This window comes from Xenopus laevis, chromosome 3S (genome assembly GCF_017654675.1).
Source record: "Xenopus laevis strain J_2021 chromosome 3S, Xenopus_laevis_v10.1, whole genome shotgun sequence".
Classification (NCBI taxonomy): domain Eukaryota; kingdom Metazoa; phylum Chordata; class Amphibia; order Anura; family Pipidae; genus Xenopus; species Xenopus laevis.
This window is the reverse complement of record NC_054376.1, coordinates 41,329,044-41,473,222: the sequence shown is the minus strand read 5'-3', so window position 1 is coordinate 41,473,222 and position 144,179 is coordinate 41,329,044. Positions and strand designations below refer to the sequence as shown.

Below are 144,179 nucleotides of genomic sequence, written 5' to 3'. Positions count from 1 at the left end.
TAAGTGAATTTTAAGACTGTGTTTAAATTAGCGATGGGTTCAGGGCAGCGGCACCCTAAACACAATCATTACTTGGTGAGCGTGTGTAAAAATCAAAATGTTTTAACATACTGTATAAGCGACCAAGTATTTCACTAATCAATTAAGCTAGCAGCACCTGTATGAATAATGGACTCCTGCTGCTCAAATATGGCAGCGCCCTCATAGAGGAACATGGAGGTAAGAAAGGTAATGTAAAAGCATCTGGTAAATAGTACTTATATGGCAAAATTATAAATAGTATGCAAAGACAATAATATGATAGATATAAAAAAAAAATCTGGTGTCAGTATCTCTTTAAGATTTTATTTGAGGTTAGGGAGTAGGTGTGACTGAGCTTTACCCATGAAGGCTGTTTTACTAGGATGGCAGCTGCTCATCCTCCACCTGCTTGTCTGGTGTGTGCAATTTACATTGCATCTCAACTCATCCTGGATAAATGGTTTTGGATTGAGGTATTGTAAAGGGTCACTGGTAATTCCACTGGATTATTCAGGTGAGTGTTAGCCGAAACTATGAAGGTGTGATGCAGTCGTTATAGTACCATTGTAACCAGATGACACTTTCAAACCTCTGAGTTTCAGCCAACACCTACCTGAATAGTTCAATGGAACCATTGTGATTGGATATTGGTGACTGTCTCCTTAACAGGCTTGTAACTGTAGCTACCTACCATGTCTTGTATAGCCTTTTCATAATCATGATTAAGGTGGGAAAGCTTGCCCTCTACTGTTCACTTGCTCATATTGAGCAACATGTATTGTGCAGAATTTCATCACATCCTCTTTTGCTATATTATTGTTACACTTTCTCCAATGCATCTAAAGCTGCCATAGATGCAAAGATTTGATTGTACGATCTCCGTTTCGTACAGTTTTTGAGCCACATGTAGATCATCCAGATATATTTTGTGAGATGTCAATCAGTTAAAAAAATTGTCGGCTACCGATAATATCTCTGCGTGTATTGCCGATCTGCCGATATCAGTGGCAGACTGTCACCAGCTTTTTTCGGACAAAACTTTTGTACGTTTGCTGTCAGAGGCAGAACATCGCCTGATCTGTTCTTTTACTACTTTATTTGATCTGAATGGTTAGTGGCAGGTCGGAAGATGGCACTGAACAGGTTCGGACAGAGAATTAAAATAGGCCCTGGCATTTCAGGTACACATAGGCCAAATTAGCCCAGACAGAGGCCCAAACAGCCCCTACCAGCCCACTAAATACTGACTTTCTATGACACCTTATAGCAGCCCCTCTGGACAACATCTTGCCAGTCTGGGCTTGGCACCGAACGATTGTTTGTCCGATATGAAAGTAAATCTGCACGTCTATGGCCACCTTTAAGATTCTCATTGCCTGTGTATGTCCTATACGGCCACTAGGAGTAATAGAGAATTAAAAGGAAATTAGTCAGTAGACGAGTATTCTAAAGAGGGAGTCATTTAAAGGGAAATGTTCATCCAAAAAGTTTTCTGCAGACAGACAGAAGACAGAAAGGGTAGAATTCACCTCAATGCATGATTGAAGTGCTACTAGGGTTTATTCTAAATAACTTTTGAACATGTTAGCAAAATGAAGGGTCCACCATATTTTCTATAGTTTCAACAATATCTAGGACAACAAATAAACATTGGATGTAGAAAAGAAGTTGGGGAGCACCTCCCATCAGATGAGAAAAACAGAAGATGGTGTGCAGGGTCAAATGGTAATTCAAAAGAGAACAAGAGAGAGAACTGACCCATGTATTTGCACCCTCCCATCAAAGCATGTACACAAGCTCGTATTTATACACAATTAAAACTTAACGTTTATTACTGATTAACTTGAGGTAGTGGGCTGGTGGTACGGATAAGTGGTAAATGTATGCTAGTGGAGGTCACCCCAAAAAAATGTTTAAACGCTATTCAGTAATAAATATGGGGTAATCAGAGTAGTAGATTACATGCAATACAAATCACCCCCTTAGAAGCACATAACCCAAAGGGTCAGTGGGGCCTAAATCGGTGGGGTTGTTTAAGTCGCTCACTTAGTTAGCACCTCGGATGTGTACAACATTAGTATGGGTAGAGGTGCTGCTAATCGTTGGAGAGGCAGGCTTGGTAAATCCCAGAGCTTGCGTATCTATTGGAACAACCCCCGTGGTGTCCCTTGTAAACCAACCCCTTCACCCACAGCATAGCCCCCCCCCCCAATTGGCAAAGTTGCCTTAAGTTACAATTGGCAAAAGCTGCCTTAAATTACAAAAAGGTGGCGGTTGCAGAGAGTTATAATTGCAGGTTGCGAGCAGCCCTTGGTCAGCCAACCCCTTCACCCACAACACAACCCTCCCAATTGGCGGATATCTGCTCGGATATGAGCGTTGAAGCCTCCACCTGAAGCAGTACCTTGTAAACCAACCCCTTCACCCACAGCATAGCCCCCCCCCCCAATTGGCAAAGCTGTCTTAAGTTACAATTGGCAAAAGTTGCCTTAAATTACAAAAAGGTGGCGGTTGCAGAGAGTTATAATTGCAGGTTGCGAGCAGCCCTTGGTCAGCCAACCCCTTCACCCACACCACAACCCTCCCAATTGGGGGATATCTGCTCTGATATGAGCGTTGAAGCTTCCACCTGAAGCAGTACCTTGTAAACCAACCCCATCACCCACAGCATAGCCCCCCAATTAGCAAAGTTGCCTTAAGTTACAATTAGCAAAAGTTGCCTTAAGTTACCATTGGCAAAAGCTGCCTTAAATTACGAGAAGGTGGCGGTTGCAGAGAGTTATAGTTGCAGGTTGCATGCTGCTATGCAGAGAGTTGTAGTTGCAGGTTGCGTACTGCTATGCGAAATTAATGGGAAATACCTTTAAAAACCACTTCCATTCCAACCCCTTCACCCACCACACCATGCCCTCCCAGTAAGCAGTGTCAGCCCCTTATTTTCATCTGTTCCGATGCCCTGCCTAACCAATTTTAAAATTAATAGAGCGCCTGACGTGTGTTTCACCCAAATCTAATGGGCTTTGTCAAAGGCAAAAAATGCCAGCATTGCACAGATATTTATGACCACTGTTGTGGCAGTTAGAAATTCAAACCAGCCAATCAGCCTGTTGCGTGTCACAGGGGGCGGGGCCAGACAATAAGCCTGTTGCGTGTCACAGGGGGCGGGGCCCATCACATTTAACTCTATAAGAGCTGCGATACAGACCTGGTACTGGGATATCCCATTGTATCTATTTGTCTTGAGGAATATAACTCAACAAGGGATGTAAAATTAGTATCTCGTCCACACTGTATATATGTAGCACAAACACACATGAAAACATGATATACATTTGACAACAGCTCATATGAATACATTCATGATTATACTCTCGTTCAAGCCTACAGGGCTAAGTGCATTCATATTAAATATCCATTCACTCTCTTTGGATCAAAGAATCTCCACCTTGATTGTGATGTTCTAAATAATGACGGCTTACAAGTGGTAATTTCTTATCTGCTTTAATGAGATCTGGTGCATTCTCTATACTTGAAATATGTTCCAATAATCTTTTATTATTGGTTTTGCCGATATATATCTTATCACAAGGGCAGATCAACATGTACACTAGGTTATTGGTAGTGCTTGTAAATCCCTGTGTGATTCGATGTGTCTTCCCAAATCTGTCCACCACAGCATTCTGGTTGTGCATATATTTACATGCTTTACATTTGCCACATGCCACATGCAAAAGTGCCAGTACATGATGACTCTTTACAGAGTTTAGGCCAGGGGTAGGCAACCCGCGGCTCCGGAGCCTCATGTGGCTCTTCATCCTGCTTGCTGTGGCTCAGTCTTGTGGCTCAGTTGTCTATACAGCCCTCGCACCTGCTGGCGGCTTCTTGAGTGTGCGACCGCGGTAAGCACACTCAAGAAGCCGTCAGCAGGTGTGAGGGCTGTATAGACGTCCCAAGAATGACAGGCAAGACCGAGCCGCAGCAAGATGATTCATCATGGTCATACACTCAAGACAAGAGAGGGAAGATCAGCATGGAGCTTCAGAAACAGAAGTCACATTAAACTGATGAGAACACTAACATTTAATAGGGCTATTCAGTGTTTAATTTATTTCAAAATAGGCCTACACATACACACTTCTGTTGTTGTTGTATAAAATTAAAAAAGATTAAAACTTTTAAACGTTTATAGCTGTGTTATATTTTGCGGCTCCAGACTACTTTTCTCTAGTGGAAGAGGGGCAAAATGGCTCTTTTGATAGTAAAGGTTGCTGACCCCTGGTTTAGGCAAATGGCTCCTGACTAATTTATCCCTTAAATTGGGGGCCCTTCGACAGCAAGTAAGGGGGCGAGGACCCAATAGTGTACTTAGCCCGGGATCAGTTCGCAAGATATGCCAACGTTTATTCAAGATTGAGTTAATCATTGGCCATTGCTTGCAGAAGGTACCTATGAATCTTACAGGTCGTTCTTTAAACTTTGAGTGTTGTTTGTGTCCCTCAAGTAATGTGTTCCTAGGGGTCTTGATAGCTCTGGAATGAGCTTTATGAATAACATTCATAGAATAACCCCGTTCAATCAATCTTTCGGTTAATTCACCTGATCTTTTCTTAAAAGTTTGAGGATCTGAGCAATTGCAACGTAATCGTAGGAATTCACCAACGGGAATTCCTCGCTTAGTGGCCATGGGGTGGTAAATGAAGAATTGAATTAGTTGCTGACGCTTTCCGGAATAAATCGGTACCTATCAATCCTCCATCATTCATAGTCATTCTGATGTCGAGAAAATCTATACTGTGGTGCTGTCACGATCGCCGCCCGGAGCAGGTCCAGGAGCTCCGGGCGGCGCGTCCTTCCCTGCTGGCGTCGCTTCCAAGATGTCGCTAAGACCATTGTCGGCTCTGCTTTCATTGACTCTGGAGCTGCTGGGAACTTCATGGACGCTCTTTTCGCCAAACACATGGAAGTTCCCTTATTCCCATTGTCCACTCCGCTTCGTGTCACTGCCATTGACGACAGACCCCTGGTGGCTGAATTTATCTCCATGACGACTGGTGAATTGCCTGTGCAGGTTGGGACGCTGCATAAAGAAAGACTTTCGTTCCTAATTATTTCCTGTCCATCAGTTCCAGTCGTTTTGGGTCTCCCTTGGCTGCGCCTGCATAATCCCACCATTGATTGGTCCGCAGGACAGATTTCCCGTTGGAGCCCATTTTGCCAGAAGCATTGTCTTCCTGCTGAACCCCTCCAGAGGGTGAATAACTCTATGTCTGATCTGAAGACTCTACCCTCCTTTTACAGGGAGTTCTCTGATGTATTCTGTAAGATTGTCCTGTCGATCTTCTGCCTGGAACCATGCCCCCTAGAGGTCGTACTTATCCTCTCTCTCCTGCAGAAACCACTGCCATGAAGCAATATATCCAAGAGAATCTCCAGCGGGGGTTTATTCGCCCTTCTACTTCTCCTGCCGAGGCTGGATTCTTCTTCGTGGAAAAGAAGGATGGAGGTCTACGTCCCTGTATTGACTACCGGGGTCTTAATAAAATCACCGTTAAGAACCGGTATCCCTTGCCCCTGATTGCTGAACTCTTTGACCAACTGAAGGGGGCTAAAATCTTCACTAAGTTGGATCTCCGTGGGGCGTATAACCTTATCAGCATCCGGGAAGGTGACGAATGGAAGACAGCATTCAACACTCGGGATGGGCACTACGAGTACCTCGTAATGCCCTTTGGTCTCTGCAATGCCCCCGCTGTCTTCCAAGAATTCGTGAACGACATTTTCCGGGATCTCTTGGGAAAATTTGTGGTCGTGTACCTAGATGACATCTTGATTTTCTCCAAGGACCTTGCAAGCCATCGCTCTCAGGTGAAGGAAGTACTCTCTCGTTTGAGGAAGAACTCTCTCTTTGCCAAACTGGAGAAATGTGTGTTTGAAGTGTCCAAGATCCCTTTTCTGGGCTATATCATCTCCCCAGAGGGTTTCGAGATGGATCCTGTGAAAGTGTCTGCAATCCAATAGTGGCCTCTACCCCTAAGTACTAAGGCAATCCAGAGATTCATTGGTTTTGCTAACTACTATCGGCAATTCATTAAGGGATTCTCTTCTCGTATTGCTCCAATCCTTGCCCTCATCCGAAAAGGGGGTAAACCCAGCTCTTGGCCCCCACCTGCTCTTGAAGCTTTTCAATCCTTGAAGGATGCCTTCACTTCTGCTTCGGTTCTCCGCCATCCTGATCCAGAGTTACCTTTCTTCATCGAGGTGGATGCTTCTGAAGTTGGAGCCGGAGCTATCTTGTCCCAAAGACATCCCTGATGGGAAGCTGCATCCATGTGGGTATTTCTCTAAGAAGTTCTCTCCTGCGGAGCAAAATTATGATGTAGGAAATCGAGAACTCCTGGCGGTTAAGCTTGCCTTAGAAGAGTGGCGTCACCTCCTTGAAGGTTCCTTGATCCCAGTCACGATCTACACAGATCATAAGAATCTTGAATTCATTCAATCTCTCAAGAGGCTGAATCCTAGACAAGCAAGGTGGTCTCTCTTCTTCTCTCGATTTAACTTCGTCTTAACTTTTCGCCCTGGCTCCAAGAATCGGAAGGCCGATGCTCTGTCTCGAAGTTTCACTCCGGTGGATCGTACTCCTGAAAGACTAGAGCCTATTATTCCTCCTGTCAAGATCATCGCTTCCTTGTACCCTCAATTCGCTGATCAAATCCTGGCTGGTCAATCTTCTGCTCCTCCTGATACCCCCATTGGGATGGCGTTTGTTCCCTCCGAGTTACGTCTGCCCATTCTTCAACAGACCCACTGTTCCAAGCAAGCTGGACATCCCGGTCCAGAAAAGACTCTTGAACTCCTTCAACGTTTAGTCTGGTGGCCGACTATCCGAAAAGATGTCAAAGACTTCGTTGCTGCTTGTACCGTTTGTGCCACATCCAAGTCTAGCCATTCCCGCCCCAGTGGCTTATTGCAACCTTTGCCTATTCCTTCTCGTCCATGGACTCATTTAGCAATGGACTTCATAGTTGAGCTTCCTCCCTCTTGTGGGAACACGGTGATCTGGGTTGTGATTGACAGCTTTAGCAAGATGGCCCATTTCATTCCTCTGAGGAAGCTTCCCTCTGCTGTGGAGTTGTCTCAGCTCTTCATCCAGTATGTTTTCCGCTTGCATGGTTTCCCTGTGGAAGTTGTCTCTGACAGAGGTTCTCAGTTTACAGCAAAGTTTTGGCGTTCCCTGTGTAAAGATCTGGGTATTACTCTCCAGTTCTCCTCCACTTATCATCCCCAAACAAATGGAGCAGCTGAACGAGTAAACCAAGCTTTGGAACAGTTCTTGAGGAACCACGTCTCCCTTTGTCAAGATGACTGGTCTGATCTTCTCCCATGGGCGGAATTTGCCCATAACAATGCATGCCACTCTTCCACTGGAAGGTCTCCATTCATGACTGTGTATGGTCAGCATCCTCAAGCCTTTCCTCAGGACTTTGTGTTGTCTGACGTCCCGGCTGCTGATGACCATGCAGCCCACATGTCTGCTATTTGGGCTGCAACCAAGTCGAACTTGGAGAAGAGCGCTCTGGTTCACAAGACGTTTGCTGATCGTAGACGTAGACCCTCTCCTCCCTACAAGGCTGGTTGTCTTCCAGGAACATTCGGTTGAAGGTGCCTTCTCCTAAGTTGGGTCCGAAGTTTGTGGGTCCATTCTCCATTTCGGAAGTGATTAATCCTGTGGCTGTCAGACTTCAGCTTCCCCCTGAGATGTGAATTCCCAACGTATTTCATGTCTCTTTGGTGAAACCCGCTACCTCCAACCGCTTTTCTGTAAACCAGTCTCCTCCTCCTACTATCTCTGTGGATGGTCAACTAGAATATGAGGTGGAAAAGATCCTTGACTCCAGAATCTCCAGGGGCTCCCTTCAGTACCTCATCAAGTGGAAAGGCTTTGGCCCTGAAGAATGCTCCTGGGAAGGACACTCTGATGTTCATGCTCCTCGTCTTGTGAGGGATTTCTGCTCCAAATTTCCCCAGAAGCCAAGTCCTGGTGGTCCAGAGGCCCCCGTGAGGGGGGGTACTGTCACGATCGCCGCCCGGAGCAGGTCCAGGAGCTCCGGGCGGCGCGTCCTTCCCTGACGGCGTCGCTTCCAAGATGGCGGCGCCTATGGCCGCCACGTGGGTAGCGGCGCCGGCGCAATGACGTCAGCGCGCCGACGTCGGCGCAAGGACGCCAATGACGTCACTATGGCGCCAAATTTGAAATAAAAACGCTACTTAGACGCCAGAATGGCGCCCAAGTATAGGATTACATTTCCTAAGTGTTTCCTGGGTTTCCTGTGTGCTGATTTTGCTGATCCTGTTCCTGATTACTTATCTTGACCCCTGCCTGGACTTTGGACTTTGCTGTTATCTGCCTGCCCCTGAACTCTTGCCTGGATCCTGACTACTCTTTGAATTAACCCTTTGGATACCGCGATCTTGCTCCCTCAAGAGGGCTTCCTCCTCGATCCTGACTATCTCCCTGGAGGGAGCTCCCGGCTCCCTGACAGGTGCTGGTCGTATGTGTGAGTTTAATGTTGAGATTGGTATCGTTTAGCCAAACTAAAAATTCATTCAACAACTCTTCATCACCAGTCCACAAGAACACCAGATCATCTATGTACCGAAACCAGTGTGTTACATACTGAGTATATTGAGTCATGTGATCACCAAACACACAATTCACCTCCCACCAGCCCATGAAGATGTTGGCATATGTTGGAGAAAATGCCGCCCCCTTTGCTACTCCTCGCACTTGCAAGTAGAATGCGCGTCAGGTGCTCTATTAATTTTAAAATTGATTAGGCAGGGAGCCGGAACTGACAAAAATAAGGGGATGACACTGGGAGGGCATGGTGTGGTGGGTGAAGGGGTTGGTATGGAAGTGTTTTTTACAGGTATTTCCCACTAATTTTGCATAGCAGTACGCAACCTGCAACTACAACTCTCTGCATAGCCGCATGCAACCTGCAACTATAATAGAAGAAAAACCGACACTCAGAGCTCAATGCATGTGGGCAAAGCCCTGCGTGTTTATTACAACGTTACATTTCGGGGACGGGTCCCTTCGCCAGACGAAGAAAAACTGGCACTCAGAGCTTAATGCATGCGGACAAAGCCCTGCGTGTTTATTACAACGTTACGTTTCGGGGACGGGCCCCTTCGTCAGAGGGTTGCCGATCCCTTGAGAAGCCAGGGTGTGCTGGTGGGTTCTGGAATTTTGACCTGCAACTATAACTCTCTGCAACCACCACCTTCTCGCAATTTAAGGCAGATTTTGCCAATGGTAACTTAAGGCAACTTTTGCCAAATGTAACTTAAGGCAACTTTGCCAATTGGGGGGGGCTACGCTGTGGGTGATGGGGTTGGTTTACAAGGTACTGCTTCAGGTGGAAGCTTCAACGCTCATATCAGAGCAGATATCCACCAATTGGGAGGGTTGTGCTGTGGGTGAAGGGGTTGGCTTACCAAGGGCTGCTCGCAACCTGCAACTATAACTCTCTGCAACCGCCACCTTCTCGTAATTTAAGGCAGCTTTTGCCAATTGTAACTTAAGGCAACTTTTGCCAATAGTAACTTAAGGCAGCTTTGCCAATTGGGGGGGGGCTACGCTGTGGGTGAAGGGGTTGGTTTACAAGGTACTATTTTCAGAGCAGATATCCGCCAATTGGGAGGGTTGTGCTGTGGGTGAAGGGGTTGGCTGACCAAGGGCTGCACAACGGGGGTTGTTCCAATAGAGACGCAAGCTCTGGGATTTACCAAGCCTGCAACGATTATCAGCACCTCTACCCATACTAATGTTGTACACATCAGGGGTGCTAACTAAGTGAGCGACTTAAACAACCCCACAGATTTAGGCCCCACTGACCCTTTGGGTTATGTGCTTTTAAGGGGGCAATTTGTATTGCATAATAATTGTATAGCATACATTTACCACTTATCCGTACCACCAGCCCACTACCCCAAGTTAATCCGTCTCCCCGGTCCTAACCATGTTTTAATTATCACTGGACTTTTTTATCTTATTTATCAGTAATAAAAGTTAAGTTTTAATGGTGTATAAATACCATTGAAAAAATCAACTTGCCCCTGACCCTAAGCCAAGTCCTCCAAACCTGACCTGGGAAATGCACTCTATTTAAAAACTAGCATCTCACCTGCCTCTCTCTGATGTCACAAAAAGGGGGGCAGTGTAGGGGTGTGCCTATAAATAAACACTTCCACAGGTGGAAGCCAGCAGGGTATGGTTGCGGGCAGGGTGAGCTAAAGGAAGAATTCAGCCCAAACCCTCCTGCAACCTGGCAATCTTGTGCAAAAGCCGACCCAAACCCACAAAACTGGGGGGCCCACAGGTTTAGACCTGGCCTGCACATTACTACGACCCAGAGATAAGCAGCTAATGCTTATTAACATTCCTACAGGAATGTATGGAACAACATTACATCTATGGCAGAAAATATCTATTCTCACCAATTTAACAATAAAAAAACCTTCACTGCACAAAAACCTGAAGGAGGCCAGACCCACACTTTGGAAATGATTGCTCTAAGGAGACCCTAGAATTACTGACAGGTTCATGCTGTTGGTAATTGTAGGGTTCAGAGTTTGCTGCATGCACTTGGGCATAATTCATCAGAGCAGTCTAAGGGTGATTTGCCACTAATCACAAGTTGCAAATGAGTATGTATGGGTGCAAGTACCTTTATGGGGTTGGAATCACTCCTGTTAACCCTAGGCAATGGCTATGTTGGCAAAAGTATGAGAAACGTTTTCCCTGCTTCATAAAGTATCCTGTTTGAGGAGGATCACATAATGTAAACTGATCTGTGCTATGTGTGATAAAGCAGGAACCTGATTAGGGAACAACATGTATGTGAGGCCAGCAGGGGCCAACACACAACACTTAGGGGCAGATATGTGGCGAGCTCTAATCTCACATTTTGAGAAATCTGCCCCTTTAATATACCAAGTACTGGCACTGTACACTGCACTGTAAGGTGTGGACAACCTGTAGATGTTGCAAAAGCTTACAGTATTCTACTGAGATCTGAAGGCTGTAAATATGCAGGAGCATATGTGAGCCAAGTTTGAAATAAATTCATAAATGTATTTGCACAGTGGCACTGCCATAGGTTTTTATGTTCACAGTAAAGCAAACACAAATGGGAATAAGAGCTTAGTTTACACCCCAGTGCCAAGAATGCATTCATTCACGTGCTCAGAGTGGGACAAATGAGGGTTTGAGCAAATAGGCAATCTGTTATCCTGATTACACTGACTATCACCAAACAATTGATGTACAGTATATACAATGTACGCCCCCACATCAGATACCTTGTGCCCAGGTAAAACGTTATATATATAAAACTCTGGAGCGCCCTCTTCTGTCTTTAGACGTAACAGACAAGTTCTTATGAGAGAAACAAAACAACAATAAAAAAGTATACAGTGTAATGCTGTTGGAATACTATCACACCCTTTAGTGTCAACTTCCAAATTAATTATTAGTGATGCACACAGTTAAATTGTCAAGAACCAGAGCATGGAATCTTGCAACTACAGAGCTCCATTGGCTCCAGCTGGAACAACACTCTTTAATTCCCTTCAAACTTAAGGGGCTCATATGGTCTAAACGAATGGAGGTTGCAGCACTACGTCATACAGCTAACCATACCACCCGAACTTCAATGAATATCTGGACAAAGATCAGTAAAAAAGAACCACTTCTAAACTACCAAGCACACCAGGCAGGAGTGGAAATGCTAGAAGCAAGTATCCCAAACCTCAATCTACAGAACTGGAGGAGCGCAAACTTACTCACAATAGGCCAACTCTACGACAATACGCTCATAAAAACATATGAACAGCTATCCGAGGAATATAATTTACCCGCGCAGGACTTTTACAAGTACCTCCAGATAAAACATCTTTTGGGAACCACCAGAACAACAAGCAGTATAAAACCCACGCCATTTGAAACATTATTGGCTCACAACCCACGCAGCCCCAAAGGAATAGCACGGATTTACAAACTACTTACAGAGGAAGGCATAGACATCAAACCACAGCATTTCGAAAAATGGGAACAAGATCTCCATATCACAATACCCACACCACAATGGACAAAAATGGCTAATACTGCATACAAACTCTCGAAATGCACTAATCATGTCGAAAACGCAAGAAAACTATTTTATAGATGGTATAAGACTCCAACCATACTTAACAAATATTATCCAAATGTACCCAAAACCTGCTGGAGAGAATGCAAGGAAGATGGTAACCTCTTACATATATGGTGGCACTGCCCAAAAATCAAAGAACTATGGCTAACCACAGAACAAATTCTGGAACAAACTACACATTTACGAATAAAGTTGACACCACTGCTCGCACTACTAAACTATGAACTCAATAGATACCCGAAACAAGTACAACATCTCATCTTTCATGTGTTAACGGCAACCAGGCTTCTAATTCCAAGATACTGGAAAACAGCTGAAGTCCCCAGCAAAAGAGAACTCATAACATTAATAGACTCAAACCTCACCCACGAACAAATGGCACTTGGATCCATTCAACAAATAAAAATCAGCTCAATCTCTATGCAACTGTGGAAGATGTGGAAAGAAGAATTCTACTTACCTGGCAAGACATGAGACTAACTCATCCAACAACACAGTAAAAAGATGGACACTGACCCATAACCTGAAAGAAAGAAGAAAGAAACAATAACCTTCTTGATAGAAAAACCTCTCTGGAAGCTAAGCAAAAGATAAGGCAGACAGACAGTCTCTGTGGTGTAGCTTTCTTACACAGCTATCAACAACAACTTTATTATAACAGAACACAGCAAAAACAGGGAACTTGTATGTCACATGACTATCCCTCACAACACTGCCATCTACTGGCAATACAGTATAACAGATGTTACATTGATATGGTTGTTGCTAATACATACAAACCTGTATTCCAACACCCCCACTCAACAACTACTATCTATGTCAGTCCCATTTCTGATCTATGATTCACAAATCTATTTCTAGCGAGTGGCTTTGTCATGGCATCAGCAATCATTTTTTCAGACTCACAATATATCAATACAATCACTTTCTGATCAACTAAGTCATGAATGTAATGATGTCTGACGTCGATGTGCTTGGTTCTTGCATTCATCTTCTCAGTTGTTGCAAGCTTAATGCATGCCTGATTGTCCTCAAATAACACAGTAGGTTCTGATGTCGGCTTTCCAAGATCCTTGATTAATTGCTGTAACCATACAACTTCTTGACAAGCAAAAGCTGCTGATATGTATTCAGCTTCTGTAGAAGACAATGCCACTGACATCTGTCTCTTGCTTGACCAGGATATAGGACTGTTTCCCAATTTGAATAAGTAACCACTGGTGGATTTGCGTGTACTGTGATCACCGGCCCAATCAGAGTCCACATATCCTGTGAGGTTCAAGTCATCACTTGCTGAAAGTTTCAAACATAAGTCCTTTGTCTGTTTCAAGTATCTCATAACTCTTTTGATTGCATTCCAGTCTCTTTGACGTGGTTTATCAACTCGTCTGCAAAGAAGAGACATGGCGACTGCAATGTCTGGACGAGTAGTGGTTGCAATGTAGAGAAGTGCCCCCACTGCTTGTCTGTACTCTTCATTGGATGTGAGAAGATCATCTTCTCCTTCTAACCTTGGGTAGGCTGTATCCATAGGTGTACTTGCTCCTTTGGCTTCTGTCATGTTGAATTGCTGTAGAATTGATTCAATTTTTGCACTCTGGTTTAACAGGAAACTTCCATCTTTCTCACGCTGGATGTCAATTCCGAGATAATATGTCACTTCTCCAAGATCTTTGGTTTCAAAGTGCTCATTGAGTACTCCTGTTAACTTTGCAATGTTATTGTTGCTTTTGTGAACAATAATCAAGTCATCTACATAAACTAGCAAATACATCCATTCAGCATCTATTTGTTTAGAGTATAGACATGGGTCAGCTTTGCTTCTTGTAAATCCCCCATTCAATAGAACTTGGTTTATCTTTAAGTTCCATGCTCGGGCTGATTGTTTAAGGCCGTAAAGAGATTTTTGCAATTTGCATACAAGATGCTCTTGTCCCTTTTTAACATATCCTTCTGGCTGAGACATGTAAATTTCTTCTTCTATATCACCATTAAGAAAAGCTGTCTTAATATCGTGATGTTTCACAATCATCTTATGCATGGCAGCCACCGTCAAAAGTGTTCTAAAAGTACTTTGTTTAGCAACAGGAGCAAAAGTAGCATCATAGTCCTCACCGAACTTTTGTGAGTAACCTTTAGCAACCAACCTTGCCTTGTAATGACAGATCTTTCCTTCAGAGTTGCATTTGGCTTTAAAAACCCATTTACATCCTATGGCATGTTTACCTTGAGGTAGCTCTGAAAGTGTCCATGTCTGGAGATCATGAAGTGATGTCATCTCTTCATCAGCGGCTTCATTCCACTTTTGCTTCTCATGCTGAGGCAGTTGTTGCATTTCTTTCCATGAACCAGGTTCGGTTTGGACAGCTCTGCGAGCCATGTAGGATAAACGTTCAGCTGGAACACCTTTATTGGTTCTGGTTGATCTTCTGACTGAAGTTTCCTCTGGTTCATTTACAGTTTTTGAATTTTCTGCTGTTATCTCTATTTCTTTGTCACTTTCTTTGTTTTCTTCAGTGATTGATGTAGATTCTCTCTCAGTTTGGGCAGATTCTGTTGGTTGTTCAAACTTTAAACACACAGAACTTTCATCAATAATGACGCTTCTGCTGACTGTAACCTTGTTTGTGTCTTGATGCAGAATTCTGTATCCTTTCTGAGATTCACTGTAACCCATAAGAATTCCTTCTTTTGCACAAGCATCCCATTTTGTACGTTTTTCTTTTGGAATGTGTACATAGGCTTTACTTCCAAAAATTTTGATATGTCTTAAATCTGGTTTCTTTTTGTTCCACAGTTCATATGGAGTTTTTGTTGTTGCTTTTCCTGGCAAACGATTCTGAAGATAACATGCAGTCATAATAGCTTCTCCCCAGTATGTTGTTGGCATATCAGCATCAAATAGCATGCTCCTCCCACTTTCACACAATGTGCGGTTCATCCGCTCTGCAACTCCATTTTGCTCTGGGTTATATGGAACAGTTGTCTGGAACATTATTCCATGTTTTCTGAGACTGGCTTGTGTTTTACCACTTGTATATTCCGAGCCATTGTCTGTTCTTAGTACTCTGGGCATTCTGCCAAATTTATTACTTACTTGAGCAAGATACTCCTCTATTTTCTCTGGAACTTCATCTTTACTGTGAAGTAGGAACACTGTGGTATATCTAGAGTAATCATCAATGAAAGTAAGAAAGTACCTTTTCTTTCCTGGAGTTATAGTTTTCATTGGACCACAAAGATCTGAATGAATTAAGTCCAGAGGTTTATGAGCTTTGCTGCTGCTCTGCTTTGGAAAAGGTTTCCTTGTCATTTTCCCCTTAATGCAGCTGGTACAGGTCATTGTCTGATCACATGGATTGATCTGAATACCACTTGCATAGTTGTTCTCAACTATTTTCTTTATTATATCAGGACTTCTGTGCCCGAGGCGTCTGTGCCAAGTGTGGATGCAGTTGGAATGTTTATCTTCTTTGGCAATATTAACCATTTCACTGCAATTCAGCTGATATAGTTCATCTGTAATTTTAGCCTTTGCGAGTAAGCAGTCCCCTTGTGTGATGACACAACTATCACCATGAAATGTGACTATGTTGCCTTGGTTAGTGAGTTTCTTCACTGACAAAAGGTTGCTTTCAAGATCTGGCACATACAGAACATTCCTCATATGGATCTTTCTGGTGATATCTGGAGAGATAGGACAGTACAGAACGCCGTCTCCTATTCCCTCTGATTTCATTAATTGTCCATTAGCTGTAGTTATATTTTCTGATTTGCTTTCATCAAGCTGAGTGAAGAAATGTCTGTCATTAGTCATATGACTTGTAGCACCAGAGTCCACACACCATGCTTGCACAGAGGTAACATTATTTCCAGAATGAAATGCATACTCCTGTGTTTCAGTGGCATTCTTAGCTTGTTGCAATCCACTTTGCTTTTGCATTCTAGCTTTCCAGATTCTGCAATCTGCCTTTAGGTGTCCTGGCTTCCTGCACACAAAGCATTCCCGCTTTTCTAGCTGCACATTGCTGTTTTTAGTTTTATTTTTCATCTTTAAAGCAGTCTCTGAGCTGGACACACTTGCATTCTTTATGCTCTCTGTTTTGCGCTTGTATTCATCCACAAGCTTGCCTTTAACATATTCCAGTGTCAGTTCATCATCAGGACGTGCATCTAGTGCTGTGACAAGGGTCTCATAACTTTCAGGAAGGCCGCTCAATAATAGAGCTGCAATATGAAAGTCTTTGATTTCTTCTCCAATTCCTCTCAGTCTCTCCACCATCTCTAAGGTCTGTCTTATATAGTCCTGCATGCTCTGCTCTTTCTGCAGCTTAGTCTGATAGAGCTTTCTGATTAAATATAGTTTATTGCTGAGATTAGCTCTCTCATGCACTTTTTGCAGTTCTTCCCACATGTCTTTAGCAGTCTGACAGTTACATATATGTATGATTTGATCATCATCTATGCACAGGGAGATTGTGCTCTGAGCTTTCTGATCTCTGTCTAGCCAATCCTCTGTGGGCTGTGCAGGTCGGGGTTCATTTATACATTTCCACGTACCTTCTCTTATAAGCAGCATTTTCATCTTGAATTTCCAGGACTGGTAATTCTGATTTGTCAGATTTGCGATGGAGATCTTTGCTGAGGGGATGCTGGCAGCCATTTCTGCTGTATGTCTTTCTGTATCTGTTGCTGTCTCCTGCACTCAGTTGCTGTAGCTTGCTGTAAGGTATCCTGGGCTTCTGTAGCGTATCCTGGGCCCATAACCTGATAGAAAAACCTCTCTGGAAGCTAAGCAAAAGATAAGGCAGACAGACAGTCTCTGTGGTGTAGCTTTCTTACACAGCTATCAACAACAACTTTATTATAACAGAACACAGCAAAAACAGGGAACTTGTATGTCACATGACTATCCCTCACAACACTGCCATCTACTGGCAATACAGTATAACAGATGTTACATTGATATGGTTGTTGCTAATACATACAAACCTGTATTCCAACACTTCTGACTCAACTTAATATGAAGGACCCCAACCTATGTCCCTCCCCCACTCTTCCCCCCTCTTCATCCCTCTTCTCCCTCTTACTTCTCTCTACACTCTTTCGTTGTTTATGAAAATGTTTGAAACAATAAAAAACTTTTGAATTAAAAAAAAAAAAAAAAATTGTCAAGAACCGTGAAAAATAACACCCCACTCTATTCAAATGTCTCAAATCTCTCAAATTCTTCTCTGTCTGTGATTCTACTTACAGACCACTCCTAATCAGGAGCCGTCCATATCACAACTTTAGGTAGATTAGAGAACTTTTCACTTTCCTCTTCCCTATTGTGTGGCACTGTCTGCAGTCCTTGTGTCTCGGGCAGGTGATCTCTTCCAGTATATGCTCTCCTCTAGCATCTAGCATTGGTATAGGATCTCTTCTAGCGACAGACGCTAGACAGTATTCCACTACATACTTTTTTTGGTTGTTGTTTCTTTTCTCCCATAAGACATTATCTGTCTAAAGACAGAAGAGGGCGCTCCAGCGTTTTACACATAATGTTTTATATATTTACTCAACCTAAGGCTGCAGTAAGGAGGATCTGAGGATGATTACGCAAGTAAATAAGGAGTGGAGGTAGCTACATCTGTGGGGGAGTAGAACATGGTGAAATAAGCAGTCAAAAGATGAGCTGCAGTGAAAGTTGAACAGTCTTTGTAGAAATGTAGGGCTCTGCAGGTTTGCAAAATTTTTAAATTTAATTTGCACTTAAATCTACAGAGCAACATGGAGGGCGAAGCAGTGTAGCCGCAGCAGGGCATGCAAATTGTAGTGTGTGTAAATTGGAATTAGTTCAGGCTTTAACTACAGTTCATTAACCACAGAAGATTGCATTCCTGCTTCGCCAGTAGCAGTTCAAACATGCTAGCTCTTGAGGCCTGCTAACAAGTCACTCGCTCATAGAAAGTTGTTCATCGGCAACTGGTATCACAGTTAGAATTTTTTTTGTCGTACTCCGAAAATAGCGAAATTCTGTTCATGTCTGATTCTATGCCCATGACATTTCACAGATAGTAATAATAGAAATACATTTAAGCTAGACATATGTGACATGGATGGTTTATTTGACCTGGCATCTCTAGGTCATGGGGATAATTGTTTATTTAATCCACAATCTATTGCATTTTGATCACTGAACTATAAGTGGTCATTTCAGTATAGGGGGACCCATTTTATAATTTACAGAAATGTTTCAATTGCATCACAACCACACACAGTCATGGGTGGTCTAGCAAGGAGAGGGGTTAAAACTATCTGAAGCCTTCCACCAATAAACTGCTAGGGGAGGCTTTTTAGAGACTTTGCCTCTTTTGCTGAGCAGGCAGGTTTTATGTGTTGAAGTGAGGTGCAGTGGAAAGCTGATTTTACTAGTCAGTGAGGTTCAGCTATCAGTTACTATTTGACCTTGGCCTGTCACACTTTGATTTGTGTTGATCCTTGAGTACCGTGTTGTTTAGTTTTATATAGTTTTACCATATATGAAACAGGAAAAAGTGGGAAACCACTCAGAGAAACCATAAAAATGGCTAAGCCAAAAAGTACAATAAATAAATTAAAAGAAAAAAATGTAACTTTCATCTCTCAACTACCCTGACAATCACCCATTAGTATTGTGCCTCCTTGTGTATAAACCAGCTTATCTGACCATTCCGCAGCCTCTGCCCTGGCGCTATAGGTGACAGTGCTCATTCGATACCTTTCGAGCAATGCAGTGTTTCCGCTACAAATCAACCTCTTCCTTGCCCTCTGCACTACTGATCCTCAGCCATAATCGCAAGCAAGGATCTGTAGCTCACTAATACAATTCCTGGCACTGTTGTGAGATATACTTCTACTCCAGTTATACTCGCAAGCATTGAGCTGGGCTGGTTAATATAATTCCTGGCACTGTTGTGGGAATACAGTTCTAATAAATAACTTGAGCCTCTAGGGTCCCACATTCTGTACTGGTACTACAGACTGCTCAACTGGGATTCAACACTTAGTGCCTCAAACCCTAAAACACACACTCAAAAATATATTCTAAATCGTTCATCTACCAACATTTATCAGCATCTTAGTAGTCATTGGTAGCTTCATTGCTTATATCTGGTATATAGAAAAAAATAAGCATGCTTGATGGAGGTCTAGACAAATATGTCTACGTTGCTCTTGAGACCCCTTTGATGTTGGTAAGTAATAATCTTTGTATTGCATTTTTGCATCTTGATGTCTGATGTATAAGAGTCTGACTTGGTTCCAAAACAAAGACACAGTCCACTTTAAAAAGTCAATTACATTTCTGCTGCCCAGTCCCAGACATAAATAAGCTGCCATGTGACATCCTGGTTTGCATGCTTTTCAATGAGATGTTTCTGCAACACATTTTAGATCAGTCAAGTTCTCAGCTGCAGTCTGCTTGTGGGAATTGTGCCAGGTACCTCCTATAAGAACCTTGATGGAATAATGTCTCCCAAACAACAGGTGACCCATTGCTGAACTCCTGTCATGAAAAATACCTATGGATGCACTGGCATCCTCACACGAAGAAAACACTTTACAGATCTTGCTCTGGAGGCCACCAGGTACTGGGCCCACCGGGATTCCCCAGCAGCCAAGTCTGATCTTGAGCACCCTAGCCAATCCAGCCAGCCCCCGCTCCACAATCAGTCTTACACAGTGGTGTAATGGGGGGAGCGTGTGGCAACATGCCCAGCACCCTCCACCATTGCGCCCTAGACATGTGCCTCTTCTGCCTACCCCTAGTTCTGGCCCTGCCTGACGACATGCTATAGCTGACATTATTCTTGTCTTTAGTGCCATGCCAGTTTCCCACATGAAGCTAGAGGGGGGAAAATATAACATTTTAACTTCATGACCCTCACTGTAACCAAGTGGATTAGGGTTAATTCAGACTGGTGGAGCCATTGTATTCAAGCTTCATCCCTTTAATGGTAAATAGTAGATTCTTCAAATAGGGGTTCACAGAAAAGAGTAGGGGATGGATACTAATAGTCCTATAACTTATAACTCCATAGTAGTGTACAAATCATGACAACAAGTTTTTAATTACTCATTATCAGTTTCTTGGGTTTGCAAAAGCTATAATAAATTTGTGCAAAGAAAGGAATACATTTTCTCATTGCAAATAGTTTTTGTTACCAAATTTTATTACATTTCCCGAGTTGTGTTTCTCACCAGGACTTACTGAAGTGAGGATAAATATAAAAGCTGACCAAAATCTGGCAGCATTTACAGGGTTATATGACTACACCACTTAAGATCCCAGATAAAAAAAAATAAAAAGATTTATCCCTGCATCTGAAGGGGATTATGGGTGTGCTCATTGCAGCATTTGAGAAGCATGTCAGCTGGTAGTGACGGCTTCCAGCAGATGAACAACGAAAAAGCTGAACCTCCAGAGAAATATTGGAATACTTCTGCGGTAGCAAAGATTTTTCAATTCAGTGCAATAACTGCTGCATTCTATAATCCAGGCAGTCAAAACAGTAACAAGCTGCATTCACCATTTAACATGCACCGCAAAGTATATGGGGCCCAATTACTAAAATTCCGATTTCTGTTTTTTTTCACAAATTAAATTTTTTCTCAAAAAAGTAGTGGTTTTATTTTCTAAAACTCAATAAATTTAAGATTTATTAAGTGTAAAAAAACACAAAAACGCATCAATGGTTGTGGCGGCGCACTCCGGTGTCCCTTTCAGAGAAATTGCCTGTTCTCAATTTCGTAATTAAAATAGTTTTCCTTTATTTGTACATCTTGATACACTGAACAAACAGTGCCATGAGGTCTGACGCGTTTCGTGTCACTGCACTTCCTCAGAGACCTCACTTCCCATTGGTACACATGCTATTTAAACCCCACATGGACCACCCACATAATTAACCCATTACACCAAATTTAGCTAAAATACAATGTCATAAGAAAATTAAAACCAATCAGTTAGTACATCCAAATTAATTCATTTTTAACATTTCCAAAGTATTTTCATATATATAAATAGGATAAATAATCTCACTATCATTGAAATACTTTCATCATTTAACTTGGTAGCTGATGTTTAAACCGATACTCTTTAAATGTTGTTTCCTTTAAGTTAATTACAAATTCACCCAAGTACCAAAACGGATTCAAGAATGTTACATATGTTAAACTTTCCTCTACAAGGTTATAACTCAATGCAATTTCAATTTATGACAAATACTACTCCATCTGCGGATTAGAAAAAACAACTTATACCAAAAACCGAATTTAAACCTCTGGGCTGTCTCGAACATAATTTATAAATCCATTTTACTTCTGCCCTCAATAACTTAGTTTGGAGGTCCCCTCCTCTCGGGCCCAAGGTTACCCTTTCTATACCCTCCACTTAAACTAATTGCGGGTTACCTCTATTATACTCTTTAAAGTGCCTCGAGACCAGTGTACTCTCACTTCCAGACTTTATAGTGTTGAGGTGCTTGCTGATTCTATTCTTTAAGCTTCTAATAGTGCATCCCACGTACTGTATTCGACACCTCTTGCATGTGATTAAATACACAACCGCCTTCGTATTACATTTATATACGTTTTTATCTCGTAAATTTCACGTGTCACACTGCTGTAACGCTTTCTTGGCCTATCCCGCCAACTAGGGGTTAAGGGTGTCCAGCTAGTGTATGAGCATAGACAGGGGCCCAGGGAAGTGCATTGTAAGTAGCACTTCCATTATACTTAAATATACTTTGATTTAGCCTTAGGAGTGCTTCCACAACCCCCCAATTATGAGCATGGGTTACACTATGATACTACACTCAGGGCGGAGCCTTCGCTAAATGGAAGCTTCCCCTTTAAGATGGTGTAAAACTACAACCCACAGGCTAATTAGTGTGAAAGATAGAATAATGGACGCCAGGAGGTTCTTTAGATAGTGAAAACAAGTGAGATGGTTTATTTAGCCAAAAAAATATGCAAAGGCAATTGACCACAGGTTTACTCACGCAGGAGTTGTAGTAGGAGTTAGCATATCACAGAGGAGAAAGGATAGCATTGATGATGATGCAGCATGTACAGATGTCACTCCTCAAGTCAAACAGTAGGAAGAATATCTCACTCCCAAAGACCAGCGACCAATGTGAAACAGGATCGATCAAGTAGGGGTCAGGCAGTGCTCTGCTAAACTGAATTCCCTATCACTGAGTTCCCTACACTAAAGGCACCTTAAAAGCCTTTGGGAGGCTACTCCCTGCTATTCTCCTTGATGGAGCACAGAACTGCTCATACTACCTTAATCTGGCTATCTCTCTCTCCTAGAGAGACTATTACAGATCTGCCCTGATGATAGCTAATCCTCATTCACGGGATTGCCTGGTTCCCGACTTCAGCACCAAAGTACAGGTCCCTTTGGGGTAAATGGCTTACTGGGGCCTTGGTGATCCCAGGCTCAATGGGAAACACCTAGCAGCACAGACACCAGGAGCCAAAGAGGAAGAGGCCACTCCCTACACAGCACTATATAGCAGTGTGGCAGGGGAGTGTCATTACACTCTTTGTCCAATAGGTGTAGATGTTACACTTTACCAGTTAGAAGGGCTAGACCCAATAACAAGGAAAAAGAGAACTTAAGCAAAGGTAGGGGATTAACTCTATAGGAGCCTAATAGATCCTATAGGTCCCTACACTGCATTCAAAGGTGTCCGATGTTACAACCACTTCAGGAACCTGTCGCCGCCACAACCATTGATGCGTATAGTGAATACGTTCCCCTTAGTGACGGACTCAGGGCGGTAGCACCGGGGTCACAGTGCAGTCCGGGTAAGAGACTTTTAACGCATCCTTTCCATTTGTTTTGGGAGTTGGAACCGCTCGAAGTGTTGTAGCGTGAGGTCTGGGGCTGAGTACACCCGGGCCATAGACTGTGAATGGTGAGCGGGCATATGGGAATACTAAAATGAAATAAATTAAATTTACCCATTGAATGCTTGGACTTGATACCACGGACTAACAATTGACTGATAGGAACCCCCAGTGTAGCCCTGGATACATGTATTTATAAAAACCACAAAAACACTTCACTTCAAAAACTTCTCCAAGTCAAAGTAGCCGAGCTCCCACAGTAATGAATAGAAACTTCACTGATCGTATTGGACCTTTTTTTCCGTTTCAGACTTTTAGAGATTTCTTTGCTAGTAATTACCCCCAAATTTTATTTTTAGAGGTTTTAGAGATAGTTGTATTTTGTAGCACGTCGTTCAGCGTTTTTTTTTCCATTTGTACTTTTTATAATCTGATCATTTTATAGAAATAGAGTTTAATAATGGTTTTAGAAAGCTCTAAAACCACTAATACATTTATAAATGGGCCTCTATATATCAACAGACGCACATAGGTGGAGTTTTGATTAGACAGTTTCCAAATATTCTATACAGAGCTAACCATAAAGCAATCAGCTGCAATATCACAGATCAATGATCTTTCTGCATCCTGCAGCACTGTGTTTATGGGAGATATATTTACATGAGCAGGAAATTTATCTCTGACTCCCTGAATTGTGGGAGCCACTGGATCATGAACAGAGACCCTGCCTATACAGTATCTCTGTGAGTTGGCTTGGATTTTGCCCCATGCAGGCATGAGAAGGAACAAGGGATGATACAGCAAGAGAGCTGCCAAACAGGGATGAAAAGTGATTATGACCACACCTTCCTTTGAGCAAATACCATGATATCTCAGACACTCAGCCCATGAAAAGCTCAATCCAGTTCCGCAGGTTTCTGCAAAGAATTTTTTATTCAATGCATGAAGTTACATGTCAGCCAGTGCTGTAAAGCAAAAGTGCATATAAAGTGGCAAAAATGTAAGCTAAATATCAGACCCAGCCAGGACTTAGGGTTTGAACTATACCAGGCTTTAGGTCCTGTTAAGTAAGGAACAGGTAAGAGAATAAATACATAATAAAAAATCTTAATAAAAAGTAATAATCATATTAAAAAGTCTTGCTTTCCATCATTTACACCGTGAAATAAAATTTGGCTTCGGCCCAAAATACAGTTATGGGATTTATTATCTTGAATGTTTGGTTTTCCGGGTATATGGGTGTTTTCCATGCTTAAGTGAAACATGCCTTAAAACTATTAGAAAACATTTTAATATTTAAAAAAAGTCAGAATGGTTTTGCCATTAATAATGATTTATGCCCGCTTACTTACTACCAAGTACAAGCTGCTGTCTAAAATCTTCATTCCATACAGAAAACTTTTGTTAATCAGGGATACCATCCACAGGCTATTGATGATTAAATCCACAGAGCTATTCAAATACCCAGAGACACACTCTTGGAATACAAAGAACAGACAAAAAAACCAACAGGTTACGTATTGTAGTTATTTACAATCCACAACTGAACATTAGAAAAATAGCCAGAGATCTGCAACCCATGCTCCATACAGATACCCGACAAAAGGAAATATTCCTGGAACTACCTCTCCTGTTTTATACAACCACTTAATATGAGGAAGATGATTGTTAGAAGTGTTCTAAAAAACTACAGCAGGTACATGTCCCTGCAACAGCAACAAAATCTGCAAATACATCCTCTGCTAAGATCAAGTTGCAACACCAAATACACAAAAAGTCTACACCATTCGGGACTACTATTCATGTGCTTCATTCAATGTGTTGTACATGATTATATGTACTAAGTGCTCTACAGGAGGAATGTACATTGAGAAACAGGACAAAAACTACACACAAGGATGAACCATCATATGATCAGAACCAAATCATGTGATGCACCAATGGGGCAACACATTCACAGGGCCGTAATTTAGGGTCTCGTTTAATGTCACACTATGGGGCAAATTCACTAAAGGGCGAATTTTCTCTTGCGAAGGCTTCGCCACACTTTGCGCCATTTCGCCAGGTGCAAATTCGCTACCACTACGTAAATTCACTAAAATGCGAAGTTGTGTCTCGGCAGCCGAACACTGAGGAAGTTTCTCTAATATTAATTCATCAGCCTGAGCATTTCATAGTGAACTTTTGCTAATGTTCGTTTCTGCCTAGCGAAACTTTGTTAGTACTTTTGCACTAAGGTCAATTTGAATCGGGAGGGTACATATAGGTCATATATATGTCTTTATTATAGATGTTGGTGCAAATGCTTGAAGTGGCCACTTAAAAATAAAGACAAAAGAGATCTTCTAATGCCCTGGACATGAGCCCACCCTAAAACATATGTGGCATGTCACACTAGTGACGGTCGCTTTCACAAGTGTCCTCTATGCCTGTTGGCAATGTCCCTGCAGATGGGATTTCTGATGAAGTTTCACTAGCGATGGCCACTTCCTAATTTATTGCCCATGAATACCTTTCACTGATCTAACAGTATATATGCTGTGCCTTTCCAGTTCTCATTTGTATTTTGACTGAAGAAGGGGCCTTGGAGCTCTGAAAGCTTGCAATGTATTTTTATTGTTAGCCGCCAATATAGATATTACTTCTACTATACTTTTATATTTGTTTGGTTGTTTATTAGTTATTTTCTACTGGCTAACACATTACCACAGTTTTTGTTTTGTGAGAAAAAAACCAAATCTTTAATAGGACTGTCTGGGAAATGTAAGTTTTGGAGTTTTCTGGATAACAAGTTTTAGGGTAACGCATCCCATACCTGTACCATGTTTTATTGGGTTATGCCTCTAATAAAAGGCTCAGTAATCAGAATTTTATTTTTGTTAAACCTATAAAGGCACCTATTAAAGTGCAAGAAGAGAAAATGTTTCCTATCAGATTATTAGTTTAATTTAATTTTAATGGATCTGGCTTTATTGTAGGTTAAACAGGTTTTAGTTTATCTAAAGAATCAGACTGACTTGCACTGCCTGACACTTGCCTCACTATGTACAGAGATCTATTTAACCCTAGTGAAGTTCCACTTACTGTACGTGTAAAACATTTTTGTAGTGTCAGTCTCAAAAACTATATAGGGACATATTGCTGGGAAGCATTGGAGGTGTTTTCCCCAACATTTTATTCCGTCCTGTGAAAATTGTCACAGATTTTCAGAAGTCCAGTGTTTTTGTTTTATTTAGTAAATATTCCCCCTTCCTCTACTGTACCATGTACATGACACCTCCTGAAATTCTGTAACACTAAAGACAGCGCTGTTTCTCATTATGCCTTTCCAGTGTATACTACCCAAATGGGAAGGGCAAAGTTCAGAATAATAAGGATAAAATAATCTGCCATGGGTGTAAAGAGTGGGGAAAGTGATCTTGGTATCAGAAGGATTAAAATCCACTTAACAAGAATTAGATTAGGAGTGCAGGTTCGGAATGAATACAAAAACCAGAAGACTTCCAGAAAGGGTAAGACCCACAATTGGGTATCGGGATTACTGTGCATTTCAGTAAGATTCAAAACTAGGGCAAATTACAGCACAGGAAGGAATATCCTTAACTAGCATATGTATTGGGTATATTATCTGAGCGAAATCCACGTTTATAGTGCCATTCAAATGAATCTACATTCATAACACCCTAGCCCTAGCCGTCAAACACTGATGCATTTTTCACCAATATGGTGCCAATATGGTGAAGTGGTTCTTTCAACTTATCTTTTAAGTAGAAGACAATCAACCTGTCACATTCCCTTTGTAGGCACATTAATAAATACATAATAAATGACCTGCATTGAACCAGTACTTATATTATCCCATATGGCTTGTCAATTTTGGCCTTGCTTGTTGTAAAGAGAGCAAGGCCAGAGGGGTAGGGATTCCACCCATTACTTGGCCATTCACCCTTTTGTCCTGCTCCAGAAATATTAACTTAGCATACTGTTACTCATATAGAAATGTCCCCCTTTGATTTCTTAACTGCAAGAGTCTAATCAGTTCAGTACTCTCAAGGACCTAAATCACTAGTCCATCATTTTCTCCTGGGTTCAAAATAGATATAGGCATATCACTTGTGTAAAGCAAAAAGAAAATATTTATAAAGTACTAATGTAACTAACTACCTTACTCCCTCTAGACTGCACAACATATTTCCTGATGCTTCACCACTATGTTGGAGGGGGTGCCTGACTAATGGTACACTTTACCATATATTTTGGGAATGCCAATGCATACAACTGTTCTGGTCTGAAGTTAAGAAATTATTAGATTGCTTAACGCATGACAATATTCCAATAGATGTCACTACTTTCTTACTGGGGGAAACCTTTTGAAAAGCAGTCTAAGCAAACCCAGAAATTGCTCAACCATGTAATAACTGTCATCCGCATTTCCATAGCATCCAAATGGAAGTCACAGGTTCTTCCCTCCTGGTCAGAAATAAATGAAAGAATTGAAAGTAACAAAAGGTTTGAACATGCTATTGCATTACTGCAAAACAAACTTCCTTAGTTTTTGAGAGTATGGACACCCCTGGGACCTTCTCCTTCTGTAATTTTGGATGTTATGGCCACTACTTGCAGTTACGGGGAGGTGAGGGAAATTAATATTAATAGACGAGACATCAGGAAAGAACTTTTATTGAACAGAGTCTAACCTTAGTTTAATTGATTTTTGATTCCTGTTTTTTTTATTGTTGTTTCTTTATATATATATATATATATATATATATATATATATATATATATATATATATATATATATATATATATATATATATATATATATATATATATATATAGTTGTATAGCTATTATTGCACTAATTAACAACATATCATTCCCAAAATGGAATATATCATTCCCAAAATGGGCAGGTAAGCAAATCTCAGAGCAGATCTTTTCCAACCTTAATGGCACAAGAGAGCAAACCTTTTAGACATGATCAGTCATCTGGGTCTTGGGCCTGCCCCATTTGGGTTCTATGCAAATGAAGCCCAATATGATGGTTAACATGATATATTTAACAGTACACTATATCCTATGAAATCATGGCATTTAAGAATTTTTTATTAATGTTAAAAAAATGTGCATTTATTGTGTTTATAAAAAGTTGTGCTGTTATTAAACATACTCTAATACAACTCTGGTTTCCACCAGTCAATATAATATGCTCCCCTGTAAGGAAGGAACGCTTTACAGGTACAAAATATGTACTGCGACTTTGCGTGTTGTTTTTTCCTATTCAAAAACTAATGGAAATTTCCATCTTTACCCTAGATGTTAAAGAGATGTCAGACAAGCATTGTTGCTAGCTTCTACTGTCATGACTCATAAATCACACGATATCTTTGATTATGATCCAGTTCTGAGCAACTTGTTTGAGCAAAGACATTGTTATATGTGTACAAATGAGTTGCACAAGTACCTGGCATGATCTAAAAATTTGATATGTTTAGAAACATTTTGTAATATGAGGCAGGCGGTGATATTCAGAGACTATTTTCAATTGGTCTTTTTTTTCGGATGATGCGGTCACTGACAAAAAGCAGAAGAGAAATGCACAAAAATATACAAAAAAATGAAGACCAATTTAAAAGTTGCTTAAAGTTAATTAAAGGGGAGCCATCCTTTTATAAACACTGTGTTTGGAACATTTAATCTGTTAATTAGTTATCTAATGTTATGGAAAGCTGCAATGTCACTGGTCATATAGTCAGGTCTGTGCCCAGCACTGTCGAGGCAACCAACAAAACCTGCTGGTAAATTATGAATTGTGCTAATAGTATAAAATAGACATTTCCATGTCATATTATACCCCCACCTTTCCCTTCAGGCTTTTGCTTCCAGCAAATATAAGTAAATCATTGCACACCACTGAGCAAACAAGAACAAAATAGGACCATTTGGTAAGTCTGCAAAATGATCTTTCATAAAGACAATCTGGCATCAGTGATATACTGTACAAGCATTTAAAATCAACGATGGGTTCCTGGGTTTGATTCCAGCCAGCTTCAAGGAATTTGTACTGCTATTTACAACCCCCATACTGAATTAAATTGAGGTGTTTCTTGTGTATCTAGTTTATTATTTATGTGCTAAAATGGTGATACGAGCAGTGTAAATAGAAAGCTAAACCATAACACTAGTGGAATGATCACTTATTAACAATGTCTCTTCCATCTTTCTCACCCTTCTGTGACAAATGTGTTGTTTTCTTCTCCAGCAGCATAAAACCAGTACCTTGTCTTATGCCATTGACTTCAAAGGCATTCACATCTCACTGCATACACAGGGCATATATTGGCCTGAAAAGGCACTTGATGGATGCCAGTCAAAGTTATAAAGTACAGGTGGTAGGTGGGATGCTACAGGTAATATTAGCCTATGAGTAGGCATAACTTTAGTTAATTGTTCCTTACTCTTCTTAAATAGGAAATACGTTCTTTTAGTAGGAAATATAGTCAATTACAGTATTTAGGTCTATGTAGTAGGCAATATACATTTATTGTCCATAAAATGGACAGGACTATAGGGGTGCATATTACATATATTATACTGTATGTAATATATGATTTTATATATATATATATATATATATATATATATATATATATATATATATATATATATATATATATATATATTGAGTTCTTTTTCTGACAGTCTGTATTATATAGGGAAGTCATCTATACCAAGAACTACGGTATAATTGGTTCCAAATTAAGCTAACCATAGTACAGGTATGGGACCTGTTATCCAGAATGTTCGGGACCTGGAGTTTTCCGGATAACGGATCTTTCCGTAGTTTGGGTCTTCATGCCTTAAGTCTACTTGAAATTCATTTAAACATTAAATGAAACCAATAGGCTGGTTTTGGTTCCAATAAGGATTAATTATATCTTAGTTGGGATCAAGTACAAGCTACTGTTTTATTATTACAGAGAAAAAGGAAATAATTTTTAAAAATTTGGATCATTTGGATAAAATTGAGTCTATGGGAGACAGCCATTCCGTAATTCGGAGCTTTCTGGATATCGGGTTTCCGGATAAGGGATCCTATACCTGTATGTGTACATATATGCGCCAGTGGTTGATACATTAGATTGTAAGTCAATTATTTAAGAGGATATGCATTATAAAAACAATGGATAATATGAAATTTGTTTTAAATTTAAAAAAATGCTCTTGTAATGTAAAGCCTGTGTCCATGCATATGTTTGTGCATATGTTATGCTTTCTCATTCATGTCCACTTTTCCCTATGGCTTGCTATACTGCAGGAAGACTGTTCTCTTTGCTTGAAAAGTTTCATAGCTTTAGAGGAAACCAGTCTTGGGGTTATGAAGTTAAAGGTACAAATATGGGACCTGCTATCCAGAATGATTTCCAGATAAGGGACCTTTCCTTAATTGGATCACCATACCTTAAATCTAATTAAAAACCTTACTTATACATTAATTAACACAAAAGGGTGGTTTTGTCTCCAATAAGTATTGTGTTGTTATTATTACAGACAAATTTATAAAATAAATTATTTGCTTAAAATGAAGTCTTTGGGAGATGGCCTTCCCGTAATTTGGAGCTTTATGGATAATGGGTATCTGGATAATGGACCCCATACCTGTATACTGTAAGTGATGAATGCTATCAGTCATATCAAATATAGAAGAGAAAATCAGGAAGGTTTTCCTGGTTTATGCAAATATTAAGACACAATAAGGGAATGAAGCTGCTGTGCACCTTAAAGTATTAAAAACATGGCAATGAGTGGTACATTTGGAACAGAAGGTGTGCCCAAGGTTTTTGTTATATCAGAAGTGATAATGGCAATCTTTTACTGCCCAATGCATTCATACAGTGCCCAAACTACAAAGAGAGGCAAGTCAAACATTCTTAATTTGTCTTTTTTATGTAAGCCTGTTTGTCGTCAGCTTAAAGGGGCAGTAAAGTCTAAAATAGAATAAGGCTAGAAATGCTGTATTTTGTATACTAAATATAAACATGAACTTACTGCACCACAAGCCTAATCAAACAAATAAATTATACTTTCAAAGTTGGCTACATGGGGTCACTATTTTGTAACTTTGTTAAACATTTTTGCAAGACTAAGACTGTGCACATGCTCAGTGTGGTCTGGGCTGCTTAGGGATCGCCATGAACAAAGCTGCTTGAGTTCTGCATGGCTGGGAAGTAAGGCGGGGACTCCCCCCCTGCTGTTCATAAGTATGATTGTTTCCCTGCTCAGCAGTTAGGGACCATCTGACAATTCCTATCCACAGCAGTAAATGAAGGGAGAATTTCACTGCATACAGTCAGGTTTCTAATAAAAGCGGTACACATTTTTTAATTAAAGTATATTGGACATAGGTTTCTTTTTCATTAAAGAAAGTAAAAATGGGATTTTATTTTTTTGCATGCCCTTTAAGAAAATCATATAACAGTGTGTGAGTATCTGCGCGTGTGTGTGCAGTGCCATACCGAACATCCTAAAACTGACGTGACCCTCCTCTTAAACATAAAATAAATGTTTTTATACTAAATTTTTTTCTTACTGAATAAGAAACAATGAGTTTATTTCTATATGAGTGATAACTTTATAATTACTATATAATTATTACTACTATGACTGTAGCCTATAATAATTCTTCTCAATTACCAGCTCCACAGAGAGCAGGAGATTACAAGGCACAATCATGTCTTTACATGAGCTCTGCTCCATGTTATACAATAAGGCATTATATGCACACGTGAAATATATAACAGGTACAGCCAAGCCTCAAGCTTGTGAATTTCTATCATAATATTGTTTTTATTCTTAAACACTCATATTTTAATTATCAAATGTCTTTATCAAAGCTGCTTTGTTAACACTGCAATGCTAAGTTCTAAACTCTGTTCTGTTTAGCCCTAAGATTATTGACCATTTCTTTTTTATATCAAAATTAAAAATGTTGCCTTATGACCAGGGAGAATAAGGGTGACAGTTTTATTACAGGAATAGGATCTATGAATACTTGGGACCTGGGGTTTTCTGGATAAGGAATCTTTTTTGTAATTCAGATCTCCATGCATAAATAGTCTGCTAAAAACCATTATAGGGCAAATCAACTACAAAATAATAATTTACCTAATAAAAGGAAACTTAATTCTAAGCAACTTTCCAATACACATTTATTTAAAATTTACAGTGCTTTTAAAGTTAATAACATTTAAAAAAAAACTGTGAAAAAGATAAAATGAAGACCAAATGAAGTTGCTTAAAATTAGTTCTTTAACATATTAACAGTTAACTTAAAGGTGAACTATCACTTTAAAACGATGTTCGACTAAAATGCTGCTTACCTACTGCAGTGCTCTGGTAGTTTATTGTGCATGTGCGACATGGTGACACTCGGGGTTATTTACTAAAGTCCCAATTTTTCTTGTTGGAGTTACAAATGTCAAAACACGATTTTTTTGTGGAAAAAAGTCTTTTCCCGCACCAAGTGTTTTAAATTATTTTATTGAAAAATAAGTTAAAATTGTGGATGAGAGTTTGGTCAAAGTTTTTTTAGTGAGAAAAATTTAGATTTTAGCAAATAACCCCCTAAATCTGTATTTTGGAATGATTGTGTGGTGGGCTCTAATTTGGATGCATAGCTAGGAAATAGCTAGGTTATCTTAGTACTTCTCTAAGAGCATATCCAGAGATCCTGAACGACTTTGATCACTGGGTTGGCCCAGTATGTTCCTGAATCTGCTAATTGTTACTTCCTGACCTTGTCCTGTCTTCCAATTGTGCTTCTTGATGCCTGTTTTGAACTTGACTGTGACTGAAGTAATTACTGATGATTCCAATGTCAATATCAATGTCTTGCAAGGGTTCCATTAGAACTTGTCTATGATATACAAATTGTAATTTTAATGCTTGCTATGGCAGAATCATCACTAACACTCTCCCATGAGTCCGATCAAGTAAGGGACCACGTATGCCCTTTTGATCCAAGCCTTACAATTTGGATAAAGAACACTGCAAGTTTGAAGATTGATAACAATGGAAGCAGCTCAAAATTGTGGTGCTGACAATGTGCAAAACTGACTGCTAAATCTAAGGTCAGATATATGATCGGTTATCTTTTGTTGTCAGACTTCCCACAAGTGCCGGGAAGAATAGACATTTATATCGTGCAGACAGGATAAACACAGTAGTCACGCCGGCTCGATTACATTTCCAGACAGAAGCCTTTCTGTAATGCAGGAGATCATTCAATGCTTCTAATCTACATGTATATTCCCTGCAAGTGCGTACATTACAAAAAAACTTGGTTTTAAATTACAAGATTTGGGTCATAAAAGCTAAGCCTAGTTATTCATTTCTAGTTATAGAAAGTCCCTGCTCAGTGCTTTTGTCCAAAAACATATCCCTTCACCATCCAAGGCTTTTTCATACAGTAGATAAAACCTCATAACACCTATTATTAAAGGCATAAGAGCCTAAGGGGTTCCCAAAAACGAATTACTGGCTGTTGGGGTCAGTGACCCTATCATTTAAAAGTTGAAAAAAGGTAGAAAACGAAGGCAAATAATAGGCTAACAAATGCGATCTTAGACAAACTTAAATAATGCTGTGCACAGAATGTTTTACAAAAAGAAGTTTGCTTAAAGATGAACTGCAGGTTTAATATGTGTCCTATGTTGTACATTGAACAGGGCAAATAGTAAAAATAGTAAAAGTCCTTAGGGATGCCAGATAATGGCTGTGATTGGCTATTGGTAGTCCTATGTGGACTGACGGCCTACATGAGGCTCTACTTGGCTGTACATCTGTTTTTTATGAAACTAAACTTGCCTCCAAGCCTGGAATTCAAAAATAAGCACCTGTTTTGAGGCCACCGGAAACAACATATTAGGCGTGGGTGAGCAACATATTGCTTGAGAGTCACTGGTTGGGGATCACTGGTTTAAATAAATAAATAAACTGCTGTGTGGCTATGGGGGCAACCATTCAAGTTCAAATAGGGCTAAACGGCACAGGTTAAATAGCAGATAACAGGTAAGCTTTGTAGAATACAATGGGGCAAATTTACTAAAGGGCGAAGTGACTAACACTGGCGAAAATTCACCAGAGTGACGTCATTTTGGCACTTCGCTGATTTACTAACGGGCGCTGGCGTAATTATGCTAGCGAAAGAGATAGACTCTAGCGCAACTTCACACTCTAATGCCAGCCGTATTTTCTCTCTGGTGAAAAAGCGTTACTACGCAAATTCACTACGTTTTTGTTTTTACTGAATGTTACCTCTATCGCCAGACTTGCCTTCGCCACCTCAGACCAGACGAAATGCAATAGAGTAGATAGGCTGAAAAAGATCGAAAATAATGTTTGGGGTACCATCCTTCCCCCCTACATTTGATAACATATGGCACCTAAACTATATTCCATAGATGTTTTTTCTTTAAATTCAGTATTGATTTCTCTCATTGTATAATGTTCTGTAGATGCCAATATCCATTGCACACAGATGCCAGTGCTTCACCCTTACTTGGTGCTCTCACTGTTTAATGTACCAAGTAATCAAGTGTTAGGACTTTCTCTAAAACGTTGTACAGGTATATTATACAGAATGCTTGTGACCTGGAGTTTTCTGGATAAGGAATGTTTCTGTAATTTGGAAAAAAAAACCCTTACACTTTAAACCAATATGGATTTTTCCAGCTTAGTTACCATCAAGTGCAAGTTACTGTTTTATAATTCAGAGAAAAAGGAAATCATTTTTAAAATGATATGCTTAAAGTAGTCAATGGACTTCCCCTAATTCTGAGCTTTCTAGGTAGTGGGTTTCCAGATAAAGGACCCCATATGTTATTTCATGCATTTGCGCAAACTATAAGCAGCAAAAAAATGTTATTCAAAGAAACAAAAAGATCCCAAACATACAATACTTAGTCACGGTGCTAAACTGCAGTTGTAGAATGTTGTGGTTTTTAATTGACTGTTTTGTGCCGGTTACACAACAGGCAGTGTTCAGGAAATTCCTGGTCATTTAAAGCTTTCTAAAATGGTCCAACAGGATATAACCAATTGTAAACAGTCAGTAATTACTGTTAACATTGGTGAGTGTACTGAGTACTTGACTATATATCTAGAGAACAGAGCCATTGTTTTTGATCCCGGCTTGTTTGGATTTAGCTATCAGTGTTTAAGATCTACAGTTACTAAAAGTATTAAATGATTCCTCAGGAGTAAAACTGGCTCATATATGAAATAAAGCATGTCTGTGTTTTTATTGATTCTGTATACCATGGTGGGATTACACGCCAGGTGACTAAGGGCACTTACCTGTTGACAGAAACCTGGAAACCCTCTGTAATTGTAGTTGGTCAATAGAGATAATTATAAATATAATGATATGGGGTATTACTAATCTTCATATTAGTTAGCTGCTTATACATGAAGCATAAACTAAAAGCCTACCATCAGTAACTTACATGTGAAGAGCACCCAACTGTTTGACTTAGTACAGGTATAGGATCCCTTATCCGGATACCCGATATCCAGAAAGCTCCGAATTACGGAATGGCTGTCTCCGGTAGACTCCATTTTATCCAAATAATCCAAAATTTTAAAAATGATTTCCTTTTTCTCTGTAATAATACAACAGTAGCTTGTACTTGATCCCAACTAAGATATAATGAATCTTTATTGGAAGCAAAACCAGCCTATTGGGTTTATTGAATGTTTACATGAATTTCTAGTAGACTTAAGGCATGAAGACCCAAATTACGGAAAGATCCATTATCCGGAAAACCCCAGGTCCCGAGCATTCTGGATAACAGGTCCCATACCTGTATACGAGTATTGGCTTTAGTTCAGCTGTACGCCTTTGACACTTTGAGGCATTTTTTTGTAGGCATATTATAATTTCAGAAACAAGAATTAGGTGGTATATATAACAACCTATAAAGGTCGTTTGAAATAAATACAAACAAGGTACTTTGCAAAGTTTATAAAGTATGAAATTTAGTTGATTAATTTGCAACCATGCGAGAAGGAAATCCAATCTACTGTAAAGATATCAGCACAAATCTAATTCTTACCAACTTTTCAATTGGTCTTCATTATTTATAGTGTCATAGTTATTTGCCTTTTTTCTTCTGAATCTTTCCAGCTTTCAAATGGGTGTCGTTGACCCCTTCTAAAAAGCAAATGCTCAGTAAGGCTACCAATGTATTGTCTTTTTTATTACTCATCTTTCTATTCAGGTCTCTCGTATTAATATTCCAGTCTCTTATTCAATCATTACATGGTTGCTATGGGTAATTTGGACCCTACCAGCCAGATAGCTGAAATTGCAAACTGGAGAGCTGCTGAATAAAAAGCTAAATAAATAATGAAAAATGAAACCCAATTGCATAATATCTCTCTCTCTACATCCTACTAAAAGTGTGAACAACCCCTTTAAAGGGGAAGGAAACCTAGTCGGCGCAAACCCCCCACGCCCCACCCGTTTGTTTTCCACCCTCCCTCCTCCCCCCTCGCCTACCCGTCCCGCTGGGCAAATGCCCCTAACTTGTTACTTACCCTTCTGCGCAGGTCCAGTCCAGGGAGTTCACAGACGACATCTTCTTCCACGCGATCTTCTTCCTGCTGTGAACGGCGTTTTGGCGCATGCGCAGTAGGATCATTTTGCCGTTACGGATCTACTGCGCATGCGCCAAAAGTCACGCGAATGCGCAGTAGATCGTACCGGCGAAATGATCCTACTGCGCATGCGCCGTTCAAAGCAGGAAGAAGATCGCGTGGAAGAAGATGTCGTCTGTGAACTCCCTGGACTGGACCTGCGCAGAAGGGTAAGTAACAAGTTAGGGGCATTTGCCCAGTGGGACGGATAGGCCAGGGGGGAGGAGGGAGGAGGGAGGGTGGGCAACAAACGGGAGGGGGGGTGGGGGGTTTGCGCCGACTAGGTTTCCTTCCCCTTTAAGTAAGGCATTCAATTTTCCAGCTCCTCTAGTGCCATATTTTAAGTGGTAGGTTACACAAGATAATGTGAGTCACTAATTTGCCAGCACATTTGACAACAATGTAGATGTATAATAAATTAATGTTTACATTTGATGGTGTAAACATCTAAAGGGATAGAACTATTTAAAAATAATTTTTAAATCTGCCACCATACTAGTAGACTTAATAGGCAGGGCATGCAATGAGTGTCCCATGTATATGTGCAGATCTTTATAGGTTTTATTGAATATCCTTACAAGAAAGCCCATGCACAGTTTATTTTGGTGAATTGGAAGCAGTTGCACATTGTTCCAAGAGCATTGCACCCTTCAACGGCAATGATGCTGGAATTGCTGCAATGTGGGAAAAACATGGGATTTGCACTCAGAATTGCACTTTGCTCACTGCACATGCGGGCATACATTTGCCTATATCTCTTTGCCTTGGATATCCTAAGGAAGTCAATGAACAAGAAGAACTATATCAGTCTGAGGAAATGTGTTGCTCCCAGTGGCCTGAAGAAGCAAATGCCAATAGAGCCAGATTCAATTCAGTGAGAAAAAGTTATCCCATGGTTCATCATGTGAAAACTCATGGACAAGATTTAATTCCAGGAAAAACCTTTACTTTTAGGGGCAAATGTATCAAGGGTCGAATATCGAGGGTTAGGTAACCCTCGATATTCGACTGGGGAATGAAAATTCTTCGACTTCGAATATCGAAGTCGAAGGATTTTGCGCAAAAAGTTCGATCGAATGATCGAACGAAAAAATCTTTCGATCGAACCATTAAATCCTTCGAATCGAACGATTCGAAGGATTTTAATCCAACGATCGAAGGATTATCCTTCGTCCAAAAAAAGATAGCCAAGCCTATGGGGACCTTCCCCATAGGCTAACATTGACTTCGGTAGCTTTTAGGTGGCGAACTAGGGGGTCGAAGTTTTTTCTTAAAGAGACAGTACTTCGACTATCGAATGGTCGAATGGTCGAATAGTCGAACGATTTTTAGTTTGAATCCTTCGATTTGAAGACAAAGTCGTAGTCGAAGGTCGAAGTAGCCCATTCGATGGTCGAAGCAGCCAAAAAAACACTTCGAAATTCTATTCCTTCACTCGAACTTAATGAATGGGCCCCTTAATGTTGGAGCAGTATTTTCCCCATAGAATTTTCACATGATCAACCTTTTCTCACTCAATTGAATCTGGCCCAATGTAAGCAAAGCTAAAATGCCATAATGGTACTTGTGCAAGGCCACATTGCTAATGAGCTCAACTGTCTATGAATAACAGGGATAAAAAAACAACAAATAGCACAATAAGGCTGGCTAAACTACTTTCTGACATCTTGAAATAGGAATGTAAAACTTGGTCAGCCAAGTAACAACCCTTCATCCTCTTCTTTTACCAGCAGATGCATTAAGTTTCGATACGTCAGATAAAAATTGCATACCTCCCAAATGTCCCGTTTTTAGAGGGACGATCCCTCAACCCGCAGTCCCTCGTTTGTACTGGAAAGTCCTGTTTTTCTCTGCACTGAACAGCCAGAAAAAGAAACAAAGTTTCTAACTTAATTGGCTTTTGGCAGAGAGCCGAGAACAGCCACAACAGAAGATAAGATACATTTGTAACAATTCTAGATAAGCAAATAAGTAATTGTAACAATATGAGATACTGGGTCCCTTGGGAAATGTTAGACTCACAACTTAAAGGGTGATTCGCCTTTATTAGCATAGTATTAACTGGAAAAAAAACCACAGAGATAGGCTCAAATTTTAATAACCTGCAATTTTTTTAAAAAAATGAACATGGTAATTAGGGGGTGTGGCTACGAACATGGGCGTGGTCAAAACGCATTTGCCATGATACATGCGGCAACTTTTTTGTCGCTCTTTTTATTTCCAAAATGTTGGGAGGTTTGGGAAGTCTAATAAGAAAACCACCTCATTGAACCCACATGCATTATTTAGCAATATTCCTTTGCCAAACCAGCCGAGGAATGTCAGTGACGTTTGTAATAAAACGCGAGGTTCCCCTGAATAGATGGAGCCCTCGTTATAGCGGAGGAAGAGGAGGAGCAGCTGCTCTTGACAATGAGGGCTGGAATTAGGGATCATTACGAGGAGTTCCCTGGTGTCATTTCAGGGAAAGTACCTGGGCAGGCCTGGCTACCCCGCCCCTCGCTTGTGCATAGGCCGCATCTCTAGCAGGTTAGGTGCCTCCCCCTTTAGGGGCGGGTTTTAGGAGAGGAGGAAGTCTGTAATGTGCGAGAGGAGGCGGCGTGGATTAGCGAAGGAGGCGGACAGTGGTACATTGAGACCCCGGGATATGATCCCTGTGATGCTGCTGCTATTCAACAGGTGAGACCGGAGCCCAGATCTGATGCCGCAGTGAGATAAACAGACAGGGGCTTCCCAGCAGGTATTTCTATTCTCCTTCCCTTTTACAACTTCTGTACCGGACAGTGAGAGCAGCCGAGAAGCAAAAGCTGAAAAAGTGTTGATTTAGTTTTGTAGCAGAAGCAGCTGATCGCAGTGTTTCATGAGCACGATGTGTGGCAAAGTCAGCAGCAAGTCCTCCTATGTCTGATAATCACAGCCACTTGTAGTTCTCTTTCATCCTGGTGTCACAGGGAGCAACTGCTGCACTTCTGAGTGTTCCTTATGCAGTACATTGGTTACTAGTGTTACTACTACTACTGTCTCATTCCAAGCCCCAGACTCGGTGTGTGTGCTGCACATTCACATTGTCGTGTTGTCATGTGTTGCAGCATCTGCAGCTCAACTGCCATTTCCTGGAGAGCAGGACTGACTTTAACCCTTTCCCTGCCAGCCGTTTTGTCCTAGATGCGAACATCTACTGCCAAGCAGTTTTTAGATATTTTGCACTCTTTCACTTTAAGGGCCTTTCCTGGGGTGGTCTTTTAGTTAACCCAGGAAAACAATATATTGTTTTTTTCAGGACAACCTGAACTTTCACAATATGCAAGAATTTTGGTGTAATTCTACTTCTCTAAAAAAATATTGGATTCTAAGTGTCAAATAAAATGAAAAAAATCATGTTGCACGAAGAACAATCACATATATCAGAAACATCATTCATTTTACGTACGAGAACACAGCTGATTTAGAAAGGTCTATGTCTCCTGAACGCGACAATACTAAATATATATAGTTTTATGGAGATTTCTCACTTGTATAGCTCAAAATCTACAAGCAGTACACAACCAAATTTCCAAAGCAACACTCCCCAAACGGCATACTTTTGATTTCAAGGCCAAACATTCCACTAACAGTAGGTTTACCCAAGAAAACTACCCATTACTAGAAAGAACAGATTCTGGTGAATCAAAAATGGGTAGAAATATCTTTGTACTCCAAACCACCAAGTTGCAATTGTTTCCTAAAGTTATAGTGTTTTATAGAAATTGGTGAATTTTTTGAAAAATGACCTCAAAGCTTCCACTCTACAGCAACATATCTCCCACACATCATTAGGTATCAATGTAAAACACCCCAAATATAAAATCCTGGGTCCACTGAACAGTTTGATGCCCAATATGAATAGATGTACCCAAGCACGTGGCATAGGAGGCCCCAAAAGGAAGACCCCCCGTTTGTTCTGTAATTTCAGATACTGCAAAATCAACACATTTACATCGTTTTGGGGGGCGGCAAAGGTAGAAAACAGTACGTTCACCCCAGAAAACCATATATTTTCGGAAAGTACACATTCCCCTGAATCTAAATTGGGTATGCATGTCTTTCTACGCCAAAGTACCAAGCCGCAAATCATTCCTAAATTTGGTGATTTTGGGGACATTTCCAAAAATGACTTCAAAATTTCGACCCTGCAGCATCGTATTACCCACATACTTTTAGGTATCAAGACAAATCACCCCAAATATGAAAGCCTGGGGTCCTCTGAACAGTTTGATGCCCAATATGTATAGGTGTACCCAAGCACGTGGCGTATAGGGGCCCCAAAACGAAGACCCCCATATGGTCTGTCATTTCAGGTACTGCAAAATCAACACATTTACATTGTTTTGAGGGGGGCAAATGTAGAAAAAAGTAAGTTCACCCCAGAAAACCATATATTTTCGGAAAGTACACATTCCCACGGATCTAAATTGGGTATGCATGTCTTTGTACTCCAAAGTACCAAGCCGCAAACCATTCCTAAATTTGGTGATTTTGGGGACATTTCCAAAAATGACTTCAAAATTTCGACCCTGCAGCATCGTATTACCCACATACTTTTAGGTATCAAGACCAAATCACCCCAAATATGAAAGCCTGGGGTCCTCTGAACAGTTTGATGCCCAATATGTATAGGTGTACCCAAGCATGTGGCATATAGGGGCCCTAAAAGGAAGACCCCCATATAGTCTGACATTTCAGGTACTGCAAAATCAACACATTTACATTGTTTTGGGGGGGCAAAAGTAGAAAACAGTAAGTTCACCCCAGAAAACCATATATTTTCGGAAAGTACACATTCCCACGAATTCAAATTGGGTATGCATGTCTTTCTACGCCAAAGTACCAAGCCGCAAATCATTCCTAAATTTGGTGATTTTGGTGACATTTCCAAAAATCACCTCAAAATATCTACCCTGCAGCATCGTATTACCCACATACTTTTAGGTATCAAGAGAAATCACCCCAAATATGAAAGCCTAGGGTCCTCTGAACAGTTTGATGCCCGATATGTATAGGTGTACCCAAGCACGTGGCATACAGGGGCCCCAAAAGGAAGACCCCCATATAGTCTGTCATTTCAGGTACTGCAAAATCAACACATTTACATCGTTAGGGGGGGGGGCAAAAGTAGAAAACAGTAAGTTCACCCCAGAAAACCATATATTTTCGGAAAGTACACATTCCAACGAATCCAAATTGGGTATGCATGTCTTTCTACGCCAAAGTACCAAGCCGCAAACCATTCCTAAATTTGGTGCTTTAGGTGACATTTCCAAAAATCACCTCAAAATATCTACCCTGCAGCATCGTATTACCCACATACTTTTAGGTATCAAGACAAATCACCCCAAATATGAAAGCCTAGGGTCCTCTGAACAGTTTGATGCCCGATATGTATAGGTGTACCCAAGCACGTGGCATACAGGGGCCCCAAAAGGAAGACCCCCATATAGTCTGTCATTTCAGGTACTGCAAAATCAACACATTTACATCGATTTGGGGGGGGCAAAAGTAGAAAACAGTAAGTTCACCCCAGAAAACCATATATTTTCGGAAAGTACACATTCCAACGAATCCAAATTGGGTATGCATGTCTTTCTACGCCAAAGTACCAAGCCGCAAATCATTCCTAAATTTGGTGATTTAGGTGACATTTCCAAAAATCACCTCAAAATATCTACCCTGCAGCATCTTATTACACACATACTTTTAGGTATCAAGACAAATCACCCCAAATATGAAAGCCTAGGGTCCTCTGAACAGTTTGATGCCCAATATGTATAGGTGCACCCAAGCATGTGGCATATAGGGGCCCTAAAATGAAGACCCCCATATAGTCTGTCATTTCAGGTACTGCAAAATCAACACATTTACATCGATTTGGGGGGGGCAAAAGTAGAAAACAGTAAGTTCACCCCAGAAAACCATATATTTTCGGAAAGTACACATTCCAACGAATCCAAATTGGGTATGCATGTCTTTCTACGCCAAAGTACCAAGCCGCAAATCATTCCTAAATTTGGTGATTTAGGTGACATTTCCAAAAATCACCTCAAAATATCTACCCTGCAGCATCGTATTACACACATACTTTTAGGTATCAAGACAAATCACCCCAAATATGAAAGCCTAGGGTCCTCTGAACAGTTTGATGCCCAATATGTATAGGTGTACCCAAGCATGTGGCATATAGGGGCCCTAAAATGAAGACCCCCATATAGTCTGTCATTTCAGGTACTGCAAAATCAACACATTTACATCGATTTGGGGGGGGCAAAAGTAGAAAACAGTAAGTTCACCCCAGAAAACCATATATTTTCGGAAAGTACACATTCCAACGAATCCAAATTGGGTATGCATGTCTTTCTACGCCAAAGTACCAAGCCGCAAATCATTCCTAAATTTGGTGATTTAGGTGACATTTCCAAAAATCACCTCAAAATATCTACTCTGCAGCATCGTATTACCCACATACTTTTAGGTATCAAGAGAAATCATCCCAAATATGAAAGCCTAGGGTCCTCTGAACAGTTTGATGCCCAATATGTATAGGTGTACCCAAGCACGTGGCATATAGGGGCCCTAAAAGGAAGACCCCCCCTTGTATGTTCTGTCATTTCAGGTACTGCAAAATCAACACATTTACATCGTTTTGGGGGGGGCAAAGGTAGCAAAAAGTAAGTTCACCCCAGAAAACCATATATTTTCGGAAAGTACACATTCCCACGAATCTAAATTGGGTATGCATGTCTTTCTACTACAAAGTACCAAGCCGCAAACCATTCCTAAATTTGGTGATTTTGGGGACATTTCCAAAAATGACTTCAAAATTTCGACCCTGCAGCATCGTATTACCCACATACTTTTAGGTATCAAGACAAATCACCCCAAATATGAAAGCCTGGGGTCCTCTGAACAGTTTGATGCCCAATATGTATAGGTGTACCCAAGCACGTGGCGTATAGGGGCCCCAAAACGAAGACCCCCCATATGGTCTGTCATTTCAGGTACTGCAAAATCAACACATTTACATTGTTTTGAGGGGGGCAAATGTAGAAAAAAGTAAGTTCACCCCAGAAAACCATATATTTTCGGAAAGTACACATTCCCACGGATCTAAATTGGGTATGCATGTCTTTGTACTCCAAAGTACCAAGCCGCAAACCATTCCTAAATTTGGTGATTTTGGGGACATTTCCAAAAATGACTTCAAAATTTCGACCCTGCAGCATCGTATTACCCACATACTTTTAGGTATCAAGACAAATCACCCCAAATATGAAAGCCTGGGGTCCTCTGAACAGTTTGATGCCCAATATGTATAGGTGTACCCAAGCACGTGGCGTATAGGGGCCCCAAAACGAAGACCCCCATATGGTCTGTCATTTCAGGTACTGCAAAATCAACACATTTACATTGTTTTGAGGGGGGAAAATGTAGAAAAAAGTAAGTTCACCCCAGAAAACCATATATTTTCGGAAAGTACACATTCCCACGGATCTAAATTGGGTATGCATGTCTTTGTACTCCAAAGTACCAAGCCGCAAACCATTCCTAAATTTGGTGATTTGGGGGACATTTCCAAAAATGACTTCAAAATTTCGACCCTGCAGCATTGTGTTACCCACATACTTTTAGGTATCAAGACAAATCACCCCAAATATGAAAGCCTGGGGTCCTCTGAACAGTTTGATGCCCAATATGTATAGGTGTACCCAAGCACGTGGCGTATAGGGGCCCCAAAACAAAGACCCCCATATGGTCTGTCATTTCAGGTACTGCAAAATCAACACATTTACATTGTTTTGGGGGGGGCAAAGGTAGAAAAAAGTGCGTTCACCCCATAAAACCATATATTTTTGGAAAGTACACATTCCTGCGAATCCAAATTGGGTATGCATGTCTTTGTACTCCAAAGTACCAAGTCGCAAGCCTTTCCTAAATTTGGCGATAAAAGCAACTGTTTTTACATTTCTGAAAATCGCCTAAAAATATTGCAATTGGCCGCATTTATCTCACCCAATTTCTTAAATACAATTGTAAAACACCATAAATATTGATGCCAAGGGTCTACTGAACAGTTTGATGCCCAATATGCATAGATATACCAAGGCAGCTGGCATGTGCGGACCCCAAATAAAAATAGTGAATATGAGTTTTCTCCGCTGCCCATTCGCCTTCTGTGAACATAGACCCTTGACTTCATATTATTTGCCTCAAGACCCTCCTAACAGCAATGACCCCCCAAAACCATACATTTTTGGAAAGTACACATTCTGCCGATTCCAACAAAGATAACGACGTCTTTCTACACGAAACTACCAAACTGCAAAGCTTTTCTAAACATATAGGTTTTTACAACATTTCTGAAAATCGCCTAAAAATGTTGCAGTTTGCCGCATTTATCGGACACAATGTTTTACGTACAAAGAAAAATCTCTCTAAATATGGACGTCAGAGGTCTAATAAATAGTTTGATGCCCAATATGTATAGATTTACCAAAGTATGTGTTGTGTATGGACCCCAAATGAAAAACGTAACTATGAATTTTCACGCTAGCCAACTAAGCTGCAGAAAAGAGAACCCTAACTGTACGTTATGTGCCGTAAGACCCCCAAACTGTAAAAAGACCCCCAGAAACCCATATATTTTTGGAAAGCACATATTTTGGCGGATCAAACTAAGTAAAATCTATCTTTCTATACCAAAGCACCAAACAGCAAAACGATACTAAAGATACATAGGGAACAATAATGCAGGGATAAAATTGCAATAAAACCACAAAAATAGCGTAAATCAATGAAATAACAAAATAATTGTTCTGACAGCGTAATTAGTGGCCGAAATCGATTATCCAATAGTCACGCTGCCAAAATAACACGTTTTTAGGCAAAAAAAACAAAAGATAACAGTATAATGAATTCGTAAAAAAAAAAAAAAACACCTGTTTGTGTATACATATTTGTGCACTAATAAAAGTTATCTGAGTGTGCAAATACATGTAAATAAGTGTAAATAAGTGTAAATAACTGTACAAAAGGGACCAAGTGTGCTAAAATTAAAAAAAAAAAATTTAAAAAAATTCCAATCTTTACTAAAATGCATAAATGTACTGTAAGTATGTGTAGGTGCAGGTAAGTGTGTAAAAAAACGTGCACTTACCGTTTTTGGAGCAGGAGAATCGCTGTCTTCTTTGGAGGAGTCCTGGCAGCGTGTCTGCAGAGTTGCTGCGCAGCAGGAAGTGCGTGGGCGGCTCTGCAGGCAGGAAGAAGGTGAGTGTAGTAGCAGACGCTCCATGCGATGCGTCTGCTACTTTGAAGTCGGATCTGCGACAATCGAGTCGCAGATCCGACTTGACAGCCCCCCAGCCTCGTTGCCTAGGGGGCTGTCTTCTCTCCCCACTCTCTGCGGAGGCGGCAAAAGCCGCCGAAGCAGAGAGAGCGCTCAGCTGCTAAAGAACGTACAATGTACGTTCTTGGCAGCCTGAGCATTTGCCTGCCAGCACGTACGCCGTACGTGCTTGGCAGGCAAAGGGTTAAGAGCAGAGACAGGTAATAGTAGCAGGAAATGGTTCTGTAGTAGCAGAGGGAACACTATAGTCTCTGCAAGGGACTGTGCTTGTTGGATAGCAGGTATAGTATAGTGATCCCCAACCAGTGGCTTGTGAGCAACATGCTGGTCTCCAACCCCTTGGATATTGCTCTCAGTGGCCCCAAAGCATGTGCTTAGTTTGAAGTAAAGCTGTAGTTGCATAATAATGGTTTTTTTTTGTACGGGTGCATTAATCTCTTAAATATAGAAGGATGTGCTTTAATTGTGTTTTGGGCAGAAAGATTCTGCCAAAACCCTAGTAGATTTTCCAATCTGCTTCACTTCCAGCTACCTGAATTCTCTGGATGTGCAGGGGAGTCGGCGTCACTCGGCCATCTGTATTTTAGGACAGGAACAACTCCGCTGCTAGGCAGAGCCTGTGTTTGTTTACATGACTGCAGGGCTGTCATTGACTATTCCCCTCCTACAGTGTTGGTGGCAGCGACTGTTGGACACATCCACGCCTCACTTACAGGGGCCATAGCAGATGTAGGTGCCGGAGGGGGCCCTAAGTAAAACGAGCATCCTATATAATTCATTATTGTCTATAAGATCTGAGGGGTTTTTAGTCATGCTGTATGTCTCTTTTAACAGCTCAATAGGTCTAGTTTTTATTATGTTTATCCCCTTTTTCTGACAGTGGTGCCATACCCAGACATGGATTCTGGGAGTTGTACTTCAACACAAAGTAGCGCAAGGGTTTGTCTGTGAGGTATGTGTATAAATATTCATAAAGGTATTTACAGAAGCGTAGATAAATAAGTTATTTTTTTAATCAACACACGTTGTATGAAGGAGGCCACAAAGCATCCGCAGTACTGTGCTGCAAAACTTTTATTCCAAAATACACTACATGTTTCGACTCGAGTTTTTCGACTCAAAACATGTCGTGTATTTTGAAATAAAAATTTTGCAGCACAGTACTGCGGATACTTTGTGGCCTCCGTCATACAACGTGTATTGATGAAACTTTTGGTCTTTACAGCGTGACCCAATTAAGAAGGTGAGCCCACTTAATAAAAGTTAAGGGAAGCGCTGGGAAAATTGCATAGAAGTAATTTTTTTTATCCAATTTCTATTTCCAAAGCATAGTCAAATATATATATATATATATATATATATATATATATATATATATATATATATATATATATATATATATATATATATATATATATATATAATTATCCCATAGTACCAGTACTCCCAAAACGAGGTTATTCCAGCGGTGCACGATCAAACAGTGTATAAATGGTATAAGGAGGATCAGCACACACTGTCTTGTTGGTGAAGAAAGTTTTCTTTTATTGTGAACAAAATTACATCTCAATCCGACGTTTCGGACACACACACGCACGCACACACACACACTATGTGATTTCTGAGTTTTGCTGTCCTGTGGTGTTGCATGTACAGTAAAGAGCCTCGACAACTACCACAAAAGACTTCAAGCTGTCATTGATGTCAAAGGAGGCAATACATGGTATTAAGAACTGGGGTATGTAAACTTTTGATCAGGGTCTTTTGGGTAGTTTGTGTAGTGATTATGATTTAAAAAGAGTAGTCACAGTTGTATGACAATAAATGGCTTCAGCAAACCCCTAACCATGAGTGAAAAAAGTTTTTGTGTTATCATTCATATTCTCTGAAAAATGGTTAAGATATCATAAATTCTGCCAGGTTATCTAAACTTATGAGCAAAACTGTATGTATCACTCTCCATCAAACGCTTTATCCAAGCATTGCTCCAGGAAATATTTACAGCGTCCCTCCTGAAAACGTGTACTGAGATTAAGTAAATAAAGGTGGCTTGCAGCTATGACTTTGCCTGCTATATAAATATTTGAGTACAGATTTCTATTGTAAACCAATTTAATTTGTTGACTTCAAATACAACCCTTACACATGCTAGATTTGCCATTTGATCTGAAAACCGTGCTTGTCAGTTAGACAAATGGGGATGAAAAAAAAAGATTTTATTTTGTTTTTAATGACAAGGATTAGTGTAATTCAGACATGGGAAACTGCCAGTGTTTGGCGTGTGCTTCTTTCTTTACATAGTGATGAAGGTTTAACAGCTGCTTTATTGTTTTAGTTCTCTGACACAGAAAGGGTTAATACATATGTATATGTTCTAGTGAATGTGAGTACAGTATTTTAGACACCTGCCATCTGTTTGGTGAGCTGCTGTGGCTGCTGGGAGATGTAGTTCATATCAGCTGTAGGCAGATAAATTTCACATTTGTGATTTGCTCATGTTAAGAGAGAGAGAAAAACAAAACAATCAAAGGGAAAGCTTTGCTTATCTACATTCATATTCAGTTAGCTGTGTAATCTAAGGGAGAGGTATTTTATATATTCAGGAGGCTTATACTAGGCTACTATACTACCATTAAATATCATTAAATTCTCAAAGAGCTAAAATACAGAAGCCTTTGTTGCTTTGCTTGAATCGTTAAGCAAGGAAAGGGATTATTATAATAAACCTAGATTAAAATCAGCCAGGGAAAGCTTATCTCTAGATTGTGGGCAGGGACTCTTTAGCATTTGCACCAGTCAGAATGTGTATGTGATGTATGTGAATGCTCTTATCTGTCTGTGCATGCCCTGTTCTTACAGCACATAGGGACTATATTCCTTTTTATATTATTATTTTGATATAAGGCCAGAATCACAAAAGCAAAAATCAGTTAAATTCCATCTTTGCTTCTTTACTTTTATTTCGTAATGCAAAGTTTTATTAACCTCTGAGATAAAAATGGTCCTCCATGATGTCTAGAGTGGGTCTCTGTTATCTTCTTGAATACAGTCTAATTGATTATTACACTCAACAGAATTAAAGCATGGTCCTGATAAATGTTACGTTAGTTTTTGAGTTGCAAAGATCACTTTTTTTTGAGTCTGTAGGGAAAAAGTTAAAGGAGAACTGAAGTTTAAAGGAATTGTTCAGTATAAAAATAAAAACTGGGTAAATAGATAGGCTGTGCAAAATAAAACATGTTTTCAATGTAGTTAAATAGCCAAAAATGTAATGTATAAAGGCTGGAGTTACTGGATGTCTAACATAGTCAGAACACTACATCCTGCTTTGCAGTTCTCTTGGTTTCCAGAATCTGCACGGAGGGGTAAGTAAAAAGTTTTGGGCATTTGCCTTGGGTACCAGGTAGACTGGGGGGGAGGAGGGAGGGGGGTCTAAGTAGGGTTGGGGGTTTGGGTTGAATTCTCCTTTAAGCATCAACTGCAAACTCGCTGAACAGTTATGTCCCATGCTGATTAGAGAGCTGAAAAGCAGGAAGTAGTGTTCTGTTCTGTTACACATCCAATCACTCCAGCCTTTATACATTACATTTTTTGGCTAACTAACTATATTAGAAACATTTTTTTTATTTTGCATATCCTATCTATTTACCCAGTTTTTAATTTTACACTGAGCTGTTTATTTAAAATGAATATTGCTGATAAACTGAACTTGTTGTACCAGCAGAGAGTTTCAGCAGCAGTAATAATCCTGTCTTTTACACTTGCCATAGGAGCTCACCATCTTTGATTTTGTTTCAGTGGCAGTGCAAATTCTCAATATGCTCCAATGGCCTTCAAAAATGATTGAGCAAAAAAAAATGAGCTTTGTCTGTTATAGAAACTGATGCTAAAAATGGATTATGATGCAGAAAGCAAAAAGCCAAACCTGCCATGTCACGTGAATCTGAATTAACATGGTTGTTCAGATTCCAAACACTTTTTTTCGAGTTCAATTGTTTTTAGATACCAGAAACAAATACTTTTTTCAATCACTTTTTTATTTAAAATTTTTGACTGTTTTTTCTAAAATTGAAGTTTAAATTTTGCTGTTCATGATTCAGGCTAGCAACTCTGTAATCACGGTGCAGATTTTACAGTTTGCTACATTAGTTGATACATTTCTCAGCAGCATCTGTAGAATGTGAATAACTATTGTATCAGTTATAGCACCCTCAAACACTTTTTCCAGTTCAGTTGGTTTCACATTGTTCACCAGAAATAGACTTTTTCCAATCACTTTCTATTTGTGACCGTTTTTTTTCTATTTTTCTTCTAAGTGTAAAGTTTAATTTTTCACCTAAAGCGGCTCGGGGGGGTCGGGTGTCACTAACTCTGTCACTGTTCTAAATTGATACATTCAGTTGATACATTTGTTATCTTTGTCCCTGCTGAGCAGAATGCCTAAGTTTCTTTAGGGCAGAAACACACGAAGATTCGTAGAGATTTAGTCACCCGGCGACAAATCACCTCCTCTTAGGGCAACTAATCTTCCCGAAAAGCCTTTCCGCCGACTAGAATCTAAATCGCTGGTGGGATGGCACTTAGGAAAACGAAGCGCCTGCCAAAAATTTAGATTCTAGCCGGCAGGAAGGATTAGTTGCCCGAATAAAAAGCAATTTGTCGCATTGTGTCTAGTCTAGAATTGTCGCATTGTGTATAGAATTGATACAATAGTTGCTAATATTCCACAGATACTACTGAGATGTAGCAACTAAATGTAGCAAATTGTAACAGTTTAGAACCTGCACCTGGATCACTGAGCTGCTATACTGTAACACTAGAGACAGGAACATTAAACTTTAAACTTACATTTTGGAAAAATGGTAAATAATAAAAGAAAATCTTTATTTATAGTGAACAATCTGAAAACAACTGAACTGAAAAAAGTGTTTGGAAGGTGAGCAACCCCTTTATAATGAAATTCAGGGATTTGTTCTCAGCTGGACCAAAAGGGAAAAATGTATTGGTTAATTTATCAAATTAGAGCAGAAACAGAGTCTGTGATCCCCTTTCCAAACCTACTATAGGGAGACAGGAGAAGGTATTACATTAAACTTTAAACTTCAATTTTAGAAAAATGATCAAAAATTAAATAATTAAAAATGGATATTGTATAAATATATCTATCTAGGTATGGGATCTATCATCCAGAAACCTATTATCCAGAAAGCTCCATTATTACTCAAGGCATGGCCTTGAGTAATTAGGAGCTATCTGGATAATAGACTCCAATTTACCCAAATAATTCAAAATGTAAAAAATTATTTCCTTTTTTTCTGTAATAATGAAACGGTATCATGTACTTGATCCTAACTAAATTACTATTAATCAATAGATACTTAGTTGAGACAAGCCTATTGGGTTTAGATAATGTTTAAAACATTTTTTTAGTAGGCTTAAAGTATGGTGAAATGGAAAGATCAATTTTCTGGAAAACCTCAGGTCCAGAGCATTTTGGATAACAGGTCCCATACCTGTATATCACAACAAAGTATTTTCTATAATTCCAATGTTTTTTGATCAGATGTTGTCGCTGTGTGCTAGTACTGATGCAGAAAACATAATGTGTAGCATTTCTAGCCTAATTCTTTTCTTTATTACCTAAAATCAAGAAAACATATTATATACGATTCCAGCGTACTATGGCATTGATGGAGAACAACAGATAAATGGTCTGATCATCTTAGAGCTCATGGAATTTTGTTGTAGGGCCTTCTTAAAGGGCACATATTGGCAAAACATATCCCCAACCATAGGTGCGGGCTAATGGAGCCCGCACTCCAGTTGGGGGGTAACAGTAGCGTTTGCCCCCACCAAATCTAGGACACTCACACCAGGAGCTACCATTGCGAGCGGCCATGTTGGTCAGAGTCATTCAAACCACTATCTGATTGGTAGGGTATATAAGACCCTACAGTAATCTGTAGCTCTCTGTTCCCTGATCTATTAGCAGCATTCATTCATTCACTGCTGCTCTACATATATTTGAGCCCTGTGCCTTTGTCTTAAAGGAGAAATAAACCCTTAAAATTAATATAGCTTAAAATGCCATATTTTATATACTAAAGTTTCAGTTCCTCAATAGCAGCAATGATCCAAAACTTCAAACTTCACAGAGGGTCACCATCTTGGATTGTCAGCGACACATACTCTGAGCAGCACAAAATGAGGTTTGTCTGTAATATAAGCTGATGCTACAGGGCTGATTATTAAATTCTGATGCTAATTGCACTGGTTTCTGTGCTGTCATGTAGTTGTTATCTGTATTAATTACCAATCGGCTTGAGATTGTGACAATTATATTCTATGTGTACTGTGTATTGTAAGTTGGTCCCTAAGCTCAGTAAGTGACAGCAGCACAGAGCATGTGCAGTGAATCAGCAGAAAAGAAGATGCTAAAGGGTTGTGGTTGCATTGGGCTGGTTCATAGGTTAAGAACATAATGTACAATATTTCTAGCCTACTTCTTTATTTAAGCTTTAGTTCTCCTTTAAAATCTGTTTTAGGGCTAAATTCCACAAAAAAAATTCTGATTCCTAAACTACATGTAAAATTTCCATCCACTACTGTTGTATGTGAACTCTGAATGCTGTATCTTCATCCCGACAAGATAAAAATTGATGGCATCGGAAAAAACTTTTTTTTTTTAAATTCTCCGACTGTCGGATGTAAATGAATGAAGACTCCATCAGACTTTATCTGATCTGACTTTACATTCTAGCCTAGGGGAATCAGATTTTGTAGCATCCTATAAAATCTCATGCTGTTGTGGTGTTGCATGGAGAATCAGATAAAATCTGACCCGCAAAATCTGCTAAAAAGTGCTCATGGAGTTGTACTCTTACTGAGCAGGATTCAGCTTATGCTGCTGACAGAGCAGTAGGGAGCTCCTGGTAACTTTATTAGCCGAATTTTCAGTTTTCAACCCGAATTTTCGGTTTTCTCCGTATACATACGCTGCTTGTGGTGCTTTAACAACCAAACTGTTTTATGGGAGAACCAAGACACCTTTGATATCCCACTGAAATGTATGGGGAATGCTCTATGGGTGGTATCTCCTCTGGCAGTAACACAAGTTAGAGCCCTGCACGGAACCAATTTCCCAGACCCGAACCCGCAGCCTGCAACCCGAACTACAACCTGCATATTTATCCACTTTGATCCACTACCCGACCCAGACTCGCAACTGGGTCGCAATTCACAACCTGCCGACCACCATCAAACAGGAAGTGATGTTGCTGCCGGAAGTGACGTCATCAGAAGTGGTCGGGGACAGAAACATGTTTTGTAAAACTTTAAAAGGCGTAAAATATTGACAATATTACATAAGATAAGAAATTTAGATGAGACCTGCAACCCGACCCGCGACCCGCAGACCTGCATCTATACCTGCACCTGAAAATCCTCCCCAAATTCCACAGGGTGCCCCGCTTTTTTTGCACGTAGCCCGACCCGTTGCAGGACTCTAACACAAGTGAAGGCAATAATATGGCAATGATTATTTGGGGATGCAGTGTGTTTTCTTTGCCGTTATAATGAACAGCTGTTAAATGTAGACGCTGATGTTTCTGCAAGTAAATTTTTCATTCGACCCTTCCACATCCTGACTGATTCCTAAAACCTAAGCAGAACATGGACAGACTGCAATTGGGAATTCTTATAATTTTATTTTCCTTCACCTTTTGATCTACTTTGTATTTCCTAAGAAGTTCACTAGAAATATTATTCTGCCTGGGCAGTTCCACATCTCTAACTAAGCTCCACCAGACTTTTAAACTAAACAGTGAATAAGCAAACTGTCAAAACTTTCCTGACATCCCTTCAGTTCATAGTTAAATGCTATGTTCAGGCAAATTTGTATATGGGCTGTCCAGCTGCATTTGTAAACATAGTTCTCAGCAGTCTTGGTAAATACAGACTGTAAAAGGGCTAGTCGGCTATCTCTGGAAGTTGCAGAAATTCAAGAATGAGAATTGATCACTTTCAATGATTAATAAATCAACTGATGTGTTGCACAAGTGTCCTTGATGATTTATATGTATATACTGTATATTCTATATACTGTTTCTTTGTTCAGAGGCATATTATGGCTCTGATGACTTAGACCTTGTGTAGGGGAATATCTGATACATTTTGTAGGTACCCCTCTGTATAAGCTACCGGATGCATAGCCACAAGGACATAAAGGAGTGATTTGCATATGTCTGCCCATAATGCCTTATGTGAGAGTTAAAACTCTCATTTGGGGTATTAAGGCAGTGCTAAGTACAGTATATGTCACGAGGCAAGTCAATACCTTCTGTTTTCAACATGTTTTGCATGTGAAAGGATTTTTGCCTCCTTATAGCCCATCTCATCCTAACCAGGTTAGCTTCTCTGCTTCTATATAGGCTGTGAGCAAGCTACCCCCTTCATCATTTTATACCCCCATTTTGCCATCATTTCCCTCTTTTATTTAAAGGAGGTTATAAAACAGCCTATTGCGATGAAATAATGGAGATATAGGCTAGGCTGAATCTGCAGGCTAATCAGCTGGCATACTTCTAGAAGACAAGGGCATAACAATCTCTTGGAGGGCCACATCTGGAAACCTTGTTTTAAAAGACCTTAATAGTATCCCTGAACTTCCCTTCTAACCAAATACTGTCAAAGTACTCCGTCCAGTGACATTTTGAGAGGGGAATTACCATTCTTAATTTAAATTGAACCTTGTATGCTTTCAGGAAAATGACTGTGTTACCCAACAGGAACCCTCCTGTATTTTTATATTTACTGTAATGCTGTGTGCATCCTTTCCCAGTCCTGCTGCTTGGAAATTCCTGACCCGCCGTGCTACAGAGTGCTTTGTACAGTTATTCCCCAAGTTCTGCCCAAGCAAATGACAGTTTTGTTAGAGTAGCGAGTACTGGCAGTTGATTAAACATTAGTGTGATTCATACACTGTATAAAAGTACATAGATTATATTTATGGTAAAATTTATGCTTTATCCATTTATATATTTTTAACTATACATGTTAGAATTTGGGTTACATCTTCAAGGCAATTTATTTCTCTTGTTTACCCTATAAGAACTAATACTTGTAAAGAAACACATAGTATAGAATACCTCTCCATTGCCAATACCTATCCTGGCTTTATGTCTATGGTTACAATTTTATCTGTTAGTTGGGCTGTTTCTATACCAGTTTGAAGCAAATAAGTGGTGAAAAGCTCTTCCAACCATACTCCTTGTCCCAGCCAGATTTGTTGGTGGATCATTAGTTCAACACATACATTTATGATCCCGGACATTTTGGAAGCAAATTGCTATAATGCAGATTTCCAGCATAATAGTGGCTGTGCAGGGCGTTGCGTCAGATTCATCAAAAAGAACACAATTGTGCATGAGTGTGGTAGCAAATCTATTGCAGCTAACATTTTCAGAATAGGAATTGTGTCACTTCCGGCAAGTGGCATTAAAATGTTTGCTGTATGATTGTAGGTATGGCAGAACCAGCAAACAGGTTTAGAAACACCTTTATATAGTGAGAGGAAATACCTTTCTATACAGTTGTGTTCTGAAGGGTGGTATAATCTGCTTTCTGGCACTGATTTTTCTTGCCAAGTCTGCAAGAGGTGCAGTTATGGTATAATGGAATTGATATATTGTCATTTAAAGCCATAGCCTAATAGCATAGGCCATATACTTCTCTCTACATAGGAAGCCCAGCACCATTTATACGTGTAAATTCATCCACTCCTAATAAGGCAAATACTTGGGGTAAATTAATAAAAATAAATTGAAACTAGGAAACGTCCTACTGAGAAAAAGTTCTCTCGATTACTGTTGTATTTCCCATGATTTTTACTAAAGCTTTTATTAATGTTTCTAAATGATTTGAAGGTTCCTGTTGAATAAACCACAGGAGGATCTTGCCAACTTCCTCATGTTTTTCTTGTCTTGTTTCATAACATGTTTGTTGTCTTTCAGATATTGGCCTATGCAATAACTTGCATAATGAGTTCTTTACATGGCAGAGTGATACGTCTGAGGGCCATAGTAGAAGAAGCAGTGGTGATTTCTGGTGCTTCTCTGCCAGCTAAAATACACTGGTGGAGTGTTGTAGCTTAAACAAATGGAAGAGAGTACAATTTTAATTTGCCAGTAATATAAACACATAAAAAGGGGCGACTGTAACACTCTTTAGGTGTATAATGCCAAAAGATAAATGTTAAGATGCTCTTGTGAACAAAGAACAGCGGGCGGGTACGGTATACGCAGAGTAAATAGGATTTTAATTTGATAATGTTTTTGCATTAAATGCGCCCTATCCCTAGTGAGCTCCTAATTTAATTTAATTGAATGTAATTGATTGTATTGCTCACTATGATGGTAGATTTAGGCGTTTCTTATTCAAATGAACAATAGCTATAGGGGAAGCTTTTTACCTGGCCGAAATGCATTGGGAAGGGAAGCATCTCGCATGCTGTAGCCCCTTATATACTTGCTATGGAAATGAATGCATCAGTTGCTATGGCTGTCACATAATGCCTGAAAGGGCTTAATCACAGGAGCAATATGATCCTCTGAATGTGAAAACCTTTCTGTAAGGTTGCCACCTGGCTGGTAAAAATCATGCTTAATGCCAATGTTACTAATAAGGCAAAAATATAGAAAGGCTGGTAATTTTTCCCTGAAAAGGTGGCAACCCTCCCTTCCTGGTGCAACCAACCAACCTTTTTATTGACTATTCCATCACAAAACCTTGTCTGAACCTGCTGTAGCTGTCATACATGTTGCAATATACTCCTCCCCTAGTCTCCCTCACTGTCCTAAAGTGACAGCATTAAATATAATTTGTATTTGGAGCATTTCCTGCTGAAGAAAAGGAAGTTGTTCTCTCCTAAATGCTTCAGTAATTTAATATTTTCTGGGATGAAGATTAAAGGCAAAATAAAAAGGCATCATTTACAAAGGCCAAAATACACCTCATCCAGTCTATGGACCAACTCCATTGCTTAATATTTAATTTATACTGTATGTACATTGCCAATATTACACTATTATTTGCTTCTTTTGCCTCCACCTGTTGGCACCGTGAGTCTCTGCCAGGGCTTTCCTGTAAGAATACCTTTATGTCATCACTCAGGAGATCTCACTAACATTCAAGATGAGAAACCTTATTAGGAATGCTATAGGGGTCATTTCCTTCCTGCCCCTGCCACAAGTGCATGAGCCTAATGGGTACAACATCTCTCTCTTTATTGCTCAATCACATTGGACTTACAGAAGGGGTATTGCTGAACCCTGTAACTTGCTCTGGATAAAAAAAGTGTCAGGAGGTGCAACGAGCAGTGCCAGTGGACGGAAGGCAGCCTTTTACCCTCTGCAACTGCAGGCATTCCCATTTTAAAGCACAAAGACTGCCGGCTGCAATGGGCTAGTTCAAGGCAAGAGATGTAAAAGGACAATATTACTTAAATGAATAAATAAATAGTTTGGTAAGATTCTTTAATATGCCACTTAATTTGATATAAAATCTGTTGCTTAAGTATTTATTTAGGCTGAATTATTAATGCAATCAACTTATAGAAGTAATTTCATTTGCGACTAAAATATTATGCAATATAAACATGTTTTGTAATGTTCCCACATGCACTCTCCTGTGTAGCTGTATATAATGATTTCCATGGGCATGATTAATGCTTCTGTAATGCAGCTGATCAGTAGTCAGGAATGTGTAGGCAGGTAGTTATTGATTATTTTGCACTGGAAGATATCCCATCTGTTTATATCTGTTATATGTAACCAACCTCGAATCATGTTACCTTTCCTTTGACCTTACAGAAAGCACAGACAGGTTAACTAAGGAGGAGGTAGAGTTTGGTCTTAGCACAAAGCTGCTGACTGTGCATAGTAATCAGCTTTACTGCATTAGCCTACAACTTCCAAAGTAAATTCCACTCTACAGCCTTTGCCTCTAACTAGACATTCTAGGCAGTGATTGTAGCAGGACAATTATTCACATATTACTCTAAGAAATTATACTGACATTTTATTCGGACTGTGAAATTTCTCTTTCAAAGCACTAAAACGGAAACTTTACTTTTTTAAATGTCATGTTGTTGGACAATGAAACAAATGAAACTTTAATGGGTGTGAAACCCCTCCAGTGATAAACCTGGGACCCTAAGCTGGCACTCTTCTTCTTTAATAAAAAAAAAGGACAGGACCTCTTGTGCCACCCTGGGCAGATACATACACACTATAGAACATGGGCTATTTCTGTACCATGCATGTGTACAACTTCATTTAAATTGCCCAGTTTTTTTGCCCAGGCTGTTTCTCCTTTCAGAAAACGGCCTGAGGAAAATACTAAGACAGTGCCACACCACCATATTGCTTACATTTCCAAGATGCTCCTAAAAAAGAATTACACTTATGCAGTAGAGTGAAATCTGGAAATGTTTTTGAACTGTGTATACAAAAAAGTTTACTCGCATCAACTCTAACCTGCCTGGCGCTCTGTCTCTATTTATATACCAGAGCCCAGTCTGTCGATCTCTGATATCACCAAATGGAGTAGGGCAAAGCAGGCTTGAGTACATAAAAGTTGACAGTTGGAGGCAGAGAAGGGGCATAAAGACATTGCGGGTCGTGAAGAGAAATGTTCGCCCTGCACCTGCTGCGACTGATATCGGGTCCTGCCAGTTTTGAGCTGGTCTGTACATCACTATAAGTCAAGGTTGCCTGGTATCAGGCCCTGGAAATCTGTGGGTTCTGGCAAATTCTGAAGGGGCTGCTGTAAGATGCCATAGAAAGTGACTATTAAGTGGGCTAGTGGGGGCTGTTTGGGCCTCTGTGTACTAGGAATGCCAGGGCCTATTCTGAATCCCAGTCCTCCCTGGTAGTTCTATAATTCAAAACCCACAAAATAGGTTAATTACAAATTGTCTCAGAATTACATTCTCTATCTGATACTAAAACTGATGATCTAAAAACTAAATTTAATTAAAGTTTCAATGTTAAAATAGCTGGTGTGACTTCCTTACGCACTCTGTATTCTATATGCTCTTTGTGGCTTAGCAATGTTACTCGACAATTCTACCTTTTAGATTTTTTTTTCCTTACTGTATCTTTTATGTGAATACCTTCAGACATGTATATGGGGCTTCCGTTTTAACCACACTTTGTGGATAACCATGCTCTCTCTCTTTAGTCTACTTTCAAGAGTGAGATGAATACCTGGTTTATTCAATGCAAAATCCAAACTTTGTTGACAAAATGACAACAAATATCTAACTCTATAGATATATAGATATATATAGTGAAGGTTTATTCTTGCTCAACGTTTCGGCGCTCCAACGGAAGCTGTCTTCAGGAGGGTGAATACACACACACAACAGTGATTCTTTTTATAAAGTGTTAATGTCTGCCTTCATTTGAGTTTTAATTGTGCTTTTATATAAAATGCAGTTGAAATGGCCATTCAGAATGATCAGAAAATATAGATGTGGGTTGCAGGTGTGAATCAATTTTAGTTCATAGCCATTTTTATGCCCCCATTCTTTGTTTCTCATTTGCTCCCTTTAAGAAATGTTTTCCATGTATCTCACTGACTTTGAAATGTTGGAACATGTTTATCTCCTCTGCCCCAGCTATTTCATAACGGATTTCTCTGCAAAGCTTGGAAGAGGATATGGCTGGAAGCTTGGCACTGGCAGCGTTGTTAATCACCCATTGCTGCGTTTAGTTTTATTAATACTGTGTGCCCCAGAGATGTAGCAATGGAGCAAAATGTGTTCATTGTTTCCCGAGCTGGCATAATCGTGGCCTTTTCCTGCAGTAGACAGTTTTGAGAAACCCTGCCCAGTTGGCATGGAATATGCTTTGTTCACTTATTTTTGTTATTAATCTCTTATTTAAAACTGAAGTTAAAAAAAGGAGGCGAAAAGAACAGCATTTAATTTCCTACATTCTCTGACAAAATAAATCCTGAATTTGACTTCTCCTTAGTTATGCGCATTACATAATGCCTTTGGTGGTGTTTTTGGTGCTCGGCTCGTACAGGGTGTATGCAACATCTACATTTGCTGTACTGTCCTTTTATAGTTATTTATAGTTATTTAGCCATCTTATAGCTAGGCCAGCACTAAGCACACCAGCAGGGATAGAACTTCTTCTCTAGAAGGACTCATGGGTAATTTCCTGGTGGACAGCAAAATGGAAATTCATGATTTTAGAGTCAGTAGGACTAGGGATGCACTGAATCCACTATTTTGGATTCAGCCGAACCCCCGAATCCTTCGCGAAAGATTCGGCCAAATACCGAACTATATCAGATTTGCATATGCAAATTGGGTGGGAAGGGGAAAAAACAATTGTTACTTCCTTGTTTTGTGACAAAAAGTTGCGCTATTTCCCTCCCCCCGCCCCTAATTTTCATATTTATTTAGTGGGGGTTATTCGGCCGGGAAGAAGGATTCGGCCGAATCCTGCTGAAAAAGGCCGAATCCTGGATTCGGTGCATCCTTAAGTAGGACATACTTTTAGATTGTAGTACACTCCTTATTTTACATTTTTTACAATGAATATTGCATAATATAGAAATTTTCTTTTGATATTTCTTGCTCTAAACAGGGTAAAGATTGAAACTGAAAGTAAAGTCACATCCTACTAATTTTCTAGTTATGACACGCTGGCAAAAAAAAAATTCCAGTCTACTGAGAAGAAAACAAATCCCTTTGCCATGAAAGGCCCCTGGTATGTGAGGTGTGTTTTCATCTAACAATATAAATGTGGTCATTTGAAACCATAAGCACAGTTGTACTTGTTCCCAGTCAGTTACATGATAAGAACTTGCATCAACATACACTTCTTGCACTTTTGTGAAGTTGTGCACAGCGCATCTTGCCTCCTGTTGTGCCTAATGATGCAGGGGAACCCTGGGTCTACTGCCACTTCCAAACCAGAGATCCCCCAAGCAGTCTGCGCCGATCGCCACAGTGCAGTTGCACTGAAATAATACAATGCACCTTTCACTCTTCTCACCAGAAATGACACCAGCCAGAATATTTCACTGCAGTAGTGTTCTATTGTATCAAAGCACAAGCACAACCATGCTAAATGTTGCATTATGAGTAGTTGAGCTGATCTTAGCCCACTGCATTTGCAGTTGTCAATGACCCCTAAAGTCTTATAAACTTTTGTTTCCCTTTAAAATACATTGACTGTCAGATACAGATGCATGTGAACAAGGAGCTATCTGACTTGATTGATTCTACATTAAAGGAAAACTACACCCCCAAAATGAATACTAAAGCAATAAATAGTTTATAATGTATCATATTAAGTGGCATATTACCAAACTGCATTATATATTTAACTAAATATTGCCCTTCTACATCTTTTCCCTTGAGCCCCATTTTATGATTGTCTCTGTGCTGCCTCAGAGATCTCCTGACCAGAAATACTGCAGCTCTAACTAACAGGCAGAAGTGTAGGAGCAAAAGACAGAACGCTGTCCATTCATTGGCTCATGTGACCTAACAAGTATGGTCTGTTTGCTTTGTTTTTGTGCACCAGGAATAATAGGAGGTGGCCTTTATTACTTTAAAATTGCTATTTTCTAGAATTTCCCAATGGCACATACTTCTTAAAACGTACATTGTTATAAAAATGGTTTATTTACATGAAGCATGGTTTTACATATGAGCTGTTTTATGCAATATATATTTTTATAGAGACCTACATTGTTCGGGAGTATAGTTTTCCTTAAAACAACATAAAATTTTGCCCGTCCTACAAATCCCGTGCAGTTGCATTAATGTTGTGGCACAGATACGTGTCCAGTATAGATGTGTCCTTAGTGTTATTGCTCAGACCTGGCACAACTCCAGGTGTTTAGCAAAGATCAACTGTTCCACTAATCATTCAGCCTGTTCCATTGTAACTGAGCTACAGAAACGGATCTCCTATCAGGCATTTGGTTTGGAGTTTGAACACTGTTACTTTTATTCCAGACATGCTAAATATTATTTGAATCATGACCTAATTATTCATTTGTAGATCAGAATTATACATGGAGTAATTAACAAACTTTTGTGCTTAATAAAAAAAAGAAGGTTACAGTAAGTACTAGAGCTTATCCGCTTAACTGTCTCTATTCTTGGAACTGGAGGTACCAGAGAGCTGGGTTGCTTGTGGGTGCAAGGCTGACCTAACAGATAGTGACAGATAACCATTACATCCTGTTTTTCTATAGCCACCTATTTATTCTGTGGTTAAACAGGTAAAAATTGATCTTATTAGTCAGTCAGTGGCACACGCACACACTTTTTAAACTTTGTTTAAAAGTATAAAAACGTAACTATTTTCTGTTGTAAAGAAAGGTTTCTACGTATGAATCACATAGTATTTGATGTCTTGATTTGCTTTAATGCCCTTTGAGATTAATAGTATTCCGTATGTATTCTTAAAAGAGTTGTTCACCTTCCAAACAACTTTTTCAGGTGAAAAATGTAACTAAGAAAATAGTCACAAATAGAACATGATTGGAAAAAGACTTTATTTCTGGTGAACTATCTGAAACCAACTGAACTGGAAAAAGTGTTGGAAGGTAAACAACCCCTTTAATTATCTGAGCATTAATTATGTATGCAGTTTTGACAGACCATCCTAAAGTCCATCTGCCAATACCCCTTCTTGCCGGGTGATGTTCCTGTTAGATCGCTGATGTGATTAGCCCTTCTGTGTGGATGATCACAATGTACAGTATTCAGGGTTCGGCTAGTACAGGTATGGGAATCCCTTATCCCGAAACCCATTATTCAGAAAGCTCTGAATTTCTGGAAGACCATTTCCCATAGACTCAATTTTAATTAAATAACTTACATTATTACCACCGGGACTTCCACATCAGGAACCCCCCCCCCCCTTCCAACACTTATCTTCTTGCGTATCCCTTCTTGCACGTCATTTGTAATTGCAATTAGCGAGGAGAGGTCAGAAAGGAGTGCAGAAGGCCAGGAGCTTCCAGCTCTAGGGAACAGATCTGGGCCAGTCCGACTCTGGATAAATTCCTTTTTCTATGTAATAATAAAGCAGTGCTTTGTAATTTGTTCTCACTAAGATATACATTTCTTCTAATTGGAGACAAAATAATCCTATTGGTTTGTTTAATATTGAAATAATTTTTTAAGTAGACTTAGGGGCAAATTTACTTATGGTCGAATATCGAGGGTTAATTAACCCTCAATATTCGACTGCCGAATGGAAATCCTTCTACTTCGAATATCGAAGTCGAAGGATTTACCGCAATTTGTTCGATCGAACGAAAAATCATTCGATCGAACGATTAAATCCTTTGAATCGAACGATTTTTCTTTGACCAAAAAATACTTAGAAAGCCTATGGGGACCTTCCCCATAGGCTAACATTGACTTCGGTAGGTTTTAGGTAGCGAACTAGGGGGTCAAAGTCTTTTTTTTTTTTTTAAAGAGACAGTACTTCGACTATCGACTGGTCGAATAGTCGAACGATTTTTAGTTTGAATCTTTCGAATACCAAAGTCGTAGTCGAAGGTTGAAGTAGCCCATTCAATGGTCGAAGTAACGAAAAAAAAAAACATTCAAAATTTGAAGTTTTTTTTATTCTATTCCTTCACTCTAGCTAAGTAAATGGGCCCCTTAAAATATAGTGATCCATATTACAGAAAGATCCCTTACACAAAGTCAAAACATGGTCCCGAACATTCTGGATAACGGATCCCATTCCTGTATATGGGCACCTTAAAACAGATACAGTTATGTTATTTTTAAGATTTTAGAAATATTTTGATCTGTATTACTCTTGATTTCTTATAGAAGCATAATCAATAACAGGTTACATTTTTCATATAATTTTAGTCTATAAGATTTTAAAAAAAATGTTAGGTAGATTTCACCTTTAGGAAATAACGGGGGTTGGGGTCAGCTGTTCTTTTTGCTCCTTTTTTTAGTATTAAACATTTTTATTTTCTTTGCTGTAGGTGAAAATTGAAGTACAGTAGGGAAGGTGAGGTCATTACATTTCTCCAGCCATGGAAGTGGATAAACACTCTGTTTGGGATTCCCTAAAAGAAAAGACTCGTCCTTTAATTCAAAACTTGTCCATGAGGAAAAGCAAGAAAAATTCACTCAAAGTAGATATCAAGAAAAGGCGCAAACTGGGTCAACAGATGAGTTTGTCAGTGCCTAATATGAAAGAGATTGGATGTATGACACAAGAAGAGAATGATTACAAAGAAACTCAGGTGTCTGCCTGCTCAGTCTCCAACCGCTATTCATCTCCTATGCTCTTTCACAGCAGACAAAGGGAATATTTTAAACAATCCAAAGAAACCAACACTTGGGTTCAAGAGGACAGTGTGCATATGAAAATTATAGTGACCGAATATGATGATTTGGACTGTTCACAATCGGGACCAAAGAATGACACTTGTGAGGATAATATATTAGACTTGCTGCAGAAGGAATGCTTAGGTGATGATCCATCTGATCAGAAGCCTGAGGTTTGTTATACAATTTAATGTGGAAAGGCTCTAAATCAAAAATATGATGCCACCTAGTCCAGTCTGCTCATTATTTTCCACCTAGCATCTCTCTTTACAATCTCTAGTAAGAGAGAGAAATGCAATGTTTTGGGCATCTATGTACATCTATGGCAGCTTACATATTTTATTTTTAGTATTTGGTTATACAGTTAACAAATAGAAAGCGGTGTATGGTAGATAGGGACTTGTATCTTGACTGTGAAAAAACAACATATTGGTATTTTTATCAGGTAAACATAAAGGGGAACTATTGTGAAAAGGAAAATGTAATATAAAACTCATCAAACTGAAATAAGAAACATTCCTAATACAAACAAAAAAAAATTCTGTACGTTTCTTTTACTCTTCATTCTCTCTTCATGCAGGAGTTGGGATATTAATTGACAGTTAGATCCACTATATCTTAAAGGGGGGGGCTCCTTTTGGCTAGAAGATGTATTAGAGCTCAGTCTATTTAAATCACCAGACATCAAGTCTCTCTACATGCAGAATTTGTGCAACAGACAGTTGTTTTGTTTGTACTGGAATCAGTTATTTGAGTGAGCTCTACTTCATCTGCTAGGATAGGAAGCTCCCCCTTATAAGATACAGTATATAGGATCTAACTGTCAATGAATATCTGACACCCAAATGCTGCATGAAGACAGAATGAAGGGTAACAGATGCTGAGAGAGGGATAGTGAAGATAAACTTGATTATTTCAGAAACAATGCAAAATATTTAATTGACTATATTTAGAAACTTATTATTTCAGTATGATGAAGCTTGTATTACATTTTCAATTTCGTCATAGTTCCCCTTTAAGCTTTCTAAATCTGCCAGTTTTTGTGTTACTGTACTTTTTTAAAGAAATATGAAGTTTTACAACTATAAGATTATTTATAACTATGCAATCCTATAACTATATGATTGCCATGGTATGTGGCATATAAGACCCCAAAATTATAGCATGGCTGGCACTAGAGCTTCATTACAAAAGTACGCAGCTGAAATTGTAATAGAAAACTATACATTTCTGTAAAGTAAAAATGGGTAAATACTGTATGGGGCCGATTCACTAACTTCGAGTGAAGGATTCGAAGTAAAAAAAACTTCGAATTTCAAAGTGTTTTTTGGGCTACTTCGACCTTCGACTTCGAATCGAAGGATTCAAACTAAAAATCGTTCGACTATTCGATAGTCGAAGTACTGTCTCTTTAAAAAAAACTTCGACCCCCTAATTCGCCATCTAAAAGCTACCGAACTCAATGTTAGCCTATGGGGAAGGTCCCCATAGGGTTTCCTACGTTTTTTTGGTCGAAGGATAATCCCTTGATCGTTGGATTAAAATCCTTCGAATAGTTCGGTTCGAAGGATTTAATCGTTTGATCGAAGGATTATTCCTTCGATCGTTCGATCAAACTATTTGCGTTAAAATCCTTCGACTTCGATATTCGAAGTCAAAGGATTTTAATTCCCAGTCGAATATCGAGGGTTAATTAACCCTCGATATTCGACCCTTGGTGAATCGGCCCCTATGTCTTTACTCCAAAACTATGTGATATGTAATGACCCCAAAATAACAATAGCGGTTATATATTTTCAAAGCTAGCAAACTAGCTGTGTTTTTATGTGTGGTAAAATCCCTTAACAATATGTTGATCCATGAAACCATTTTGGAAATTACGCATTCTTAAAAATTATAAATGGGTCTTTTAAATCCAAATTACCAAACTTGAGAGCTCTGCTGAATCAGCAGTTTTTATGAAATTTTCTGAAAATCTCCTTAAAGCTCAACAGTACATATATAAAACCACATATTTTAATGTCGGGGTCTTCTGAATAGTTTCATGTCCACTATTCACAGGAAAACCAAGGTATGTGGCATGGTGAAATCCCAGAATAATAAGTGAAACCAATCAAAGCAATGTAAATATATGTAAACTGAGGTCAAAATCATTGTGCAGTATTTGTTTTAAGGCCAATTACCTATAAGCAGTCAAAATAAATATGGGGACCAACATGCAATACAATCGAAGTAATAATAATAAAACACTGGGCAATCAAACACTTTTTAGAGAAGAAAAAACAGTACAGTAAAAATGGGTAAGCCATTTGTATATGTGTGCACTTTTCAGTTTGTGTGTGCAATAATCCCCAATCATATAAAAAAGAAGTGTTTAGTGGTTTATATACAGTGGAAGGGAGCTGTAGTTGCAGATTGTGTTAGTGAGAGCCTGGCTGTGTGACACTGCAGAGGGTACGGAGCAGTCAAGATGGGCATGAATAGTTCTCATCCTATACTGATGGCATGGTGCTGGTGTTAGCCTTGGAGCCAATTATAATCCATCATCCCGCCAAAGACAAATTACCTTCTGTAAACACCCAGAGTAGGAAACGTGCGGCTCCCTGCACATAGACGTGCATGGCTCAAAAGCAATCTGATGAGAAAACACATTTCTGTGGTTGAGCCCAGCAGACCAGGAAGTGTTGTTTAAGAAATAACATCTAGCAGGATGTGCATTGTCTGATATCACATGCCTCAGGATTGGTGGGTTTGACTGAATACATTACATTTCTAAAACAAACTCAATAAGCCTAATTGGTTTCATCTGAACATATAAAAAAAAAGGCAGGGTAAGCCTGGAGGCTTGATCAGTAAAAATACCAAGGTCAATTTAATTACTGTTTATTGTCTTTTCTTGTGCAGTCACCCTCCACGTGGTTTGCTGTCTAGACCAGTTGCTCCATTTGGGTGCAAGAGAGCTGTTTAAGGTAGTGCTGTTCTTCATGCCAGCTCTGAGCAAGTTCTCGAGAGCCTTGCACCCTGTGAAAATGAAATTACATCCAATTCTTGTCAGTGGCTTAAGGTGGCCATAGACTCAAAGATCTGCTCGTTTGGCGACATCGCCAAACGAGCGGATCTTTCCCCGATATGCCACTAAACTGCGTGGCTATATCAGGGGTAATTCGAGCGTTCGGCTGTATGGCCGAACGATCGAATTACGATGCGCCAAGCGGCTCCGACGGGTCGGTCGGGTAAAAATCCAACCTTACCGATCGATATCGTGGCCAGATATCGATCGGGAAGACCCGTCGGAAGCCCCCATACACGGGCAGATAAGCTGTCAAATCGGTCCAAACGACCGATATCGGCAGCTTTATCTGCCCGTGTATGGCCACCTTTACTGCGGTATATTTCTTCTTAGGGAATGCAGAAAGTAACATATGGGTACATGTGAGTATCTTCTACCATGAATGTGGGAAAGAGAAAGAAAATGGTTTCTGCTGATATTCTGCTGAAATTTCTGAACCCATTAACACTGGCCTGATAAATTCTCATACACAATTACAGAAACAGTCTCTCTGGATTGTACTGGATTTAAAGGAAAACTAAACCCTGTAAAATTAATATGGCTTTAAATGCCACTGGACTTGCACCAGAGTAAAGTTTCAGCTTCTCCATAGCAGCAATGATCCAGAACTTGTCACAAGGGGTCGCCATCTTTGAAAATGTCTGCAACACTCAAATGCTCAGTGGGCTCTGAGCAGCTGTTGAGAAACTAAGCTTAGGGGTCGTCGCAAATTATCAAGCAGAAAAATAGGTTGGCCTGTAATATAAACTGATGCTACAGGCCTGATTATTAAATTCTGGTGCTAGTAGCACTGATTTCTGTGCTGTCACGCAGTAATTACATGTATTAATTACTAATCAGCTTTCTGTTGTGACATATATATTCTATGTGCTCTGTTTATTGTGAGTCAGACCCTAAGATCAGTAAGTGACAGCAGCACAGAGCATGTGCAGTGAATCAGCAGAAAAGAAGATGGGGAGCTACTGGGGCATATTCGGTGGCAAAGATCTTCCCTGCAAGGCTATGGTTGCCTTGGGCTGGAACAGAAGCCCAAAACATAATGTGCAACATTTCTAACTTCTTTAATTAAGCTTTATTTCTCCTTTTAAGGGACTGATTTACAGGATAATGTAATTGTTGACACTAATTCTGACCATAGGCTTCAGTAAATCTAATCTCATTTGCAGTATGGTGGTGCATTGGTTAGCTCAGTTTCTTTGCAGAGCTAGGGTCCTAGGTTTTATTTAGCCTGGGTACTATGTACAGTATATTTTTCCATGCGTGCATGGGTTTCCTCCCGCACCCCAAAAATAACAATAATTGTCTCCTTTCTAAAATTGACCATTACCTGTGAATAATGACCTTAGACTGTAAACTGCAATTTGGAAGGGACTTATATGAGTGATATCTCTGTAAAGAACTGTAAAATATGTGAGAACTATAGGAATAATTCATAATAATATGCTGCCATGTGTAATTACATTTGTGCGTTATGTTCGATGGTAAATACAGTGCCGGAATCTCTGCAGAGAGCGAGCAGCTTGTGGAATATGGCCGCAGTGCCCACTGCCAAGCTGTCTCCGCATTTGTTACATTATGGCAGGAGATTCTCATGCAGAATAAGTATAGCAGATCAGTTCATCTACTTGTGTGAGGGAATGCCAGTTAATGAAGAATTCAAAGATTTCCCATGTGCAATATCTTTCAGCGCTGAATGGAAAGGTCCCTATTTGTTTGCTGTTAAGTGACAAATGTTTTGTGAAGGATGTTGGGATTTGTTGTATAATCTTGTTGGATTTTCATGAAGTTTGGGAAACTCTTCTCTAGTATTATTGCAGTTTGCTCTGTGAGGAAAGAAAATCAGTACCAAGGGTTTAATAGTTGTGCCCCTGTATTATACAGTAATGAACAGTAATTATACAGTAATGAACAAGTGGCCCTCGGGTGGTACTTCCCAACTAGGTGGAGAAGAAGTTCAAGACTTTGGGCTATTCTTAAATAGTTTGTGAATCTGTCCATGAGATATACTTTTTCTTGTCACTGTCTTTAAGAATACTTCTTTAATGGCCTTCATTTCAGTCCCTCTTATGTTACCTTTTTCTTGCAGGAACGTTCAGGCAGTATTGATCTGAATTCATCACTGGCATCCCAGCTTTCTGCCGAACTAAGTGTAAGTACGGTTATTCATGAACCCCTCTGTGTCATGCCTAATCTCTCAACATCTATGAAACTGCCTTTAAAGGAGAAGGAAAGCTACAGAAGCAGTTTATTGCCAATAGATTAGCCACAATAGTGCAAGCTAGAACAGTATATTTATTCTGCAGAATGCTTTACCATACATGAGTAAACAGCTTTAAAATGTCTCTCTGCTTGTTTAGGATGGCAGTTTGGTGTGCGATCACTTCCTGCCTGAGTCACTCCCTGAGTCACTCCCTGTTCACTCATAGCTCTGATTACAGATTACAGCAAGGAGGGGAGGATGGAGGAAGAGAGGAGCAAACTGAGCATGCTCAAGCCCTAGCCCTGGAGGTTTAAGCTGAAAACAGGAAGTCTTATACAGAAGCCCATGTATTCACAATAGAAGGAAAGAAAAGCTGTGCTTCGTTTGACAGATAACTCAGAGCAGCATTACTTTGAGGGTTTACTGGTGTATTTATATAAAGTTTTCCTTTAACAGTTAGGCACCCCCAAGTGATTGTATATACTTACCTCATACCCTGGGCCGGTGCTCCTATCAGGAGAAAACTGCACCGCTACAAGGGTTCCTCCAACGAGTACCATGATTGCCTTCTTGCTTCTTCAAATTTACTGTGGCAGACACATGCGGAGTAGAATGAAATGGCCTACTTCTTTGTTAAAGTTCAGTTTTTTGCTCTACTGCGCACGTGTAGCCGCAAGAAGAAAGAAGAAGCAGTAAGGCGATTGATCCGTGGTGCTCTATGGAAGAACCCCGGCCAGTGCAGTTTTCTGCTGATCGGAGCACCGGCCTGGGGTTTCAGGTAAGTATATACAATGACTTGGAGTTTCCTAACTTTTGGCACCACCAAGTAAATAAGGCCTTTCCTTCTCCTTTAAAATGTCCATGATAGCTCAGCTGAAATAGTGCATAGGACGTTCATAGTATAACTCCATGTAACATAATGAATCATTGTGCTAAAAAGAAAACAAATTATGTAAAGTTGTTCCTTCTTACTTCAAAAGGCACACCCCTTTAGAAGTCTAAATTGTGCGTTATGAATGGGGCAAGTTTTAGTATAATGGGCATGGCTCAAGGCATGAACATGCATCTTGGGTCTTTTTTTTTTCATCGGGGCCCCATTCTGCTTTTTGGTAGGTCCTTCTCCAGGTGACCAATGCATTTATAATTGGGTTCCCTTTAAAAAGGAGAGCCCTGATAAAGTCGTAGTATTGTGCACACATCGGATCTGTTACTGCATTGTACCAATATTGAGGAATATAATAATAATAAGTTGTTCACACAGATTTGTAAGCTCTGAAAGTATTACACTAACCTCAAGCTCGCCTAAATAAAATGTTTGTGCAGTTCAAATTCATAATAAAATGGCTAAGGAGCTATGTCACATTTCATGCTTTACTCCTTTTTATTCTGGAGTATAAGTTTAATAATGTTCCTCTGTACATGACTTTAAAGTGTGATTTAATTCCAACAGAATCTGGGTTTATTCCTATCACTGTTGATCCTTTTGATTTCCTGGTAGAGTAGAAGAGGCAGAGCTGCCATATTGCTTTGTCATGCAGAAAACCATGTTATCTGATTAACTGATTGGTCATTACAACTTCTGTGCAGGGTCTTGAAAACTATGATTGCCTCAACACTTCACCCAGTCTAGTGTCTTATCTCTTGACCATCCACCTGAAAGAGGGGCGGAATCTAGTAATCCGGGATCGCTCAGGTAACATCGCTCTGCTTCTGCCTTTTGTTTTCCAAAGAAATAGTTTTATTGGTTCTTAATACAGCATTCTTTTTCTAAGTGTAGCTTTGCAATATATTCTTTATACCTCTAGCACGTAAAGTATTCAGGATGTATCTTCCACCTGTTTGATTTGCTGGGTGCATAGCCAAGAACATAATGTAATTTAAACAGCTGGGGGGGCACTGAGCTGGCTGCCACTAACCTCTACCTAAAGGGATATGGCTGGAGCACAAATTACTTTGCATTCTGGCACACACTCCTATGCATAGTTTCTAGTTAACACAAAGTATCGTTAATAGGGGATCTCTTTTCCCCAAACCGAGGAAGATGGAATTCTAAGCATTTTTTTTTTCAATTTCAATTTAATTTGCAATGGTTTAAAAGTTATTTGCAAATGCATTTGCTAGAGAAAGCGTGATATGCTTGTTTTTATGTTATGCAGTGCACTTTTAGTTCTGACTCCTGAAATAGTTCAGCAGAAGCCAGCTGATTACCAGACCTGGAGGTGAATCAATTTCTGCTTCATTGTTTCAGGACTGAGTGCTGAGAACAAAAAGGGATAAGCAAATTAGTAACACAATGATATTGTATGGCGGGATGACCCATTCTGAAGGATAAACGGTAACTTTTGTTAATAGCTGCTCTTCGGAGGTGGTGGAAAAATTCAAGTCAGCATTAATCATTTGTGCTTTGTTTTATGACAAATAACTATTCTATCAGGGCAATCACAAAGCAATATGTTTATGGGGGCTATGATCCTGCATGAAAGGAGGACCTGGTGCTGCCAAAAGCTTCATTACTTTATTTTGTCTGGTCCGTATGTGCTGTGTTAACTGGTCCACAGTCGGACATTGTACAATGCTGTTATTTTGTCATCAACGAGAACTGAATGATATTGTGAAATGTCTCCATCTTGTGGAGTCTGATGGGTTTGCAACAGTTTAAAAAAATGCTAACAAATTAAATGTGTATGCATGTTTTATGAGCATTAAGTTGTTCTGTTTCCATCTCCCTTGCTCTTACTGTGATCCTTCTAATCTAATTTGTTAGTAAAAAGTAGGGATGCACTGAATCCACTATTTTGGATTTGGTCGAACCCCAAAATCCTTTGTGAAAGATTCGGCATAATAACGAACCAAACCCTAATTTACATATGCACATCAGCAAAAAATTACATGATTTTGAAGATTCTGATTCGGTTTTCGGCTGAATCTGAATCCTGCTGAATACTGAACTGAATCCTGGATTCGGTGCATCCCTAGTAATAAGTGTGTTATTTGATGTTGCTGCGTGGACAGAATACATTGCCCGAAAACACATCAGTTAATAGTGCTGCTCCAGCAGAATTCTGCACTGAAATCCATTTCTCAAAAGAGCAAACAGATTTTTTCATATTTAACTTTAAAATCTGACATGGGGCTAGACATATTGTCAGTTTCACAGCTGCCCCAGTCATGTGACTTGTGCTCTGATACACACCAATATTGCAACTAAAAAAAATACACTTGCTGGTTCAGGAATGAAATTTTATATTGTAGAGTGAATTATGTGCAGCGTAATCAGTTTAATTTAGAAATAAAAACCATCATAAAAACCAAGAAAACAGTGGCAAATGCTCCATGTGTGTCCCAATATGCCTTTTGGTCCATCTCTGAGGCAGATATGCCCCTGACCATCCAGTTCATGCACCCGAGCATTTAAAGTTGTAGAAGTATTACACACAGGAAGGCTGACAGCTGAGCCACTCATGGGGAACTTTGAAGGTGTATACCAAACACATTTTTCATCGGCACACCACTTACTTTCTTTCCATAGGGTGCATTCAACTCAGGCTACTTCCAAGCCAATTTCTCATACATGAATTCCCATAGGGAGGAAGCACACCAGACACTTGGCTTTGCCTTTTAGAAAATTTATTCCAGCAGAGTTGGCACAAGCTTTCGGGGTCAACCCCTTCCTCAGGTGTGAACTTTGAAGGTGGCATTGCCTGCTTGCTAGCTGTTGACTTAATGCCCTTGAGCCGAAATGATAGGAACACTTTTATGGATTGAAAGGCCACAAAACTCCTTTTTGTAGAACCATCCTCAGTTCAACTCTACATGACGTCAGGATCAGTAGTGTGAGCTTCAGCTGTGCTTCCTTTGGTCTCACAGGACTGAAAATGGTGCAACGTTTTATAGGCTGGAAAACCAATATAAACAGTGCTGCAACCTTTAGGGCGTTCTTTTCTAGTAATGCTGGTATGTTCCAAACCATGTAATATAAGCGTCAACTCATCATACTGAAATAAGAAACTTTGTAAATACAATCAATTAAATATTCTGTATCATTTCTGAAATAATCAAGTTTATGTTCACTTTCCCTCTCTCAGCATCTGTTTCTCTTCATTCTGTCTTCATGCAGCAGATCCAATATATCTTTTAGGGGGCTTCCTTTCCTAGCAGATGTATTAAAGCTCAAATAACTGATTCCAGTACAAACAAAATCTAACAAACTAACTGCCTTTTGCACAAATTCTGCATGTAGAGAGACAGGATTTCTGGTGATTTTAACAGAATGAGCTCTAATACATCTAGGCAAAATGAGCCCCCCTATAAGATATTTTGGATCTGTCAATGACTATCTGCTGTATGAAGACAGAATGAAGAGAAACAGATGCTGAGAGAGGGATAGTGAAGATAAACTTGATGTTTTCAGAAATGGTGCAGAATATTTGATTGATTGTATTTAGAAAGTTTCTAAGTTCAGTGTGCTGAAGCTTGTATTACATTTTCATTTTCTCATTAGTTCCCCTTTAAGACATAATAAAGGAAATTGCTTTTTCACCTTAAAAGAGGAACCTGCAATGTTGAGTGTCTGTGAGTGGCACACATTCTATGGCAGTTTACCCACTTCTGCTTGTGATGAAACTTGTGACATTTATAAGGCCATGGCGAGTCAAATCCTCTATCCTCCTTCTATCCTGGTCACTGCTGCAGAATTCAAATACTGAGGACTTGCCTGTTTTGCTATCCGTAAATCTGTTCCCCCTCATCTATAATCTTGGGGTGATTGTAGGAGCCTTTATTTTAAACCAATACGGGTTATTTCCTCTGTACATTCAATAGGCTTAAAGAGAACTGTTAATGGACACGTTGTATGGCAGTCATTTCCATACCATACCATACATACTCAATCTATTTATTATTAACAAAGCTGCCTGTTTTGCATGTAGAGAACATAGTGCAAAATTCACTATGTCTTAGTTCTTCAACCTTCCGTCAGGCTGTTCCTAATTTACTGGAATCAAATTTTCTTTTAATTTCCCTTTTTATTAATCCTTGAGTTTAACATAGACTGTATAGAACTTTACATATAAATAGCAGGTCCCATAACTAATGGAGTAAACCTTCAGCAAAGATCCTGTTTCCTGGCCATTTTGTATTACATTCAACATTTGTGGTCATATATATATATATATATCCTTACTAGATAGTACTTTATACCTTTAGCAGAGTAGTAGAATTAAATACTTTAATATTCAGTGTCTAGCATTATCCAGTCTATTGTACCCAATATACCCCCACTGAATCTGGTGGCCACGAGATGCAGCACTGCTTCCTCTTTAATTTCAAACTTTGAAACTGCAATTCCTACTATAATTTTGTGGAATATGTAGGAACATGCACTTGTGGACTATCTGAGGGGTAAAGGAGTGGTGGCTATGTATGCCAGATGTTCCAATTAAATCTTTACTCTCTTTACTAGCTTTCTTCCCTTTATAGCTGACGAGATTGATGCCTAAATGGATCTGTCCTTTCTCCATGTCTCTCTGTCTTATTAGTAAAACATATTGCGCTGAAGAGTACCAAGCATATTATATTACTGTTTCTACTGTCCTTGGGTAGATTGTACATAGTCCTGCCTAATCCCTTTCTACAGGGGCCCAGTGTACAGAAAGCGGTTGTTCACCTTTGAGTTAACTGTAGAGAGTGTGTTATACTGAGACAATTTGCAATTGGTTATTATTATTTGTGGTTTTTGAGATATTTAGCTTTTTATTCAGCAGCTCTCCAGTTTGCAATTCCAGCAACCTAGTTGCTAGGGTCCAAAGAGATTGGAATATGAATAATAAATTATTCAAATACAAAGATGAGCAATAAATAACAATAAATGTGTAGCCTTATAGAGCATTTGTTTTATAGATGGGTTCAGTGACGCCCACTTGAAAGCTGGAAAGAGTCAGAAAAAGGAGTCAAATAATTCACAAACTTTTAAAAATAAACGATAAAGATCATTTAAATATTGCTCAGAATTGGCCATTTTGTAACATACTAAAATTTAACTTAAAGCTAAACACCAATTTAAACTTACTTAGATTTAAACTTTCCAATCTGAATATGCAAATGCGCTTAGACAGTCATTTTCATCCCTCTGTGAATCAGTTTCTAATTGATTTTAATTTAGTGCCTAAAATGAGCATGAATTATTATCTTATTATTCCAGCTAATTCTCAGCAAGGATACTTTGCACAGAGCTGAATCCCCTTTGCTTTTCTACAGATCAAAAAAGTACTATCGGCATTAATATGGCCTTATCCACCCATCTGCTTCAGCTCTCTGATAGAGTGGATTCCGCAGGGGGTAATGAAGTGATGAAGAACTGAGACATTCATTTGATAGTGGAACTAAATGAATTGGGCTTATCTCTGCATGAGAACTTTGATGTTTAGCATTGTGCTGTGCCATAATTCTAATCCATTACTGCCGTGTAACGGGGAAGAGTTGAGGATGATGCTCTCACACTGTTCACTGGCAATTATTGACCCTTCTAATAAACTCTTCAGCTGGGGAACCCAAGATGCACCCGCGCTACTCCTACACAGCTTTCTCTGCAATTTGTAAAAAAAACAATGGATGATTATAATGATTCTGGCACCAAATAAGAGAAAAGTTTTATTACTTTAATGAATTTGAGTTACAGAACTACAGGGAAGATGATATGGGTGGGTTGCAATGCTTTTACAATTTCATCATTTACTTCTGTGAATTACACCATTAGGTCTTAGCTGCACCTGTGGCAATGCTGCTGGTAGAGTCCTGCAGCGGGTCAGGTACCTGCATGTTACCCACAAAAAAAGCGGGTACCCTGAGGAACGTGGGTAGGATTTTCAGGTGCAGGTGTGTTATGGGTCAGGTTGCGGCTCTCTTCTAAATTTCTTATCTTATGTTATATTGTCTATATTTTACGCCTTTTAAAATTTTACAAAGCTTGTTTCTGTCCCCGCCCACTTTTGATGATGTCACATCCAGTTTGCAGCAGCAGTTACGGGTCCGAGTTTGGTTGCGGATCAAAGTGGGTAAATATGTGGGTTACGGTTCGGGCTGCGGGGTCGGGTCCGGGTCTTAGAAATTGGTTCCGCGCAGGACTAAATAGCTGGCCACCTTCCTTTTGATTAAAGGACTAGTCAACCTCAAAATTAAAATGTGCCTAATAAAAGAAAACATAATTGTAACCAATTTTCTAGTATATGTACATTAAAAATGTTCAGTGCTTTTAAAGTTATTTTGCAAAAACATTTTGCTATTGAAAAGCAGAATTTGCTTAACTCCTGGTTGTTACTTTTTAAACAATGTTGCAAAAGTCTTGGTTAACCAGCAAAGACAGGTCTGTCAATCAGCTGCCTTGTCTTACATTGTATCAACAGTCTTCCCATCGGGGCAGAGAATAGAATGGGACAGACAAACACTGCTTTCAATAGCAATACATATACAAATAACTTCAAAAAACAGACAATTTGTAATGAATGTATATTGCAAAGTTGCTTAGAATTATGTTTTCTTTTATTAAATGTAAAATTTTCATTTTAGGGTGAATTGCCCTTTAAAAATTCAGTCTACAGTCTAATAAAATCCAGTGTGACATTTAGAGTGCAGAACAGTTAGGTTCAGGGCAGCCCTGTACTGAAGGGAGAACAAAAAATCCCAAAAATAATATGGCTAGCAAAACTGTATTTTTTTATATGTAGTTTACTGTACCAATTCTGAGGTTCAGCAGTGCTATAGCAGTAATGAGCTGGGCCTTCCTGGATCTAATTAGTTCATCTTTTGAGACAGTCACACGACACATGCTTAGTGTTGAGAAGCTAAGCTTAGTCATTGGAAACCGTCAAGTGGAAAATGACGTTTATCTGTCACACAAGCTGATGCTACAGGGCTGAGTATAAAATTATAATGCAGAATGGAATATATAAAGGTATTGGATCTTTTATCTGGAAACCCATTATCCAGAAAGCTCTGAATTATGCGAAGGCCATCTCCCATAGACTAATTCACATTTTTACAAATGATTTCCTTGTTCTATGTAATAATAAAGCAGTACCTTGTACTTGATCCTAAGATGTATTTGATCCTGTTTGGAGGCAAAGCCTATTCGGTTTCTTTCATATTTAAATTATTTTTTTAGCAGACAAGTATGGAGATTCAAATTAGGGAAAGACCCCTTATGTGGAAAAACCCAGGTCCAAAGCATTCAGAATAACAGGCCCAGTACCCATACTGTATATTATGAGTCAGTGCCCTGACAATAGGGTGTCTCCATTGATAAAGGGCTGTACTCGCCTTTACCCAGTAAAAAATCACAAAACATAATATGGGTAATTTACAAAGACCCGAAGCAGTAATGCAGAGAGCACATCTGCCTGGGGTCTGACTGTGCTTTGCATCTAATGGTAGATATGAAACTGCAGCACTGTCATAGGGCAGTTAAAGGGGTTATTCACCTTTGCTTTAACTTTTAGTGTAATGCAAAGAGTAATATTCTAAGACAATTTGCAATTGGTTTTCATTTTTTATTACTTGTAGTTTTTGAGTTAGTTAACTTTTTATATAGCAGCTGTTCAGTCTCCATTGTAAATAATCTGGTAGCTAGGGTCCAAATTTCCCTAGCAACCATGCATTGATTTGAATAAGAAACTGAAATGTGAATAGAAGAGGACCTTACTAGAAATATGAGAAATAAAAATTAGCAATAACAATACATTTGTATCCTTACAAAGCATTTGCTTTATAGATGTGGTCAGCGACGCCCATTTGAAAGTTGGAAAGAGTAAGAGAAAGGGCAAATAATTACAAAACTTTAAAAAATAAATAATGAAAACCAATGGAAAAGTTGCTTAGAATTGGTCATTCTATTACATACTAAAAGTTTACTTATAGGTGGACCACCCCTTTAAGTACAGGGCCCCGTTGCAGCCTGTGCTTGCTTCCACATTACCCTTTACTGTTACATTTACTATGCTGTTACTTTGCTGTGTCAGTTGAAACAGTAAAAGTGAAAGATTAAAAGCTAAGCCGATGGAGGGGAAACTAAATTTATGAAATTTATAAAAAATCCCACCCTCTAATGTTATAAAAAAAATACTGTAATGGGGAAGTAAACAAAAGAAATGAAAGAAAACGTGTAGTTCCCCTCCGAGAACTTTGAAGAATTCAAATGATTCTAGCAGTTTTATAATGTAAAGCAGTACCTACAGCTTAGAAGGCTGTAAATATTAGGTTCATTTTACACCATTTTTTACTTTTTTGTGGTGGACAATTGAAATTAAAAAATTATAGAGGTCATAATGTTAAATAGCTGCACAACTAACAGAATGAATAAAATGAACATATAACGGACATAATGCACTGTGGTGCGTCTTTGCCCATTAAAGCAGCCCATAGCAGTCTGTCAGAAATTGTCTCTCCGCACTGTGCCAATGGAGTGGAATTACTAAATAGCTGCTATTGATTACTTCCGTGTAGTGAATGTGCAGAAAATTGGGTTAAATCTCATTGTTCGACAGCTGCAGAGGTATCATGCTACTGTCTCGTGAGAAATTCCATGGTTTGTTGATATTTGGTAAAGGTGTAAATGGGGGCGTTGCCATCCTTACACATTCCATTTTTATTATTTCAGCAAAATATAAAGTTGATGATTCACTGATATTTACCTTGTACTCTGAATTGGCATACAGTATAATATGCCATAGAAATGCACCTTGAACTATATAAGAGATTTCAGGAGCATTCTGCATAGGAAACCAATCGGGGAATGTAATAAAAGTTTCAGAGAAAGGAAAACCATTTGCACAAATAAGAATAAAAATTAGCATTTCATAATGTAATATCCATCCCTAAACTGTAAATTCATTGTGAATTTTAATTGCGCATTACACACTTTTAAGATGTGCTTGAAGGTGTCGTCATCTTTTGGAGCAAACATAACATCTTTTTCAGTTACAAGTTTTATTATATTTACTGGGCACTGGTGCTAACTATAAAATTTGCAAATCTCTGTCAGAAGTGGTCGCTGAACAGGTTCCAGGTTAGCAAAAACTATATTAAATTTGTGTAAAGGAAAATTTGTTTGCGCAAAGGCAAAAATTTTCACGTTGCGAAGATTTTTCCCATTACCGACTTATATTACATTCCACCAAAAGAGTCTGTATGATCCTTCTGGAATGCACTATATACTTTTGTGCATACCAGGGCTAGATTGTCTTTACAGAAAGGCTCATTTTGACTTGTCTCTAGACCTTTATCTTGTGCTCTTTATAGTGCTCCCTTCACAAAAGCACCCTTTAAGTTTAATAACAGGCTTATAACCTAACCACTGTGTCTCTGCTTGCACATGCCAAAGAATGATTAACAATGCTTACGTTAGTAAAAAAAAATTCAGTACAGGTATGGGACCTGTTATCCAGAATGCTCAGGACCTTGCGTTTTGTGGATAATGGATATTTCCATAATTGGAATCTTTTTTTTTTTTTTTTTGTAATGTTTCCTCCTGAGGCAACTTCAGGTGACTTTAAAAACGAAGCGCTCTGAGTGCCATCCCACCGGCAATTTAGATTCTAGCAGGCGGGAAGGCAGTTGGGAGAGATTAGTCGAGGGATTTGTCACCGGGCGACTAAATCTCCCTGAATCTCCACATGTGTCTCTGCCCTAAATGGACAGAGCTTTGTCTTTTACTCCCACTTAAAAACATACATTATTTCCTGTCAGGTGATCAATGACCTCACAGAACAGAAGGTAAAAGATGCAGAGTGGAAATACTGATTCATATGTATATGCCAATTTGCTTAGCTTTTTTAGTCACTTGTTCATTTCTAAATGAGTTGGTTGGGGGCAGATTTACATATTGTCGAATATCGAGGGTTAATTAACCCTCGATATTTGACTGCCGAATGTAAATCCTTCGAATATCGAAGTCGAAGGATTTACCTCAAATAGTTTGATCGAACAATTAATTCCTTCGAAACGTTCGATTCGAGGGATTTTAATCCATCGATCGAACGATTTTTCTTCGACCTAAAAATTGTTAGAAAGCCTATGGGGACCTTCCCCATAGGCTAACATTGCACCTTGGTAGGTTTTAGGTGGCGAACTAGGGGGTAGAAGTTGTTTTTTTAAAGAGACAGTACTTAGATTATCGAATGGTCGAATATTCTAACGATTTTTAGTTCGAATCGTTCGATTCAAAGTTGTAGTCGAAGGTCGAAGTAGCCCATTCGATGGTCGAAGTAGTCAAAAAAAACATTCGAAATTCAAAGTTTTTTTATTCTATTCCTTCACTTGAACTAAGTAAATGGGCCCCTAAGTGTTCATTCAGAATATAAAGTTCTCCTTTAAATCACTGATGGTGTTCTTTGTGTGTTGTAGTGTGCGGATGTAGTTTGCAGGTACCATTTTGCTACTTGTATTTCTTGGTTTTTCTCCCTCTTACACATCTGATTATGTGCAGCGAGCCAGTTAGTTAAGATGTTTCAGTTGCTGACAGTAAGACAGTACGCCGATAAGCAGAAGCTCTGTGTGTTCTTTCACAATTATTTTCCCCAACAATTAGCTCCGTGCTAAGCTGACACTTTTCCTCGTTCTTGCTTTGTGTACCACTGCCTCCTCTTCCATTAAATTCCAGACATTTAATATTTTCTTTCAAGCAACTGCCGCCATTCAGCCGTCAAACAGTGTGAACATTATGTAGCTGTCAAGATGCCTGGGGATTACCCAGCATGCACCGCCTGTGAGAAAGTGACACCATGGAGGCCTGCTTTTGAGATGTTTATTTTCAGAGTAAGCTGACAGGCATGAAGCCGCGATCCCAGAGTGGCCATCTCATTTAATTAAAGGGCTCTTTTTATTTCAGGTTTTTTCCCACTGTTTTTATATATCGGAAAGACTGAAAAAGCTGAGCGCTCCACAAAAAAGAAAATGTGTATTTTGTTTTGATAAGCCAGACACTTTAGTTAGTGAAAAGATGCTGAGCATAATTAATATTTCAGTGGAAATTAGTTGCAAAGAAATCAGAGCCAGCGCTGGGATTTTATATAACATGATGTGTCAGAGGCTTAGCATGTGCATTTGTACATAATGTAACCCAATGCCAGCAAGGCTCCCTGCTCCTCCTGTACATATCTGTATTCATTATATTACATGTCTGTGTGTGCCTGCCAGGCATTGTACAGTACCAAAGAACGTTCTTTCTCTCTCTCCAGTTGATCTTACTTTCTCCATTACTCATTCTTCAAGGTTACAGTATTAGATTGGCATTCTGGGTTTAAAAAGGGATGTTTTCATATACTGTAGTTATACTTTTTGTTTTTTCTCCCCCGTTTTGCGTGAAATACTTTCTTTGTCTTTTTTTTAAGGTACCAGTGACCCTTATGTCAAGTTTAAACTCAAAAAGAAGACCTTGTACAAAAGCAAAGTGATCTACAAGAATCTAAATCCGGTTTGGGATGAGACTTTTGTGTTGCCAATCCAGAGCCTTGACCAAAAACTACACATAAAGGTTAATATAAGTGCTGAAGGACATCCTTGTATGAAGATGTTCTCTGCTAATGAAGTGTTTCTGTATCATATCTTGAAGGTCTCTATGGCATCATAAATATGGACAGTCTATACAATGTGGCTTGTAAACTGAGATATTGTTGTCATTAATCATTGACAAACTTTATTCCATTCTATGCAGGTTTATGACCGAGACTTGACAACAGACGATTTTATGGGATCTGCTTTTCTAGAACTTCAAGACCTTGAACTTAACAAGTATGATCAAATGATTTCCACCAAAGCTTCCCCCCTTAAAAGCTGTGCATGTACTTACAGTAGATTGTGGCATTGTATGAGCAGTATTGCCTTTGTGCTGTGCCACAGAGTTGTACATACAACAATAGTATCTGTTGTTCATAAGGTACAACTTAAAACTGTTCACTCATTCATTAAATTGGTCCATTACTTTATCTACATTCTGCTGTGGGAGGAAGGGTTCTCGCATCTCTACCATCTCTGTGCTTGTCTGTTTTACCAAACCAGTAATAACTCCCCAGTGACGGGTTGCTATGGATTACTAGAAATGTGCTCCTATCACACCACCCCCTTATTTTTATTCTGCTTCTGAGCATTACTGATTGGCCCTGGGACCCTTGTGAGTCCTTGGAGTTCTTGGGACCCAGAGCATTTAATGTGCCCTGTGTATCTTCTAGCTTTAGCTATAGCTTGGGTATGTCCTGAAATGGAAAGTTGCCATTTAAGTGCAGAGGTATAGACAAGTTTCAGGGTGGAAGGAAGGGTAACTCCTTCAACACAGCTGATCTTGCCACATTGTAGGTTTTGTCATATTGTTCCACAGATTATTTTCTTCCTTCCTAATATAGAACTACAGAAAAAATATTCGATCTAGAAGATCCAAATAGCTTGGAGGAAGACATGGGCATAATCTTGGCAGATGTTATCCTTTCTATCAGGAGGAGAGACCCCAAAGACACTGTGAGTGCCTCTTAGTTAACTGTCAGTGATAGTTTTAGATCAGATTCTCTAAGCTGCCATTCCGTTTCCTCAATTAGGATCAATTTGGGTCAACTTGATGTACAAACTAGCTGGAAATGATTCATAGAACACTCTACTTGATGTGAATTTCTGTGATCTGTTCACAATCAAGGTTTTTACTAATCTGTTTCAGTAAATCAGAAATTGCTGTTTGGTGGTTTTATTGCAGTCAGGTGGTTCTGTGTAATCATAGATCACTGGAAGAAACCCATCCTCTTAGTCGCATGAACTCCACAATATTCATTTTATTAGTGCTATTCTATGCATCTGTTTTATTGTTCTGTAGCTCAATTTACTGAATGTTATACAAGTGCAAGGTTAGGGCATGCACATCAAATCTCATGTTGTATCTGTATTATTTATTATTATTTACTTGGTTTAAAATTGTAATGTGTATTTCTCATTATTTTATCATCTTTGTACAGGGACGATCCTCACGAAGGAGACTTGGTGCATCTAAGGTAAATTGTCTGTCTTATTTATGCACTTGTTATGTGCTGTAATGCCACTGCACTTTTGACACGTGATGGGACAATGACTTGTGATACTGCATGTACAAAGACTGGATTTTATTAAAGAGATAATGTCATAGAAAGAAGTATATGGAGCCTTTTTGCAGACTAGTGGCCATTCAATTTATTTGGTATAGCTACTGTACATCTAGCCCTTAGGCCTCCAGCTGGACAGTTCTACACTAAAGTACAGAGTGCTCCTGATCATCTGGTGTTTGAGAAGAAAAATAAATCTGTCATCTAGTGACAAACATTCATATCTGCAAAGAATGTGTGTATGTACGCTAGGAATAGATACTTGGAACAGGGACCTGCACTAAACAGGACTAAAATACTGGACTGGATTCAATAAATAATTTTTTTTTGTAAATTTAGTAATTTGTTCAAGATTGGGCTGCATCCCAACTAATATTTAGATGATTCCATAATATTCATCTGAATCTGAATTGTTAATTCCGGCTGACTTTAATTTGCTAAAACTATGAAAGTGACAAATCTTTGTTAAAGCACATTCAATATTGTAGGGAGTGGTCTTACATTTTAACACAAAAAATTGATTATTGACCAAATGCAGAAATGATGACTCTTTATAATGATGAATCTTTGATAATAAGTACCCCAACAGTGCATGTTCCTTTATATAAATAAAATATAAATTAGCTTACAGTTCTCCTTTTGGTTCTGGTACTGCTTGGTTCACTGTTGTAAAACTATATGAAGTCACTTTCCTGTATATTAAAACTGAGATGCAGAAAAAATATCAACCATTGTTTCCTCAGCCTGCTCTCTAGGGTCCAAATTAAACAAAAAGCCTGTCTATTCATATTGCTGCCTGTCTTGTTCCTCTTGCATCCTGAAAGCTGTTAATAACCAAGATATGGCCACACATCATGCTGGCAGATCATTTAGTTCCCAAGGCTCTGGCTAGCATCTTTCCATCCCACTAATAAAATCTAAGGGAGTCCCAGGGATTGACATTGGGTAAGGAAAGGAGAGAAGGCATTTTCTGCAACAGTCAATATACTGCTAAGCCGTTTACATTTACTTTTTTATCATGTAATTAATATATTGGCATAGATTATCTCTTGCACAATGATTTATGTGCATATTTACACTTTTCATAACATTCAGAGCAGTTATTAATACTCTCATGACTTTATTTCATCCACAAACTAAGTGCCCCCTCTCTGCAAAAAGGGTTCAATGTTACCATGCCATAACTCATGAGTGAAACATCTCTCAGAGATGGGAGTACAGTTATTTTAAGATAAGCATGACAGTGAATGAACCACTGCTGCTCAGCAACAGTTGCAGGACTATAGATATAGCATCCCTCCTACAGATATATATTAGTAATTATTCACAAAAATGTTATATTTTAAAAAGATGATGGCCCTCACCGTTCCATGACCTGATGGGGCTTCTAATCAAATTGTTAACAAGCATAACTTTAAGCCAGTCTGCCAGCAGAGGGGAGTAAAGCTCAGTTTCTGCCAACTGGAACTCATAGCTCTTCCCTGCAGTGTTGTGTTCACAGTATGAGAATGTTTGGTGCTTTAGCTCAGTATGGAATTTCCCATAATGCTGTATAAAAACCTAAGAAGCAGTTGTATGCTCTAGTTTATTGATTCTACTACTGCACTAAAACAGCAGTAGATCAATAAGCATCTTTAGTTAGGAAACCCTGGTCTGTAGAAGACTGCCGGCAGTTAGGAAAACAGCGAGCGTAAACATTTGAGCGTGGGGAATACTGGTTTGTAGCAAAGAGAAGAGAGAGGCCTTGGCCGTACACTTGGAGAAATTTTTATATAGATAAGTTTAAGACATCACTGATGACATTACAGAACATAGAATATCTATCTATCATCTATCTATCTATCTATCTATCTATTTATCTATCTATCTATCTATCCAGTGTATGTGTGTGTATATATATATATATATATATATATATATATATATATATATATATATATATATATATATATATATATATCAGTTTTTTCTTTACCCATTTATGCATTTCTCCTACCCCTTCCTTTCTCTGATCCTTTTTGGGATTGCTTTATAAACAGATTACAATATGTGTTTTAATTATCATACTGTATTTGTCTGTATCTATAATGCTTATACAAGCTGTATGCCGTAAAGTACCCTTTAACTTACAGAAACCATTATTTGGTAGCACTGTGGGTCATAGTAGTCATACAGGAAAATGGAGGGCATATTTTGGCATCTCATATGTGTGTAAATTATGTTGTGCAGAAACACCCAAAATTGACCTGTGTGCCTTTGCCCTTTATCTGTAACTCAGATGAGGCATCTGTAATGCTGAATATTTAGGGTCAGGAGTTTTCAGGGTAAGTGAGCTTTAACAGATTTGGAACATCAGGTCTAAAATCTATTAAAAAATATTTAAACATAAAATATACAGCTAGGTATATATCCTGAGTTTGCCCATGATAACAGGTTTCTGGATAATAAGTCATGAGCCTGTATTAACTAAGGTGAATGATGAATGCTTCCTGCAAAGCACTGTGTAGTATTGTGGCACTAGATAAATAAAGGATAATAATAATATGGTAAGCCAGAATGATGTGTTGCTCTCTTGCTACAGCTCCCAACAAAAAGCTGTTAGGGGACTGCTATCGTTTAGTGGAGCAGCTGGCATGCCACAGGTTCAGAAACACCTGATGTACATTGCACAATTCCCTGATTTTACACAATATTTAATTTAAGGGTATCAAAAAAAAAAAACCTTTAATCAACTGGTAATTTGGGCTTCTTCTTTTATTTCTTCTAATTATTTTATTTAACATTTAATAGAAAAAATGTTAACCTACCTCTCTGATGGCTGGGAATAAAATAAGAAGAAGGAAAAGAATTATGAAAGTTATATTAAGCTATGTCTTGAGCTCTCTTGGGTAAAACTGTCCAGGAGGCTATAGTTTTGGGGAGAAAGTGGCAAAAATTGGTATCTGTTGTTTGTTTGGGTAATTACTCAACAGTTACAGAGGGGGTTAGGTTGAACATCAATTTTAACATGTCTGTGTTGAACATTTCAATATTTAAAGTATGACTGCAAACGATAAAGCCTTTGATGGGAAGTGGATATTTCCCAGGGACATAACAAGCTATAATCCAGATGTTATGGTGTAATGCAATGAGTGTCCATGGATAGACACAGAGCTCAGCCAAGTACAGCCTGCTGCAGCCCCTACCCCTCTACTCCCGTGCTGTTCTGCCATATGGAAGTCATCTTCAGTCCCCTTTTAATAGTTAGATTTGGATTCCGTTTTAACAAGACTCGTACAGCTAAGTGAGGCTGCTTTATAGACAACTTAGATAGAAGCAATTCCAAGATAAACATTCTGCCTGAAATTAGGACATACCAAACTGCAGCATTATTTTAGGGTATATTTCATGGAAATGCTGCCATTTTAATTCGGCAGCTGCCAGACTGCACAATGTGTCTTTGATCCCTAGTGGACAACACTCCCAATCATATAAAATAGATGGAGGAGTGCTGGTTTATAGAAAAGAAATATGCACTGACTGAAAGCAGATTTATGGTAGTAGAAATAAGTCAAGTTTCAGGCCAAGTAGCAAAAATAAGATCTACGTTTTCCCATCCTTCTTTGGCTTGAAAACTCACCATAGCAGAAGTAGCTAAGCAGATCACTTGAAATGTGATATGAATTTCCAGCCACATTTCTACACTTGCAAATAGTGACAAAATGACAACAATGTATTCTAAAAATAATCTTTCTTATTAACACCATTAGTTAGAACTCAAAAAAGTGGTACCAAACTGCTTCTAAATCAGAGTGCATTATATGGTGGTATTGATCTTTTAGCCAAGTAGCTAGAGCTGCATGAATACTTCACATTGAATTCCTTTTCATTATTATGGTAGACATCGTGACTGAGAGCAGGACATGGCAATGTCCATTTTTAGCAAACAAATATGGCAGCTTTAGAACTTTTCCTGCCTCAGTAAAAGTGTTAATATCATTCTAGCAAATGTATCTTGCATAAGGGGTGCAACTGGGTGCTATGCCTATGCTTGGACTGGGAGCACTGTAAAAATATGTAGTGTTGTAGAAAGGCAAACCATTGGTAAACTTTGTGTACTCTAGAAGCTATTTCCATTGCTGAATCAAGTTCTGGACTAATACGACTGAGGTTGAAATAAACATGATGTGATGGGAAAGGGAATGTCAGAAAAGTGGGGCACAATATCTATCAGCCACTCTGTATCAAAAAGCATAGTGTAGAAAGGCGAATATATTGGCGGATTCTCTCAAGATCTGAGCTCTAAAGATTTATGTATACTATAGTGGATTTATAAATAGTGAAAAAGCCCAACATTGAAAGCCATTAGGAGAGTGATGTGGGTGGAAAGTAGGTAGTAATCATGTCAAATAATGTTGTTGAAGTCTGCTTTTTGTAGCATTGGTGCAAGCTGCTTACCCTACTGCCAAGGGAAGTGGATACTTTAGAAAGAAGTGTGTTGCAGCACTCTGAAATGCTGGAAAACTGTTTATTTGTGTCAAAAACTAGGCAGCATTTGGGCTCCTGCCCTTTCTCAAGCCTGTAGGTAGTAATCATATTCATTCTTCCCAGACAGAAGCAGTATGGCTGACAGAAAGGATTAAACTGAAATTTCCAAGTTTATTTACAAGCATTTTTGGTTGTGGTTTTCTTTGCCTTTAGTAGTTACAATAAACACCATTCCATAAGATTCACGCTGAGCAACATTCTTTGCTGTATGGCAATGCTTCTATCTTAGGAAACTCTTCCTTCCATATTAGTTCAGGCATGTTCATATTACTAGATGTTGTCTAGATAGCCATAGCCATGTCTTTTCACCTCTGAAATGCTCTCATTATCTGTGGGAATACAATTTGTTTTCTCCTTTAGTAGTCATAATATCTAACTAAATGATAACGATTGGTTTTACAGGCGACCTCCTTGCAAGGTGTGCAGTTATCAGAATCCCTTCTGAAGAATCAACTGTGGAATGGAACAGTGAGCATTACTTTGCTGGAAGGGCGAAACCTTTCCGAAGGGCTCACATTAGATTCTTTTGTGAGGTTTAAGCTTGGAGACCAAAAGTACAGAAGCAAGGTACACAGTTTACATTGATCTGCTCAGTATTCAGCTGAACCATTTTGCTGCTGGGGATGACTGGAGCTTGTGTGGCCACCCATTGTCCTTTGATGCGGGACGCTGATTAACAGATGATTATAAATGAGTGCTACAGTACTTTTAATAATAGCATCAACCAACTTATGCTGTACATACATGGCCAGATCTGTCAAGGTCTCCAAGGTGGTTTGCCAGATTTGGATGATACAATTTGCTGACCTCCAGGACTGTGATCAGATCACACAGGTTACTACACTGCATTTATGGCAAGTTGCAGTCTACACTTGACATTCTATATTGATATCTGACCATGCCCTGATCAGATATACAGTAGTTTGGGGAAACTGGTGATTTTGCCCAACATGCAAGGCTGCCAGCATAGACAGGGAATGGTTGAGATGGCCATGCATGGCCTGCTTTACTTTAATTATAAAAAGGTTTTTGTCTTGTGGGTAAGTAGAGACGCACCCTGTTTATGAGCAGGAAGATACTAAAACCATTGAATTTTTAAACAGAGTATCACTTTGTAGGTGTCTGTGCATTCCCTTTAAATCTGTCAGTTTTAGTTTTTAAAGAATATATCCATTCTCCCTTGCTCGCTTTGCAGAAAATGTTATGACGTTGCAGATTTCCTGTTATGAGTCTCGCTGCAGTGTATCTGTGAATAACAAGTGCTTTAAACAGACTATTATTGCCTGTTTTCTAGACACTGTGTAAGAGTGCAAACCCACAGTGGAGAGAACACTTTGACTTCCACTACTTCTCTGACAGAATTGGCATTTTGGATATTGAAGTTTGGGTGAAAGATAACCGAAAACATGAAGAATTGGTGGGGATGTAAGTGACTCTTGTTACCTTAAGTCAGCACATTAGGGTTATATATTGTTATATTGTACAAAAACTGGGTTGCAGGACACTGGAGGGTCATTACACCTGATATATGTGGACTTCAGAATCTCTAATTATATTTGCCATAGATACAATTCTATATGCCATAGATAAATAAATGCAGGTAATACCCACAATCAAATTATCTTTAAAACAATGAGAAGCTTTCTTGTCTTTACTAAGCAAGATTCTTTCAGGTGAAAAATATCAAACAAAACATCCTTCACATCAGTAAAACTAAGGCAATACTTTTTTGACTGTCTGTTCACTCTTCAATATTTTTGTGCTTTACTGACGAAAGGTACGCAGTGTTGCAGTTTAACTTCTTCGGAAAGAATGACAACAATCATCTTCCCGTATGAATCTGCCTTCAAATGCACCCCAGCCCAGCGATAATTTTAGTCTTCATGCTGCTTCCGTTACTAACCACTTGAGCTAGAGGCAGTATGATTCTTCCATGGTCTGATCTTACCGTAGTCTGGAGTACAAATGTAGTTGTGATGTTTGACCATGTACACCGGAGTTGAAAGAGTCGCAGTCAGGAATAAAAAGACTACAAAAGTTTATTTAAACATCCATACAAAAAGAGGTGTAGTTTCAGACTTGTTTTGTGCAAATGTAGACAGTAATCTTGCCCATTGAAAATTTTTATTGCCTCCAGCTTTGTGTGTAACCCAACAAGGCAACTTAGCCGTGTTGGTGGCTGGGAGCTTCTTGTTAACATCTATAAAAAGTAGATTGTGCCCATTCTTTCATAGTTAGCATTACATATTCCTATAAATTTTCATAGGAACAAGACAATAGCACTTTTGTTGGGGCTGTCAGACTAAATCTGAGCAAAACTTGAGATAGGTATGACTATGTTCCAGCCTGTGTCATGTTCCAGCCTGTGTCTTTTTGTAAAACATGATGCACAATTTTGCCCTGTGACAGTTAATCTGTTCATTTATCTGGCCACTTCCCATACCACTTTTGCACATTAATCTACATTGTATGTTGTGCAGAACTCCTATGCCTTTCAAGCACTTTGCCATGATCTGCCTGCAGCCCAATTAAAAAGGTCAATGAAAAACATGTAATTGACTTTCCGCTGACATGGGGATCTTCTCTTCTCAGTCATATTTTTAGTCATTTGAAATTATATTTTGTCCAGTTTATGTTAGTTTTGCACTATTTAGCATACAAGGGGAGAACTGTGACTTTAACTGTGACTCTCTCAAAGAGAATACACTTGGTAGAAAAATCTGTACTGTTGCTTACAGAATCTATGATGGCCCATTGCTACGGCAGGTGCCACAATGTCTTGCATTCCTCATCTCTTCTGATATTTGTCTTATGGCATTTTAAAGCACCCTGCATTCCTAGTTTATCAGGCCAGGTATGGAACTGTTTCCGTTACTGAGGATCCGATGTCCTATATGGTCAGTAGATAAAGTTATTGTATGGTTGAAAATGCACATTCACACACCTAGGCATGGGATCTATATAACTGGATAAGCAGTTTCTTATCAGAGCTGCAGTATGTGTTCATTCAGTAGTATTGCTCCTATTGAGATACAGTATGTTATGGTGTCCCACTTGTGTTATCCTTTCAGGTGTAAAGTGGATATTGCTGGGTTACCTCACCAGCAGAACAATCGATTGATGCTGCCTTTGGAGAATAACCAAGGATCAATACATATGATGATAGCACTTACACCCTGTGACTGTGTCTCCATTTCTGATCTGTGTGTCTGTCCCTTGGTAGATCCAGCTGAAAGAATGCAAATGAATAAAAGATATGTGAGTATGCTAGTGTGTGTATAACACACATCATCGTAATGGACCATCAGTGTCTGCCATCAAGTAATACAGGCTTCAGTAAGCCTTCAATCTAGCAACCAACTGTGCATTTGCTTTCATCTTTTAACTGCACTAGATCAGTCAAAGCTAACTTTTTCTTTTCTTTCTTTGCTTTCCAGAATTTTAAAAGCTCCTTCCAGAATCTAAAAGATATTGGCTTTTTACAAGTTAAAATACTAAAAGCTGAGGACCTTTTGGCAGCTGATTTTTCAGGTACTGTCAATTCCATTTGTGCAATAGATAATGTAAGTTTAAATTAAACTTAAGGAAATAGTAAATATATAATGTTATGCAGTGTCCCATTTGCCGGCAGTAGTATAAGGTCAACAGTGCTTGGTATCTGCATTGTTCCTATTGACCATTGTTTATGCATACATGGCTACACACTATTACATGGGACAGCCTTTCCCTAGAACATAAGCATTCATTTCATAAGGGCTTGTGTACCTGCATACAGGCCTGCTATCTGAATATTACTCTGAGCCAATGTATCTTTGCTCCTCTTTCAAGGAAGTTATACAATGAATAAAGTACCCCCTTTTGTAAAATATAAGGATATTATAAGTTACCGAGGAGTTTCATGACCATATAAAAACACGAGGCCGAAGGCCGAGTGTTTTTATACAGGTCATGGTACTCCGAGGTAACTTCTAATATCCTCATATTTTGCAACTGGGGGTACTTTATTTATTATAATACACAAGTTTCAGTGAGTCATGTGACAGAAATGACATCAGAACTCACCGTTTATAACTGATGACATCAGAACTCACCGTTTATAAGGATATCATTTACAGGATATTCATGGCTTTTGTGTATTATATATAAGTATCAGCCACACATCTTTTATATGGGATATTAAACTCCTCTCTATCAAAGGCTTTGGACAGCTAGTTGAAGGTTCCAGAAAGGTTTGGTGTCTTTGCAATGATATTTTAACATTCCCTTGCTGCAGTTTTATAACCATTACCAGCTGGTCATAGGTTTACTATACCTTTGTACCTGGTAATGGAATCAGCCCCTCTAGACTCCCAGCGATACATTGTGAAGCTTTAATAATGTAGAAGCCCAGATTTTTTTCATGTATATTAGCACCTTCACCATTAAAAATAGCACATCATCAGTTGATGCAGTATAGTGCAGTATAGTGTTTTTTGTGTGAATATTAAAGGAAAGAGTACATTTATTGGCTGTTACATTTTCCTATATTTAGAGCTGATTTCTGAGGCTGATGCGGGTGTTTATAGGAATGGGAACAAGAAGCTCTATGCACATCTGCTTTTATTTGCTGAATATGAATCGGACTCACCCTCCCCATAACAAAGTTCATTTTAAACCAATGTGTAGAGATCGCGTTGGTAGAAATAAAAATTTTGTCGATGTGAAATGACTTTTCCGCCTCGTTGGCTAGTTTTTATACATGCGCATGTTATTCACACAGATTGCGTTTGCTCATTGACCAAACACAGAATACAGATTTTGTTCCTGTTCTCCAGTCTGCATTATAAGCAGCTTCTTTGTGGTTGTTAAAGATTCTAAGGCCAGTAGGGACAACATGCTAATGAATTTTGCCATTTATATAAGGGGGTTAATGGCTTTATGTATTTTTTTTTAAATAAATGAATGCATTTCTATGTAATGAATGTTTTAATTACGTTGGTAAATTTATGAGCATTCGTAGTAAGTAAAAAAAAAAAAAAAAAAAAAAAGCATTAGATGGGCTTATTTGCCACTTGGAGCTTATCAAGAAACCAAAACAATTTCCATGTTAAACAAAGAACATAACTTATTCTTGAATTCAAATGCTGGCTGTTTCGTGTGTATTATTAAACCGTAGCTGTTGAAAAAGTTTTAGGCCATTATGTTTTTATTCAACATTGTTGTGGCTAAGGGTTAAATGAAGCTTCTATATTACATAGGGAGAGTTTGTAGGTTTCATTAGTTGCTGTATGTGTGAATCTAACTTCTGACATCATTTGAAGAAAGAGGGTATCTGGCATCTAAATTGGACAGAGGGCTTTATCAAACATCACCCTAAAGAAAGACTCAGAGTATTATGTAGAAACACAATTAATGTAGAGAAAGCACACCCCACACTTAAGGTGCACCCATAGGGGGTTATTTATTAAAGGGGACCCGTCACCCAAAAAAATTATTCAAAATCCTATTTTATCATATTAGTCAAGCAAAATGAACTTTAATTACACTATATAAATTATTTGAATCTTGTTTTCTTCAGTCTGGGAACTCATAATTATAACAAGCAGGCAGCAGCCATTTTGTGCACAGTGTTATTAAGACAAGCCTTGTATCAGCTCAGAATCTTGTTTGTGCACCAGAATGGGGGACCTGATGTCCATCCCCATGCCCTGGCTACACATTTAAATGGTAAAAAGAATGGGGGAATATGGGGAGAGCAGTGACATCTAGGAAGTGCTGAATGGAAAGTGAAAGTAATTGTCTGCCCCGCCTCTATGCCCATGGCATAGAGGAGTGGCAGACAATATTTGATTGACAGCTGAGATTTTTAAATGAGCTTACAACAGCTATGAATGCTTTAATAAAAAATAGAAATTAGATTTCATGTTTAATTAGTAAAGGACTTTTATTATACAGATTTTTGAGTCTGGGTGACAGGTCCACTTTAAGGTGCGATTTTTTTCGCAGCCTCCGTTTTGATGCTGAAAAACTTGCGGTAAAAAAAGACGCCTTTTTTTGCGATGTATTGTGCTCCGAAGCTGTTCCAGGTCCAAATCCGAAAACTCGCCATATAAAACCTACCGAATTCATGTAAAAGTCAATGGCAAGTGAGTTTTTTCCCAATCTGATTTTTGAGTTTTTTTTATTGATAAATAAGGGCAAATCAGGTCAGACTTTTTTTTATTTAAAACTTTTTTATTTTATTTTTTTATTTAAAATTTTTTGATTTTGATAAATAACCCCCTTAGAGCTAAATATTAGATTGAATGCTAGAGTGGATAGATATAGGGTTAGGCAGAGGAGGAAGGTATATAAAAAAAAATTTCAAAATAATAAAAATCAACAAAAAGTTACAGTCATATGAAAAAGTTTGGGAACCCCTCTTAATTAGTTGGAGTTTTGTTAATCATTGGCTGAGCTTTCAAAGTAGCAACTTTCTTTTAATATATACCATGCCTTATGGAAACAGTAGTATTTCAGCAGTGCCATAACGTTTATTCGATTAACAGAAAATATACAATATGCATCATAACAAAATTAGACAGGTGCATAAATTTGGGCACCCCAACAGAGATATTACAACAATTTTTCTCCTTTTGCAAATGTAACAGCCTCCTATAGCCTTTGTCTGGATTTTGGATGGCGTTATTTTTGACCATTCATCCATACAAAATCTCTCCAGTTCAGTTAAATTTGATGGCTGCCGCGCATGGACAGCCTGCTTCAAATCTTCCCGTAGATTTTCGATGATATTGATAGTGGGGGGACTATGACGGCCATTCCAGAATATTGTACTTCTCCCTCTGCATAAATGCCTTTGTAGATTTCGAAGTGTGTTTAGAGACAACTTTGTGACTGATGCTTGACCATTATCCTGAAGAATTTGTTCAGGTATGAGTTTGCTAGTAATCAGTCATCTCTATAAAGTATTGCGATTCGTTTGGTTTGTCATTTCTTAAACTGTGATAAGAAGTTTACATCCTTGATCTGTTAATTTTTAAAATGCTTTCATATTGTAGGTATCCTGGTCACTTTGTGAGCATAGAAATCAGGCCTTGAGCCGAGGGATAGGAAAACAAAACAAATTAAGAATACATATTCCCCTGTTTTCAGTGCTTCTAAAAGATATTAAAGAATGTGTGCTTTTAATCAAGATTTGAGAACTTTTATAATGATATTTTATATAATAATATAATAATAATAATAGAGCTAATTTACTGAATTAAGTCCCTTTTATCTGGAAACCCCCATGTTCCAAGCATGGTGGATAATAGATCCCCAAATGTTAGTTTATCTTATTTTTCCCATTCACTTGACAAGTTTTGCAAGTTAGAGAGCAAAATAAAGTTACTGAGACGTTAAAATCTGAAGACAAAGGTGGATTAGCTGGACAACAAAGGAAAATCAATATCACAGCTGGAGTCAGTGGAATGATCAGCCTTCGTAAATGTATCTTAAACCATGAAGTGGTTCAAATGGTGAGAGACAGATATTTATGCTTCTATCACCCTAAACCATTAATAGTTCAAAGTAAGCATTAGCCAACTTATTTAAAGGAGACTTAGTATTAAGATGCAGTACCCAAAATTTACCCCTTAAAATATTTCCAAGGCTTTATTTACTCTTTCTATACATTTTTAGATTGCTATATCTGTGAGAAAAATTTAATAGGTATAGTAATACCTTTGTAGTCTTATATTACATCTACTGTAAAAGAAAATGCACCACATCATTATATGGCCTTTTCCTTGCCAAAACAAGCTGTCTACCGTATATACTCAAGTATAAGCCGAGTTTTTCAGCAGCCAAAATATGCTGAAAAAGTCTACCTCGGCTTATACTCGAGTCATTACGGTACCTAGTTGATCGACGCGACATTCCCCCCGGCAGCTCGCACACTTACTGATTATGCCCATCTCCTAGCATAGCAGCCTCCTATAGCACCGCCCTCTACTCGAAGAGCTGCTCCTTAGCGACCCGTGATTGACTGCCTAGAAACTACGCCCATGAGGGTGACGACGTCTGTCATCACTCAGTCCCGCCCGTCAGCCGCACGTCAGGGAAGGGACGGTCGGTTCGCTTGTGCGATTGCGCTGTGTTTTGGCTCGTACCCCTGCAGGGCCAATAATAACAGCAACTGCTGGAGTAGGCATCCTCACCCTATGGCCTATATGTACTACAACTCACAGCATTCCCCGGGAACCCTTTCAGACGAGATCTGTAGTTTACCAACTGCACGATCCATACGCCAAACTGTGTAAACTGTCTGTGCCACTGCTTTGGCCTCAGTCTTTTGGGCTGTGTGTAGAATAAAGTGCATGGAATTGCTATTTAAATATATATGGAGAGGACTGCTTGTTTTTCCATAAGTAACATGGGAGGAAAATTACAAGTAGCCGCTGCATTATACTCGAGTCAATACGGTTTCCCAGTTTTTGTAGGTAAAATTAGGTACCTCGGCTTATACTCGGGTCGGCTTATACTCAAGTATATACGGGTATATGCAGAATTGTGACTGTGCCACCCATTGGATCCCTGGCATAATGGAAGAACAGTGCAGAGAACAAATAGATATCCTGTAAGTGTGTGTTTTTTTTGTTTTGTAGGGATTAAGATCTCTCAACTAAACTCAACTCGCAATATTAAATATTTTTTTCTATTCATGGTACTTGTTTTAAGAATATTCAGTGAGTATCCATATATTTTATTTCTGGTTTTTCTTTTTTCCCTCAGGGAAAAGTGATCCATTTTGTGTCTTGGAAGTGGGAAATGATAGGCTTCAGACTCATACAGTATACAAAAATCTCAACCCAGAATGGAACAAAGTATTCACTTTGTAAGTACATGTGATATCTCTGCCAAATAAACCATTTCCTATTGATTTTAGTTAGCACTGTATGCAGTACACCTGTATAAAAAAGTTACAAAACCAACTGCCAATTTTAAAATGTGCCACTTGCAACAAAATTTCTGAATTGAATTGCAGCTCCTTCATTAACTTAGAGGAAATGGCTGCCAGCCACAGAGGATTAATTATTCTTTTGGCCATGGTCGGTGTACTGACCCCCTGGAGTCTGCCCTAACCCATCCCAGTTTCCCCTGCACTGGTCCCCTTGGTATTAATGACTGCGGGTGGCCACCTGCTTTGCCCCATCTAAATCCGCCACCCTATTTTGCTGATTAACCTGAGCAATTTTGCATCCATTTTTTTTGGGGAGTTTCAGGGTTCTGGCAGACAAGTTGCGATAATCGGGAGAAACTGTGAAAGAAGGAAATTTCCCACGATTGAGCTGAATTGCTGTGATTAATGTATTTTACATGTGATGACCCAAAGTTTAGGCAAAAGAAAAGCATTTTCAGGATATATGTCAACCATGGAAGTGCAGAATTACCCTGGGCGACAAATCTCCTTATCTGCTAGTTCACTAAAAATCTCCTTTAAAAGTAGATAGGATCTAGTTAGCATGCTACCAGTTCAAGTTTCCATAAATTATATTTCAAATTTTCAAGGGATACATACTTCTCTGCTAAACTTCTCTCTGTTAAACAAGTGCTTTAGAGGAAATTATTCAATCCAAACACAGGAAAGTGTTCAGACTTAATTTGATGTACAACACCTGAGTTGTAGTTGTTGAAATGTTTTTCTGGTACAGTAGGTTAGCTGCATAGACCAAGGCCATGCTTTTAATTTGGTGAGTATTTGCTGTGAGTATCAGGGAAGTCTACTATGTGGAGCACTATCTACAGCCACAATAACCAGCTGAAGGACTCTAGGTTTTGGATATGCTTGATGTAGAGAGTTTGGTACAACATCAGTTATAACATTCTATCTCATAACTAGGTAGGTAGGGCTGCTACACCCCTGCTGATCCAGATATCCAGAAGAAATGCTTTGGTGTTGAATTACAAAGACTAATTTAAGAAGCTATGTGAAGCTGACCTGTAAATAACTTTAGAAGCCACTGAACAAGAATACATTAGACCATTTATACGTTTTGCCTCTAGGTGTATACAATACGGTAGGGAATAATGCACCTTCATTCATAATTTTCCTTTTCTAATTTTCAGCCCCATTAAAGATATCCACGATGTTTTGTACATTACCATCTTTGATGAAGATGGGGATAAGCCGCCTGACTTTCTGGGGAAAGTAGCAATTCCATTGTTATCTGTAAGTTGAAGTGTAAAACATCATATTCTTTAGTTCAGTGTTTTCCATGCAGTGAAATCATACTTACTTGTAAGCTTGAAGGGAACTCCATACATGCCGGTAGCACACTGCATTTTTAGCGGTGTAAAGGGCAAAGTAAATGTATATAAATATATGTAATATGGTTTATAATTTACCCCAGTTTCCATTCTGTTCATGTGACCAAGTGAAGTGACACATTAACCTAGAGTTCTCCTAGGCTTGGTGTTAGAACTAATAATAAAGCCGCATGCTCTGAGACAGGAGTTTTCCCAAAATATGTTCTTTTTTTGAGTCTTGGGGGATCATGGTGTACCCAACTACTGGAATAATATTATGTAAATCACTGCAGTCATCAACACAATCAGCATAAAAACATGCTGTTAGCAGCAGTGAACACTGGATTGCTGTTGAGTTAGGAATGCATGAACTCTAAGGGAAATGGCACATGGGGAGATTTCAAGCTTTTTGGTGCTTTGACTTTTGGTCATGTTTCCTGACCTACTAAAACACTTCATCGTCATATCAAGAGGCTAAAAGCTGCTCTAAAACGTTGCCATCCCTGAAAAGGAACACAAGCAAATCTCACGACAAATATGAACACTTACATGTACTCTCTATTTTTGGGAAATCGGGATATTTTAACCTCAATATGGGAGGACACGCCCTGTGCTCTAGTTGTTATGAACGAATGAGGGTGTTGGAAGACAGAGTTTGGAACTAGTGGAAGGCAGTCAGTTTAAAATCCCTGCCCTGATTTTTACTACATGTAGCTTAAGCTTCACATGCAACAGATACCATACCTATGGATTAGTTGGGTTAAAGTGAACAGACTGAAGAAGCCAATGAATGTCTCTTTTCAGCAACAGATTATACAGATGTCTAGCATTCCAGCCGAGTTCTGAGCACAAACTGTGCAGTTCTTAGTCCTTTAGGTTGAGCACAGTGTTACTGTCAGCTCTGGGTATTACATGGAAGATGAGTTTCATCAAACACCTGATGTTTACAGAGAGATGATTCCATCTTGCTCGCTCTGTGTGATGTTTTTTTTTTATCCTTGTTAATGTCTCCCAAAGTCCTCGTATTCCTGATGTTATTGGAAGAAATAGAGGTCTGAGCAGATGCTCCGAAACATCACTGTTTTGTACTAAATGTTCCATGGACTCATTTGTACGAACTGTCAGACTCTCACAGATTGTTATGAGCTTGTAGATAGTCTCTTTATCTACACCTACACCAAGGGAAGGCCTCGCAACTCAAGGGTTATTTGGCAAAGCCAATCACAATGTTTTTCATTCTTTCACTAAATTGCCTTTTTTATGTGCTAGGAACACACAGTCCCAGTACAAGCCTATTCTAACCTCTTAAATTACTCAAGTACACTGTGAGCCTGTGTTTAAATTAAGAATTGAGAGGCCACAATACGAATTAAAGGGTCACTTACAAACACAGTGGTATGCACGTTTGTGCGTCATTCTATGCAAATGCTGCATATATTGACTCCATCCAAGGTTCTTGTGTTCAAACACACTCCTTGTGCACTGTGACTCAAATCCCACTAAGAAAACATTAGCGCAGTTGCATTTGCTGTGACTCATCTGGCGCAACTTGTCATGAGTCTAGAATTGTGGAGGGGAAAATGTTGCATTGGGATAAATAAACCATGAGGATTTGCATCAGAAGATTGCACTTTTCTCACCAAACTGCATTCATAAATAACCTGCCATTCTTAGCCCAGAACCCATGTCAGTCTGCATAGTACTATAAAGTTTTTGTGTGTTTGTGTTCCATTCATAAAGCGAATACCTCTTTCTTTGTGTATATTGGCAGCCATGAAATATCCCTGTACCATTTTTGTTTTTCATTTTCTTCTCTTAAAGGTAAAACATGGACAACAGGTAGCTTATCCACTAAAGAATAAAGACTTGGGCAGCGCATCGAAAGGAGTCCTCCATTTAGAAATTGATTTAATTTTTAACCTGGTAAGCTTACTGCTATCAACAAACATGCGGTGCAATGTGTCATATGCTTAGTTCTGTGCCTTTGCAGCTTTAATAATGAATGCATGTATTTATTTTATCATAGGTGAGAGCAGGTATTCGGACGTTTAATCCTCGAGAAACGCGGTTTGTTGAAGAGAACCCCAAGTTATCCAAAAAGGTTTGGCTCGTAATAATATACAGATACATGTGAATTGTTGTGATATAAATAATTGGAAGAGAACAAGGTGCTCCAGAATGAGATATAAAGTGACTCACCGAACAGTGAAAGTGGTCTGGGTGCACCAGCCCCAGACCCCCAGCTTTAGGGAGTGGTACAGCAACGAATATGGAAGCAGAGCACACTACGCGTTTCGCACCCCTCAGGGCACTTGAGTCCATCATGTGATATACCTGCAATTGTGGGCTGCACACCTTGAAAATAAATCAAAACCTGCAAATTAGTAGAAAAACTATCTATTTGACTCAGGTCTTCAATTTTAATTGTAGAGACAGACGTTTTGGCCTGCACTCAGGCCTTTCTCATAGTGGATAAACCCAGCAAACAGTGCCAAATTAAACACACAGTAGACGGAAGGAAATGTGAGACATGATGAAGTCAGCAAACATAATTACCATAAAGAATTTGAGTAGTACATTATCATACCTCATTAACTGACTTTGATCATATTAGCTATGCTAATCTGGTATATACAGGTGTCAAACAAACCATTAATAAATGTTTCTTTTAATAAACACACTTTTTAGCAATTTGTGCCTACTGTTGCTTTATCTCCATTGTTTAGTGCCATGGAGATAAAGCAACAGTAGACACAAATCAAATTTGCGAATGTATTTTTATATATATATACAGTATATAGAGTTCTACTCCTAATTCTTGATCTGAGATCTGTGAATATTCTAGACTACGGGGGTAATCCAATTCTCCTTCTCTAGATCTTATCTCGAAATATTTACCGCGTCAAAAAAATCACCATGGCAATCTGGAATACAGTCCAGTTCATCAAGAGCTGCTTTCAGTGGGAGTCCAAAAAGAAGAGTTTAATCGCTTTCTTGGTAAGTCCCCGCTTTTATGGGAGCGCATGAATGAAGCTACACTGATGGGGCAAAGATTCCCAGGCTGCTTGGCAGCTGAAAGGGAAGCTAAGACTCTGCGATCGTCTGCTGCATATAAAGATTTGTAACAAGAAGCTACTGTTCATTATAGTGCAATGAACATGGTATTGCCCTACTTCAAGCGGTTTTATTTACTCTGGACAAAAAGCATGGTTGCAAGCCAAACCTATTTTCCAGCAACTTTCAAGTTGTTATAATGTTTGTCCTAAATAATTGCCCACAGTAATTAAATAATGTAACAATTATCAATGTTAACTGCAACCATACAAGCTATTGTTCTCTTATTGTTGTGAATAAAGGATAATATTATTAGTCCTATCCATTAGGCACAGCATGTATTTAAGAAATGTTGCATAATTCTCATCTAGAGTTTGCCCCACGTGATTATCAGCCCAGCACTGCCTCTACAGTTAGTAATGGAATCCCAAGAAAATTATTTCAGTTTTGAAAGGTTGTACTATTGTTAGTTGATAGTCTGGACATAACACAAGGTTATTGTAACTATTGATATAATTTAGCAAGTTCCAAACATCATCTCTCTGGATAATCACTGAAAATGGTCTGATTAATCAAGGGTGATGCTTACTATGCACTGAAAGGCTAGACATTGTCAACTCCTACATCTACTGCAGAAGATGCCTACTACAGTTCCCAGCATCCTTCAACAGCGAGATAGCAATTCATTTTACTGAAAGCTTTGCCGAGGTCTAGGCCGACAATAATCTTTGTCAAAGTGTGAAAAATATGTAGAGGTGAGGTAACATTTTAGAACAACAATTTTCAAAATGTTGACTCATAGTTTACAAAAACATGGAATGGAACAAATAAGATCCATGACACTTACCCTGTTATATATTAATCTGTCCCCACTGCAGTTATCCTTCCAGCATTATACTGCATTTATATCTATCTGTCTGTTGTGTTTGGATAGATAGATAGATAGATAGATAGATAGATAGATAGATAGATAGATAGATAGATAGATAGATAGATAGATAGATAGATAGATAGATAGCAGGAGTAAGGAACTGGTTAAAGCCCTGTGCTTGTATGTTGGTGTTGTTTTCCTAAGCTTTATTTTCATTTGTTCCTAAGCTGTCATTTTTATTAGTCTCCCTGGCTGATCCTTGTGGGCTCTCATCGGGTGGTGTGCATTCTCCATTGTCTGCCTGAACTTGGCAAGCCGCAGGGTTTTTTTTATGACCATATGACGTGGGCGTTCTCTGTGAAGAAGCCTGTAATTATACCCACCACAGGTGACAGTTACAAGTGCAGTTCGGTGATAATTTTAGCCGCCTGATCTGATGTTCATAAAGAGAAGCCCTTGTTGTGATTTAGCGAGTGTTCCCACTCTGGTGTCAGGCTGCTTTTCCTTCTCATTACATTGTTCTGCAGCAGTTCTTTAGCTGTCGTTGGATATCTGGCAGCCTGATGTGACAAGTAGCGGGTGTCAGCGGTCAGTGTGACCTCAGTGTGGGCCCTCTGTTATAGACACAAACACACAGAGGATACACCCAGATCCCTAATCTGTAATTTCCTTACTAGAAGGGGGGGGGCTGTCCGGAGGAATGCTGGTGGAGAGCAGCCCTCTGTGACATTGTTTCAAAGTTAAAGCACCACACGGAGGGCAGAGCAAAGGACAAGCAGAAAGCTGCTACTTTTAATAGCCATTACATTTCATAATAATGTTTCAGTGATTGTTAATTTGTATTCATGTGAATTAAAAAACTGTTTAGAATCACACTTCTTTTTTTAAGGAACAGTAACATTAACATCAAAAAAATGTGTTTTAAAGGAATACAAATATAATGCCGTGCAAACTGATCAATTTTACCAGTGCAGGGTAACAGTTTATGATATTTTCATTACTTTAAAACGCTTTAATTTTTTGGTGTTACTGTTCCTTTAAAGTAGAACTAAACTCTTAATTAAAAAAAACGCTATCCCTCTACCCTACATAGACCCTCCTCCCCAGCTTAGGTGTTACCCCCAGTAAATGCCCCAACTGCTTTTCTTACCCGCTGGTGCAGATTCAGGGCATCGGAGTTCACAGGCTCCATCTTCTTCTCTTCTGCAATCTTCGGGTCTTCTTCCAGCGCTTTAGCAATTTCTGTGACTTTTCGTGCATGCGATGTTGTCGCGGAACTGAAGATTGTGCATGCGCCGATATGCCGATCTCTTCCCGAAGATTACTGAAGAGAAGAACACTGTTTGTGTGAACACTGATGCTCTCAATCTACACCGAGGGGTAAGTAAAGAGTTAGGGACATTTACCAGGGGTAACAGCTAGGCTGGGGGGGGTAGCAGGGAGGGGCGTCTATGTAGAGTAGGGGGTAGGGCTTTTTTTTAATTAAGGGTTTAGTTTTCATTTAAGGCAAAATCTGTCAATCATGTGACCTGCCTGCTGTTGAACTACAGCTTGTAGAACCAATTGCTTGATTATTGTCATATTTGCCCATGGACCATAAAAATTTCAGAGTGCGGATTTCAGAATGAGCTGTAGAAAACCAGCGTGCTACATTATAGGAAATTATATTATTTATTATTAGTTGGAAAGTATTGTAGGAGTGATCCTGCTCTGGGTCTGTGTTTTTATTCGAGGACGGGGTTGTACAGCTCAAGGCCAGGATTTATGGATATGACTTTGGATAGTGAGGGATTTTGCTGATTTGGTCAATCCATATTTTATAAATCTTATTTTGCTTCTTTAATTACATGTTTTACAGATATACTGATTTTTAGCATGTAAATAACTTTTATATGTACCAACACATGCATAGAGACCTCTTTATTATCTCCAGGATATTGTATCACACAAGTGCTGGGGCACTAAGAAGTGCAAAGCAATGCCCCCTATTTAATAAGTGCTTTCATCCACGGGACTATCTGTGCTCTATGCCTCATGATGGATTAGGAGCCTGCAGTGCTGGCAAGAGCAAGACAGCATTGTCCTTACCACCTGCCACAGGCATGGTATGCAAGTTAGGGAACAGGTAGGAGTTACTTGCTGTCCAGTGTGGATGGCCAAAAATGCATAGGATGGGTGTGGGGAAATGTATATTTTATAAGGGCCTTTAAGCCCTTAAAAAATCAATTTTCTGAAGCAAAACACTGTCAAGATTATGTGTAAAAATGCGCAAAGTTTGTCCAACTGTCATGCAGTTAAAGTTAACTGGTGATGTTATGGGCAAGGGGCAGTTAGGCCAGGTTTGAGCTTAATTTTGCATGGATATAATTTGTCCTGTTATTTCTTTAATTCTACCATTTTTCTTTTAATTACATTTACTGACCCGTGTTTATATATTTAATCATCCTATGACCATACTATCCTGCATTTTGCAGAGCATGGACAATCGAATAGGCAAATATCTTCGTACAGTATAATGTAAATCTGTTTTCTCATCAGCTGACTCTAGATTCCATTAAATAACGTATACTGACCACCAGAATAAACATTGAATGGCAGTAAGATATTAGGAACGCTACTCAAAGCTGCTGTTGCAATTCCTACTATATTAATTCCTCTAGGTGGCACCAAAATCCCATGAATGTACATTTGTGAATTTTGAGTCTTTGTTTTTAACATCTGCCTTTCTTAATTTTAACTGACTTCATGCCTGACTGTAACACAGAAACAAAACTAAAGGGGTTGTTCACCTTTAAATTAGCTTTTATCATGATGTAGAGAGTGATATTCGGTGAAAATTTGCTATCGGTTTTCATTTTTTATTATTTGCATTTTTTTTAGGTATTTAGCTTTTTATTTAGCAGCTCTTCAGGATTCCATTTCAGCAATATGGTTGCTAGGGTCCATTTTACACTAGCAACAATGCGTTGATTTGAATAAGTTATTGGAATATGAATAGGAATGGCTCCGAATAGAAAGATGGGGAATACAAAAGTAGCAATAATAATTAATTTGAAGGCTAAAGGAGCATTTGTTTTTAGATGGGGTCAGTGACCCTGTTTGAAAGCTGGAAAGAGTCAGAAGAAAAAGGCAAATAACTCAAAAACTATAAAATATGAAAAATAAAGATCAGTTGCAAAGTTACTAGTATTTGGACATTCTATAACATACTAAAAGTTGCTGCAATGGTGAACCACCCCTTTAACTGTTGCATACCTCCCAACTGTCCCGTTTTTAGAGGGACAGTCCCTCTTTTGAACTGGAAAGTCCTGTTTTTCTCTGCACTGAACAGCCAAAAAAGAAACACAGAAATATGTTCAAACTTTCATTACCTGCCAAATTTTGTAAAATGAACATGTTGCCACAAAAACAGTCGTGGTCAAAATATTTTTCTCCGCACTACTATTTTTCTGCGCACTAGGCGCGGCAACTTTTTTGTCCCTCTTTTTATTTCCAAAATGTTGGGAGGTATGCTTTTGTATCACAAGAAAGATACTGTTTCCAGCCAATCTCCTCTTGCAATGACCTTAACTAAGTATTCAGTCTCCTCAGTTCATGGTTTCATGAACTGAATTCAGCAACTTTTTTGACCCTCTTTTTATTTCCAAAATGTTGGGAGGTATGCTGTTGTATCACAAGAAAGATTCTGTTTCCAGCCAATCTCCTCTTGCAATGGCCTTAACTATGTATCCAGTCTCCTCAGTTCATGGGTTCATACACATGGGCGCAACATTCATGCATATGAGATGCCCTTTTAATGCTTTTTGAATGCATCGCAACACTGAGCAATACACGCATTTATTCAAGTGATTTTACTCATACCTTTTTAAGAATTCTTCTAAACACTGTATGCAAAATTATATATGCAAATCACATGTCCACTTATCTTCCTATGATGTAGAGCAGGGCTGTCGAATTAGTAGGCGTGTAGGCCTGGTGTGGCAGTTCAAGGGACTTTCTATGGTTCCTAGTCTACTCAAAGGCTTCCTAAACATCTTTTTATGACATCATTATTTTATTATAAACCAGCCCTGTAATATGCTGCATGGCCTGCTACATGTACAAGGTTGCATGGCACGGATGCATTGTATCTTCTACCATAGCAATTTGGGGGCTGCTGAAGTTCAGACACTTGGGTGGATACCACAGTCAAGAGAGATTCTCATTTGCTGTGAGGAGCATTTTTATATATATTCTCTGGCTATCAACAGAAGATGCCCCGTAGAGAGTAGATAGAACTATGACATGCTGTGGCCTCCAAGGCCATATTGATGGCCTCAGTCTGTGAGAATAGTACACCCCAGTCACTAGTCATTTCTCTGAAGTAAACATCTAAGAGGTTGCTGTGGGTACCTAGAACTACTTCATACCAGGTATAATGTAATGTAAAGGAAGATACTTGAAATAATTCACAATACAGTAAAATAATACAGTAAGAAAAGTTATAGAACATCAGAGCAGAATGCAGTGAGTGGATGGGTGATGCTGACTGACCTCTCTGAGCAATACATTGATTGATGGCTTGTTCATATCTCTGATATTGGGTTGCCATTCGAATGCTATTTAACTGGTCTGCTTGGTAAAATAGTAGCTAAAGCAAACGCTGGTATAACAAATTTGGGGGCTGTGGAAGCACTCTTAAGGCTAAATCAAAGCATATTTAAGTATAATGGAAGTGCTACTTACAATGCACTTCCCTGGTCCCCTGTCTCATAAGCAATTCAGTATAAATGCAAGTGCATGTGTTTACAAAACAGGGGTTTTTAGTTACAAAGTTCTGATCATAAAGTTGAAAAGCCACCATACCACGTCAAGGTAAACCCCATATGGCGGTCCCTAACTTATTTATCTCAGGTCATAGTATAAAAAGACTTGGTTCTCTGCATAATAGCATTACCTGTATTGTGTTGAAACACAAATTTGGCCAAGTTATGCCCAAAGCCATGACTATACTGCTCCTATGACAGAGGCTTCCTGCCATCCACCCAATCAGCTAGGCTCCTCCCCCAATCCATGCCTTACACCTCTTATCTGCCATCTGATTTTTTTGGGTGGGGGTGGAGGGCAGCCCAGAACCCTTCGCTGAGGCTGGGTCACAAGAATAGGGTTGATAAGCTATAGTTAAGATTAGGCCTCTTTAACCTCCTGTATCCCCTAGGGATACACTAAACCCTGGATTCAGTTTAGGAATTGTCTGAATTACACATCTTTTTCAAAACTTGAATTTGGCAAATCTTTATTACACTGTTGGTTTGCCACCCTACCAGTATTTCACCTGCCTAGCCTCTAAAAACATGCCAAGGTTGGGTCCCTTATTACAGATTTACCGTCAACTACATTGCCGGTAAATTTCTAATATTTTAAGTGAAATCCCTGGCCCACGCACTCACTCAAGCCCCAAATCCACCCGACTCTTTAATTATACATTATATTTCTGTAATCTGCTCTCGATGCTCCCCTGCATCATCGCTCTACCCCATTTCAGCACTGCCTCTCCCTTTTACATCATGGCAGCACCATCGGTACGTCATAGCCCAACCCTTTTATCTCTGCTTGACCACAATAGACGGCAAAGAATTTTGGAGAAGGTGGCAACCCTGTTACTAAGTGACCTTAAAGCAATGATCAAATTAAGACAACATTTTTAAAAATCACTTAATGCAATGTTTCGGCTATCGCCCTAATTTTTAATATGTGACTTAGGATTTGATTGGTATTTAACCCCATCCTTTCTGAAGAGTATATTATTAAGCCAAGCGCAAACATTTTGTATTCAAAACATCCTTAGCCTCCCAAAAATGTACAACTACTGCTCCCATTATCTCTTTCAGAGGAAGAAGTAGAAGGAATTAAAAAATCCTTATCATCATCATCTCTTTCCATAATCATGTCATGTACCAGTGAATTTTGCTACAATCTGTTTGTTTAACAGATTGTACATTAAACATATAAATATTCATCGCCATATCATTATGGTTTTAGCAAAGTGCTTTTCTCCTATGAATTTCTTGTCTACACAATTCCATCAGAAAATAACTATTACATGTACTGTGCACAACTAGGTCAGTCATCCATAAAGCATTGGCCTTGTCAACAAGTAAAGGGTTTATGGGGTGGGAGGTTTTGCATACAACAGTGGTTGTTTGGTGGTGGCACTAACCCCCAAGGGCCTGTCCCAGCTAGAAAGTCCTTCTAGTTGGGAGGTAGACTCTGTATTTTACCTGTTGATTATTTTAGGTTTTCCTCTCAGATATATGATATATGATATAAAAAAAGATAATTCCCAGATTTCCCAGGTCTAAATTTATAAGTGACAAATGCTTTGCTCCTTGTTTGTTTGTTACAAACCTGATGCACACAAAGGCTGTTGGTTATGTACAAAATCATGCTAGTCTGTTTTTTTTTTTTTTTACGCTACTCTTAATCATGGGACTGAAACTTCAATTACTTTAAATGTGATTTGGTGGACCTTCTGTTACTATATTCCCCCTTCGCATTAAAGCAAACCTTTTAAAATATGAATCAAAAAGTCAGTTTCACCTCTATGGAGTCTTCTACTGGCAATAAGAAGATTTATGTAAAGCAGTGGCACAATAATTGTGCAAACGGGAATCCAGTATAGCTCAGAGCAGTTTGAAGTCCATTAAGGGTAATTTAAATAATACCTGTTGTTCTCCTTCATACTCATGGAGGTCCATTTAAATAAGGGTGAGATTTCAGGTGAAATGTATTTGATGTCTAAAGGTGGACATACACAGGGAGATCAGCTCATTTGTCGATGTTGCAAACGAGCAGATCTCTCCCCGATATGCCCACGTTTAAGTGGGCGATATCTGGCTGATCCGATCGTTGGCCCTAGGGCCCAACGATTGGATCAGAATGGAGGCCAAACAGGTGGTCAGAGCGCATCAACGAAAAAATGCGGCTGCAGATGGCCCCACACACAGGCCAATAAGCTGCCGATTCGGTCTGTCGGCAGCTTTTATCGGGCCCGTGTATGGGGGCCTTTAGATATTTTTGGCATTATAGCTGATGTGGTAATGTTCCATATATTACTTGCTTGTAACCAGCTGGAGCACTTAAACTGATATAGATTGCTACAGATTTAACATGTCATATATAAAATAAACGTTAGGATTTCTCTGATACAGATAGGACATCTTCCTCAACATTAGTCTCAAAGTATATTTATATAGAAATCATTTCTGTTTGTTTCCTCAAAAAAAAAAAAAACCCCAGACGAAAGAAAGTTCCAGTTTCAATACCTTTCCTTGGGTTTGCGCCAGGCCCGGACTGGCAATCTGTGGGTTCTGGCAAATGCCAGAAGGGCTGCTGTATGGTTCCATAGAAAGTTACCATAGAGTGGGCTGGTTGGGGGCTTTTTGGGCTGGTAGGGGGCTGTTTGGGCCTCTGCGTACTTGGAATGGCAGGGCCTATTTTGACTCCCAGTCCAGGCCTGGTTTGCGCGTGGCTTTCTTATTCTTAAAAAGCGAAGGATTTACGCTCTCTCTTTCCTAGACCAGCAATCAAAATTAAAAGTGAAATCCAATGTAACAGCAATACCTGACATTTACCATGTACAACATCCCTTTATAAGGTCACGATAGTGTTACAGCTTTCAAACATTTCATTCTTCAGCCGTGTGTTCTGTTGTTCTGCTATGTTTAATGTACCCTTTCGCCGCTAAGGAAAAAATGTACTGTGAATTGTTCTGCAGCAACAAAAATAACTCCAATATCTCTTAGGCCTTTAAAATCATTCAGTTGCTCTTATGTGTCTTTTGTAGGATTTGGGTTTTAGCTTTTTATGGAGAATTCTGAGAATAGTTTTTGTGGAATTGAGCCATGTGGCAGAGGAAGCATTCATGATATGATTTTATTGTGGGCAAGCCGATATTCATTATGTGTCTTAAAAATGTTTGGGACTTGGGGTTTTCCGGATAAGGAATATTTCTGTAATTTGGATCTTCATACGTTAAGTCTATTAGTAAATTGTGTAAACATTAAATAAACCCAATAGTCTGGTTTTGTTTCCAATAAGGATTAATTATATCTTAGTTTGGATCAAGTACAAGGTACTATTTTATTATTCCATCTTATTTCCTGACTCTTCTATGGTGGGACTGGGAAGTTTACTGCTCACGAAACCACTTCCAACTTGCATTACTGCACCATAGCATTCTTCTACATTAGAATGCATTCAAGCGCCGGATGATCCATATTCACAGCGTAAAAAACTTGGAATATATTACAGCAATGTAACCCTGTCTCTGTAATCGGCAGTGTTTCATCTGAATATAAAAATTAAAAATTCAAACAAAAATCTGGCCCACATGAAGAGTAAGCCCTTTGGGCATATGGTTCATTATGCATGTTCGTTTAATTACTAAAACACTTGGGATATTTTCTCAGTTGCCCTTGCTTTCAACTTACAAAGTTGGAACTGTTTCCTAGCACAGAATATGTTGAAGAGGCTTGCGTAATAAGACTTGCTGGTCTTCCATAAAATGGAAATGATCTTCTGTAATAATTTACAGCTAACAACCAAATGGTGAAGATGCAAAGTGCTAAGATTGCTGCATTTTATTCTCTTCTTAACAGAACAGTTACCTAGGGGTATTTTATCTCAGTCAACAGTAGGAAAGTGACATAAAAGATACAGACGATGAGTTAATAGAGGTCCTCTATATAAGTACAATACTGTTTCATTTAGTTTAAATATTAAAAAAAAAAAAAAGTTGTAGGGCATAGACTGCCTTCAAAGAACATTCCTTTCCCATGTTTATGTTTAAGTTCTACTTATGTCGGAGCTGCCCCACTAATGTTCCCTGCTTTCCCCAAGTGGCTAAATAATGTGAACTGTGCTGCTGAAGTCTATGCAAAAGCGTGTAGATTGGCAACTCCCAATCATCTATTAAATTAATCATAGTTCTATATTATCATATTAAATAGATAGGGTTTGTGGGCGCTATAGACGAGAGATGGGGAAAATTCTCTGTGGTTTGTTTGTTTCCAAGGTGCAAACTGATTTGCTGTTCAGAATTCACACCAAATTAATGTTGATTTTGGTGTAAAGCTGGAATTTGCTGCAAGTTCTCCAGAGGGATAAACCAGCAAAATGGCACACTACATAGAATATAGATAGCTGAATTTCCATCAGCAATGACACAATGGGCATAAAACATTAGCGCCAGCAGGCGGAACCTAAATCTTTAAGATGTGCTGCTCTCTGCTACCCTCATGCATGTCTTTTTGAGTGAGGCACATGTGGAAGAGGGATGCTAACTGTGGTTTGATTTAATAAAAGGCAACAGTTGGAGGAAAGATTCCCAGTGTTTTTCACCTGCTATATTTTCTTATTTAGTCTGGAAATCAGGAAAACAGAAACCTTGTAAGAATGCACAATAATACAATGAAAGAGAAACGAGTATTTAGGTGATGCAGTCTTCTCATCTTCAACCTCCCCCCCCCATACCCTGAGAACCGCATTAGCAATGATCAGCAGTCTCCTCTCTCACAAACAATAATTGTGTTCTATCATTGTTTCATTCTCCGTAGGTGTTTTTGTTAACCATTTGGCACCTGGAGCTTTACATGGTTCCCCTGTTCCTGCTGGTCCTCTTTGCTTACAACTTCGCCATGATCACAACTGGGAAGGTCAACACTCAGGACAACCTGGTAAATTAAGCCCAGTATTGATTTTTGTGTCCCGTGCAGTCTCCACTGCAACCGTAGGATACATGTGCTTTGCTTGCTGGAGACACAGACTTGATTAAGTCTCTCCCAAAGCAACACTCTAATTATCTTATAAAACATGTCCCTTGACAGAAGTGTCTCCTTAAGGGATTTATATAATTGCTCACCTCTAATCCCTTTTTAGCTAGAGGAGCCCTGAGGATTTTTTTGTGTTAGATCCATGCAGCCAGTATCTGTTTCACATATAGACATGCAAGCTAGTATAGATTTGTTTAATCACTGCATTCTCACAAGAGTAAAGTGGTGTAGTTTCATGCAATTTACCACCCAACAAAAGAGTGCTGGGGGCGGGGGGTAATAACAAGCATTTTTTCATTTGCAATTATTTGCAAATAAGCTTGAAGCAAGTTCTTTGATAATCTAGTCATTTATTTATTAGTTTTAGGACTTTTGTCATTGTCCATGTTATTCTCCGTAATAAAATAAGTTATATGTTTCCATCCCTAGTGCTTCCCTAGCAAACTGCAATAAATGTATATTTTCCTATGATATTGGTTACTGGCACATATTATATCTGCTCCCCAGAGAGACTTTTTGCACATGTTATGTGCCCCATGTAAAGGAGATACATAGGATTGGTAATATTAATAATAATACATGGTGCTGGTTTTACTTAAAAAAAATTTATATTGATCTTTAAATGGCCCCTTCATTGGAGCTCCCTATAGATCTGCTACAGCAGCTGCCCAAGTTTCAAATGAGAGGTGGGTGTGTCCTAACAAACCCTGACAGAAGCACAGTAAAAGGGGGATAGCCAATCACAGCCCTGCCTAGCTGCTGATTGGTTCCTATCCTACAGTGCAATGTGTTGAGTGCGGCCGCAGAGCCGGAACAGACGGTCAGGGCTAGTGGGGTTTTTATTGAATTTTTCAAGAAACAAGTTTTTAAGCATATTGCTTATGTATTCAGAGGAGTATAATACACTGACAGATTCTTGTTTTTACACAATAAAAGTAGGAAAGGAAATGGGGGGAGGACAAACAGAAAAACAAAATAACTGAAATGTAACATGAATACGTATACTGTGAGCAGAGGCACACACTTAGGTAAAGTGTCAACCTTAAATCTTTGAAATAGAACAAGTAAGGTTGTCTAAAGACACATGCAGGGCCCATTCTATATTTTTATCATTTTACATTTTTTAATTAGTCATTGTGCAGGGGGTGAGCTTTGGGCATGTCTTATATAAGCTAAAGCACACGTTTAGATTTTTAGAGTTAGGACCTAGGAAGTCCATATGCCCTTCCTAATCTGCCAAAGTGATGTTCCTGAGTGATCCTTGCTTGACAGCACTGGCACTTGCCATAGGCAGAGTATTTCCCTTATGTATGAATTGTAAGTAATTTATACATATGGGAAGGCAGTTTTCACCTCCCGCAAATTTTTCTCAAGAGCATTATGCTGGTGAAACGGATGATGGTTTGATAGTCCTTAGAGCCTTTTTAATATAAATGTTATTACAAGTTAATGAATGTCTTTTCCTTACTGCTTAGGAAGGAATGGACATCGGTGATGATGATGAAGATGATGAAAAAGTAAGCGTGACTTGTATCTGAACTTTTATTGCTTACAGAGGCTTGCATTGTCACAGCACACATTTTCAGCATTATCAGAGTTACACTTTAGCCTGGTATCTTGTAGAACATAAAAAGGAATGCAGGTCTTAGTATTAGCAAGCATTGGAGATATCTGCAAGACTGCACCATAAGTTGCTGTTACAAGGAATAGGTAATTTACAATGTCAAAATGTCAAAGTAAACTTTATTGTCATCTCAGCAGTATACGAATACATAGACGAGATGACGTGGCTCCAGCTAGTACAGATCACAAAAAGGCACTTACAAATACACAATACATATGTAAACATGAAATGTGCAATATATTGGCAGAAATTGGATATATGCATATATATATATATATATATATATATATATATATATATATATATATATATATATATATATATTTACATGTGTAAACCTTTAGAATTGTGCAAATAAATTAACAGTTCACAGTTCAGGTGTGTCTGGAATGTAGTGGGAGGACAGGCAGTGAGTTGAGGAGTCTGATCGCTTGTGGAAAAAAGCTTTCGCGCAGCCTGGTTGTTCGGGCTTTAATGCTGCGAAAGCGCCTGCCGGAGCAGCGTGAACAGTCAGTGTGAGGGGTGTGTGGAGTCCAGTGCAATGCAGGAGGCCTTTCTTGCACAGCACTTGTGGAACATGTCCTGCAGTGATGGAAGAGCTGCTCCAATGATGTTGCCAGCTGCTCTGACAGTCCTCGATAGACTTTTCCGGTCAGCAGAGCTGGCACTACTGTACCAGATGGAGATGCAGCTCGTCAAGACGCTCTCTATGGTGCGCCGGTAGAACACTGTGAGGGTGGAAGGCAGGCCCGTTTCAGACGTCTTAGGAAGTGAAGAGGATGCTGAGCCTTTTTGGTGATGGAGGCGGTGTTGGTGGTCCAGGTGAGGTCATCAAAGATGTGGACTCCCAGGAATTTAGTATTCTTTACTGTCTCTACTGTGGAGCCGTTGATGTTGAGTGGTGTGTGAGCAGGACGAGTTCTCCAGAAGTTGACGATCATCTCTTTAGTTTTATCCACATTTAGTTACAGGTTGTTCTCACTGCACCAGACCGCCAGCTGCTGAACCTCATCTCTGTACGCCGACTCGTCGTTGTGGCTGATGAGCCCCACCACAGTTGTGTCATCGGCGAACTTGATGATGTGGTTTGAGCTGTGTCAAGCCACAGATATGTCAAAGAAATTTTTGTAATGGTTGGACTTGTTATTTTTGGCTTTTATATCTTACAGGGGACGCAAGATAAAATAAATATAATCGACCATACCTCATTAGAAAACACAGCTAATATTTAGCCGGAGTTTGTACTTGTATCCTGCTCAAATGTTTTTATTATCTATGCTTGAATAGTTGCTTCCTTTATAGGCAGCAAACATTGGGGCTCCTGGTAATGCTAGGCCTAAACGATATAAATGACCTGCCATTTTGACTGCTTCCTAGCTGCATGGTTTTTACAACACAATGGAAGGAGTAAAAAAAAGTGATAAATGTTGTGGCCTGCTTGCTTGAGAAAAACAAAGGTTACTTGCAAGTAAAGTCAGTACCACCTTCAAGAAAGGCAATGCAAGATCTTTTATATATTCAGCTGTTAATTGTAAAAAAAAAAAATTTAAATGTTTAAATATACAGTAAAGGTCAGAGGCATTAATTATTGTTTGTACATTTCCCTTTTCTGAATGGGGTGAATCTGCTTTGGGTGAGGCCTTTTCTATCGACTGCCACATAAATAGCATAAGGGATGGTTCTAAGATAAGTCCCTTTGCCAGAAACAGTGGTTTTGTTTTAAAAGTAACAAAATATATGATTTTAGTCTTCTTCTCCCAGAAGGCTTCTGTGCATAATTTGTAGCTTCCGTGCACATCCTCCAGCAGACAACAACAGCTTTCAAACCTCTAGAACAGTTAAGTGGAGGTTCACTTGGGAAAAGTCTTTTGTGAAATTAATGGGAATAATAGGAGTTTATTTTATTAATGGTTTTCTCAAGCGAATGTGCGCATGCCAAGCATAGCACAACTTCTGGGAATTTGAACGTTCCCTCTAAAAGATAAATCCCTAACTCTCAACTAGCCAGAGCCATTATTTACATTTCCTTTATGCACCCCCTCCTCCCTAGGAAATTGCATCCCTGTGGATGAACTGTGGGAAAACTATCACACTGCTATTATCATTTTTTTACTGCAACTTACAGCATCCTCTGAGCGCCTAAAATGGTAATAGGGTTCTGGAAGCTTTAGTTTACAATAGTGTTGGGATTCTTAACCTAAAGGTCTGGACCTAAATTGAGTAATCATGATGTTTATGGTTGTGGGATCCCATGGTCCCCTGAATAAAGTAACATGGCCTCTTACAATAAGAAATACAGGTATGGGACCTGTTATCCAGAATGCTCGGCACCTGGGGTTTTCCGGAAGACTGATCTTTCCATAATTTGAATCATCATACCTTAAGTCTACTAGAAAATCATATAAACATTAAATAACCCCAATAGGCTGGTTTTGCTTCCAATAAGGATTAATTATATCTTTGTTTGGATCAAGTACAAAGTACGGTTTTATTATTACAGAGAAAAAGTTGGATTATTTGGAAAAAATGTTGTCTATGGGAGATGTCCTTTCCGTAATTCGGAACTTTCTGGATAATAGGTTTCCGGATAAGGGATCCTATACCTAGTATTAAGACAAGATGGATACCTAGTTCTAAACCATTATTTTGGACAAAGTTGATCATTCCAATAATTATTATGGAAAACCTAAGAAAACGGTTAGGAAACTCTGTAATAGATGCATGGTATCTACTGCCTTCTTTGCTAATTACTTTGATAAAAGTACCTTAATTAGTGCACCCCAGTTTAATCAGCTAGTCTTCTGGTAAAAACCTGTGCATTTTCCTTTTACAGTCCCCACTTTTTAAATTGCTGAAGTGAAAACTGTAACCCCCCCCCCCCCCCGACCCAAATATGTTCTTCATCCTAAGGGGGTTAAAATCCCTGTACGGGTGTCAAGGGTTTACTCCTTTCTGCACTGTACAAAGAACAGCAGGAAACAGAGAAAGATAAAAGTGCACTTATTTGACGATTTTTCCCCAGCTGAAACTGTCCATTATACGAGTTTTTCTTTCAAGCGCTCAGGGTTCAGATTATATCATGTCAAACTTAAAAGAAGTCTCTGTGATTGTCTGGAGTGTGATGGGATAATGACATCATAGGGCCCCTTCCTGCAGAGGTTGCAACCAGAGAGGGTAACATTCAAACTTCTGATTTTTGACATCTGCTCCTGGAAACATTATGCAAAACGGAACTTCTAGATGCTAATTAATTCTGAAGATTCCTTGAGGAACAGACTGCTTTGTGTGTCGCTTTTTTTCCCCCTCCTATTCTTTCCTTGCGTTTATTTGCAGATGTACAGTTTTCCTTTTTTTTCACACGTGACTTCTGAACATTTTTAAATAACTCTCAAACTTCTTTTACTTGGTCTTACTTGAATTTTATTTCATATTGTTTTATTTTGGTTTCGTGCTTATCTATGGGGCATGTGAGTTAAAAAGGATTCCACCTGCTCATTGGTCTCTTTGCTAGAAAAGCCTAAAATCCTCTTTATAAAGAGGAAATTTGGATTATGATATTTATAACATTTTGACTATTACCTTCTCATTGTAATCTACATTTATGCCTAGTTTTTAAAATATTAACAGGGGAAATCCTTGCCCCGATGCCGCTAGAAGCTTGCAATTACTCTCTCTGTGCTAGAAGAGACAAATTTCTGGTTTGAAACTGGCAAATTCGCTCTTAAATTTACGAGGAGTGCCATTTTTGCTGCCCCTTGTTTCCAGAGGGGAGCTGCCATCTGAGATGAGATTCTCATTTCTATTACCTAGTATATAGTTCTGCTGTGTAGATAAATACATTCTAAAGCATAATTAATGTAATGTGTGATGTTTCTGCTACTTGTAGTCCATAGAAAGCATTAAAACATTGTATTCTGCTAGTTTATTGCTTTTGACACACGCAGCACTGAATGAAAGCAGAATATGTTTACTGTATCTGCACTGCTGCCGGGCTTCAGTATCTGATTCTCACTCCGAAGTGGCGGCACCAACGCAAAATTCATTTCTTCACTTGCGCACGGAGAAACTCCCAAGTGACTACCATTATGTTGTTCTTCCAATTGAATCACAGTAACTTTTTGTCCCCAGCAGCTTGCTAGTTGCAGCAGAAGTAATGTTGTGGTTGTTAAACTGTGTTATCACCACATTTCTTAGTTCAATCTGAAATGTGTAAATAAAGACAGCATGGTGTCTGTGCTGCTGCCAGATGATCTCTCTCTGTTTGCCGGAGCAGGAGTAGACTTGTCCCGGGGCTTAAACCTTTGCCAGTTATTCTTTATAGATCTTATTTAAAGAACATTATCTTGTGGGGTAATAGACTTTTTTTTTGGGGGGGGGGCGTGCATTTTGCCAAACATTAGTTAAATATGTGCAATCATTTTATTTCATTCTTTTAAAAGTTGTTTCTTTTTTCTACTGTTTGTAGCAAGCAGCTTTATAATTGGTATTCATGTGACCAGCTACATTTCACTTGTCATTGGGGAACAGTGCGTGTTCTTTTCTATATCTGCCTATAACACCTAAGAACACACTTTTACTCATAGATTGTACCCCAAAAAGTCACTGTAATGTACAGTATTCTTGGCCATGGGCCTATAACAACATTTCCCATTCTTAGTCCAAGTAATGGTAGCTATTCTAACAGGTAAATGGGGTGCCATCAAAGCACCCCATGTATCATGCCTCAGACTAAATATATTTCTATATAATATATTTTATTGCATCTCTGTGTATTTCAACAGCCTTGTTTTATGCTACTCACTAGTCTAACATGATTCTGTTTATTATGCCATATAACATTATTGGGTACAATGTTTTATATATCCAAATAATGTAATTATTTAAAATTGGTTTCCATCTTTCCATTTTAGGAATCTGAACGAAAGAGCATCAGAGACAGAATTCATATGATACAAGACATTGTTATCACGGTTCAGAATATTTTAGAAGAACTTGCATGCTTTGGTGAAAGGACTAAAAAGTAAGATAATAAAATATACTTCATGCTGTGTAAAACCTGATGCTTGAAATAAGCATGTTCCATTTAAAAGTGCACAACAAAGTGTCTGTAATGTAATATTAAGCATTTCCCTGATGATTGCTCTTAAGATGAGTTTTCAGGGATGTAAATAAAATAACTCGCAGCCCAGGAGCAGTTGGCTGGGGTAGTAGCTGGAGTCAGCTTCAAGAGGATGTTCCTGCAAGCCAAGTTCCTCTCAAAGAACTAAAATTGCCTATATTTTGCTAACAGCTTGAACTGCTTCTGGGGAAGTTTTATGACAGTGATAGTTAGAAGCCATACATCTGACCCACAAAACTCTACTTAACACCCATAAGCAATATTTATTTTTTTAAATGTTTCATTTGTCATGCTTTGAAAATTCAGTATATCTAAAGCAGCTCCTCCGCAGCAGGGGCCCCTTTGGCGGTGCGGAGCCCCTATGGCAACAGCCCAGGTGGGCTATACACCCACCAGTCCGACCCTGGACATATTAGAAAATCCCATTGCCGAATAGGATCTTCTAGTATGCTCGATAGATTTATTCCCCCATTGTTGCTAACCAAGGAAATGTCAGGTTATAAAATGCCAAGAATTGCCCCATGTGCCAGATTTTATTTTTATAGTAATAACCACCCCTTAAGCTGGCTGGGAATGAGAGACTCCAGTTACCAGCCCAGCTAGCTACCCCTGCGCTGGTCGATTCACTTTTAATTTCCATGATAACTGTTATTAGAAGCAAATATCTGGAAAATTGTTAATAATAATTATAGACAAGTTTTATTAGCATTTTTAAATAGTGCATAGTGGTGTCAGGTTCAGGGTCGGACTGGCCCCGGCTCTTTTGGGCCCCGCCGGCCCAGACCTGCTCTCTGCACTTCCTCTCCCTCTGTCCCTGAAGCCGGTCGCGCTGCACTTGAAAGAAGTAAGTGTGAGCGCGTGCTCCGGAGGTGGCAGAGGGATAGTGCAGAGGCAACTTTGCATCTGGCGGGCCTGGGGGATGGCGTGGGGGCCCCCTGATGCTGCAGGCCGATGGGTCCTGGGACCCCATTCTGACACTGGTCAGGTTCACTTAAAAAAGTACATAAAAGCAATAGAGAGAGATTGTTTTTTTTTACATACTATGTGAGCAGTAAATGGTATCTAATCACATACTAGCAATAAGGGCTTGTGTGTGGCCCTCAACTGTGGTAGTGCTATTCGTTTTATAGTTAGATAGATACGGATGGAGATCCATCCATATGCCACTGGGCCACAATTCCATCTGCATACTATATAGCCTAACAACCTCCATCCCTTGATCAGTAAATGGTTTTAATTCCCCTTTCAGTAAAACACGATGTTCCCGATAGAGACATTCCATTCAAATATTTCAGACTTATAGCCATTCTAGTAAAATTATGATGTTATAATTTATATATGTATTTTATATGTCTGCGTTTGTGACTTTACAGGTATTGGGATAAAAACACTTTTACAGATGACACTCTTTTCTATTTGAGGTTATTTTTGCTTAGGAGTTACACCTTTTTTGTCAATGCATTTTTCTCTAAGAGGTTTTAAAGTCATTCAAGGAAAAAATACCTTCCAGCCTTTCTAAACTCCCCAGGAGTCTGACTAAACTCCCTCCTGATTACACTGCGCCGTGTCTCATGTTCAGCGTGCGTCTCGGCCAGGCAGCTATTTCCAATAAAGCATTGTAGCAAAGGGCTTAAAATTAGAATTCTGCTAGCAGGCAGAAAGAAGAGTACAGAACATTTAAATGGTTGTACAAGTTAGAGCATCAACCCTTGGTCACTAGGGATGTTCCCCTGCTGATCAGCCAGTGTGTCGGTTATCAGTGTTCATGTGTATGTCTGTGCTTTTACATCTGCAGGGAAACAAAGAAAGTATTACTGTGTCTTCTTCTTAATAAGTGGCACATCCAGAAACGAATTGTATTAATTATTATACAGACTTTATTTGAAAATGTTATACAGTTGTGTTCAGAATAATAGCAGTGTGTTTAAAAATGTGAATAAAGCTCAATATCCGTACAATAGCTTTTATTTCCATACACACAGACGCATTGGGAACACTGCACATTCTATTCCAAATCAAAACATGAAGAAACATTTATCAAGTTTGTGTTATTCCTTTACAGAAAGTGGGAAAAAAAGAAATATTAAGCATTTTCTAAAAAAAAATCTGTTCAAACTCAAACATTCACTGCATTAACTGAAAAGTGTTTCAATATTTTGCTTTCCTTTGAATCACTGAACTAATATTTAGTTGTATAATCAGTGTTTCTGAGTACTGCGGCACATCTGTGTTGCATGGAGTCCACCACTTTCTAGCACCTGTGAAAAGGTATTCCAGCCCAGGATGATTGGACCACATTCCACAGTTCTTATACATTTCTTGGTTTTGCCTCAGAAACAGCATTTTTGATGTCACCCCACAAGTTTTCTATTGGATTAAGGTCCGGAATTGGCCACTCCATAAAGTCAATCTTGTTGGTCTGGAACCAAGATGTTGCTTGTTTACTGGTCTGTTTGTCGTTTTCCTTTTTGGCATAAGGCAACATTGACCTGTTTAAGTATTTTGATGTATTGAAACTGATCCATGATCCCTGGTATGTGATAAATAAGCCCAAAGCCATAGTATGAGAAACATCCCCATATCATGATGCTTGTGCCACCATGCTTCACTGTCTTCACAGTTTACTGTGGCTTGAATTCAGTATTTGGCTCTGTCTGTGGGCCCTAGACCCAAAAAGAACAATCTTGCTTTCATCAGTCCACAAATGTTGCTCCATTTCTTTTTAGGCCAGTCAATGTGTTCTTTTACAACTTCAGCACATAATTTTTTCAACAATGAGACTTTGCAGGGACTTTTGGCCAATACCTTGGCTTCACATAGTAGTCTTCTAATTGTAAAAGTACTCACAGGGAACTTTACACCTTCTTTGATCTTCCTGTCTGGAATGACCCATTTTACTCAGATTTTCAGAGAGAATTTCACTATAACCAGCATGCACAGCATTTGCTGCCTTCTTTCCTTAAATAGAAGAATGACCTCACTAATTGAACTCCACACTGCTATTATTTTGAACAAGCTATTTTTATTATTTGGAACAAACCTCAATTAATGGCTCAATGACACAGAATCAGCACAATGTCATGACTGTTGGGTCTTACTCTACTACACCTACTAGTAAATTATTTGCCATTTAGAAATATAATTTCTACCAAAAACAATGATTGACCTGTATCTAACTAGTAAGGGACCACAGATTAAATCGCCAGATTATTGTAACTGACCATCTGCTTCTGTGATTAAGCCATAAATGTATGGCCTCATTTACAATCATAGCCCACCAATTTAATGTAAAATGACAAAGAAATCATCAAGATAGTAAATGCATATAAATAATAATGGCACAATTTAAATTACAGTTAAAGGGATTTTCAACCCAAATAATTATTTAAAAAAAAAGTTTGTACAGTGAAATGTGGCCTTTTGAGCAGAATCTTATAACTCTCTGTGTTATTCCTGCAGCACTTTTAACTGGAGTGTTCCGTTCCTGTCTCTACTTGCCTGTTTAATTTTGTCGATCGCCACAGTGCTCCTGTACTTTATACCATTAAGGTACATTGTCCTAATTTGGGGTAAGTAATGATTCTGAGTGTTATTATTTTATAACAAGAATCTTCTAAATGCATCACAGGAAGCTCATTTCATGTTCATATGAGCTAGGATACACTCTACACTAACATATACATTAACACATGAAAGCAGATCTATTTTTACACTGATGAAATCTGCGTATGCTCATTAAATAGAACATTTTTCATAATTAAAGGAGGGCTAACCAGCCATTCACAAACCATGAAGATCATTTTAAAGGTTTTGCAGATCACTTCAAAACTGTAGGCAGATCAATCAAAAGAGCTCTGAATCTTGTCTACTGCAGTCTATTAGACATCTAGAATGTTTACTCTGTTCTGTTGACAACAGTTTTATAAATTATGTATGTTTTTCTTGTTCCGTTGTAGGCATCAATAAATTTACAAAGAAGCTACGTAACCCTTATGCCTTAGACAACAACGAATTTCTAGATTTCCTCTCCAGGGTACCGTCTGATGTCCAAAAGGCAAGTTGCGTTTCCAAAATTCTATCTTTCATGTTTAGATGCATTTCCCCCCAACCACTTTCAGCTTTTTGGCTGTAAGGGTCTTATGATCAGCACAGCCAATCTCAAAAAAGCTGCACATGACAAGAAGCAAAAACAGTTTGTTCACTGAAAGGAGAACTAAAGCCCCATGGTGATAAGTCCCCACTGGCCCACCTCCGCTGGCCCCCCTGCACACTCTTACCCCTTAATTCTGTCCCCTCTAGAAATAGTGACTACACATGCAGAGTGAGCTTAGTGGAGATCATGGGCGTCATCTTCTTCTCTTCTGTGATTTCCGTATTTTTCAGTGCATGCGCAGTTGTCAGAAGATTGCTCCAACTGCGCATGCGCCATTACGCCGCTCACTTCACGAAGAGAAGAAGATGGTGTCTGTGAGCTCCGCTGTAATCACTTTGCATGTGCAGTCGCTATTTCTAGAGGGGACACAATTCAGGGGTAAGACTGTGCAGAGGGGAGGCAGGGATCGGAAATAGTGGGGACTTATCACCATGGGGGGTTTAGTTCTCCTTAGAAAACAGTAACAAAATCTAGAACCTTCATATTTTATTAGTTATAACAAAATACAAAGGTTTGTTCATATTATGTTGCTCCAAGCCAACTTACTGTGCTCTACCGCATGGTGGACACAGCATGTGACAAGTTAGAATTTTTCGTGGATTAGAATTGGTGGGCATGCCTCCATCCTGCCATAAAAAAATGTTTCTAATATTCTCATACAAGAAAAGAGTCTAATGCATTTCGTGCCGAGAGGGTGCTTAGACATAGATTTTGCACTGTAGACATGAAGCCACAAGAAAGCTTTTTTTTTGTATGATGATGAATATTCACAATTTAGCCGCTTTACGGATTGGTCCACGATGCGTTTCAGTTTTTATACATTTCTACTTTGGTCTCATAAAACAATTAAAGGCCTTAGTAATTCTGTAGCCCTCCATAACAAAGTACAAACTGTCCTGTCTTGCTTTTAGTTCAGTTGAGATTATTGGAAAACAATCCTAATATTAGGTCAATTAAAAAAAATAGTACTTTTATGCATATTATTTGACATAATTATTTCTGCTTGAATGGAGAAGGTTATTGTATTCGTGCAATATGCATTTTTCCCTGTAACCTCCTGGGGATTATTAAACCATGTTTTAGCTCTAAGATGCTAAAAATAGACCTGTGTACCTATAAAACTCATCTAGTAACTCCAGTGTCTCATTAGAAAAGAAATGCGTTTAATATTTGCACATCAAGAAGCAAAGTGAGACTTCTCAAATCCTTTTTGCAATTAATTCTCTGCGTTCTTTTGTTTAACTTTAGAAAATGATTCATTACCTTGAATTTTCCTTGGTTTCTCTGGGTCTCTCCTTGGGGAGCCATTAACGGACTCTGTAGTAAGCGAGAGTTACTTAATAGCAAACATCATGTCTGTTTATTTTTACAGGTGCAGTATGCAGAATTAAAACCTGGCAGTAACCAAGGTGCCCTCAGGAAGAAACGGAGTTGATTTTGAGAAGATGACCAGCATTGAGATTTATTTACAAAAATATTTTCATTTTTGTAGAATGAACACTAATTCATCATATCAAACTTGGACTTTTTGGAAAAAGACAATGACAGGGGTACTGGTTATCCCCTAACTACCTTTTCTAGCCAGTGACACCTAATTCCACCAAGTCTATTCATTGGTAGATTCCAGTTTCAGCTCAAGCACCTTGTATGGATTTTCCCTAGAAAATAGTTTTAAGGAGAATAGGGTAACAAATGAAAGCACAGAGGCTAGCTGTAATGTTTTATATGTTTTGTAACAATGTATTTTTTATGTTTATTTTTGTAAAGGGAAGGCCGATGACTGCACCAGCCAGAACACCTTAGGGCTCACAAATATCTGATGCTGTCCCCATGTTTTTGTTTTTTTGTGTTTTTTTTTATAATCCACAATGCATCATTTTCCAGAATCCCAACATAATTGTGTGCACCCATAAAATAGCATGTGCCTCTAGTTTGTGTATTCATTGATAGACCTATTGCATGGGTCTGTTGTTGCTATTGCGTCAATGGGGTTTGAGATTGTAAAGGAGCAAGTAAGATGCATGTGTAGGTGCAATACACAAAGGGAGGCCTGGAAGTAAAACCTCCTCAAGGAAGATTGTAAATCCAGGGCTTCCATGCATCACAGTGCCCTGCACCTTCCACCTCAATCTGGAAAGAGGAAGCAACCGACAGTTAGATGCACGTTAGGGTTCTACTGGTTTAACTCAAATATTTTTGTAATAAGGATATATGCAATGTTGTGCTTTGCTTGCACCTTGCTTGCACCTTTCATTTGTGTCTTTAAAGAGATGCTGTCATGGGATTTTTTTTTTTTCAAAATGAATCAGTTGATAGTGCTGATCCAGCAGAATTCTGCACTGAAATCCATTTCTCAAAAGAGCAAACAGATTTTTTTATATTCAATTTTGAAATCTGACATGGGGCTAGACATATTGTCAATTTCCCAGCTGCCCCAAGTCATGTGACTTGTGTTCTGATAAACTTCAATCACTCTTTACTGCTGTACTGCAAATTAGAGTGATATAATACCCCTCCCTTCCCCCCCCCCAGCATCCAAACAAAAGAGCAATGGGAAGGTAACCAGATTACAGCTCCCTAACACAAGATAACAGCTGCCTGGCAGATCTAAGAACAGCACTCAATAGTAAAAACCCATGTCCCACTGAGACTCCTTCAGTTACATTGAGAAGGAAAAACAGCAGCCTGCCAGAAAGCATTTCTCTCCTAAAGTGCAGGCACAAGTCACATGACCAGGGGCAGCTGGGAAATTGACAAAATGTCTAGCCCCATGTCAGATTTCAAAATTGATTATAAAAAAATCTGTTTGCTCTTTTGAGAAATGGATTTCAGTGCAAACATCTGCTGGAGTAGCTGATTCATTTTGAAAAAAAACATGTTTTCCGATGACAGAATCCCTTTAAGAGTAATTTACTATCAACAAGTATAAATGCCACTTTCCTGTAATGTGCAGAACACTCCCTAAAAGACCACTGCCACCTGCAGCTTTGGAGTGATTGTTTTAATGACTTATGTTCTCTGGTGTTTGTGTACAGAATCAATGCATTTGCATCTTATTCCAGGCCAAGTTGTGTATATGGCAATATATTGTAACATAACCAGGGTTGTGTGTATATGTACATATGTGTGTGTGCGACTGATTTCCTTGGAGGTTACCACGGACACTACAAGTATTTATCAAGCCAAAGATGCAGTTAAATTGTGGAACTAGAAGCCATTATTTAGTTCTAGTCATATCTATGCATAAAAGCACAGTATACATTCCTAATCAAGAAGTAACCCTGCAAATTATATCATTCATGACGGTTTAGTATTTAGCAAGGGTTTTAGTGATTTCTTGTTATCAGGAAATTTTGATTGCTGTCAAATCTTCTCTAAATGCCAAAGATTTTAACATTTTATTTGTTATATATTATGTAATACAAAAATAAACCCTTTTTTTAACTTTATTTGTGGCAAACAGTGCTGTTATTTGGCCGTAGTACAGGTCAAACATGGGGTAGTGCTAGGAATTTTCTAAATATTAAGAACTAGATTCCCCAGCAGCATTAGCAGTGAATAAACTGCTTCTGAATAACACATTTTTATGGAAGGACCTGATTAAAAATGTGTTAATTCTGTGCCATTGTTTGTGCAAATGTAACCTAATGATAGGATTAGTACTGTTGGCCGTAGGTTTATCACAACTTTAACACAAACCAAAATATTTTTTTTAAAAAAAAATCTTTAATTTCTTTAACTAAAGTCAATTATAAAATTTAGAGTATATTGGATTTTTTTCCAGTGAAAAAAAGATGAAAATATGCTTTTGTAAAGGAATTTAAACCACATTACTGCCCGTTACTGCTGCCTGGGGGGCAAATATGTTAATTATATATGTGTGTCAGAATGTGATTATTAACTGTAAAGAAAAAAATGCTATCAATTTTACATGTATAGTTTTGTCATTAGTAAGACCTGTATTTTTGTACCAAATAAAGATATTTTTATTGTAAAGGAAAATTTATATGCAGTGATATATGCACGGTAAAACCTTTATTACAAGTCTGATAACTCATCGTGCTGAAGTTTTAAATTACTAGCTGTATCTTTTTTTTTACATCTAATTACATTTAATTCATGGATTTTGTTTTTTTTCTGTTGTAAGTGGTGCTAAATAGACCATAGAAAATGAGCATGTGATTTGTGGGATTTCTCTAAAACATCCCAAAATCGAGATTTGTTAAGTGTAAAAATCACAAGACGGTCTAATACAATAACTTCTCAAAGTTAAAGTACTCGAAACTTGAATTATTGAATTTCCTTGGAGGTTACCACGGACACTACAAGTATTTATCAAGCCAAAGATGAAGTTAAATTGTGGAACTAGAAGCCATTATTTAGTTCTAGTCATATCTATGCATAAAAGCACAGTATACATTCCTAATCAAGAAGTAACCCTGCAAATTATATCATTCATGACGGTTTAGTATTTAGCAAGGGTTTTAGTGATTTCTTGTTATCAGGAAATTTTGATTGCTGTCAAATCTTCTCTAAATACCAAAGATTTTAACATTTTATTTGTTATATATTATGTAATACAAAAATAAACCCTTTTTTTAACTTTATTTGTGGCAAACAGTGCTGTTATTTGGCCGTAGTACAGGTCAAACATGTATATTTTACATGTATAGTTTTTTCATTAGTAAGACCTGTATTTTTGTACCAAATAAAGATATTTTTATTGTAAAGGAAAATTTATATGCAGTGATATATGCTCGGTAAAACCTTTATTACAAGTCTGATAACTCATCGTGCTGACGTTTTAAATTACTAGCTGTATCTTTTTTTTTACATCTAATTACATTTAATTCATGGATTTTGTTTTTTTTCTGTTGTAAGTGGTGCTAAATAGACCATAGAAAATGAGCATGTGATTTGTGGGATTTTGTGATTTTGTTAAGTGTAAAAATCACAAGACGGTCTAATACAATAACTTCTCAAAGTTAAAGTACTCGAAACTTGAATTATATTTTGATGCGCAATATTTTTTTTTCTCTCATTGGAGTCTAGGTGGCAGATTTATCAAGGGTCGAAGTTGTATTTTACAAACTCCAACGAACTTGAAATTCGATCCTTGATAAATCTGCCCCTAAGTGTAATTTTCTAAGCAAAACTTCTCAAATATTTGACTCATCACAAATATTAACATCTTCAAATAGTTCAAGGGACCTCTGCCATTAACTTCTACATGAACTTGGCAGGTTTAGGGTGGAGAATATTCAAATTAGAACTGTTTCCAGGGTCTAGATGTGATAAAGCTCACATTGAAATTCAGATTTGAGTTGCTGGTTTTAAATTCGAGTTTGTGATTTTTGACCAAAAAAAAATCTAAATTTCGAATTAGAATTTACCATTCAAACTTACCATTCAAACCTTAGTAAATCTGCCCCCAACTATTTAAATATAACTAAAGCTTGTGTTGTGGTATACAGTAGGTCAGTGGTGACAAATGTCATGGCTTCACTCCCTGTTAATGTTTACCTGGTGGAAACAGGTTTCATCTTTGTGTACATATTAGGACCCTTGCTCGCCAAAATATTTATTCACTCAGGTTTCTATTAGTCACACCGATGAGAGACAGTTAGTAATGCCATATCTCTTGATGATCGTGTTTAGTGCTACATCTGGGCAGCAGTGAGTGCCATCAACCAATTAAATAAAATGTTGTTGACACAGATATCAATGTCTGGGTGCTTTAAAAATGTTTCTGACTATCTCACATGTCCCTGAGAGTTAGAGTTCCTTACAGCAGATAATCCTTTAGGTTTCCCCAAAATAGCTCAAAACTATGTTGATACCTTTGGGAATAGGTTTCTCAAAATAATTAATTTTATCTTCAGCCATTTACAGTAATCATTTGTCATCGCCAGTTCTTCATCTATACAACCAGGAAGTGTAGGAGAAATCATTTTATTTAGGTCTGATCGTATTTGAGTGGCAGAAGCTTAAATCAAATTGCAACCATCAAGATAGCTGAAACTCCTCTCTTAAAATGAAGAGTAGAATGTAAAAATCAAAAACATGGGATTTCGTCCAAAACCACCAAATGTGTACACAAACCGAACCTGCACTGAGCATTTGATTCTGTTGTTCTTACTTTCCATTTAGTAAAAAAGCATAATCCCATTATAAACTACTCTTCCACATGTAAGAGATCTAATAAACGTAGACAAGTTTTGTAGAAAGTCAATGCTAGACCTCAGCATTTATCACTGACAGTTTTGTTGTGCATATTTTTGGTATTCCCCATGCATTGGTAACAGTGATTGTCATCTAATTAAATCATTGCTCATCACAATGGTCTCTCTTTATGCTGAGATAAGCATCCAAAGTCTGCAACCACTTCCCCCTTGATCAATAACCAAGTTCCCTCTAGAATTACAGAGTCTGCAGTTGAGTTAGGCTCTAGAATTAATTAGGGAAGACTTCCCTCTATATTTTATTTTCAGCGCAGGTTTAAATGCTTATCTCTTTGATGCATTTGTTCTTTTACCAATCTTATCAGAAAAATGCCACTAGATCCAAGGGTATGAGCATCAGTATCAAATATTTTATTATTATTTAAGGGGTCTTTGTTTATAAGCTCTGTAATCTGCTTGTAGTCACCCAAGATCTATGTTTATATGAAACTGACTATTGAGTGTGTTGTGTGAAAGGGACTTTAAGCTTCATTGGGAAAGGTACTGATGTGAATCATGTATATTCTCTGTAAAACACCTGACATGTCAGAGCTAAATTTTAAAAAAAAAGGATAATATTACACAAAGAACTCTATAATAATGGACATTGTTGACTTCCATATTTATAGAATACGGTCCATACAGAGACCTAATTTTCTGAACATGCAGCTGAAAATGTAAAAATTAGAAGTCGTAGATCTGTGGCAGTGATTTCTCAACAGGCAGCCCATTTAAGTTTAGCTGTGGCTCTCAAGCTCGTTGCACAAAAGTAAAATTTAGGTATCTTTCTTTCATTAACATTTAGGGGGTTATTTACAAAAACAATTTTTTTTCTCATTATTATATTAAAGCAAATTCAACCAAACTCCCATCCACAATTTTACATTATTTATCAATCAACTTCAAAAATTTGATGAGGGAAAAGACAAATTTTGAATCGTACAAATTTTTCAGTTTTTTTTCCCCAGTTTTTTGTATTATCACCTAAAACCCACAAATTATTACGATTATTGTACAAAACCCAGCGCAGATCATGATCTATTTCAATTGTAACCAGGACATTGACTTCTACATGACCTTAGCAGGTTTGAGATGGATTATTTTCAGATTTGGACTTTTAGCAGCCTTGGGTAAAATAAATCTTTTCCCACAAAAAAATGTGTTTTCTCTTTTAAAACCATGACCAGAAAAATTTAGATTTTATTAAATAACCCCCTTACTGTGTTGCTCTAACACTGGCAAGAAATGTTCAAACATGTTGATGACTTGGGGCCATATGTGTAGTAGCTGAAGTCTCTAATGATGATCATTAATAATCTATGGGGATATCTAATTACTAAAAAAAACATGATTAACCTCTTGTCCATGATTCCACTTTGGCCATGAACACTCAATTTCTTAAAATGCACTTGATACCTCATCGCCCATAATGAATCAAAAATGGATGACAGTAACATAAAAGTCTAAAGCAACAGAAAAAAAGGCAGAAAAGAAAACAATGAAAAGAGGACTGCACAGAAAAAAGTGGAGAACCAAGAGGAATTAAGAATTATAAAGTGTTGGAAAGTGCAAATAGTCTGAAGGTAAAACTAATAGGAAAAAGAAAAGGGAAAAAAGCATGAAGAATGAAGGTAATAGTTAAAAAAGGAGTGGGAAATAAAAGGATAGCACATAAAGTGACATTTTATTTACCTGGGTGACATTCATTTGCAGACCTTACTTGAGCCTATACTGTACTATGCTAGAGTAAATGACAAAATATTTACAATAGTGGTGCTTAATTGTAGTAGTTTGATGCTGTGTTTGGGTGGTGGTATCTGCAACAATTTCCCTGAAAGTAAGGATCAAGAGGGTGGCTATCGACCTGCACACTCCAAACAATCTCCAGATTGCTAAGGCCAAATGGAATTACTCTATTCTCATTCTCCTGGACCTATCTTCTGCTTTTGATACTGTTTACCATTCTGTTTTAATGCAAGTTCTCCATCGGTATCCGGGATCAAGCTGCATCCTGGTTCTCTTCCTACCTTTCTTACTGCTCATTCTTACATTCGCAAACAGATCCCCTCCCCCTGTTTATTTTAATGTGGAGGTGCTTCAGATTTTTGTACTTGAACCTCTGATGTTCTCCTTGTACGCTCTCTCTTCTTAAGAAATCTTCATTTGGCCTTAAATATCACCTTTATGCCAATGACATCCGTATATATTTAGACACCCCTTTGCTAGGTGGCCATAGACGCAAAGATAATATCGTACGAAACACATTTTTATATGATATTCGCGTGTGTATGGTCGTTAATGAGCCGATCGAAACAGGCAGAAGAGTTGGATATCGGTTGGATGGAAAGTTTTGATTGGGCTCCTTTGAAGGCACTCAAACATTGGCCATTGTTGTGTCTTCTCTGTGATTCACATTCTCTTCACACCATCCACTGCCACCTCTTTTTTCAAACCTTTCTATCTTGCTGCTCCTTACCTCTGGAATTCCATCCCTGAATTTTAATGTGAGTAGTGCTCTCTCAATCTCTTCAAGAAAAACTAGTTATTGAGGAGAACTAGAACATTAGCTTTGTCCTGTAACTATTGGACTATGCCTTACCTTGGTGTTCAGCTCTCAAACAGGACATTATTGTATAAGAGAGGGCAGGGGCGCGCCGCCAATGAGGCGAGCTGAGACACTCGCCTCAGGCGGCAACGCCGAAGCGGTTTCCAGGGGCGGCAAAAAGCCGCTCCTGCACCTTTAAGAGCCGAATTTCCGGTTTTTAAACCGGAAATTCGGCTTTACTAATGCGAGAGAGCGCAATTGCGCTCTCCGCATTAGTGTTCCTGCCTCCCCTCCCGACAAGTAAGTCAGCGAGGGGGGGCGGCATTGCAGGAGCCGCCTCAGGCGGCGCTTAGGTCCGAATCGGCGCTGAGAGAGGGTACAGAGAAGGGCAACTAAGCTGGTAAAAGGTGTGTAAGGAAAGACTGGGGTTGTTCACGCTGGAGAAGAAATGCTTAAGGGTGGATATGATAATATGTACAAATATATAAGGGGATCATATAATAATCTCTCTAGTGCTTTATTTACCAGTAGGTCTTTCCAGCTGAAGCAAGGTCATCCATTCCGATTAGAAGAAATATTCGGAAAGGTTTTTTTACAGCGAGAGCTGTGAAGATGTGGAATTCTCTCCCTGAATCAGTTGTACAGGCTGATACATTAGATAGCTTTAAGAAGGGGTTGGATGGTGTTTACCAAGCGAGGGAATACAGGGTTATGGAAGATAGCTCATAGTACAAGTTCATACAGTACAAAAAGAACTATATATATAAACCGGTATAAAGGATGCACACAGGTATTTCATCAAAATTATACAAAATTATTACATTAAAAAAATGTACTAAATAAAATGTAAGTTTTTTAACTTTTTGATGAAATACCCGTGTGCATCCTTTATACTGGTATATTACCTTTGGGGGGAGACAGACCATACCTACTTTTCTCTTTATTATGTTGGCTATGTTGAACATACTGTTCTTCGAGTTCAGCTCGTTAGTGGTGCTTGCGAAGCAAAGCATCACTACTGTTATCTTGCAAACTTATTTTTAGTGGTGCTTGCGAAGCAAAGCATCACTACTGTTATCTTGCAAACTTATTTTTAGTGGTGCTTGCGAAGCAAAGCATCACTACTGTTATCTTGCAAACTTATTTTTATTCTTCTTCCGTATGAAAGTTTGGCGCGTAACTAGTCCCGCACCGTTTGTCCTAGACCCATGAATGAGGTGTCAAATCGTGCGGCTTAATCGGGAATGGGGTGGTATGACTTTTCTAAGGGGTGGGTGGTTAATTGCCCCTTGCGGGGGCAATTAACCACCCCGAAAAGTCCCATAGATTAACATTGAGGCCAACTTTTGACGGATTCTAGCGCAGAGAGGGAATCTTGTAGAAACGTTAAATTTGCCACATTTGAAGAGGTTTGCGACCTGTGTCAGATGATACCCCACACGAGGGTATAAGTTTTACCCCCGGGGCAGGAGAGGTCCCCAAATTTGCCCCATTGACTTATAATGGGGAATTTATCGAATAATTAGTTTGTCGCAGACCCATGAATGAGGTGTCAAACCGTTCAGCTTATTCGGGAATGGGGTGTTGTGACTTTTCTGTCCTATTTTGGGGACCCAAAAAAGTGAGCGGAGCCGCAAACAACCAATCAGATTTTCCCTATTGACTTCAATGAGAAAATGTAAACAGCTGTAATTCTCACAGTAATAAAGCCAGAGCTCCCAAACTTGGCACCGTGGGTCACTGGGTGACTGCAGCCAAAATTTACAAAAAGTGGGCGGAGTCTACAACAGCCTATCAAATTTCAGCCATTCAATTAAATAGGAAAATTTTAAACTGCTGCCGCTCTTAGACGGTTAATGGCAGCCTCCTCAAAGTTGGCACAGTTGGTCACTGGGGGACTGGGATTAAAATTAAGAAAAGTGGGTGGAGCCAAAACCAACCAATCAGATTTCTTTGATTGGTTTTAATGGGAAAAATTAAGAAGGCTGTCATTCTCTCAGTATTGATGTCAGGGACCTTGAATATCACAAATGTGGTCGCTGGGGGTTTCCACTTCAAGTTTAGAAAAAGTGGGCGGAGCCACCAACAACCAATCAAATTTCATTCATTGATTTTCAATAGAAAAAAATAGAAACGCTGCCATTTTTACACATTAAATGACAGCATTCCCAAACTTTGGTATGTTAGTCACTGAGTGACTGTGGTTCACAATTAGGAAAAAAGGGGCGGGGCAACAACAGCCAATCAGATTTGGGCCTGAGTTTTGCCACGGCAAGCACCACTCACATTTTCTTCAGGAAATGTACCTCTCTAGTTATTATTATTATTGGCGAACCCCATTTTCTAAACGCTACTCCTCCTACAGTTTTAGGGGTGCAAGCGCCAAACTTTCCACACTTATTCCTCTTATAGCAAAGTACGTTGCTTGTGCTTTAATAAGCGATCCCACCCACCCCGCCCCTGTGGCGACCCCCCGACAACCCCTTTTTTCCCATTGACTTTGACAGGGAAAAATTTCAAATCGCCGCCACTCGTACAGTTTTGAAGATACAGTCCCCAAACTCGGACCACGTATTGTTGATGTCACCCCGAATAAAAATAAGTATTTGGGGGGGCACCCCAAAGTGGGCGGAGCTACCAACGCCCAATGAAAATTTAGCAATTTTCTATACGCTACTCCTCCCAGAGGTTTAGGAGTACAATTATGATACTTTGCACACTTGTTCGGCTCATACCCGAATAGGTTGCTTGTGCTTTGTTAAGCGATCCCACCCTCCGTGCCCCTGTGGCGACCCCCCGACGACCCCATTTTTCCCCATAGACTTTCATTGGAAAACTTGAAACTTTTGCCACTTGTACAGCTTTGAAGTTACACTCACCAAACTTGGGTCATTTAGTCATGGGGTGAAGCTGAAAAATTCTGTCCTATTTTGGGGACCCACCCCTCCCCTGTGGCGACCCCCCGACGACCCCTTTTTTCCCATTGAGATTGACAGGGAAAAATTTCAAATCGCTGCCACTTGTACAGTTTTGAAGATACAGTCCCCAAACTCGGACCACATATAGTTGATGTCACCCCGAATAAAAATAAGTATTTTGGGGGGGCACCCCAAAGTGGGCGGAGCTACCAACGCCCAATGAACTTGAGCAATTTTCTAAACGCTACTCCTCCCAGAGTTTTAGGAGTACAATTATGAAACTTTGCACACTTGTTCGACTCATACTCGAATAGGTTGCTTGTGCTTTGTTAAGCGATCCCAACCTCCGTGCCCCTGTGGCGACCCCCCGACGACCCCTTTTTTCCCCATAGACTTTCATTGGAAAACTTGAAACTTTTGCCACTTGTACAGCTTTGAAGTTACACTCACCAAACTTGGCTCATTTAGTCATGGGGTGAAACTGAAAAATTCTGTCCTATTTTGGGGACCCAAAAAAGTGGGCGGAACCGCAAACAACCAATCAGATTTTCCCTATTGACTTCAATGAGAAAATGTAAACAGCTGTAATTCTCACAGTATTAAAGCTAGAGCTCTCCCAAACTTGGCACCGTGGGTCACTGGGTGACTCGGCTAAAATTTACCTAAAGTGGGCGGAGTCTACAACAGCCAATCAAATTTCAGCCATTCAAATAAATAGGAAAATGTTAAACTGCTGCCGCTCTTAGACGGTTAATGGCAGGGTCCTCAAACTTGGCACAGTTGGTCACTGGGGGACTGGGATTAAAATTAAGAAAAGTGGGTGGAGCCAAAACCAACCAATCAGATTTCTTTGATTGATTTTAATGGGAACAATTAAGAAGGCTGTCATTCTCTCAGTATAGATGTCAGGGACCTTGAATATCACAAATGTGGTCGCTGGGGGTTTCCACTTCAAGTTTAGAAAAAGTGGGCAGAGCCACCAACAACCAATCGAATTTCATTCATTGATTTTCAATAGAAGAAAATAAAAATGCTGCCATTTTTACACAATAAATGACAGCATTCACAAACTTTGGAATGTTAGTCGCAGAGTGACTGTGGTTCATAATTAGGAAAAAAAAGGGGCGGGGCAACAACAGCCAATCAGATTTCAGCCATTGACCTTAATGAAAAATGATAAACTGCTGCTATTATCACAGTTTAAATGCTAGGTGTACGAAACTTGGCTCAATTACTCATTGGGTGACTACGGTCAAAATTTAGGAAAAGTGGGTGGAGCCAAAAACAGCCAATCAGTTTTCACCTATTGACTTCAATGTAAAATTTTTGATTACCGCCGTTCTCACAGTTTTAAAACCAGAGGCCCCAAACTTGGCACTGACCATGACTAGGTAACTGGGGTTAAAATTCAGAAAACTGGGCGGAGCTTAAGACAGCCAATCAGATTTTTTTGATTGATTTTAATGGGAACAATTAAGAAGGCTGTCATTCTCTCAGTATTGATGTCAGGGACCTTGAATATCACAAATGTGGTCGCTGGGGGTTTCCACTTCAAGTTTAGAAAAAGTGGGCAGAGCCACCAACAACCAATCGAATTTCATTCATTGATTTTCAATAGAAAAAAATAAAAATGCTGCCATTTTTACACATTAAATGACAGCATTCACAAACTTTGAAATGTTAGTCACTGAGTGACTGTGGTTCATAATTAGGAAAAAAATGGGCGGGGCAACAACAACCAATCAGATTTCAGCCATTGACCTTAAAGAAAAATGATAAACTGCTGCTATTATCACAGTTTAAATGCTAGGTGTACCAAACTTGACTCAATTACTCACTGGGTGACTGCGGTCAAAATTTAGGAAAAGTGGGTGGAGCCAAAAACAGCCAATCAGTTTTCACCTCTTGACTTTAATGTAAAATTTTGTATTACCGCCGTTCTCACAGTTTTAAAACCGGAGGCCCCAAACTTGGCACTGACCATGACTAGGTAACTGGGGTTAAAATTCAGAAAACTGGGCGGAGCTTAAGACAGCCAATCACATTTTACCAAACGCTATTCAATGGGAATATTTAAATTCCTGTCAATCTTACACTGTTAATGTAAGAGTGCTCAAACTTGGTCCATTTGGTGAAGGGGTGACTGGGATGCAAATTTTTAAAAGTGGGCGGAGCCAAAAATAGCCAGTTTGTTTGAATGGATTTCAATGGTAAAATTGGATTGGCTTTAAATTTCACAGTTTTAATCCGGATTCTACCGACTTTGTGTACTCTCTAGGCACCGGGGGCGACTGGGCAAGACACCTATAGCGTTTCATAGCCAACATCCCGTGGTTTCTTCAGAAACGACACCCTCTAGTTTAGCATGATCTCTAAATAAAGAGAAAAGCAAGTATGGTCTGTCTCCCCCCCAAAGGTAACACTTTCTTTTTTACACTTCACAGATAGGACTGACGCACGGACACTGCCTTGACGGGGCGCGTCAGCTTATGCATGCTTTGTACAAACTTAGTAACTAAAAGTGTCTTTTTTTTAATAAAGTTACAGTTCAGTTGTGCAAGAATATTTTTTTAGGGGGTAATATGTTGAGAGTGCTGAGGCTAACTTGTTTAGTATGTAAATTAAGCCTTGCCCACGTGCACCCAATAAGAAAGGTGAGGAGTGGCATTTCAGCTTGTTTCGTTTTAAAAAACTATATTTTTTGGGGAGGTGGCTCTCTTTTTAAATGCTCCCTTTCCCAACCCCTGCCTAATGGTGTCTTTGGAAGAGATCATGCTAAATAAAGAGAAAAGCAGGTATGGTCTGTCTCCCCCCAAAGGTAACACTTTCTTTTTTTCACTTAGGATAGGACTGACGCATGGACACTGCCTTGACGGGGTGCGTCAGCTTATGCATGCTTTGTACAAACTTTGTAACTAAAAGCGTCTTTTTTAAAAAAGTTACATAGTTACATAGTTAAATTGGGTTGAAAAAAGACAAAGTCCATCAAGTTCAACCCCTCCAAATGAAAACCCAGCATCCATACACACACCCCTCCCTACTTTTAATTAAAATTCTATATACCTATACTAACTATAGAGTTTAGTATCACAATAGCCTTTGATATTATGTCTGTCCAAAAAATCATCCAAGCCATTCTTAAAGGCATTAACTGAATCAGCCATCACAACATCACCCGGCAGTGCATTCCACAACCTCACTGTCCTGACTGTGAAGAACCCTCTACGTTGCTTCAAATGAAAGTTCTTTTCTTCTAGTCTAAAGGGGTGGCCTCTGGTACGGTGATCCACTTTATGGGTAAAAAGGTCCCCTGCCATTTGTCTATAATGTCCTCTAATGTACTTGTAAAGTGTAATCATGTCCCCTCGCAAGCGCCTTTTTCCAGAGAAAACAACCCCAACCTTGACAGTCTACCCTCATAATTTAAGTCTTCCGTCCCTCTAACCAATTTAGTTGCACGTCTCTGCACTCTCTCCAGCTCATTTATATCCCTCTTAAGGACTGGAGTCCAAAACTGAACTGCATACTCCAGATGAGGCCTTACCAGGGACCTATAAAGAGGCATAATTATGTTTTCATCCCTTGAGTTAATGCCCTTTTTTATGCAAGACAGAACTTTATTTGCTTTAGTAGCCACAGAATGACACTGCCCAGAATTAGACAACGTGTTATCTACAAAGACCCCTAGATCCTTTTCATTTAAGGAAACTCCCAACACATTGCCATTTAGTGTATAACTTGCATTTATATTATTTTTGCCAAAGTGCATAACCTTGCATTTATCAACATTGAACCTCATTTTCCAGTTTGCTGCCCAGTTTTCCAGTTTAGACAAATCACTTTTCAAAGTGGCAGCATCCTGCATGGAACCTATAGTTCTGCACAATTTAGTATCATCTGCAAAAATAGAAACAGTACTTTCAATGCCCACCTCCAGGTCATTAATAAACAAGTTGAAAAGCAAGGGACCTAGTACAGAGCCCTGCGGTACTCCACTAACAACACTGGTCCAATTAGAAAATGTTCCATTTACCACCACTCTTTGTAGTCTATCTTTTAGCCAGTTCTCTATCCAGGTACAAATACTATGTTCCAGGCCAACATTCCTTAATTTAACCAGTAACCTTTTGTGTGGCACTGTATCAAATGCTTTAGCAAAGTCTAAGTAAATCACATCCACTGCCATCCCAGAATCGAGGTCTCTACTTACATTCTCGTAAAAAGAAATTAAGTTAGTCTGGAAAGATCTATTATGCATAAAACCATGCTGGCACAAACTCAAAGTATTATGATTTGCTATGAAGTCCAGTATCTTATCCTTTATTAACCCTTCGAAAAGCTTTCCTACCACTGACGTCAGACTAACTGGCCTATAGTTTTGAGGCTGAGAACGGGATCCTTTTTTGAATAGAGGCACCACATTAGCAATTCGCCAGTCTCTCGGCACTATGCCAGATCTCAATGAATCCTACTGAACAGTTCAGTTGTGCAAGAATACTTTTTTAGGGGGTTATATATTTAGAGTACTGGGGCTAACTTGTTTAGTATATCTATATCTATATATCTATATATCTATATATCTATATATAGGAGATTATTGTATAATGGATCACCTAAACATATATGCTTTATTGCACTAGAGCAGCAGTTCCTAACAGCAAACATCAGCAATAAAACTGTGAGTACTCACCATGGTGGTCTAGGGGGGCAGCAGGGACGCCCGTCGCTGTGATCCTCTTTTCCCTGGTGCCAGTTCTCCTATGGCACTTGCAGCACGCACTTCCGGGTTTTACGTGTGTGTGCGTGACGTCATCATGTCTTTTTCAAAGGTATTGAAAGGGGGCTTTTGGCTACAAATCGTTGCCCATTGTTAGGTCTAACCTGATTAGTTTCCTGGCTGTGATTTTGTCTGTGTGCATTTCGGATTTTCGGTTTTGATCCCTGCCTGTCTGACTCTTCTGAATTCTGGCCAAAAAAAACTCAAAGTTCTCAACGTTCACGCTTAAAGCTTGAGAGAAGTCCTACATCTGTCAGATGTACCTAGGTGTGACAACCTCCCCTGAGAATGTGGCAACAGAAAAAGGCAACAGGAAAATAAGGAAAACCCATTATAAAACAGTTGTCCAAAAATGTAAGCACAGGGGAGATCGATTCAGTGTGAAGGTTAAATCTATTCTCACACTGTGTTCTTTGTGCAGTTTAATGGCGTTTTAATGTGTCTGTCACCATGCACCCTTCATATCACACAGGTAGAGCATTTTCAAACCAGTGAGAACCTGGACGTTACATTCTTCATAGTAACATTTGATTTTCTGATTGCCAGAACACTTTTCTTTCTTCCTAAATGCCAGATTCTAATTTTACAGGTTCCAGACATTGTTTTAATGTAATTATATAACCCCATGCCCGAATATTGAATAGCTCAAAATATAAGCACAGCAAGCATGGGAGGCCCATTGATGGAAACATAAAGAAAACCCGTTACTAAACCATAACAATTGTTATATTAATAATTGAGGAGGTCACTGCATAGCTAATGACTGTATATTGTTGGATATACTTATATAAATACAATGCAATTCACCCCTATTGTACTGAGGCTCTGATTCTCAGGAAGATTTACAGTATCTGTACTGGATTTTAATCAGATTTGGAGTGTCTGAACTTCCTTGGCTCTCTGCCACTATTACTATCTGATACTTGTTGGAAAGACATAAGAAGAACCAATATATTCAGTGCTGCATTACAAGCATTCCAGGCAACTCTGGACTTTATGGCAGGAGATGGGGGGGTTACTTTAGATGTTATCAAGAAAACAAACTGAACAGGCATAAATGAAGATGTCTTTATGTCTCCTGAACAATGTTTCAAGATCTCCCATTCCTTCACAGAGCTAAGGAGCAAGTCATAAACATGGTTACAAATATATATACAACAATAGCTGTCTCTAATATGTCCTACAACTGTTGTTGTTCAACACATTGCCCCAGTGCATAATAGCAACATTTAAAGGAATTGTTCAGTAAAAAAAAACAACTGGGTAAATAGATAATAAAACATGTTCTCAAAATAATTAATTAGCCAAAAATGTAACGTATAAAGGCTGGAGTGACTGGATGTCTAATATAATAGCCAGAACACTACTTCCTGCTTTGCAGCTCTCATGGTTTCCACTGATTGGTTACCACAATCAGAGACTTGAGGGGGGTACATGGGTCATAACTGTTGCTTTTGAATCTGAGCTGAATGCTGAGGATAAATTGCAAACTCGCTGAACAGTTATGTCCCACGTGGCCCCCTTTATAGTAGCTGACTAATTCAGAGTTAAAGAGCTGAAAAGCAGGAAGCAGTGTTTTGGCTATTATGTTAGGCATCCAGTCACTCCAGCATTTATAGATTAAATTTTTGGCTAACTAACTATATTAGAATTTTTTTTTATTTTGCACAGCCTATCTATTTACCCAGTTTTTATATTTACACTGAACTGTTCCTTTAAGGTCTCCTCTGATCCTCTTAATATATAATAGTAACCACTGGCTGGATAGAAACATAGGCAGCAATCAAAAATGTGTGAATGAAAGAGTGATTTAATGGGGTTCTAAAGAAACAAAGGGATATCCCACTACCCGTTTTTACTGTTTTTGATGAGGCGGTTAAAATTAATGGCAATATTGTGGAAACACATATTGAGCAACTCTTCTGATTATCACACTTAATTTTCATGTCAGTTGGAATTCTATGCCAAAACATTTACCTGATATTCTTTCATAAATAGCTTGCATAAAACCTAACAGCACCATTGCTTCATTTTTTTATGCATTGTTCTGTTAGGAACCCTAAGATAATGCTTTTAAAGGCAACAAGTGTTCCGGTAGTTGCCCGAACATGTTCCATTGGTATCAATTTGCAGATACAAGATTTGGTATGAAAACACAGTTAGTGGCTTCTTTTATTTTTCACACTGAGTTAAAGAGAGAATTCCAGATTGGCAATATATTTACCTTGTGCAAGATATCGTGAAGGCCCTGAATGCAGCAAATAAACTGGTTGTTCTTTATGTGAGAGATAATAGCTCTTTTAAACTAAGATTTTTGTTATTTTGCTGAGCCATGTAAGCAATTATTTATGGTTCCATTCACACAATGTAGACTGCAAAGACAGCATGGTAACAATGGAACACATTAAGCTATGCATAAAGATATCCATGCAAGTAAATGTTAGCAGGGTACATGCATTTGCTGTTTATCCTACATAAATCAGGTAATAGTGTCTAAGATACATGAGTCTCCCACATACAATTCTAAGTTTAGGATTTTTGTCTTGTGGTGGCTGAGGTCTTGTTTAAATTACAAATTATCTGTATGTCTTTCATCTCCACTCGTGAGTTCCACATTTTTGTACAACTTTTCTAGTGTTCAAGATTTTTCTTTCCATTGATTATTCTTCTCACACATTGGAGTCAACCGACAGTTTTTTTTTTCTTTTGAGGAGTATCGCATCTATACGTGACCCTATCACAGTTGCTGTGTATTTATAACTTAACCAATAACTACAAAATGTAAATCTTCTTGCTTGGATAGATAATTGTATGTATAGTTATTTCTTCTGAAGTTGTCTAAGTGAATGATATCAACATGTGATAGCAGAAAAAAAAAAAATGAATAATGAATTTTTGGTGTGGCCTAACAAAATTGAAAAAATATACAGGTGGCAGAAGTAGGGTTGTCTAGTTAATAGCAGGAATGTAGCATATTCCAGAATGTAGAGGTTAACAGGTATTTGATATAAACAAATACAAGAGGTCCTCTGTACTCAACCCATTATCAATATATTTAAGACATTGAGACATGTTGTGCCTTAAGTTAACAAAAAAAACGCCTTACCCTTTAAAAAAAACAGGGATTGTTTGTCCATATATTGCAATATATTTAAGCTGGCCAACTACGTCAAAGTCATCCCATATCTGGCCAGTCCTATGCTTAATTTTCATCTGATTCATTAAGAATTCTGTTGCTCAATTATACATTTTACACAGGGACTAAGTTTTAGCTGCAACTTATATTGCTGCTTTCAAGATTAACACTCCCAAACATGGTTGCCCTTTTATTGGCCACCAGTGGGATCACCTGACTATAGTTGATTAGGTTAAATATATTGCAATATATGTGTAAGAAAAATACCTGTGTGGAGCGGTCGCCCGCCGCACCATCAGCATGTTGTTTTCTAGGGCGCGCGCAGGCACACTGGTGTGTTTGCGCCAGCACGTTTTGGCGCACGTTTGGCGCGAATTTTGAAAACTATTAAAGGGCCATTCAATGTACAGTCCTTTGCCCGTGATAGAACTTGTTCTAGTGGTTTTCCTGAGCCTTGTGCGTCTGTCTTTGAAATTCTGATCTGATTATCCGTGTTTGACCCTGCCTGTTCCTGACTACTCTCCAATCTGTATCCTGACCCTTGTCTGCCTACAACTACACTCCTGCTTAACCCCTTGATTGACTACCCGGTTTTGACCCTTGCCTGCCTGACGATTCTGATATCTGCCTGCCTCGACCCAGCCTGTCTGACCATCCTTCTGCCTAATCCTCTTGTACTGTGACCTTCGGCCCAAAAGACTCTGCTTCCAGCCGTGCCCATTTGCCAGCCAGAACATCTCGCATTGTACCCCTCGTTAAGTCCAGGTGGCACCCAAGTAAGCTGAGGGCTCCTCCCGAAGACCAACGGTGGTCACACTACTGGTGAAGCCGAGACCAGGGTGCTTGGCACCTGTTCTGCTATTGGGTGCCGGCCGTGACAATATGTACAAACAATCCCTGTTTGTTTAAAGGGTAAGGCATTTGTTTGGTAGCTTAAGGCACAAAATGTCTCATTGTCTTAAATATATTGTTAATTGGTTGTATTTGTCTGTATTGTTACAGCCTCATTGCACTCCCGCTTAATGGTTTTAAAATTAGTGGTGAGCACAACTTTCCCTTGTTTGTTATATTTTAACAGGTATTTAATATGGCACGCTTTTTCATGAATGCAATCCACCAATGGTCCACTGGAGAAATTTCCTGATGTTGCTTTCAGGTTGCCGCATTGACACCAGCAGTGGAAGAAG

General features: G+C 39.0%; 1 protein-coding gene across 2 annotated transcripts; it reads left to right on the top strand.

Annotated features, from left to right (window-relative positions):
• Positions 1-39,277: 39,277 nt before the first annotated feature.
• Positions 39,278-125,739, top strand: mctp2.S (multiple C2 domains, transmembrane 2 S homeolog). 2 transcript variants are annotated; one of them, XM_018255298.2, is made up of 23 exons: positions 39,278-39,497; positions 64,243-64,764; positions 69,748-69,810; positions 71,449-71,554; positions 82,242-82,384; positions 82,565-82,641; positions 83,250-83,361; positions 83,847-83,882; positions 88,899-89,063; positions 89,791-89,921; positions 91,568-91,754; positions 91,934-92,027; positions 97,248-97,350; positions 98,583-98,685; positions 100,584-100,685; positions 100,789-100,863; positions 101,640-101,759; positions 112,284-112,403; positions 113,975-114,016; positions 119,034-119,143; positions 122,702-122,811; positions 123,199-123,296; positions 124,768-125,739. In XM_018255298.2, exons 2-23 carry the CDS (start codon positions 64,294-64,296, stop codon positions 124,828-124,830), a joined length of 2,631 nt encoding a protein of 876 aa, XP_018110787.1. In that variant the 5' UTR covers positions 39,278-39,497; positions 64,243-64,293; the 3' UTR covers positions 124,831-125,739. The 2 variants fall into 2 exon arrangements, with proteins under 2 accessions (XP_018110787.1, XP_018110786.1); XM_018255297.2 differs by having other exon boundaries at positions 39,279-39,558.
• Positions 125,740-144,179: the final 18,440 nt, after the last annotated feature.

What these genes read in the sequence shown, in the direction of transcription:
- mctp2.S (XM_018255298.2), top strand. Translation starts at nt 64,294, where the DNA reads ATGGAAGTGGATAAACACTCTGTTTGGGATTCCCTAAAAGAAAAGACT. An exon ending in TTTGGCAGCTGATTTTTCAG is followed by an intron (nt 92,028 to 97,247) that starts GTACTGTCAATT and finishes TTTTTCCCTCAG; the next exon opens with GGAAAAGTGATCCATTTTGT. An exon ending in TTGATTTAATTTTTAACCTG is followed by an intron (nt 100,686 to 100,788) that starts GTAAGCTTACTG and finishes ATTTTATCATAG; the next exon opens with GTGAGAGCAGGTATTCGGAC.